Source organism: Staurois parvus, unplaced genomic scaffold (genome assembly GCF_062004578.1).
Source record: "Staurois parvus isolate SC_StPar_1 unplaced genomic scaffold, SC_StPar_1.0 ptg000019l, whole genome shotgun sequence".
In the NCBI taxonomy this organism is placed as follows: domain Eukaryota; kingdom Metazoa; phylum Chordata; class Amphibia; order Anura; family Ranidae; genus Staurois; species Staurois parvus.
The window spans coordinates 31,604,298-31,726,193 of record NW_028317815.1 but is presented as its reverse complement, the minus strand read 5'-3'; the positions used below and the strand labels follow the sequence as shown (position 1 = coordinate 31,726,193).

The window sequence follows — 121,896 nt, the reverse complement described above, 5'->3', positions numbered from 1 at the left end:
TCACGAATATCATGTGACTCAAAGCCCACCCACAAGTGACATAACCATATCTAGGCATCATGCCAAAGTGGCTCCAGAGGCTGGACAAAACTAAACAATGCAATAAAACTTCACTCAATTAATTCAGAAAATATATTGTCAATGTAGAAGTTTTCTATCAGCTTTTGAAACATTTTAAAAGATATAAAAGATAAACAACCCCCCAAAAAACAAATTAATATATTACAGCTTACCGGTTCCTAAAGAGGAGTTCTGGCCCCCAGCCCCCCCCCCAAAAAAAATACAACTACTGTAGCTGCTGACTTTTAATATTAGGGCACTTACCTGTCCAGGGATCCAGCAGTGTCCTTACCCTGAGCCAATTCTCCAACTGGCTGTCTGCTGATGGCTCTGCCATTTTGACTGAGGGAAATCAGAAGTAAAGCCTCATAGTTTCCTACTGCACATGTGTGAAGCGTGCTGCGCTTTGTGAATAGGCTGCAGTCCTATGGGACCTTGGAAGTGTCCCAGAAGGCTGAGAGGGGGCCAAACTTAAACCAGGTACTCGCTCCCCCCCAAAAAGGCACCAAATGTGGCAGAGGAGGGGAGAAGGAGGCAGAAAAGTAGAGCTTCCACTTTTGGGTGGAACTCGGCTTTAAGTGTGTTGGTTGCATTAGGTTTATTTTTTTTAGGTTAAGTACATTTTCTGTAAGTACAGAAAAATAACTGTTTATCATCCCAGAATTCCAGTGTCGTGTAATTCATTGTGCAGTGAACTGATATATTAAACATTCTTATCTGTTTTCCCATCTACTGTCTGTGAACTTCAAACGAACATATCCCTGTTCAATGGAAATAAAAGAGTGGAGAAAGGGATAACAGTATACATCAGGAGGGTAGCCTAATGACAACCATGGCTCCCTCCACAGATACAGTGGAGTAAGTTATCGTAACCACCCGAGAGTAGGAAGTGGTGGGAAAAGTGACAGAAAAGAAGAAAACAAATGCAGTTACCACATTTAGGGATAGTTGAGCTACAATATAATACATTTTTGTCTTGGGGGGTTTTTATACACTTTAAGCACTTTGAATCTGACATTTATCAAATATTCACCACAACTGAATCTCCCAGATGCAATACAAAACAGGAATGCTACTCCCCCTTTATGCCCAAACCTTTTTTCAGTTTGACTGCCAATTACTCGGTCATACAACACTGTGCTCAAATTAATTTTATGTCATTTTTTAAGACAGATAGAGCTTTCTACTGGTGGTGTTTAATAACCACTGTGGTCTTTATTTGCTTCTTGTTTTCTAGTATAATAAATCAACCAAAACTACCAGGAGGTTTGAACACCTCCAAAATGATGCTTTTGTGGAAAGACATCCTAAGTAGATTGTATGTTTTTGCCACAATTCTTCGCAAATGAAGAAATATGTTGATTTTGAGGTGGCTAAAAACGATTTAGGATGTGCATAGCCAGTGAAACTTAACTCCCCCACCCACCCAAATAATCCTACAATTGTTGCTGATCAGGGATCCTTTAAGCTCCCCACCTTTGATTGCTCTTTCCTGCACTGCAGATGAGAGATTTAATGAATAGACTAATTAATTAAATCCCCAGTGCTCCTTTGTCTCTGTTGTGAGGAGAATGGGAGAGCTCACCAATGTAAACAGTACCACACTGTTTACAATTGTGATCCCTGTGATTGGTCACAGCTCTGATATGGTACAGAGCCATTCTCATTGGCTCTGTTCCTATTGCCTGTGATCTGCTATGTCCAAACGCGGTTGATCACAGGACTGTGCCCACACCAACTAGGCAAACAAGCACACACAAACAAGGCCGTTCAGTTGTGTCCACATCCACTGTAAGGATCCTGACTGACTGTTTTATTCCCCTAAGTGTTCATATCATTGAAATGCCACTGGAATGCCATGCAGTGGTTCTGATCAGTTTTAACTGCAATTTCACTTGTTCAATCACTTCAGATTGATAAAGGATTAAAGCACTGGGTGGCAGGTAGCTGTGGTTGAAAGCTGACAGCTTTAAAAATACCAAGAAGATGGTCAGCAAAAGGATGCAGCCCACAACCTCTAAAGCAGGGGTGCTCAAGCTTTTGAAAAGCGAGGGCCACTTACGTGATTTAGTAAGTGATCACGTGTCACAGTGAAATAAAATGGTTCAGAATTTCATTTTCTTAATTTTGGATAGAAAAATGAACATTTTCTTCCTGCAGCCACTGATTTTGCGGCAGGAGGGAGAGGAGGAGAAACCAGCTTTCAACAGTTGCAGGAGGAAACGGAGAGGATCAGTTCCTCTATATGCCACCCTTCCTGTCCAAGCGTAAAACAGAATGTGACAGGGAGGCCACATGGGCCCCCTAAAGCATGGGGTGGGGTTACCATTGTGAACCCTAATGCTACATCAAAAACATGTCTCAACTTATAGGACTTTATCACCCCTGAAATTGCAAATGTAAATTAGCACTAACTGTCCTGTGCCCCCTATAAGGCTGCTTTCACACTAATGCACTGTGGTTTGCCTGCACTGCGGATGCAGCTCTGCACCTGCAGCTCTCCTGCAGGTTAGCTTCTCTTATCCATAGACTTCTATGATATCTTGCGGGTGTGGAGCACTTTCTGAAAGCACACCAAAACTCCAGTATTCAGATTGAGTTCAGGGGCCACATCAGAGGGCTCCGAGGGCCAAATGTGGCCTGTGGGCCACAGGTTGAGCACCCCTGCTCCAGAGGCATATACAGTATAAACTTATTCTAGCGATAACAATGTACCCTATTACACTTAAACAACTGAATGAAATAGATAATGAAAATGTGCATAGATTAGAATGCCTAGGGTGTCTATGTATGTTTTCACATAAAGATTCACACAACTCTCAGCCAAGATTCAGACATTGTTTTAATTGGATTAAATTCCATTAAGGTTTCCTAAGGCATATTTCTGAGAGCGCTTTTAATCTGAGCTACAATGCAGATTTTGCGTATTTTTTGCACAGACTCTATATTAGGGTCTCCAGTATAAAACATTATACTTTGAAGTATGAATGAGAATTTTTTTGTATAAAAGAATTCATGTGTGTTATCTGTCCAGCCACTGAGGAGAGTTTTTCATTCAGTTTTCTGTTAATCATTTCCATGTTTCTGGCATTCTTTTTAGTTTGTCGTAAAGAGTTCTTGACCTTCTTTACTCGATTTCGGAGCTGTTTGTTGCGTTTCTCAAGGGAAGCCACTTTTTGTTCAAGCTTCTTTACTCTGTCTTCTTCCTCAAACAGTGCACTCTGGATCGATGAGCACATCAGCTGCCAAGACAAAAATATTGTGCTATCAGTAAAATGCCAAGGACATCTAACTTATTACACATACCAACATGGCATCATTGACTGTCAGAGAAAAAAAAGAATACTTGTCTAAAGGATGTTTAGTAACTATGGATAAAGTGAACCGGCCGTGTTCTTACTAGAGTGTGATGTATGCATACTGCATCTGGTGCAATGGGTACCGTACTTAAGCCCAATGTCTTTTAATGTCTCCTCTGTCCCTAAACTTGCCAGAAACATAAGAATGAGAGATTAGTTCAATAGATTTACTAATGTACTGTATGTAATGAGTCCACCCATTCAAACGGAATCTAAAGCCAAGGACCTTCACATTACATGATTATTCATTTAACCACAATGGCCGGTTAAAATCTATATTGGTTTTCACATACAAATACTTGTTTATTTGTGTAGGAACAATCTGACTTTTTGAAAGCCTTGTGAATTTGTATGCTGGCAAGCCATTGTTTTGCTCCTTTTCACTGGGCGTTAACATGAGACATTATGTCACTTGTGTTCATTCAACTCAGAATGGAACAAGTGAATTGACTCGAAAGTTCTTTATTTTGCTTCTCCAAAATTTCACACAGAAAGGAGTTAATATGAATTATGTTCTACTCCGTGAGTCAGCTGTTTACTTTTAAATGTTGTTGAAGGTTAGGCGGTTTAGTAAAATGCTAAAAAAAACTTTTTGGCTGACCACATCTAGTTGGATGAATAATAATGTTATGCAATGAACACTACTCCTCGGTCTGTTCATCAGATCAGATGTTCAGATGGTATGTGTATTACACTATTACCGTGGTAGCTACAGCTTTTTTACTCAATATTAAGAAAATCTTAATAAACTGTTAATGATTAAGGAACCTTCATTTATCAGATGTGAATACATTTCCTGTTTCATGTGTAAGATCATTTTAACAAATTGGCAAGAAAACAATCTGCCCCATGCCTACCAAGTACAACATTAGAGGTCTAATGAAGCTTCAACTGAGCAGCTGCAAAGTAGCTCACATCATAGACACCTAGTGGTGTAGAAAGCCAAGAGAAGGAAATATTCCAGCAGTTTGATCAGTGTGTGTGTATACTATTGGGGGGATTGCCTTTCTTGTTCCAGAGACGTAATAGAAAGTTACAAGTCATCTCCCAAAGTGAGGGGAATTTCCTACTTTGACAGTTATCCCCAGAACATCAGATTTCCCCCTTGATGACCTCTTGTTCTGAGGACAGCTCTAAAGCTTTGGATTTCCACTCACTATTTTCCTAGTGACAATGGTCACCAGTACAATAAGAGAGGTAAACCTCGCCAATGGGGATACAGAAAGCACAAAAAACATGACAGAGAGTCTAACCACTCCCAACTCTATCCAAAACTAATCTAGACGTAACTAATGTAACCTAGAAATACATTTTATCAGAAACCTACAATCTTTTCAATTCTTTTTAGAAGGGATCAAATTGAGGTAAATGTGTGTGTGTTAAAGTAGTGTTAAACCCCAAACCAAAAATGTAATATATTGCAGGTGACCATTCATTAGATGTGATGACTGCATTATTTTCTTTATTTGAAGTTGTTTTTTCCTTCTCTTCTCACCTGGCGATTTGGCCAGTAGCATACCCGCTGTATTAGAGTGTCCCTCTGTGGAGGAAGCAGCAACAGAGACACTCCTGGACAGCAGCATTGTCAGTCTGGGGGGAGGGGGTATTAGATGTTCCAGCATATTTAGATACACTAACACTTTGAATCCAAACTCCAGCTCACACTTTATAAGCAGTTACAGCAAACAGTTTTGTTCCTTTTGGGATAAAGATTTAACATAAATGAATAAAAGTTTTTAAGCACCCTGTAAGTGTTAAATAGTTTATCTCAACCCCTAACTGTTAGATCTGCAGGACAGCTTGTTCTGTTGAAAAACAATAGACTTACTGGCTAGATCACCAAGTAAAAATAAAAGAAAGCCAAAAAAAGACAATAAATGCAGCAATCACATCTAAGAACTGGTAAGTTGCAATATTATAAATGTTTGCTTTTAGGTTTAACTTGGCTTTAAAGTGTTGAAATAAATTGTATTCTTGTTTATTTTGAAATATAAACATGTAATTATATAGTATATGAACATGAAGGATAGCAACATTTATTCAATACACAATCCGGCCTGAAGGTTTTCGGTAAAATGTTGTCTGTAGGAATTTGTGCCCATTCAATCAAATCATTTTCAGGTCAGGTACTGTTATTGGATGAAACAATTTGGCTAAAAGGTGGCAATTCATCTCATTCCAAAGGTGTTCACTAGGGTCGAGGTCAGAAATCTGTGCAGGCCACTCGAGTTCTTCAATATCAAACTCATTAAACCATGTCTTTGACTTTTCCAAAACTCTTTCCAGTGCACAATTGCTTAAATAGTTTTTGTATTTTGTAGCATTTGCAGTACCCTTTACAAGAAACACCTAAACTCAATTATACTGAGACAAATCCACATATTTTTGGCCATTTAGGTATGTATGATGGTCAGATGTCTATAAACCTTCGTCCTGATGCTGCAATTATTACTAAAACAATTTGTGTACAAGAAATACACTGCATAGGCAATCTGAGAAGGAGTGAATCAGGAACCTGTCAGAAATAGGTACCTGCTCCAAGAAAAAAAATAGTGGGGGGGGGGGGGTAGAGGAATTTGCCTCTCTAAGTGACGTTCCACTTTATTAAAATATAGAATGTTAGATACCATCTTAAGGTAAATTTATTAATATAAAGACTATTTGTTTTGCTCTGGCCCCACTTACATAATAAAACCAGAAACAACTTTCCAGTGATAAGCATTGTGAAAAGTGGTGTTTAAATCTTTCATGAAAATAAGTCATTGATGCCTGAATACCCAGCTCAAAATTAGCCACCTTGGCATGCATAGGTTACTTGACAAAATATGTATGGCTCAGTGGTATATCTAAATAATTTCTTTATATATTCATTTTACGGGAATATAAAGCTTTTTCGAGGTACACTGTTTTTCTGGTTCAATCATTTTTATTGAATTCTCACAAAGCATTAGGCACAATAACAAAAGATACAGCCATAATCTACAAATACTGCCAATATAAAAATACAAAAGCCTGGTAATATCATATGCCTCACCCTAGTATCTGTAGGGTGAGACTTTAATGAGGCAGAATGTGGTACACTGTTTAATTAAAAGCCATGCTCTGTTTTCTTGTTGGCTGACAAAGTGTGAAAAAATTTTTTTTAATTAACTAAATTATTTTATCAATGCTGTAATTGTATCTGACAATTAAAATATTAAACAAATGATCATTGCCATTTTCAACCTGCAGTGGCATCTGCAAGTTGAAGTCCTATTTTGTCTTACTTTGCCTCTAATTTGCATGTAATCACTGTCATAATGTTCACAGTGTTCATATCATTGGTAATTACTTTGATTGGTTCCTTATCATCAGTGGAAACCAAAGTTTTTAGTAACAGGGAAGACAGAGAGCCACCAGCATGAGCAGGTGGCTCTCAAAGTGGGGGTATTTACTGATACATCAGCAGTGTGGGGCATTGTGCTGAGGTATGTTAATAAACAAATTGCAGGTAGGAAAGGGTCAAATTATTTGGAAATAAAGCACAGTAAAATAGCGGACATAAATATTTGGCTTGTTATGCATTGATATATAACAGGGTCTTCTTGTGCTAGGATTGAGCTGCAATAGAAAATGCAAAATTTGTCATGAAATAAATATGTAGGTTGCTGCTCTAAGCCATTCCTATGAGAATGCTACTTTCCTGGCTGTCATGCAGATGCTCTGGCTTCAATATTTTAAGTTTCAGAAACAAGTATAGAGATATAGAAGGTCTCTTTTTTTTTTTCTTTATTGCATGCTTGTTCTGAGCATGTGACTCTAAGGCCACATATTTCTCGCATGACAGGTATATTTTAAGCAGAATATCAAGTCATGTTTGATACAAAGTGTACAGAACTCATTCCACATCTAATCATGCATATCTCATAATCACCAGTCAATTGAAGTGTAAAACACGACTACAAAGCATATTGGTAAGTTTCAAAGGAGGCCATAAATAGAGAATTTATGTACATATGCTCTAAAAGGCGCCTTATTGGTATTAGACTTTGGTTATGTTACTTTTTGGTCATTAAACACGTCTTCTAAATTGACTTGAAAGAGTGAATGAACCCTACTTTGTTTTGCTTACTGCGGTTCAATGAGGACAGGGTCCTAATCTACACAGAAAGGTTGCTGGAAGTATCTGGCTGTTTCAACTAATTTTGCCAGAAGCTGCATTCAACAAAAGGTCAAGTAGAGATTTCCTATCTAGTACGTCATTCCATCAAAGGTGAAGTATAGTTTTATTTGAAAGACATCGTGTTGAGAGAGGCTCAAATGTACTCTTCAAACGGTAGAAAAAAACACAAGAAACCCGCTACAAGTTTTAAAAATTGTTTGGCTTTACCACCAAAGCAAAAAACAAGTCACTTAATGTTACAGGATTATTGATGATCTGCGTGTGCAATATGACAAAGATGCAGCCTGCAGTATCTGTATCAAAAAAGAGAGCACAAACATGTGTTGCTCACACGCATTCCGAGTTAATGTGTTAAACAAAAATGGATCAATTATACAGATAATAACTTTCTTTATAGTGGTAGCGCAGGTCACATGGAAAAGTGCATCGATTTGTATTAGAGAATTACAGGTATTTAACAGCAGCTGAAAACCTTGTTTTTAGTATAACATTCTTTTGGCAAATGGTATAATTTCCACTTTCATGGGTGTTATTTGATTAAACTGTCTGGGTACATAAACTGGCAAATACTTCTGCTGTAAATTGAGATTTTGGCAAATCTCTATAAAGGTTTGGCCTAAAGGATGGAAATAAGAGCATAAAGCGGTAGCAACCATATCCAAATGTTATACTTTTCTTAGCAAAAAATGTAGAAAATAAAGGATTATACTTGACTGGTTTCTATGAATAAAACTACTATTTACAGTATGGAAGGGTTACATCCCCTGGCTATGTTAATTAGCTGCCTGTGTACCATTGAGGAAATTTCTTTTCCTGTTCGAAAGATGCAACTGGAACAGGTGTCTGCATTGGATGCTTTCCCATTACTTCTTGTTCTGGAGACAAATCTTTTTCAGATTTCACTCTCTTCTTGGCAGTGGTCACTGGTACAAATAAAGGGGTGAATCTTCTCAATGGGGACACATATCAAAAACTAAAAAAAAAAAGTTTTGCTTAGTGATACACTTTGAAGTGGTAGTAAGCCCCGGCCTTTAAAAAAAAAAAAAAAAAAAAACAACCTGCAAGACAATTGCATAATGTGCTAGTATGCATCGCATACTAGCACTTTATTTGAAACTTACCAAAGCCCTCCAGCAGCGTGCTGTCACCACTGACAGGGCTTCCATCCTCACATGGTTCTTCTACCGGGCTCGCAAGTTCCAACGGCTTGAATGGCCAAGCTGCAATGACATCACTCCCACGCATGTCTTGCGAGGGAGTCTTTTTTTATGGCACGCAGCTCTGAAGGAATGGCATGGGACTGTGCTCTACACAGGTATATATATCCTAAACAGTGCATGTTAGGACATATTTACAGTACCTATAGGCAAGCCTTTGTATAGGCTTATCTGTAGATACAAGTATAAAAACTGACTTTACTACTATACAGGTGAAACTCAAAAAAATATAATATTGTGCAAAAGTTCATTTATTTCAGTAATGCAACTTAAAAGGTGAAACTAATATATGAGATACACTCATTACATGCAAAGCAAGATAGTTCAAGCCATGATTTGTCATAATTGTGATGATTATGGCTTACAGCTCATGAAAACCCCAAATCCACAATCTCAGAAAATTAGAATATTGTGAAAAGGTACAATATTCTCGGCTCAAAGTGTCCCACTCTAATCAGCTAATTAAGCCAGAACACGTGCAAAGGGTTCCTGAGCCTTTAAATGGTCTCTCAGTCTGGTCCAGTAGGAATCCCAATCATGGGAAAGACTGCTGACCTGACAGTTGTGCAGAAAACCATCATCGACACCCTCCATAAGGAGGGAAAGCCTGAAAAGGTAATTGCAAAAGAAGTTGGATGTTCCTAAAGTGCTGTATCAAAGCACATCATTAGAAAGTTATGTGGAAGGGAAAAGTGTGGAAGAAAAAGGTGTACAAGCAGCAGGGATGACCGCAGCCTGGAGAGTATTGTCAGGAAAAGGCCATTCAAAAGTGTTGGGGGCTTTCACAAGGAGTGGACTGAGGCTGGAGTCAGTGCATCAAGAGCCACCGCACACAGACGAATCCTGCACATGGGCTTCAAATGTCGTATTCCTCTTGTCAAGCCGCTCCTGAACAACAAACAACATCAGAAGCGTCTTACCTGGGCTAAAGAAAAACAGACCTGGTCTGTTGCTCAGTAGTCCAAAGTCCTCTTTTCTGATGAGAGTAACTTTTGCATCTCATTTGGAAACCAAGGACCCAGAGTATGGAGGAAGAATGGAGAGGCACACACTGCAAGATGCTTGAAGTCCAGTGTGAAGTTTCCACAGTCTGTGTTGATTTGGGGATCCATGTCATCTGCTGGTGTTGGTCCACTGTGCTTCATTAAGCCCAGGGTCAATGCAGCCATCAACCAGGAGATTTTGGAGCACTTCATGCTTCCTTCCGCAGACGAGCTTTATGGAAATGCTGACTTCATTTTCCAGCAGGACTTGGCACCTGCCCACACTGCCAACAGCACCAAACCCTGGTTCAATGACCGTGGAATTACTGTGCTTGATTGGCCAGCAAACTCACCTGACCTGAACCCCATAGAGAAAGATGAGAGACATGAGATGGAACAATGCAGAAGAGCTGAAGGCCGCTATTGAAGCATCCTGGTCTTCCATAACACCTCAGCAGTGCCACAGGCTGATAGCTTCCATGCCACGCCGCACTGAGGCAGAGTAACTGCTGCAAAAGGGGCCCAAACCGAGTACATATGCATGCTTATACTTTTCAGAGGTCCGATATTGTTCTATGTACAATCCTTGTTTTATTGATTGCATGTAATATTCTAATTTTCTGAGATTGTGGATTTGGGGTTTTCATGAGCTGTAAGCCATAATCATCACAATTATAACAAATCACAGCTTGAACTATCTTGCTTTGCATGTAATGAGTCTATCTCATATATTAGTTTCACCTTTTAAGTTGAATTACTGAAATAAATGAACATTTGCACAATATTCTAAATTTTCGAGTTTCACCTGTAGTTGACAAATCCTTAATTAAATAGAAATGCAAATACATTGTAATAAATATGTACTTCAGACCACATGATACTTTAGTTGGCACTTTTCATAACGTTTGTGTTTATGATGGGATTAAAATAGCATATTCTGCATGCGCTGAAATCTGAAGCCATGTTCCAAATGCCACCAGTTCTCACAACGTTTATGAGCATTCATCAGATGTTTGCAGCACCCAGTCATCTGGGTTAATACAGACACATGCTGTACGTAGCTCCTCTCGGAGTAATAAATATTAGAGCAGAAACACAATTGCACTCAAAAATTCTCCTTGGGAATGTATTCTGACCTCCAAATCCATATTTGTTCCTGGATTGCTAAACATGCTCCTCATAAACTCCAACTGTCAGACAAGAGCAAAATGAATATACATAAACAGAGAGAGAATCTATGCATGGGTACAAAATGTATTTTACACATAAAAGAAACCAAACTCAAGTTGGAAAATACAACCAAAAATGTGTTCTGTAGTTGCTATCTCCACATGAACATTTGAGGGTCCCGTATTACTAGGGATGGTACTGCAGAGTTATGCTTTCCTTTGAAATACGGTGAAAAGTACATTAAATGTGCTTCCTTGGTTTAGCAGACATTCCACACTAATTGCGCTCAGATGCCATGAATACTTTCCTATCTTTGCTATGAACATGTTTTGCAAACTTGTGATTTTTCTGTACACAAAAAAACGTAAATATTGAAGAGACCGCAAAAACACATTACAAACAAATTGGAATCCAAGACAAAGTAACAGTATGTAAATATCCAATACTCATAATTAGAACATAATCCTATCTGCCTCTTAAGTGTGACTGTTTTATCACAAAGGCTGTGTGCTAGGCTGCACATCCTCCACATATATAGCTAACCAAGTAGGGGGGAACACATGCACTTTTTAACCCATTCCTGCCTAGACAAAGGATTGTCCATTAGACGTTTTGAGGCACTATGGACACCGGATCCTCCACAGGGTACCCCTTAGAACTTGCTAACAACTGGGTACTAACCTGAGAGTTCTTGGCTTGGCCTAACTAGGGCACTACAAGTCATCCATACCATACCTGCTTCAGGCCTTACAACAATGGACCCCAATAGCAGCCTTGCCATGCATCATCCACTTCCAGAGGATGTCCTCATCTTCAGGTTAGGAGAAGGAAGAGTTCCAACAACAAAAGCCTTTTAACTGCTCAGTGAACTTTGACATATTTACATACTTCAGGCATCTTTGACGTGATGGCACATTCCTTGAAGTTGCAAGCAATAAAAAGCAATGATGAGAGGAGAGCTGAGCCAAGAAGCCCATACCTTAAGTAGGGTTTTGCCAGAGTCCTGCCTACAAACTCCAAGGGATTCCTGAGATTACTCTCATGGATAACTATGGAAACACTGCCTCTGCTCAGAAGATGTTGTATTGAAAAAAAGGTTCATAATCAGAAATGGAACCATAGGGTCTGTTTCAGGGGTGTGGCAATGCAATATGAGCAGTATGTTGTGCCTACTTGTGGCAGGTTTTGTCACCAGTTTTGGCTACTGCACATTTTTAGTAGTGGAGGGTCCATGACTCTGTAATGAAACCACCACTCCAGTTCACTACTCCATGACCTTTAGAGCACATCGGGAAACACTCTTTCACATACACAGCTTATAGTAATTACTGGCCTAGTTCATGGGGGAGTCCCCATCACCCACCACTACCCATGTACCCACATATACATGGGTAATGGTACTTTTATATTTGACAGTATTTTGTGCCACATTTTTTTATGGTTGTGAAATGCAGTGCTTCATTTGAATTTGAATTTAAGTATAAAGAGTGTACACTTTTGTTTTCAGTGCTTATGCCATGCAGTGCATTGCTGTTATTGCTCCATAGAAGTCGAAGTGAATGCATTCCCAACTTAACTGATAATGTAATGTGACCTTCTCATGGGGTATAAAACCTCATAGTAGCAATACCTTGTGAACGAAGAAGCTTTATATGTACCTGTCCAACAGGCGGGTGAATCTTTTATTCTCCAGGCCCTAATACTATTTGCAGGGCTGCTTTTAGAAACCACGAGGCCCCTTACAGCCAGCCTGACAGTCCCCCCCCCCCAAAAAAAGCACAGTTTACTATGCTTCAGCTTTGAATGAACACAGTTAGTGATCGGTACTAACATATTTATCGGACCCTTCCCACACTCTCCATCCGGTAGAATCCTATTGTGTGCTTGCAGCTACCGCTGGGAAGGAGAGGAGGGAAGATGGTAGCACTGTGGCGGCACACAGGGGGGACTGGGCAGCAGGGGTAACCATATGGTACATAGGGAAAGTGATGTGCGTGGCAGGGGGCAATTACTGGAACCGTTCCCCTGTATGGATTTCTTTGCAGACACTGAAACAAACCTGGAAGAAAGACTGGCTGACGATGGAATCCTTGTCAGCAGTGATAGAGCTTCGCTGGAGGGATCTGTTTTTTCGGTAAGTATGTCATAATGTGCTAGTATGCAGTGCATACCAGCACAATATGACATAAATTCAATAAAAAAAAGGGAGTAGTGCCCAGGTAAAACAATCAGTATGTGACCCCACACAGGTACAGACCCTGGCTCACCATGGTGCTGCATGTTCTATGTCTTTTTATGGATGAAAATAATTATTATTCATATTTTTTCATCAAATCTCCAGTGTGCAGCCATACCTTTCTTTTTCCTACAATATGACATGAGCCTGCGGTGGGACCAGTTTTTTGGTTTACTATAGCTTTAAGGACTGATAAGCAAGCATGACTCCCACAGGCAGAGGCATGATCGGACCTGTAGTTCCACAACAGCTGAAGGGCCGTCAGTTTGACACCCCTTTAGATAGACTTTAAATCTGTTTGTTCTCCGCAGGCTTCTGTCTCATGGATTGTACGGCCCAACATAATCTCTGGATATAGTACATGCTTCCTTTTAATTTTCCAGTTGGATCCTTATGAAAATAGTCATGTAATATAATCCGTGTTAAACAGAATGGAACCCGTACAAAGGTATTAAAGTGTCAATGTAGTAAGATCACTAAATACGATGTCACTGCACTGCCAGATAATCCATTCTCTATTGCGACCACAGTATAATCATCAATCTAAATTTCTTTTGTCACAATGATCTATTCTGTAACAAATATTGACGACATATTTCTACTTTTCCCATTGATTTGCTTCTACATTACAAGCTCAGACCATAAACATAACTGATTGGTTGTGACTGCTTTGCAGCCACCTTTCAACTACTTTAGTACAAAACAAGTGTAGCATGCAATCCATACATTCCCATAGAACCAATGAATACATCATATCTATGGATGAATCCAAGTATTTGCACAAAAATTCGTGTGACTACAGGACTACAGAAATTACCGATTCTCTGCATAAGGATGACATCCAGACCTCTGAAATATGCAGACAGACAGCTGGGAGAGAAAGGCTCATTGAATGAGAGGCATTTTTACAGCCCACCTGCATGTTGATTCTAGTCTTTGTCACACATCCATCAATCTCACTCAGAGTAAAAAAGACAATGATTGTGCGAGGACAAGTGATACACACGCAACAATATTTATATACTAAAGACTTTCTCCTGTTTCTAACATATGTAAGTACAGAGACAAGACATCAGTTGGTATTTGTAATTGCCCCTCCCCCACACTCCCCCTCTCTGTTGGGGTCCCTCAAGGCTCTGTCCTTGGGCCCCTTCTCTTCTCCATCTACACCTCCTCCCTTGGCCAACTCATACACTCTCACGGCTTCAACTACCACCTCTATGCCGACGACACACAAATCTATCTCTCAACCCCCCACCTCACCCCCTCGGTCTCTGCCCGAATCACACACCTACTGAGCGACATATCAGATTGGATGTCGCTCCACTTCCTTAAACTGAACCTCTCCAAAACCGAGTTTCTTGTCTTCCCCCCAGCCCGGACACCACCCCCCATTGACTTCTCCATCACATCCAACAACGCCAATATCAAACCCGCCCTGCAGGCCAAAGTACTTTGTGTCATTCTGGACTCCAACCTATCCTTCCAGCCCCAAGTCCAATCTTTAACAAACTCGTGCAGACTCCACCTTCGCAACATTGCCAAAATACGCAAGTTCCTAACCCCAGAAACCACTAAACAGCTCATCCACTCCCTCATCATATCACGACTCGACTACTGCAACTCCCTCCTCACTGGCCTGCCTCGCCGCTGGCTATCCCCGCTTCAGTCGATCCTGAATACGGCTGCCAGACTCATTCACCTTTCCATCCGCTCCATCTCCGCCACCCCCCTCTGCCAATCCCTCCACTGGCTTCTGATTGCGCAACGGATCAAATTCAAAATCCTAACATTGACGTACAAAGCCGTCCACCATACTGCCCCGAACTACATCACTGACCCAATATCCAAGTACCGCCCAGCACGCACACTCCGCTCCTCACAAGACCTCCTTCGCTCTAGTTCCCTGGTCTCCTCCTCCCATGCCCGCCTCCAGGACTTCTCCAGGGTGTCACCCATCCTCTGGAACTCCCTGCCCCAACCCATCAGATTATCACCTACTCTCCTCTCCTTTAGGCACACCCTGAAAACCCATCTCTTCAGGGAAGCCTACCCTACCCCCTGCTAACTTGACCGACCTCCTCCACTCTTCCTACCACTCCATCCCCCACAGCTATCTCCTCCTGTACCACTATCCCCTCCCTCCTAGATTGTAAACTCCAAAGAGCAGGGCCCTCAATCCCCACATGTTTTGCATTGTATTGTTGTTCTGTCACATGTTCTGTCCCCCTTTGTAATGTACAGCGCTGAGCGAACTATTGGCGCTTTATAAATACTGTATAATAATAATTGCTACCAAGTTTATTTCATCAGTGAGCAAAATATCAGCATTCATCACTGATACTAAACCGTATGGGGACATGCCACATATTGACCAATCAAACTGTGCAATAGGCGCATTCACCGCACAAATGGATAGGATCATGCAATGTCATGTCAGACAAGGGGATGGGATGGTCACAAGGCAGCCAACTCTCTAAGGTGACACTAAACGATATTCTTATTCTTCAGAAATAATCCTTGCACATATACTACTAAATGGCTCTAATTTTTTTTTTCAGGAAATTGCTTCTTACTGTATTTTTCTGCCTCTTTGCAATCTCCTGAATCTCTCCTTTTCCCGCTCCCTTTGATTTGTTTGGAACAAGTAGTACACATTAGTTGCAGTCACACATTGCTCTATGCACACTACAAATCCAATAGCTCATAGTTCCTAGTCCATCCTGGGAGCAAGCAAGAGAGTGTAGCTGGGTTCCTACATACAATAGGACTATGGAGAATGAATGTCCCCTCACGGGAAGCTGAATCACAGCAGTAAAATAAAATATGGAGATTTGGAGGAAGCTGAGAGCAATGGTATATACCAGCAGCTGGCTCAGCCTCTCAGCACTCTGTTGAAAGCCTGGACCAGGTGCTCCCATCCCCTCCACAGCCCAGTGCTTCAGTGAGCACTGGAGGGGCAGAGCAGAGAGCTGTGAGTCACAGTCACTGCCCTGTACTCCAAGTGGACATGAGAACTGAGCCATCAGCAGTCTTTAAAATGGTTGTAAACCTCAGACATAAAATACAACCAAAGCATATCCCTCTATAGTGTTTACTTGTCTCTATCCAGAGCAGTAATTGTCATTTCTATCTGCTGCCCCATTACTTTGCAATCAGCATTAATCACTTCTGACACATTTGCCTGACACCAATAAAAAAATGGTGACAGGGGAATGACCTTCAGCACAAAGCTTGTGACTGACAGCCTCAGCTCTGTTCCCGTGTGCTGTGTGAAAGGGGATGTGTCCATTCCCTCCAATCAGCTCTCACTGAGCTCTGCAGTGTGTAATTTCAGTTCTCCAAGCCCTTTTTTCTGACAGCTCATACAAGCTTTATAAATTCTGGACTTTGAATGGATGTAGAAAAGAGATGACTGCAGATAAACAGGCACAACTTATGTAGGAGGATGTGTTTAATCTCTGTGTATCACCTGATGCCAGTCACTTCACTGGGTATATGTAAGGATTTGCAACTACTTTAATCACTCGGTTCTTGCTGTAGAGGTGGTGGGGGACAGGTGAAGCTTGGATTGGTACTGCAGCCATTTAGGTGAGTCTTGATTGTTGTATTCCCTCACTTCTCTTATAAATGAATGTTTGTGACTCACGGTCTTCTAATAATCAACTGAAGCTGGCCATAAATGGATTGAAATCCAGCTGGTTCAGCAGGGACCAGATGAATTTTGATCCATGTATGACCGTTCCTGATTGTAGGAAGTCAATCGTTAGACTCCTGTCAAATGTAATGTTGGAAAACTTTTGTCAATCAGTGACTGCAGCAGTTTAGTGTCACTTTAAAGCTGAATTCTAGAGATGAAAAATTTAAGGCATTCTTTGCACAGCAGCCGCAACGTGTGATTGACTACCTGTGGTTACTATGCAGAGGAGCAGCCACTCAGCATAGCACTTGGAAGACATTGGCCATCACTGTAGTAGCTCAGGCCTACTTCAGTGATTGACAGCTCCCACCTCTAGTGTTGGGTGTCCTACGTGTATAAAAGCTGCTGTATTATGTAAAACTTAGGTTGTTTTATTTTACATTTGAAATTGGGTGCCTCTAGAATTCTGTGCAGAATTTCAAAGGGTGCATTGACTGAAAAAAGGTTGAGAAACACTGGTCTGCATTGTAAGCTAATATATTCTTAGGTGAAAACCCCAATAAATTAAATCCAAAGGATCCTAATTCCTTCACACAGATGAGCTGTTTAATATTTTCATCAATCATCAATAGACACAGCTGAAAAGGAGTACATATGTCTTCTGCTTTGTTTGCAGTTTCTGTTAACTAGTTTGGTCACACCAAGTTATTCTCAACATAAAGTGAACATCTTTACTACCTACACAAGAGATGGGAATGCTTCCCAGAAACTACTGATTTCATTGGTATTGTCATTGATTTACTATGCATCTCTTACTACAGCCATTGCAAACAAAAATAGTTGACATCTGGTTGCAATAAAATGTTGCAACTATTCCTTTTTTGCCCATTAAATGAGTGGATAGGGACTTTAAATGTCTTCTACTGATGCCTGCTTATGAAATATGGCCTGCATAGTTCTAGCTCTGGAATACAGCAGTGTACACAACTTTGGAATGGATTAGTTATCCCACATAATTTTAATATACAAGCTGTAGACCCGTATTTCCACAGGTGTTAAGAATATCGTATCATTAACTTGTTCCAGTAAAGGGGATTTCCTAGAAAAAATAGAAATACGTTTTTTATTAGAATCCATCCTAGTAGCATGGAGAGTGTCGACTGTGCGTAGACCTCTTATAATTAAAGGATATGTGAACCATTAGCTTGTAAAAAAAACCCAGGCTAAAACCTGCAGAGAGAGTTTTGAAGGACTTCAGTGCTTCTGATGTGAAATTTGCGGATAAAGTGCTCCACAAGGCCAGGAGCAACACAGACCAGTATATGTAAAAACTTGAGCCTGGATGCAGGTTCACTTTAAAAAAAATCTGACCTTCCCTTATTTAGGACTAGGCAACACATGTACTTTAATCCTCTATTCAGCCTCCGAATATGCTTATCTTTTATTTTACTGGCTCACCAAAGAATCCATAGGAAGTACTATACCTGGTATGTCAAGGTATGAAGTAGCATGTGATTCCCTATATGTGATAGTGCTGGACCAATCTGTGCTGTCATACAGGTAGTCCATAGCCCTGAGTAAGCTATGACTCCAGTGACTCTTAGCTTACTAAGTGCTTTTTGTTGGCTCCCAGTGGCTGAAAGGTGAAGAGGAAGGGAAGTAAATGGTTTAAAGTGGTTCTAAAGCCTAAACATTTTTCACCTTAATGCATTCCTTGATTAATAAAGGTAAAAAAATAAGTTATCATTATTTTCTCCTATTCTACACCTAGTGATCGCTGAGTGGTGGTGCCCACACTCTGGATGCCTTGTAGTTCCTCCAGACGCCCGAAAGGGGGTAGGAGGCTTCGGTCCCCCACCCCGCTGCAGCCATCGTGGTCAGTCTGAGTCTGCCTGGGGTGGCCCCGCAGGCACGCTTCTCCAATATGGCATCTCAAACAGACTACAAGGAGGCTGCGGTCCTTCCACCACCAGGCATTCCTGAGGTGATGACAGCTATTTCCTCCTGCCAGGCGGCATTGACTTCGAAGATTGAGGTGCTTCAGCTGGATGTCGGGCTGCTCCACCAGGACTTTGACAAGATTCGTTCCCAACTCTCCGCAGCTGAACAGTGGGTTGGACATGTGGAGGACGTGGTGGGGAAAAAGCCTCCCTCCACTCCCTGCAAATGAAGCTCAGAGCCCTAGAATACAGGGCAAAAGACACAGAGAACCACAGCAGATGTAACAACCTGTGGATAGTGGGACTCCCAGAGGGAGCGGAGGGTAAGCACCCAATAGTTTTCGTGGAAGAGTTGCTGAGATCTCTCCTGCCCGCAGCCCAGCGTTCCCCATATTTTACTGTAGAATGGGCACAGTGGGTGCCACCTAGGCCCGGACTGGAGGGCTCTCCGCCGCGCACATTTATCCTGCAGCTGCTAAACTATCGAGATCAGGACGATCTGTCCTATCATAACACTAGGCTGCTGTTATTTCTGGATTATACTGTGGAAACCCAGAAACTGCGTAGGTCTTTTGATTCTGTCAAGGCCGCAATGCGAACCAAGGGCATTAAATACAGTGTGCTTTTTCCAGAAAAACTGTGTGTGATGAAGAGACTGTATGCTTTTTCACCTAAGGATGCGGCAACCTGGCTGGAGTCCTTGCCTTTTCAGAGATTACTTCTTTTTCTACTGGATTGCTTCACTTGGGCCTCCTGACTGTGGCCTTAGTTCTCCCTTGCTCACTACATGGGAAATTGGCACTGTAATCCAGCCTAGATCCTTTTGTTTGACTTTCCACTGTCTATTCTTTATTACTGGGATGTTCTCCTACATGCCACTTGGAGGCGTTGTCTCCTACTTTGATCTCTATGCTTCATTTGGTGCCTTGATGCCTATCTGTTGGGCCGTGAGTTTGTGCCCCCGACCTTGGTCTGGAAACTGATTCAAGTTACCCTGAATGTTTCAGCATCTCCTAGGAGAGGTGAAGTTGCTCCACTCCTTCAGTTGGGGTCCGGACTTGTGACCACATCCTCCATATAGTTTGGCTCCTAAGAGGCAAGTTTTGGGATACAAGCAGCTCCCGGAGTTCCGGGTGCAGCGGGGTGGGTGGGGGGGAGGTTGGCTATTGCCAACCTTGGTTGGACTATTGTGGGGTATACAATGTGTTTTTTTACAATGTTTGTTATGTTTTGGTTCTTTTAATGGCGTGTACATTCAACTGCTTTGTGAGGCTGCCTTTCAGGGCTGTAGTGCACCTATTGTGTGGACCGGGTATGTTTACAGGGTGGGGGCTCCCCCCCCCTGCTCTGTCCTAAGTCTGGTGGCAGAGCCCTCTGTGCCTTAATCCTTATTAGCTATTACCTCTGCCACGATATGGCTAAGTTTTCTCCTATATCGTGGAATGTACATGGATTTAATTCAGCCGTGAAGAGATTTCTGGTATTCTCCTATCTTCGCAGACTCCACCCTCATATTTTTCTCCATCAGGAGACTCACCCTATGGGTTCTCGTATATTGATTTTAAAAAAGGCTTGGGTGGGTGCCTATTACCATGCCACATATTCCAACTATGTAAGGGGAGTTAGTATCTTGGTATGTAGATCTTTGCAGTTTCAGAGGTTAAGAAAGATCTGGAGGGCAGATATGTGCTCTTACATGCTCTTGTAGCGGATGTCGCCTTCATGATAGTGGATCTATACTTGCCTCCACCTGCTGATGTGACTCTTGTGTATACACTCATGCAATTGTTGGCTCAATACAGTGAATGTGTTGATCGCTTTGGACTTTAACTTGGTGCCCTCCCAGGATCTTGATAGGCTCCCGACCTCCGCTGCCTGGACCCAGGGCCTTTCCCAATGGGCCTCCTCTTTTGCCTTGATTGATGTGTGGTGGAATTTTCATCCTTGTGATCACGAATATACGTGTCATTCTGTCACTCATCAATCTCTGTCTCGTATAGGCCCAGTGTTTGCCTCCTCTGTATTGCGGCAGGAGATTTCGGCTGAGATCCTGGCCAAAGGCATTTCCGACCATGCCCCGGTCATGATTTCCCTGTGGCTGGGGGCGGCTGGAGGTTGGGGCCTGTGGAGGCTGTCTAAATTCTGGCTTATGGACCCATCTGTTCAAGAATCTAGGCCTTTGTGACTTTTGGTTGCATAATGAGGACTCTGATAGTATGGAGCACATTTAAGACCTGGCTTAGGGGAGAGTATACTTCTCGCATAGCTAATGTGAGAAGATCTTCTGTGCAGTCTCTGGAGCAGCTGGAGGTTGAGGCACGGCAAAGAAAGGCAGACTATATTGCTCATCCTGACCATGAACACTATGCAGCTTGGCAACAAGCCCTTAGGGAGATATTACTCAGAGTTGACCTGACTAAAAAGTCTGAACTTTCCACAGCACAGAGGATGTTCGAATATGGGGACAAGAATGGTAGACTTTTGGCTTGGCTGGCTAGGAAACAGTTTGCTACAATGCATATTGGTATAATTAGAGGACTGAATGGAGCTTTATTGACAACCCCTGACTGTATAAATGCTAGATTCTTATAATATTATAGCCTGTTCTATTCCTCTAGAGTTGCTTATGGCTCGACTGACCTCTGTGCCTATCTTGATCACATGGAGTTTCCTACCCTTGATTGGGAGGCAAGGGACAGGCTGGACAGTGATATTTCCTTTGAGGAGGTACAGGCGGCATTGGGCCATATGCAATATGGGAAGGCCCCTGGTATTGATAGGATACCCATCTAATTTTACTCCCTTTATCAGGAGTTGTTGGCGCCCAGGCTCACTTACCTCCTTGATTAGTTTACCTCCCTGGGATCTCTCCAAGAATCTATGTCTGAGGCCCTTATAGTGTTGGTGTCCAAACCTGGCAAGGATCCTGAAGATTGTGCTTCTTATCGGCTTTTGATCAACGCTGATGCTAAACTCTTAGCCAAAATTTTGGCCATTCACCTCTCAACAATGATGGATGATCTTATCCACGGTGATCAAACAGATTTTATGCCTGGGAAGGGCATGGATATTAATATTCGGCACTTCTTTCTTAACTTGGTTGCCACTCATGCTAATGGTGGCACTCGAGTTATAGCCTCCTTAGATGCTGAAAAGTCTTTCGACTCGGTTCAGTGGGTGTTCCTTTGGGAGGTACTGTGTAGATTCGGGTTTGGACCTCGATTTTTTAAAAGGTTGGGTATGCTCTATAATGTTCCTTGAGCTAGGATCAGAACCAACAACTGTCTGTCTGACTTTTTTCCCTTGAGCAGAGGGACTTGGCAGGAGTGCTCACTCTCGCTGGCTCTCTTTTCTCTGGCATTGGAGCTGTTGGCTATTCGGGTGCAGGGCTCCCGATCCATTGAGGGCCTGTGGGTTGGTTCGTTGGAGGAGAAAATTTTGCTCTATGCTGATGACACCTTACTATATTTACATGGCATGAATTCTTCTCTGCGAGCTGCACTCGAGGTCATTGAAGAATTTGGACAATTTTCTGGGATTCGTATCAACTGGTCCAAGTCGGTCCTTTTCCTTCTCAATCCCCAAGCTAGGGATTAAGCAATCTCTACCTTGTTGCTGTGGGATGATGAGTTCAAATATTTAGGTATACGAGTCACTCAAGATTTACAGAGCTTTTATAGGTTGAACCTCCACCCCTTGCTGTTGCAGTTGAAGCTGACCACCTGGTCTGCCTTGCCGCTTAGCCTGCTGGGCTGCATAAATATTCTTAAAATTATATATCTCACCAAAATTCAATTATGCTTTTCGTAATTGTCCTGTTTGGATACCTGGTACTTTCTTTGACCATTGTGTGGGCTCCTTCCTTTGGGGAGGGTCCCCCCCCCACTTGGCAAGGTCCCCCTGCCCCCACTTGACGAGGTCAGCTATCTTAGTCACTGTACAATGGTGGTTCACACATTCTAATGCTGCGGTTGGTCTCAAAGCGGTCATACTGGGTTCCCTTACAGAACTGAGTAATCTTGTCTATAGAGGCCCTAGGGCCTACACCTCCCTTCCACTCCCTATGAAGGTCACCCTTCGGGTCTGAGTTGTAGCTGGAAAACATTTTTTACAGACGTATCAGTGATCCCCATACTGCCCCTTGTGGGGCAATCTAACCTTGTCTCATTTGCAACAGTTACCTGACCGCCAAGTGTGGGCACGTTATGGTATCAGACTGATTAAGGACATCATACCTATGGGTACCTTGCTATCATTTAAAGATCTCTCCTGCAAACACAGATTACCTGGGTGGATGTACTTTAGATATTACGAATTGCGCCATGCTGGGTGGGCGGAATTTTTAACCCCCCCTAGACTGGAGACTGACCCAATGGAGGACCTTCTGGCACAGGAGTCCCTTTCTAAACCTTTGTCCTCTCTTTATTCGGCTCTTCTCAGTGTGGACTCCCCTAAAATGGATAGGTTATGAGCAAAAATGGCAGGCGGACATTCCAACTTTGCATAGGGAAACGTGGGAGAAATGTTTTGAAGATAGTTCTAAACTGGTTATTTCCTCTAGAGATAAATTGCTGCAGACAAAATTTTTGCATAGGGTATACTACACGCCTGAGACTGCTCAGAATTTATCTGCAGAGGTCCGCTGACTGTCCCTGCTGTCATACTGGGGAGGGCTTCTACTTTCATATGTTTTGGATCTGTCCTAAAGTAGAGCAGTTTTGGATGGAAGTGTTTACCTGTGTCAACACCCAGCTGTGACTGTCCCTTTCACTCTCCCCTGAGCTTGCAGTGTTGGGAATACAAGATGATGAACAGAGGCCTCACCACACCAAATTGCTTCTTTCCTATCTATTATTTTATTCCAAGAAGGAGATACTTCATCACTGTACCTCCCCCCCTCAGTGGCCTCATGGGAGGCATCCATTAACCACTTCCAGCCCAGACACTTTTACCCCCTTCCTGTCCAGGCCAATTTTTAGCTTTCAGTGCTATCACACTTTGAATGACAATTGAGCGGTCATGCAACACTGTACCCATATGAATTTTTTAGCATTTTTTTGAGACAGATAAAGCTTTATTTTGGTGGTATTTATTAAGCGCTGGGATTTTTATTTGTTTTGCTATGTAAATGAAAATGTCCAAAAATTGTGAAAAAAAAGTGTTTTTCTTATAAAATTTTGCAAATAAATAGTATTTCATCATAAATCTTGGCCAAAATTTATTCCGTTAACTTTTTAGTAAAAAAAAAAATAACCTAAATTAGTTTACGTCAGGGAGCGAGGAGCCAGACACACAAGGAGGTGCAATTAAAGGTAGGTTTATTAATATAAAAATAAGACAAGAGTCTATGCAAGTCCGACAGCGGAAATCGTAGCCAAAGCCGGGATCAAGAGCCAGGAAGAATCGTCGCCAGAGCCGGGATCAGGAGCCAGGAAGAATCGTCACCAGAGCCGGGATCAAGAGCCAGGAAGAATCGTCACCAGAGCCGGGATCAGGAGCCAGGAAGAATGGTTGCCAGAGTCGGGGTCAGAAGCCAGGAGGAGTCTTAGCCAAAGCCGAGTCGGTATCCAGGAAAGCAACGAGTAGCTAAACAGGAGCTTGCTGCTGTGCAAGAGACAGGACATGCATGCAATGGACAGCTGCAAACAGCAGACTTATATGTGATAAGCCGCCACCTCCTGGGGGAGGAGCCACAGAGGGCTGAAAGCATAAAGGATCCCACAGTGCTTTGCAGACACCTAAGATAGATGCCAGCACATGGAGCAGCACAAGCCCTGAGGAAAGGTAGGACCTTGACAGTTTATAACCAAAAATATAATTTTTAAACTATTTTTTACATTTTGTTTACTTTTTTATATTATTATTTATGTTTTGTTTTGTTTTTCTTTTTACATACTGTCACCCTAGCAGTACAGTGTCACCATGGGGACACTGTACTACTTGTGGGGGGTGATGAAGATTTTTTTTTTACACTGATTGCTTTTACACCCATAAAGGCTGTAAAAACAACCATTCCTCCTTCTCTCAAGCTGCATTCTTGCAGCCATTGAGAACTACTGTGTGAGCTGTGATTGGTCACAGCTTGTCACATGGTACAAGGCTGTTGTGAATAGCCTTGTACCATGTGACCTCTGTGATCATTCACAGATTTCACACATAGTAAGCACTGATGTCAGAAGTGACATCTTGCTTACTACTCTGCATGTGATCACTGATTGGCCAATCAGTGATCACATGATCGGGACATCGCACAGAGGTCCCGTCCGACGATTGGTGTTCCACGGTGTCCGGAGTATGACATAAAAAAACAATATTGCTGAAGCGCTTCACATGAAAAACTAAATAAGTAGGTGCAATGAGAGTAGGTGCAGTTAGAGTGTGTACCACTGTGTCCAGTGGACACAGCGGGCACCGGATTGCGGGGAGCTCCCAGGGAGCGCGCACAAGCAGGGGGCGGGGAGGCCATTTATAAACGGCCACCGTCCAGCCGTTCATATACAACGGCCGGACGGGAGGTGGTTAATGCAGTGTTATCTATGTACAAGTTGACATACATTAATAGAGGCTGTCCTGGGAAGTTCAATAAGGTTTTGGCAACCCTGGACAGAACAATGAATATGCTGCTTTGTTGATGTTTTGCATGTTAACTGGTTGCATAGCCACTGACCTTGCTGTGAGCCCTGCTCCTCTACGACTGATAGGTTGCACTGACGTATTTTGTATTTTTTTGCTTTCTCTCTTTGGATATTGTTGTCTCATTGTACTGCTTTGTACTGCTTGTTTGTTGATGTTATTGTACTATGCCATTGTTTAATAAACTATCATCCTGGATGTTAAAAAAAAGGTAAAAAATGTTTAGATAAAAGAATCTTACCCTAACAAACCCCCCTTCCCCAATACTTACTCCAGCACTGTTCCTGTCTGCTGTAGATCTTTCTGCTCACTTCCTAGTCTCACAGGCTTTGCTGAGGCAATTGGAGCCAATCAAATCCTGTAATGAGGGAGCAGGAGGCAGGACCCAGTCGCATTGTCTGTGTTAATCGACAGGCTTGGACACTGCTTGGGATTGAGCCTGCAGGTGTAGAGGCTTCCTATGGTGGAACATCAAGAAGAGGAGGAGCCAGGAGCCCCAGAAGGGGACCTGAGAAAAGGCCGCTCCTTGCAATTCCTTTGCACAGAGCAGGTAAGTATGAACCTGTTTGTTATTTTTTAAAAGAAAGGAGTTTACGATCACTTTAACTTCTGCATTCAGAAAAAGGCACTCAATACCTTTTAAAATATCTAAGAAGTATCACTTTAAATTGTTGAACCAGGAAGTATCCAATTTTCCATAGGGGATTCGGAAGGATTTTTTTCCCTCTGGAAGCAAATTGGGCCATGCTTTATAAAGGATTTTTGCCTTCCTCTGTGTCAGTTGTTCAGTGGATACAGCTTTTTAATTTATACATTTTTATCTTTTGCTTGAACATGATTGACATGAGTCTTTTTCAAACCTGACTAACTATGTAACTACTGGGAAGGTAGACATTGAAGAAGAACTGAACACTGAAAGATGATCTTGAAAAAAAGTAGTCAAAGGAAATATTAATTTTCTGAGTTCAGTTCTACTTTAACATAACCCTGTTGCCTTACCCTGCATAAATAGTTAAAACAGTTTTTCAAATTCCCTCAAATGCATGAATGGTTCATTGTTCTCAGGAAAGCAAAGTTCTGTCCTCCCCTACAGACATAAAGGATAAAATATTATAATAATAACATAGTGTTACACGCACAAATGCGCTACACCCCATAAAAAAACACACTATAGCTGCCATTATTTGGATTTAATCCTTGCTATTGTAAATATGATTGTGCGAGTCAGAGAACATAGTTTGTCTTTATTTAAACTGTTTTATTTTTATAAAGGATGGTTTTCTATTGTAGTGACATTACAAGTTATTATTGTTCAAGCAGTTTTATGGGTTTGGATGTTTTAATAAATTCTGTCTTTGGAATTTATACCTTCAATCAACTATGGAGTCATGTGCACGGAGTTCAACATTGAACTTAGCTAATAAATATAGCCAGCTGTATTCTTTTAGTTTCCAGTCATCTGTGGCTAAATCACCAATTTTTGTTGTAACACTAATTGGTACACATACACCATAGCCTGTTTTCCACAGCAATTAATGCAAAATAATTGCAATGTGTGTAGTCGTTATTAACATTTTTTCTCATCCTTGACCTTTATATTATTTTATATTGGTTGAATCACTTAATAGAACACTATTGTATGGTATATTTCACTTTTTACGTTATTTTAGATTACCACAATATTGTTACGTTACTTTTTCTCTTTTTTTTGCTTTCTAATCCATTGTTTCATGAAGTTGTTTCATATAAAAATACTAGTTCCGAATTAGGACTCTTTGTAAACAACTGCTGAGATGACAGGATTAACCACCAAGGTAGGCTAATAGAATACAAATAAAAAGGACTAAGGCCCCTTTCACATGACTGTTATTATTGGATGGTCCATTCATCCCTATAGACCTGCGCACAAAAGTCCTTTTACACCCACCTACCTCCAATCCGATCTGGTCCACTAAAAAGAAACAGAAGGGGAATATGTTCTCCCCTATGTAGGTGGATCAGATCAGTGGTACTCGGGTGTAAATGGACAGTTCTTTTACAACCAGCCGCCCACAGAGCAGAGTGAAGATGGACCTGTCATCCCTGTGCTCTGCTCAGCGGGGGATCAGCAGAAAGATCCCCTGCTAAGCAAATCGGATCTACCTCATGTGAAAGTGGCCTAAGGCTAGCCATACATGCATTGATTTTTCTTGTTCAATAAGATTTCCACTGTCTGCTATTGCATTCAGCAGTCGCAGCACCAGCAGCTTCCCGAATACCCAAACAGTGCTTCTGCTAGGATGTAGTCACTTTTCGGCCAATAATTCTCCAACCAATTCAGTCCATTTTTCAATCAACTTTTGTTGAACCAGGGGGAACTTTGGCATGCAAATTATTGATAAAATTTAGACCCACATCTATTGCAAATCAGACTGTCTCTTATTTAGTAAAGAGCCATATATGCAGTCCTTCCTTTCTTTGTGATCTTCTGCTAATCCTGGGCAGCCAACTGAGATTGATTCTGCCACAGATTTGCCACTGTTGGTGAAACAAATGAATACTAAAAACTTGTAACTAATTAAATTGTGGTCGGGGCAGGTTTTTTTATTGTACCGTTGCTATTTGAGATCAGCAGAGGGAGGAATTTATGATTCCAGCTGCAGTTGTATAGTAAATCTTTCTCATTGCTCTTGTACAGCATTGCTTTATTGTACAACAGAGTTTATAAATGTCCCCACTGGGGAGATACATCACCATTTGCTACCATCAGCTCAGACTGTTGGACAGTTTTGAATATTTAACAGAGAACTCCAGACAAAACACAGCCAAAGGGAATCTGTCAGCATAGAAATAGGAGAACTGCCACTGACAACTGGATTTAAAAGTGCAGTCTTCAGGCCTGTTATGTTTAACCTTTGTTAAACTTAGTGAGTCACTGTGTTAGAACATGAAAGCAGGTCAGGCATCTTGAAATTACTGTTTGTTTAATTGTTATGGGCTATTATGTAGTAAAGCAAGGACAAAGATAACAGTCCAACACCTTTGGAAGCCAATGACTGCTCTCGGATTTCTGCCAGGTAGTGCAGGACCTTTTGGTATGACTGTTGCGATTCTTTTAGACCCCCATGAGATGTCCCTATTCCTTTGTGGCAAATTCATGTAGTCTAGTTAGTCACTTAGAAAGCCGTTTAAGTTGGGGTCCTGTGTTAGGATTGCACGACAATCGTTCCCTACTTCTTATTATATTGTAGCAAGATGCATAAGAGTAAAGGTGGGTGGAGCCCCAATGTAGTTGATGGGAACAGAGACAGCAGTGGGCCACCAGTAAGGACCATGTGAGGAGGGCAAGAGAACTGGATCATAGCCTAGGACAAAAAACAAGCTTTTACAATGTAATAGATTAGTTCAAGTGTGGGCACAGGTCTCTCTGAGAGGATTAGACATTTGTAACTTTAATTTTTTTTAAAAATGCAGCTCAGTGTACAATTTCAGCATCTAGGAGTGACATGATCCCAGCCCAGCCAATCAAAAAAAATTAAAACTTTACATGATCCTGCTATGTTACATTTCTCTCCTGAAAGGTTATGTTTAATGAGTAGTTATTTGCCAGCGTCTGTACAAAAAAACACTTGCATTTGAGCATTGGTGTTTCTCAGTCTTCCTGAAAAGCGATTTGAAATGGATTGCGTTTTCAGAGAACGCTGAAAATAGGGTTTGCAGGTATTCAGGAGGCAATACTGCCCCACCTTCTTGTTTTTCTTTTGACTTGTTTTGAACTGCTCAATGACAAATATACTGCACATTGCCAACTGCATTGCAACTGTGGGGCAAACATGGATCAACCATTTGTTTTTAATGGCCACTCATGTGAAATTAAAGGAACTTTAGATGTGTGACAGCAAAAAAATTACATCTGTGTACTTCTGCACTTTTAAATAAAATATTTAAATAAAAACACACAGAGGACTTGCTGCTATCTTTGGATAACTTGAGACATCACTAAATATGCACCATGGTATAATAATAACACCCTCTACACAGGTGTCAAACTGGCGGCCCTCCAGCTGTTGCCAAACTACAAGTCCCATGACGAACTGCAAGATTGACTGTTACAAGCATGACTCCCAAAGGTAGAGGCATGATGGGACTTTTTTTTTAACCATGGCCAACTTGCGTAAGGACAGATGATTAATGTAACATTTACATCCTGGAAATCCATCTACCCTAGCTCAGGCATCTAGGCTGGAGGGTGTGCTTTGCTAAGAAAGCCCCTTCCCCCCTCCTCCAGATGAAAGAAAGAAATGTCCATGAAGACTCCTGAGATACAGTTGTGTTCAAAATAATAGCAGTGTGTTGAAAAAAGCTCAAAATCCTTCTAATAGCTTTTATTTCCATACACACAGATGCATTGGGAATTTATGTTGTTCCTCTAAAAAAATTGAAGAAAAGTGAATATTAGACTGTTCAAAAAAATATCAGTGTTTGTATTCTTCTTTACAAACTCAAACATTCACTATATAAACTGAAAAATGTTTGAAGATTTTGCTTTCCTTTGAATCACTTCATTAATATTTAGTTGTATAAGCACTGTTTCTGATAACTGCTGTACATCTGTGTTGCATGGAGTCAACCAACTTCTGGCACCTGTGAACAGGTATTCCAGCCCAGGATGATTGGACTACATTGCACAGTTCTCTATTTCTTGGTTTTGCCTCAGAAACTGCATTTATGATGTCACCCCACATGTTTTCTATTGGATTAAGATTCGGGGATTGGGCTGACCACTCCATAACGTCAATCTTGTTGGTCTGGAACCAAGATGTTGCATGTTTACTGGTGTGTTTGGGTCGTTGTCTTGTTGGAACACCCATTTCAAGGGCATTTCCTCTTCAGCATAAGGCAGCATGACCTCTTCAAGTATTCTGATGTATTCAAACTGATCCATGATCCCTAGTATGCGATAAATAGGCCCAACACCGTAGTATGAGAAACATCCCCATATCATGATGCTTGCACAACCATGCTTCACTGTCTACACAGTGTACTGTGGCTTGAATTCAGTGTTTGGGGGTCACCTGACAAACTGTCTCCGGCCACTAGACCCAAAAAGAACAATCTTACTTTCATCAGTCCACAAAATGTTGCGCCATTTCTCTTTAGGCCAGTCAATGTGCTTTTTGGCAAATTGTAACCTCTTCAGCACATGTCTTTTTTTCAACAGTGGGACTTTGCGGGGGCTTCTTGCAGATAGTTTGGCTTCACATAGGCGTCTTCTAATTGTAAGAGTACTCACAGGTAACTTTACACCTTCTTTGATCTTCCTGGATCTGATTGTTGGCTGAGTCCTTGCCATTTTGGCTGTTCTACTATCCATTCAAATGGTAGTTTTTCGCTTTCTTCCACATCGTTCAAGTTTTAGTTGCCATTTTAAAGCATTTGGGATCATTTTAGCTGAGCAGCCTTTCATTTTCTGCACTTCTTTATATGTTTTTCCTTCTCCAGTCAACTTTTTAATCACGGTACGCTGTTCTTCTGAACAATGTCTGGAACGACCCATTTTCCTCAGGAATTTCAGAGAGAAATGCACTGTAACCAGAATGTACAACATTTGCTGCCTTCCTTCCTTAAATAACGGCAATAATTGCCACCTTTTTTTCAAAGAATGAATGACCTCACTAATAGAACTCCACACTGCTATTATTTTGAACATGCCCCTTTCAATTAGTGATTCAATTACACAGAATCAGCAGCATGCATGTCATGACTGTTGGGTCTGTTGGATTTCTACAGGGTGCGGCAACATAACTTCCTTTTTTGAAATGCGTGCCATTCAGGCTGTAGCGGCCATAGCGGGGCGGGAGTGGTCTCAGGCGACAGGCGTAGTTCTAAAGTTTTTGTTCTCTTCCAGGTCAGTCATCATCATGCGTTGGAACAGTGAGCAGCGTGCGTTTGCCGTAGAGGCCTACTTTTCAAACGGATTTTCTGTAATCGCAACTCAACGCGCCTTCCGACTTCGCTTCAATGTAGCCCCGTTGGGCCATGTCCCGGACCGGAAATCAATTGTTACGTGGGTCACTACGTTCAGACAAACCGCGAGTACGACAAGACGAAGAGCTGGAGTCCCTCGACCCATCAGATCACCTGAGAACATCGAAGCAGTGAGAGCTTCAATCTTACGATCCCCGCAGCGTTCTGCGCGCAAACATGCGTATGCCCTTGGACTTTCGGATCGTTCAGTGAGGCGAATTCTTCATGATGACCTTCATTACCATCCGTACAAGTTGGAGATTGTGCAGGAACTCTCCGAACGCGACTTCAATTCTCGGAGGAACGCATGTGAGGCAGTACTCGAAAACGTCCCTGAGGACGCAATTGTTTTTTACAGTGATGAAGCCCATTTTCACTTGACTGGATGCGTCAACAAACAGAACATGCGCTACTGGGCTGACACCAATCCTCGAGAATTGCATCAAAGGCCTTTGCATTCATCTAAAGTCACAGTGTGGTGTGCAATTGCCTCAGCTGGGATTATTGGTCCCTGGTTCTTTGAAGAAAATGAGGTCACAGTGACAGTGAATTCAGACCGGTATGTGAACATGTTGGAGGAATTGTTTTTCCACAACTTGATGAATTGGACTTAGGGGACATTTGGTTCCAACAGGACGGAGCAACGGCTCACACTTCAAGAGCATCAATGGCTGTTTTAAGGGCACACTTCCCAGAGCGCCTCATCTCAATAAGGGGCGATTTGGAGTGGCCAGCCCGCTCCTCCGATTTGGCCCCTTGCGACTTTTTTTGTGGGGTTTTTTGAAATCCCCCGTTTATGTAAACCATCCAAGGACCCTACAAGACCTGAAGACCAACATCCGCTCAGAAATTGCCAACATACCCGCTGCTATGCTTGTAAGGGTCATGAAAAACGCCAGAAATCGGCTTATTCAGTGTGTGGACAATGGGGGGCGTCAACTACCTGATATGATTTTCAAAACTGTGTAAAACAGAACTTTAGATATGTACCTACATTATTAAAGAAAATAAAAACAATTCTGATTCATAAAATGGGTTTTATTGCGTTTTGAAAAAAGGAGGTTATGTTGCTGCACCCTGTATTACTCTACTACACCTGCTAGTAAATTATTTGCCATGTAGAAATATCATTTCTACCAAACACAGTGATTGATCAGGTTAGTGATGTCTGACTGTTATTATTTTGAACACAACTGTATATGACATCATTTTAGCCTGGGCCAGAAACCAGGAAGCAACTTAAAAAATGTAAAAAAAATATATAAATAAGGTTAAAACAAGTAAATACAATATACCTTCCTATCTATTTACTAATGCTAGCAGCATAAGGATTAAAAATAGTTCATGTTGATTGAGAGAGTTTAGTTCCACTTTAAAATTAAACAACTGTATAGATTAAGTAGAGTTCCTAGACCTAAACATAATCCACAGTTTTTTTCTGGCCGGACATAAGGCTGTTTCACTGGGAAAGGCTTGGTCTTAACTTTGTCTACAGTTTGATGTTTGATCTATGCCTTCCTAGTAATTATCATTTCTTTTAGGACATGACAATTCTGAATGTGTGTAATTATTTAAAAACTGTAGATAAGGACAGATTCCCATCTGCTGCCTGTCTTTTGTCTTTCATCTAAATCACTTGGGAAACATTCCAGCATGTGACAGAAAAATATGAGCATTAAAGCTTTACTAAACGATGCCTTGTCAGCATCCCATTTCCTCCTTTACACATCCAAAGAACAGGACCATTCCTGATTATTATTATTATTATTATACAGTATTTATAAAGCACCAATAGTTCGCTCAGCGCTGTCATTACAAAGGGGGACAGAACATATGACAGAACAATACCAATACAATGCAAAACATGAGGGGATTGAGGGCCCTGCTCTTTCAAGCTTACAATCTAGGAGGGAGGGGATGGTGGCACAGGAGGAGATAGCTGTGGGGGATGGAGTGGTAGGAAGAGTGGAGGAGGTCGGCAAGTTAGCAGGGGGTGGGGTAGGCTTCCCTGAAGAGATGGGTTTTCAGGGTGCGCCTAAAGGAGAGGAGAGTAGGTGATATTCTGATGGGTTGGGGCAGGGAGTTCCAGAGGATGGGTGACACCCTGGAGAAGTCCTGGAGGCAGGCATGGGAGGAGGAGACCAGGGAACTAGAGTGAAGGAGGTCTTGTGAGGAGCGGAGTGTGCGTGCTGGGTGGTACTTGGATATTAGGTCAGTGATGTAGTTCGGGGCAGTGTGGTGGACGGCTTTGTACATCAGTGTTAGGATTTTGAATTTGATCCGTTGTGCAATCGGAAGCCAGCGGAGGGATTGGCAGAGGGGGGTGGTGGAGATGGAGCAGTTGGAAAGGTGAATGAGTCTGGCTGCCGTATTCAGGATCGAATGAAGCGGGGACAGCCAGCGGCGAGGCAGGCCAGTAAGGAGGTAGTTGCAGTAATCGAGTCGTGATATGATGAGGGAGTGGATGAGCTGTTTAGTGGTTTCTGGGGTTAGGAACTTGCGTATTTTGGCGATGTTGCGGAGGTGGAGTCTGCACAAGCTTGTTAAAGATTGGACTTGGGGCTGGAAGGATAGGTTGGAGTCCAGAATGACACCAAGTACTCTGGCCTGCGGGGCGGGTTTGATGATGGCGTTGTTGGACATGATGGAGAAGTCAATGGGGGGTGGTGTCCGGGCTGGGGGGAAGACAAGAAACTCGGTCTTGGAGAGGTTCAGTTTAAGGAAATGGAGCGACATCCAGTCAGATATGTCGCTCAGTAGGTGTGTGATTCGGGCAGAAACTGAGGGGGTTAGGTGGGGGGTTGAGAGATAGATTTGTGTGTCGTCGGCATATAGGTGGTAGTTGAAGCCGTGAGAGTGTATGAGTTGGTCAAGGGAGGAGGAGTAGATGGAGAAGAGAAGGGGCCCGAGGACAGAGCCTTGAGGGACCCCAACAGAGAGGGGGAGTGAGGGGGAGGTGGTAGCATTATAGGTAACGCTGAAAGAGCATTGTGACAGGTAGGATGAGAGCCAGGAGAGAGCAGAATCTCTGAGGCCGAGGGAGTGTATTTTTTTGTGGAGGAGGGGGTGGTCGACTGTGTCAAAGGCCGCAGAGAGGTAAAGGAGTAGGAGCACTGAATAGTGGCCATTAGCTTTGGCAGTTAGCAGGTCGTTTGGAGAGTTTGAGTAAGGCAGTTGCTACTAATCTTCATAATTAATAAATACTGTAACTCCTATATTTCATTTAATATTTGATGTTTTGTTTCCATACATATACTTTCATAAGCAAAACTACAGATTAAGGATGCACCTATACCATTTTTTGATCGGCGAGTAAGAGTACCAATAGTTTCAGTCAAGTTCTTGCCGATACCGGGTACCAATATTTTGTGGTGTGATTTGTGTCAATACAAAATGTATGGATGCAAATTGCACCACAAAGAATAGCATCCGGTTTCCCCACTGATCCTTTGTGAACCCAGGCTTGTTATAGCCTGAGTTCACACAGAAGCTGTGCTAGAAACCTCCCTCCACCAAACACATGCTGAGCAGAGAGTGAGAGAGAAGGGCGTGTGGGGATGTATACCTTGGTGTCAGCCATCGGAGGATGGAGGCAGATGCTCCGAATTCTCAGCTTTCTGACAGTACTGGCTAGACGGCTTCTGATTGGTCAGCACTGTCACGTTCAAATCGCATGCTATTCTTTGCGGTGCAATTTACGTCCATACTTTTTGTATTGACACAGATTGCACAGTTTGAGTATCGAAAGCAATTTCACGAGTACAAGTTCTTGTGAAAATACTCGGTATCAGCACCAGTGCATCCCTACTACTGATGTGAAATTTCTCAGGGTGAGTATGAAATCCAGCATTTTCACAACTGCTCTTTAGCTCTCTTCTAATATGTTACTTTACATTTTTCAACAGTAGGGGCATTTTTCAACAGTAGGGGCAGAGATATAATTTGTGCCATGTCCCACCAAGAACTTATAAGTCTTATCAGCAAGTAAAAAAGTAAAGAAAAGCAAAAACAGGGCACACTCTCTTTGTGCATTACCGTTGCTGAAACACGAGTTTATTTATAGGCATAAAAGTGCATACTCACAAACCAAAGGGGATTAAAACAGAAATAGTCAGTGGTGACGGTCAAAAGTAATGGGAAACCCTAACTGAGGTAGTCTGACGCGTTTCGGGCCTACATTTTAGCTCTGAAGAAGGAAGAATGTCTCCCGAAACGCATCAGCTAACCTCAAAAAGGGTCTCCTGTTACTTTGGACCATCCCCACTGACTCTTTATCTCTGTTTTAATCCCCTTTGGTTTGTGAGTATGCACTTTTATGCTTTTAAATAAACTCGTGTTTCACCACAGTAATGCACGAAGAGAGCGCGCCCTGTTTTTGCTTTTCTTTACCAGTACCAAGATTTCCTGATCTTCTAAGGGCTGCATCTCAATGAATGATAGTTACAGTATCCCTAGTCAGCATGAAGATTTGAGCACTGGTTTTCGTTTTTTCGGATAGCAAGGTAAAAAGTGTTGCAGTCAATACTTAGTTCAATCATAAATGTTTTCACAAATTATTCTCATAATGTTCACTCAAGAGTCATACGTTTCAACTGGATTAAGTTAGATAAATCTGAATCCCGGGTTAAAACCTTTATAAATAGACCCTGTGTTTGCTCCACTTTAGATTCCGGACTGTAGTTTGATCATTTCCCTACAAGGGTCCTTCTGGGTTACATAGAAAATGAAGTCACCATTGTGGTCATGGTCAGTGGTTACTAGGGTAAGATCTTCATGAGTTGCATTGCAAACAAAAATGGTCTATAGCTGGTGTAGGAACCCTGCCCTAAAGTAGAACTAAAGGTAAAACTTTTTTTTTCATTTGGATTGAGTAAGGGAGGGTTATAACCCCTGCCAGATTTCATTTGCCAACTGTGTCCCATTGAGGAAATTTACCTTCACTTCCTGTCCCTTGGCCAAAACAGGAAGTGAGAGGAAATCCCTGCAAATTAGGGGAATCCCTTGGGGACCCCCAGGTCACCAGAACTAGTGTCCCCATTGGAAGATATCCCCTCTATTACTTTTCTGGGGACAACCCAAAATGTGGGATTTTCTTTTGCTTTCAATGGTAATGGTAAACAGGACAAATAGAGAGAGTGAATCTACCTAACGAATCTACCTACTTAATAGGTGTTCTAATCCATATCCACTCAATCCAAAACCTAAAAAATGTCTAAGTTATACTTTAAAGTGGTTTTAAACTTCAGAAATGTAAGATGAACAAAGAATATCCCTCTATAATGTGTACTTGTCTCAATCCAGAGCACTGAATAGTGGCCATTAGCTTTGGCAGTTAGCAGGTCGTTTGGAGAGTTTGAGTAAGGCAGTTGCTACTAATCTTCATAATTAATAAATACTGTAACTCCTATATTTCATTTAATATTTGATGTTTTGTTTCCATACATATACTTTCATAAGCAAAACTACAGATTAAGGATGCACCTATACCATTTTTTGATCGGCGAGTAAGAGTACCAATAGTTTCAGTCAAGTTCTTGCCGATACCGGGTACCAATATTTTGTGGTGTGATTTGTGTCAATACAAAATGTATGGATGCAAATTGCACCACAAAGAATAGCATCCGGTTTCCCCACTGATCCTTTGTGAACCCAGGCTTGTTATAGCCTGAGTTCACACAGAAGCTGTGCTAGAAACCTCCCTCCACCAAACACATGCTGAGCAGAGAGTGAGAGAGAAGGGCGTGTGGGGATGTATACCTTGGTGTCAGCCATCGGAGGATGGAGGCAGATGCTCCGAATTCTCAGCTTTCTGACAGTACTGGCTAGACGGCTTCTGATTGGTCAGCACTGTCACGTTCAAATCGCATGCTATTCTTTGCGGTGCAATTTACGTCCATACTTTTTGTATTGACACAGATTGCACAGTTTGAGTATCGAAAGCAATTTCACGAGTACAAGTTCTTGTGAAAATACTCGGTATCAGCACCAGTGCATCCCTACTACTGATGTGAAATTTCTCAGGGTGAGTATGAAATCCAGCATTTTCACAACTGCTCTTTAGCTCTCTTCTAATATGTTACTTTACATTTTTCAACAGTAGGGGCATTTTTCAACAGTAGGGGCAGAGATATAATTTGTGCCATGTCCCACCAAGAACTTATAAGTCTTATCAGCAAGTAAAAAAGTAAAGAAAAGCAAAAACAGGGCACACTCTCTTTGTGCATTACCGTTGCTGAAACACGAGTTTATTTATAGGCATAAAAGTGCATACTCACAAACCAAAGGGGATTAAAACAGAAATAGTCAGTGGTGACGGTCAAAAGTAATGGGAAACCCTAACTGAGGTAGTCTGACGCGTTTCGGGCCTACATTTTAGCTCTGAAGAAGGAAGAATGTCTCCCGAAACGCATCAGCTAACCTCAAAAAGGGTCTCCTGTTACTTTGGACCATCCCCACTGACTCTTTATCTCTGTTTTAATCCCCTTTGGTTTGTGAGTATGCACTTTTATGCTTTTAAATAAACTCGTGTTTCACCACAGTAATGCACGAAGAGAGCGCGCCCTGTTTTTGCTTTTCTTTACCAGTACCAAGATTTCCTGATCTTCTAAGGGCTGCATCTCAATGAATGATAGTTACAGTATCCCTAGTCAGCATGAAGATTTGAGCACTGGTTTTCGTTTTTTCGGATAGCAAGGTAAAAAGTGTTGCAGTCAATACTTAGTTCAATCATAAATGTTTTCACAAATTATTCTCATAATGTTCACTCAAGAGTCATACGTTTCAACTGGATTAAGTTAGATAAATCTGAATCCCGGGTTAAAACCTTTATAAATAGACCCTGTGTTTGCTCCACTTTAGATTCCGGACTGTAGTTTGATCATTTCCCTACAAGGGTCCTTCTGGGTTACATAGAAAATGAAGTCACCATTGTGGTCATGGTCAGTGGTTACTAGGGTAAGATCTTCATGAGTTGCATTGCAAACAAAAATGGTCTATAGCTGGTGTAGGAACCCTGCCCTAAAGTAGAACTAAAGGTAAAACTTTTTTTTTCATTTGGATTGAGTAAGGGAGGGTTATAACCCCTGCCAGATTTCATTTGCCAACTGTGTCCCATTGAGGAAATTTACCTTCACTTCCTGTCCCTTGGCCAAAATAGGAAGTGAGAGGAAATCCCTGCAAATTAGGGGAATCCCTTGGGGACCCCCAGGTCACCAGAACTAGTGTCCCCATTGGAAGATATCCCCTCTATTACTTTTCTGGGGACAACCCAAAATGTGGGATTTTCTTTTGCTTTCAATGGTAATGGTAAACAGGACAAATAGAGAGAGTGAATCTACCTAACGAATCTACCTACTTAATAGGTGTTCTAATCCAAAACCTAAAAAATGTCTAAGTTATACTTTAAAGTGGTTTTAAACTTCAGAAATGTAAGATGAACAAAGAATATCCCTCTATAATGTGTACTTGTCTCAAGCCAGAGCACTAAGTGTCATTTCTGGCTGCCTCTTTGTTCCTCTGCTATCAGCATGAATGTCTTCTGACAAGTTTTCCTGACACCAAGAGAAAAATGGTAATGTGGGGGGGGGGGGTGAACTCCAGCTGATATTGACAGCCTCAACTCTGTTCCTTTGAGCTGTGTGGAGGGGGTGTATCATTTCCCTCCAATCAGCTCTCAGAGCTCTCCTCACTGAGCTCTGCAGAAGGTAATTTCAGCTCTCTACCCCCTTTTTTCTAAACTCCCAGACAAGCTTTAACAATTCTGCACTTTGAACAGATGTAGAGAAGACTGTAGATAAACAGGTACAACTTATGTAGGAGGTTTTGATTCATCTCTGTGTATCACCTAAGGCCAGTCACTTCACTGGATATATGTAAGGTTTTACAATCACTTTAAGAAGCAGTGTCATTAGCTTAAATGTAGGCCATTATTAACACAGTGGGGGAGATTTACAAAACCTGGTGCACAATGATAGAGTGCAGCTGTGCATAGTAACCAATCAGCTTCTAACTTGTTCAATTCAGCTTTAACAATAAAACCTAAAAGCAGATTGGTTACTATTCACAGCTGCACCAGATTCTGTGTGCAGCAGTTTTAGTAAATCTCCCCCACTGATCTTTTCAACCCACTTGGTATTTTGGAATAATTAAAAATTAAACATGTTTTAACCGGGATTTTCAATTTGTATTGGCCGACGCCTGGGACATGTAGTTTCTGGAGTCGGGCAGGTAGCTTTTTTTAAACCTTTAGCTCTGCTGCTTGCCCACAGCAGGGCTCACCTGTCAGATGGAAGCATTCGGGCAGCAGATAGTTGGGATGAAGGAGAGCGGACATGTCTGCTCCTCTCCTCTTCTTGTCCTGACTCGGAAGTGATGTTATGTCACTCCTGAGTCCTTGTTGAGGGCCAGTTCACACTACATGTGTTTCAGTTGCTTTATTTCTGCATCTAAAATGCACAGAAAGTAGGTTATATGGTTGTCAATGTCATAGTTCACATCAGCGCTTGCAGTTCCAGTGCGTTCCAGTTGCAGAACAAAAAGTAGAATATGCTGCATTTTTTTCTGCACAGAACTGTACTGGAACGCTGCAAAACGCATCTAAAATGCACTGGAACACACCATAATGCACCAAAAACGCACTGGAACGCACATTGAAGAAAATAGAGGGCAAAAATGAACTGGAATGCATAAAAAACACACTGGAACGCGTCAAAAATGCTTCAAAAATGCAACGGAATGAAGTATTAGCACTGATCACTGTATTGGTGTCACTGAGGATGTCAGTGACACCAAGTCAGTTCCCCCCAGTGTCAATTCCCACCACAGTCCCGCTATAAGTCGCTGATCGCCACCATTACTAGTAAAAAGAAAAAAAATCCCTATATCTATACCGCCATTTGTAAACACTATAAATTTCATGTAAACCAATTAATTTACATGTATTTGGATTTTTTTTTTAGCAAAGACATGTAACAGAATACATTTTGGCCGAAATTTATGATGAAATTTGATTGAAAAAATTTTTTTACTGGACATGTTTAATAGCAAAAACTCAAAAATATATATTTTTTTCTCAAAATCGTCGGTCTTTTTTCTTTTATAGCGCAAAAAATTAAAAACGCACAGGCAATCAAATATCACTGAAAGAAAGCTCTATTCATGGGAAAAAAGGACTTAAAATGTTAATTTGGGTGCAGCGTTGCATGACTGCACAATTGTCAGTTACATTAATGCAGCAAAAAATGGCCTGGTCAGGAAGGGGGGTAAATCCTCTGGAGGGCAAGTGGCTAATGTCCGCATCCATTGACATACATTTTTTGAACAGAAGAAAACCCCATTTTTCTTTTGGAGAAAAACCCCGGAATGGACAAAAAAGTAATGTAAAATGGACAAAACGGATGTAAACGGGTGAAAAACGGATGCAAACAGACATACAGTTTATTTTTGCATGGGTAAAGGATGTAAAAAAATGGATGTAAACTGATGAAAAATGGATGAAAAACGGATGTAAACTGATGAAAAAAAGATGTAAACTGATGAAAAACGGATGTAAACTGATGAAAAACTCATGTAAACTGATCCGAACTCATTCGTTCTTTCTTGGAAAAAACATGATTGAACTGATGAACAAAACAGAAAGGCCCCTGTGAAAGGACGCTAAGGGCACAGATGCTGATCTTTTAATTCCTGTGTCATCATACGGAGTTGGACAACTATCTAGTGAAAGTTGAAAATGAGCACTATGTACTTGGACGGTTGCTATTATTTTCTTTTTTTTTTCTGTATTTAATTCAGTAATTTAAATTTTTTTTTTAATGTGAAACAGGTTTTTAAGATCTGATGGGAATTGGGTCCATGCCATGATATTTAGGATAAAGATTCTCTTAGGAAATTGCACTCTTCTGAGCCAAGAGAATTCAGCCATTTTTGAGGAATCAGCTTCAGGTTTTCTAAATGCCCCACACTAAGTAAATGTATTAGTCTATTAGAAAAGCTAATGCAAGGATATGTTGAAGTGGTCCTTTGCATTGCATATATTTTACATGCTAAGTGTATGTTAAGTAATGTGTAAGTTGAGCACTTGCAGGTATTTCTTTAACTCCCCCCATAGATCACAGTACTCCCCTTAATATTGCATTCATCTGCTTTTTCTCTTCAGAAAGACAGAGCAATCTTTTTCTTAGGCTTCACCTAGTGTCAGCATCTACTTCATCTATTAGGATGCTGGCTCACAGATAGCACAACCCTGTAAATCCTGGCGCCTGTGCAGTTCTTGGATGCATGATGTGTGACACAAACCAGTCCCTGCTGCAGCCTCTCACTTTGTGACTTGGTACAAATGTTGCAGTGTGAACACTGAGGGAGAGGAGACTGGGGAAATTCTTCATCCTCCCTGAAGCAAACAAATGACATTATTGCAGCATAGGCAAATTCACTTAGCTGGAGCTCACGGATGGATTTTTAAATGATGAATGGTACAGCTTTTTTTAAAAAAATTATACTGTTTCTATGTATTGTCATATGCCAGAAAAAATATTCTTCAGACTTTATTGAATATAAAAGTTGATTATCTCCATTTATTGCTTACTTATGGTGAAGTTGGCCAATATGTAGTCCCTCATTTTGACCTCATAAATTACTTGCACACATAAACCACAGCATATGTATATAACAAGTGCAATGCTCAGAAACTCAAAATTCAATTAATAAAAATAAATAGTAAAAATAAATCTATCTAAAAATAATCTTATGAGTCACCAATATCTTACCCTGAATATCTCCCATCCAAGGACTAACCAAGCCTGACCCTGCTTAGCTTTCAAGATTGGACATGATCTGGCTCATTCAGGGTGGTGTGGCCATAGACCTTACCTCAAGCCCTGGTTCACACTGATGCGGTACGGAACTCTCAGCATTTTCTGTGCAATTTCCTCACCGCATCGGAGTCGCACCCCGTTCATGCAAACCGCTGCGGGTGTGTATGTTAAGTTAACAACACCCTGAAAGCATCCGCAAAATGTGGTGTGATGTACAGAATCGGATTGCATAGGTGTGAATACCCATGCGATCTGATTCTAGCGCGGACCCAAAAATCGGTCCTGCACCTTTTTGGTGCAGGTGCAGTGTGATTAGAGCCATACAAAATGTATGGCTCCAGTCGCACTGCACACAAATCGCATGTGATTTGCACAGGAATGCAGTGCGGTTCCTCTGCGAATCAAATGCGATATACCGCACCACATATATGTGAACCCAGGCTCAATGTCTATTGTTAACAGTAATATGTATAATTAAAATGCTTTACATATTCCATGATATTGTGATAATATGCAAAAACATAAATCAAAAGTGCCTAAATCCAGGAATTCATATAGAGGCATATACACTGGAAAATACACTAGGACATAATGAAAAGAGTCCCACAAGTTATGATGAGAAAATAGGATGAGCTCCTCAGGCCGTCACCATCAAAAACTTGTAAGGTCTCCCAGATGTCATTGGTCACACACAAGGCTTACCAAATTATACAACCTTCCATATATATGGTCACATGCACATAGTGAAATTCCCCCAGGGAAAGGGCACTCTCTCCAGGGACACCAGGAATTTTGCTGTCAGTTGTCACCATATACATCCACAACTTGCAGGGAGCCACTCGTTACTCTACTGGGAATTAGCTCAGCAGGTGATGCACATATGATAAAAGAGACATTCCACATAGTGTAAAACCACCCATAAAAAGGAATTTATTAAGTTTAGACAATTACAAACATCCAGAGGTAACAGGGGTGGACTGACCATTCGAGTACTCGGGCAGTGCTCGAAGGCCTGGGGTCAGTAGGGGGCCCCATGAAATGCCCGTTACCTTTTTATAGTCTTTTTTGGGTGTGCTTTGAGTGTGCGCAAGGACACAGGGGCCCCATGATCCCCTATTGCCCGGGGGCCCCATGAGTTGTCAGTCCGCCCCTGAGAGGTAACACAGTATATCACATGGTACAGCCACATGGAATTTCAACATTAAAGATGGCTGTCGTTCCTTCGCAAATGCTCAGTAGCATGCATCCAGGTCCACCCTATTGGTTTCGTTACAAATGACGTCAGCAGGGGCACGGTTAAATGCCCATACTGAGCTGTTTAAATGAGCTGGGGATTTTTATACCCCCACAGCTTCTGGAACAGGGTGATCAAATTATTTGTTCTGAGATGTGACAAAAAAAAATTAATATGTGGGTGGCAAGGGGAAAATTGGGGATGCCTTACAGTTTATAACAGTACATTCTGAATAGAATAAGTATTTAAAGAGCCAGTAAAAAGGTCTCCTAAAGGTGTGCATGTTTAACCATAGTTGCGCCACATGGGAATTTTCTCAAAACGATACCTATTATTTTATGTATTTATTACAGGTACTAATATAGCATCATCAATTTATGCAGCCCTTTACATATACATTCACATCAGTCCCTTCCCACAGTGAGCTTACAATCTGAGGTCCCTAACTCACATTCATACACATACTAGGGCCAATTTAGATAGGAGCTAATTAACCTACCAGCATGTCTTTGGAGTGTGGGAGGAAACCCACACAGGCACAGGGAGAACGTGCAAACTCTATGCAGGTCGTTCCATAGAACCAACAACCCTCGTGCTACTAGGTGGAAGTGCTAACCACTTAGCCAACATGCTGCTTACTAATGCTGCTCACATTACAATGTGGAAGATTTTGAGCTGTAGAAAAAATCCTAATACAGCAGCTCTAGCTTGTTGATGAAATGTAGCTGTTATCTTTGAGTTATAACTTCCATAGTATTAGGGAGGCACTGTCAGCCTTGAGTGGAGGGGGTGATTAATTTACTGACAAATTACTTCCAATATAAACAACCCTGCCACATAATTGATATGTATAGGCACCATAAAGAGGACAGGAAATAAAAGCTAGAAACAAAAAAATGAGGATGCGTTGGGGTTTTTTGTCTTCAGTCTGTGCACAGTCAGATTGGGATTCATTAAAGCCTTAGCTTAGTCAAAACATGTTTTAAAAACATTAGTACAAGGGACATTACTTACATTCAATGCCATGTGTCCCTTGTGCTGCTGGCATCCAGAGTGCCAACTATGCCCCCCCCGCATTCATAGAAGCTGTACTATAGTTCCCAACAAAAAAATGGTCTGTGAATGGAGGACAGGTGAATGAATAAAAAAGTCTGCCTCCTCCATTCATAGAGTGCTTTTTATTCATAGAAGCTATAGTACAGCTTCTATGAATAGGGACGGAGGGTGGAAAGAGTGGGCATAGTTGGCACTCTTGATTAGTGCATATGACAGGTCCCTCTTCTCTAATAACCCTCGCAGTACCTGAAGATTACAGCAGTAAAGGTAGGGGGGGATCTGAGGTAGAAGATATCAATTAAATCACCAACACACAGACTGTATGTGAAGTCCTTTGTGCTGATTTTTTAAAAACATTTTTTAAATAAAATAAGACTTGAAGGTGATTTATTTCACCCATTCTAAAAAGATATACAGTAGATGATGAGCAATTACTTTGCATGTTATTAAAAAGAATGTATAGTCCTTTTAATAAATATATCTAAGATATACATAGGTATAATAGATATCAGCTTAATGTAAATAAGCTAATTCATTTTTTTGTGTTTGAGCCTGGGTTCACATACAGTTGTGTTCAAAATAATAGCAGTGTGTTGAAAAAAGTGAATAAAGCTCAAAATCCTTCTAATCCTTCTAATAGCTTTTATTTCCATACACACAAATGCATTGGGAACACTACACATTCTATTCCAAATCAAAACATGAAGAAAAATCTATCAAATTTGTGTTGTTCCTCTAAACAAATTGAAGAAAAGTGAATATTAGACTGTTCAAAAAAATAGCAGTGTTTATATTCTTCTTTACAAACTCAAACATTCACTATATAAACTGAAAAATGTTTGAAGATTTTGCTTTCCTTTGAATCACTTAATTAATATTTAGTTGTATAAGCACTGTTTCTGAGAGCTGCTGTACATCTGTGTTGCATGGAGTCAACCAACTTCTGGCACCTGTGAACAGGTATTCCAGCCCAGGATGATTGGACTACATTCCACAGTTCTTCTCTATTTCTTGGTTTTGCCTCAGAAACTGCATTTTTTATGTCACCTCACAAGTTTTCTATTGGATTAAGATCCGGGGATTGGGCTGGCCTCTCCATAACGTCAATCTTGTTGGTCTGGAACCAAGATGTTGCACGTTTACTGGTGTGTTTGGGGTCGATGTCTTGTTGGAACACCCATTTCAAGGGCATTTCCTCTTCAGTATAAGGCAGCATGACCTCTTCAAGTATTCTGATGTATTCAAACTGATCCATGATCCCTGGTATGCGATAAATAGGCCCAACACCGTAGTATGAGAAACATCCCCATATCATGATGCTTGCACAACCATGCTTCACTGTCTTCACAGTGTACTGTGGCTTGAATTCAGTGTTTGGGGGTCGTCTGACAAACTGTCTCCGGCCACTAGACCCAAAAAGAACAATCTTACTTTCATCAGTCCACAAAATGTTGCGCCATTTCTCTTTAGGCCAGTCAATGTGCTCTTTGGCAAATTGTAACCTCTTCAGCACATGTCTTTTTTTCAACAGTGGGACTTTGCGGGGGGCTTCTTGCAGATAGCTTGGCTTCACATAGGTGTCTTCTAATTGTAACAGTACTCACAGGTAACTTTACACCTTCTTTGATCTTCCTGGAGCTGATTGTTGGCTGAGTCCTTGCCATTTTGGCTATTCTTCTATCCATTCGAATGGTAGTTTTTCGCTTTCTTCCACGTCTTTCAGGTTTTGGTTGCCATTTTAAAGTATTTGCGATCATTTTAGCTGAACAGCCTATCATTTTCTGCACTTCTTTATATGTTTTCCTCTCTCCAATCATCTTTTTAATCAAGGTACGCTGTTCTTCTGAACAATGTCTGGAACAACCCATTTTCCTCAGAATTTCAGAGAGAAATGCACTGTAACCAGCATGTACAACATTTGCTGCCTTCTTTCCTTAAATAAGGGCAATAATTGCCACCTGTTTTTCAAAGAATGAATGACCTCACTAATAGAACTCCACACTGCTATTATTTTGAACATGCCCCTTTCAATTAGTGATTCAATTACACAGAATCAGCAGCATGCATGACTGTTGGGTCTGTTGGATTTCTATTACTCTACTACACCTGCTAGTAAATTATTTGCCATGTAGAAATATAATTTCTACCAAAAACAGTGATTGATCAGGTTAGTGATGTCTGACTGCTATTATTTTGAACACAACTGTATATGCGGTACGGTATATCACATGTGATTTGCACAGGAACCGCACCACATTCATGTGCAAGGCACATGCGATTTGTGTGCGGTGTGATTGGAGCCATACATTTTGTATGGCTCTAATCGCACTGCACCCACACCAAAAATGTGCAGGACCCTTTTTTGGGTAGGCACTAGAATCAGATTGCATGGGTATTCACACCTATGTGATTCGATTCTGCACATCGCACCACGTTTTGCAGACTGCTTTTGGGGTGTTGTTAACTTAACATACACACCCGCAGCGGTTCACCTGAATGGGGTGCAATTCTGATGCGGTGTGGAATTTGCCCAGAAAACGCTGCAAATTCCGCACCGCATCAGTGTTAACCAGGGCTAAAAGATATCTACACTCAAGAACACAAATGTAATATATTGCTGTGTTCCAGTCCAAGCTGAAGCAGCAACTTCCAGCAAGATCTTTAATTTAGCAAAGCAGCAAGCAAACCATTTTGAGCCAAGATTGCAGAATAGTAGTCACATACAACCAAAATTTATTTATTACCTTTGCCACTTTTTTATAAAGGACCCATAATATTTCCATAGCAACTTCTTGAAATGCATTACCAACTACAGGGATTGTTTTCTGTGGTGCTCTGATCTTTTGTCTAATGAGTGCAGTCGTTTGGCAAGTGGCACAAGAATTATAGAAACCAATCCCTGTGTCATGATCTGTTACCAGTGCAAACGCCTGGCTTAGAATGGCTCGTAAACCAACTTCTGAAGCATCTGTCTGGACAATAAAAGGCTTAGAAAGATCTTTGACTTTTTTTAAAGACATTCTCTGTAGGGGCACTATTCTGAAAAGCCCAGATTTTTAAGCCCTATTTAATGTCCAAACAGATGATTCTGAAGTTGTTTAAGAAGCTGTTCTAAGCCAAGAATTTGTACTGGTAACAGATCACTGTTCATTTCTGTTGCCTATCTTCATTAAAACCCAAGTTCAGCTAAAAATAAGAAACATAAAAATCATCACAAAGGACATAACTTACAGGTAGTAAGATGTGTCCCTTGTCTTAAGCTTCCTCTGTCTTGTCCCCCGTCCCTTCCTCCATAGTCTTAGTATGCTGGGGGTTATAGCAGCTAAGTCAAGAGCTCCAATCAACAGAACTTGACTTGGCCCACCCTTTGCTCCCAGATCTGCCATTCACAGAAGCCATTGCAGTACTAGGCTCGTTGGTTCAAATCCCAGCCATGGCACCACCTGCAGGGGTGTATTTACCACAAGACATTTGCCTAGGGTGGCATTTTTTCAGGGGGGGCAGCACTGCCCCTTGGAAGAAAGGACAGAAGAAGGGACACATGTGGCATGGGGACCTGGTGAGTTCTGAGAGATGCTATGGGTTTCATGACGGTGTATGAACAGCCTGACTCTCGTTCCTGGGGATGTCTGGAGATGTGAAGGTGAGTGTCTTTCTCTCTCTCGCCATGGGGGATGGTGTGGGGGGTAGTGGTAGTGGAAAGTAGAGGTGCTCTTGGTCAATGTCAGGCTCTTTCTGCAGGGGTGCGCCAATTTTTGTGTTGCTTAGGACAGCACAAAACCTAAATGCAACTCTGACCACCTGCCTGGAGTTTGCACGTTCTCCCTGTTCCTGCGTGGGTTTCCTCCAGGTACTCCACTTTCCTCCCAAATTCCAAAGACATGCTGGGAGGTTAATTGGCTCCTGTCTAAATTGGCCCTAGTATGTGTATGAATGTGAGTTAGGGACCTTAGATTGTACGCCCCTTGAGGATTAGGGAATGATGTGATTGTACAATATATATATGTAAAGCACTGCGTAAATTGACAGTGCTGTATAAGTATCTGTAATAAATATAAATAAATACTGCATCTTCTATGAATGAAATGTGACCTATGAATGGAGGGGGCAGAGGTATCAATTATCCGCCCATCCCCCATTCAGAGATTCTGTGCCATTCATACAACCTGTAGTATGGCATCTTTGAATGCTGGATCTGGCAGGAAGGGGTGGGCATAGTCAAGCTCTCTTGATGAAAGCTCCTGAAAACCCCTTAAATGTAAAAATTGTTCTGCTAAATGTTATTACTGTCCAATCACCTGAGTCTTGTGTCTAGCAATTAGGCATAAATCTTTCCTAAAAGAAACATGAAGGCTAACATTGTAACATAATTCTGAAAATACCAGTTACTTGGCTGTTGTGCTACTGGACTTAACACTTTCTAAAACTCTGACCAAGAATATGAATGAATGCCTTTCCCGCATGCTTGTTCTAGGTTAGTGAGTCATAGTATTGAAGTCAGAGAAGTCAGAGAGTCAGTACAACTGCCAGATAATTAGCATTTGTAGAATGAGAAGTCAGCAATGGGAGTCTTCATGTTTCTCCCAGGAATTACTTTCTTTACAGCAGATTTAAAGTGTTACTAAACCCACAACAGTAAAATCAATCTGTATTTGCAGTAAAGCATGCTTGATATAATCACTGTGAAATGTAAGGAGTAAATCCTCTGCATTGTGTGGAAAAGACTGTTTGATCCTGACTTCTCTGATCCTCCCCTTCTTCCAGTATCCCCCTTTTATCTCCTGATAAGACATATGGTGTGGAGACACTCTGCACATGCTCAGTTTGGTGTGTATTGCTAGAAAGGTTTTTTCTTTCTTGGAAGAGTGTTTGTGATCAGCACAGGGCCAATCAGCACTGTCCAGACAGAGGTCAGGGGCTCTGCATTCTCCTAGAGCAGAAAGAAAACTACTCTTACAAGTTTTAACCAGTGCTCTGCTGGACACTGATAGAAGTCACAAGTCTGCTCTAACTGCTGATGAGAAAAGGTATTTAGCAGTTTATATTTACTAAAATAATTGCACTTCCACGTTCTGCGTAATGTGGGAGACCAGACAGAGTGAATGCAGGGTCCTGGGTTTAGTAACACTTTAATGCAAGAAAACAGCAAGACAGACAGGGTAATGCAGAAGGTGATATAAAAAACAGGGTTAGAAAGATACCCCTGGAGGAAAGTTTCAATTGGGACCATGCAGCTTAACCAACAATAGTTTTAATGAAAAAAATATATAACACATAATATACAAAAAGTGAGCTAAAACCACTAACCGACACCTCACTAAATTAAAAAGACAACGTTGTCTAGTCACCCAAGCAGCTGCTCACTCAGTCACAATCATACATGGGGGGTATTAGGTAGTATGGCATGAATAGTGGGGGGCTCAGAGGATAAAGTGGCAATTTATGGATAGCATCCAAGGATATAGTGATGTAATCACTTATGTCTTTCCTAAATATAGTTGCTGACAATGGATCATACAGAACACATCATAATCAAATTGGCATACGTTGGTATAGTCACATGTAATGCCTGGATGGATGGCCCGCAAGCATAGTTGCATAGTAAAGATCAGGGGCGGACTGACAACTCATGGGGCCCCCTGGCAATAGGGGATCATGGGGACCTTGTGTCCTTGCCCAAACTCAAAAGAGACTATGAAAAAAGGTACCAGGGGCATCTCATGGGGCCCCCTACTGACCCTGGGCCTCGGGCAGTGCCCGAGTTTCCAAATGGTCAGTCCGCCCCTGGTAGAGATACTGTAAAGTCAACAGCAGTCCAGATACAAGATGTTGATAAAATGTTGAGGGCAGGGGCGTATTTGCCGCGAGGCAAACAAGGCATTTGCCTAGGGCGGCACTTTTCAGGGGGCGCCACGGCGGTGCCGCCCCCCCTTTCCCACGGAAGAGACACTTCCATGGGAAAGGGACAGGGGCTGCTGTGTCTTACCTGACCGTGTCCCACGTCGATCTGGTCCACAAGGCGCTGCTGGGTGTGTAGAGGGTGTCCGTCCGGTGTCTTCATCTTCCTGGATCTTGATCGAGATGTGGGTGGGATGACAAGCCGCCCCTCTAATCTGGCCACACCCCTGAGATCACTGGACAGCCTATGGCAGCCTGTCCCTCCCTCTGCAAGCTCCGCCTCCTCACCGGTGATTGGCCGCCAGATCTGTAGCTCAGAAAAGACACACAGGCGGCCAATCACAGGCGAGGAGGTGGAGCATGGAGAGGAGGAGCTGAGTGGCAGCGCGAAGATTGAAGATCAAGTGAGGGAGCAGCTGGAGCCGGTGAAGAGGAGGAGAGTGGCTGGAGAAGAAAGACAGCTGATGGGTAAGTGTCTGTGTCTGAAGGAGGGAGCCCGGGCTGGAGCAGGGGTCAGCACAGCGATGTAAGTATAATTGGTGTCAGTGGGAGTAATAGTGCCCCATCAGTAGTGTCAGTGTGGGAGGAATAGTGCCCCCTCATTGGTGTCACTGACACCAATGATGGGACACTATTCCTCCCACTGACACCAATGATGGGGCACTATGCCTCCGGGCCTCCCACTGACACCAATGATGGGGCACTATTCCTCCCACTGACACCAATGATGGGACACTATTCCTCCCACTGATACCAATGATGGGGCACTTCCTCCCACTGACACCAAAGATGGGGCACTATTCCTCCCACTGACACCAATGATGGGGCACTATTCCTCCTACTGGCACCAATGATGGGGCACTATTCCTTCCACTGACACCAATGATGGGGCACTATTCCACCCCCTGACACCAATGATTGGGCACGATTCCTCCCACTGACACTAATGATGGGGCACTTCCTCCCACTGATACCAATGATGGGACATGATTCCTCCCACTGACACCAATGATGGGGCACGATTCCTCCCATTGACACCAATGATGGGGCAGGATTCTTCCCACTGACACTAATGATGGAGTACTATTCCTCCCACTGATACCAATGATGGGGCACTATTATTCACACACTGACACTAATGATGGGGCACCATCATTGGTGTCAGTGGGAGGAATAGTGCCCCATCATTAGTGTCAGTGGGAGGAATTGTGCCCCATCATAGGTGTCAGTGGGAGGAATAGCGCCCCATCGTTGTCAGTTGGCGGAGCTCTAATAGGAAGAGGTGGGGCCTAAAGAGGAAGGTGTGGAGTTTGCAGATGAAAGGGTGGGACAAATTTAGATGCGGGGGGGGTGCCCGATTTTAGTCTTGCCTAGGGCAGCACAAAACCAAAATATACCACTGATTGAGAGGCTAGGGCACCACCAACATAAGCATGTCATCTCTAACATCTCACCCTTCCTTTTGTGACATTTTCTTTACCATCTGCATTGGCATTCCTTTTACAATATGGCAGCAGCTCGGCCAGATGGCGTCATGTTCGCTCCTGTACAGTGTACACAGTGCCAGCGGTATGGATAGTCCACAGTAGGTGTGAGGCTAGGAAGGCTTATTGCCCACGAATGAAATGGAGGTCGAGCTAAGATGGCCGCTGTGCGTGGTGACATCACATACAGGACGTGCGTGGGGGCGTGCAATCCGACATGTTTCACGCAAGGCGCATGGGCTTCCTCAGGGATAGGTGGGGCCAGTAAGTCTAAGGTATTTACACCCTGTGGTGTAGATAACCTATTTGGCCACTGAGTGTCAATGCAGAAGGTGAAAATGAGTAAAACAGGACAATGAAAAGGATCTGCACAGCCTCTGAATGGATCCTTCTGAGCCATACCTGTGCATGGGTACTATGGTATATGGAGGCCACATGTATAGGTACAGCTTGGAAAATTTCTAGAAAAACAAAATCTGTGACAGAGGCTGAACAGGACTGTGAAGGTCTTGAACAGTAATAGGTAGATATACTGTATCATATACCAATTACTCTGGGAGGAAGGTGTACAAAAAGTGAACTTACCCTTTAATGAAAATGCCAGAATTCACATACACAAGACATGTTTCCAGCAGAAATATTTATGTGCACATAGAATTCATATGGTGAATTCAAACTACTAGTTTTAAAGTTCTCCATGTGGAACATATCCAATAGTCATGCTAAGTGGCCTTTCAAAATGGAACAGCCCCCAGATCATCAGACCACAAAATATCTATTATGGATACTTTGTTAAGCAGAGGACATACCTTGTGTGCATCACGCATAGAGAAAAATGACAGCGTGTATAAAACATGCATCACATAGAATACACAGTTCATTTAATAAAGGCAAAAAGGCTGTTCACTTTACAAGGGAATTTTCACTTTGCAAGGGAACGGAAGTCTAAAGCTGCTGTTTAGATTGGACCAATGTAAGTATATTTATGTCATACCTGGAAGATCCTAGTGGAATCTGCAACTACAGTGATTGCTGGTGGCTGCTGGGTCACATGCTGTCACCACCCCGCCTCTCCAGTGCACCCAATCAGTGGCAACTACTGTGGTGCCTTATACAGTCATTTCCAGCTTCCACATGGATCTTCTAGGTATGACGAATGCATACTAACAGTGTATTGGTCCAATTTGGATCAATGTAATTAGGCAAAAATATGCATACCTAAACTTCAACTTTAACCTCTTCATGCTGAGCGCATGCAAATGTGCGGCCTTTCAGCGTCCGGGCCTTGACGCCGAGCGGCCGCACATTTGCTTTCAATTAAAAAAAAAATATGTGCTGAGAGCGTGCGCCCTGCGAATTCCCAGCACACATGTCCAGTACTTACGGAAAGGTCCTGATCTCCTCTTGTGATCGGGACCTTTCCCGATCATGTGGCCACCGTGACAGTGAATCACGACAGCCACATGACCCTAAAACCCCGCCCCACCTCCTGGCTTTTGAAACCCTTAAAGGGCCGGGAGGCGCCGGCGCCAAGGGGTTAAAGTCCAAACACAACAACTTTCACTTAATTATAGCCATCAATAACCACCACTGTATACTGTAAATCCACTTTGTATATGACAGATGCCTTTGTAAACCCAGATACTGTCTTATAAAAGTAGCAGTGACATCATCACTATGCTGTAAATAGAGCAGAGTTGTGGGAGGGACCCAGCTAGCCCCACCCACCACATGTCATCAGCAGAAAAATACAGGAGAGGCAGAGACAAGACCAGTCACTCTGCACAAGGAGAGAGAGCAGCAATGACTGGTCTGTATTACAGGAAGCTTCTGTGCAGAGGTAAATTTCAAACTGGACTACTGCATAGATCTGGAAGAAATACTAAAAGTACACCAGGATTCAAGTATGAATACACATGACTCTTGCAGACAATATTTGTTTATCTGGGAGATCAGCTTTAACAAAATATTTTTTCTATAATCTATTTACAATCATTTCTATAATTAAAGTGTTACTAAACCCAGGACCCTACATTCACTCTATCTGTTCTCCCACAGTTCACAGAACATGGAAATACAATTATTTTAGAAACTATAAACTGCTAAATACCTTTTCTCATCAGTATATAGAAGTCTTGAGACTTCTATCAGTGTCCAGCAGAACACTGGTTAAAGCTTGTAGGAGTTTTCATTTTGCTCTAGGAAGATGCAGAAGCCCTAACTTCTGTCTGGACAGAAAGTAAGAAAAGAAAAGGGGCACACAAGCCTTGCACATTACCTTAATAAAAACTTTAATCGTAAAAAATAGTAGATATATACTCACAAACAACAAATGTAAACAGGCATATCATGACCAACAATGGTCCATGGTCAGAAAAGGTGCACGAGTCCCACATGTGAAAAGGACACTTCTTCATCAGAGCCCTGTCTGGACAGAGCTGATTGGCCCTTTGCTGATCACTTTGCACTCTCTCTGACGTCTATCAGTGTCCAGCAGAGCACTGGTTAAAACTTGTAAAAGGAGTTTTCTTTCTGCTCTAGGAGAATGCAGAACCCCTGACCTCTGTCTGGACAGTGCTGATTGGCCCTGCGCTGATCACATGGATTCTTCCAAGAAAAAAAAAACCTCTCTAGCAATACATATCAAATTGAGCATGTGCAGAGTAACTCCACACAATATGTCTTATCAGGAGATAAGAGAGGGACACTAGAAGAAGAGGAGGATCAGAGAAATCAGAATCAAACAGCCTTTTTACACAATGCAGAGGATTAACCCCTTAGGTTCCACAGTGAGTATAACGCGCATGCTTTACTGCATATACACACTGATTTTACGGCTGTGGGTTTAGTAACACTTTAGGGTATGAGAGAATGATGACTTTTTTTTGTTAACACTCTCCGGAAGACAAACACTCAGGACAGTATTCGCCAGCCGTGAAGAGGTGAAAAGCTTTGAATAAAGTAAAACCCGCGCCAAAGAAAAAGAAATATATAATATAATCCAAATCTAAATGCTGCTGCTCATGAAAGGAAAAAACAATCAAATATAAATATAAACACTCCACAGCGCAAAAAAATATATATAAATGTGTAAACAGTCCAAACAAAAGTCCCAAAAGTATATAAGAATGTGCTCCAATCCCAGAAATAGTGCTCAACAAAATCTTCAAAAAAAGTGCTCACACCATCCATGATTGATAATCCAATCCCCACTCACCAGATGGAGTGGACTCTTTGCTGGTATGGCGAAAGAGTCAAACAAACTTTAAAGACGGGGTGTATCCTCCCCAGATACATCTGCACTTGATATCCTCCAAAAATGATTCCCACAATTAGATGGCATCAATTTCAGGCTGAAAAGCTTTGCTGACTTTCATCATCCAGTCATGTGCAAGAAAAAAATATTTTTTGTTATTTTGTTTTTTTTCTTGCATGTGGTTACAAGGCAAATTTTCATCATATTCACTAAGCTAAGGGAAATTCCCTTGCAAAATGAACAGTCTATGTGCTTTTAGTAAATCAATATAATACTATACTCGGGAGCTGTTAAAGGCAGAAAAAGTCCTGGGTGTATTTTCTGAGGTTTAGTCTTTCAAAGCCCCAACAAAATAAAAAGAGTTACATCTCTCCTGCATATGTCACAGACAGGAGAGACATTTAAACCATTTGCATGACGACAATATATTTATATGGGACAGTTAAACTTTATGGTACTATGTCAGAGTCTTATAAATAAAACCAGCTGTTAATAAAGAAGGATGCATATATGTAATATTTATAAATGATACTAAATTCCTAATACAAAGTTGCACATTCAAATTTTAAAATGTGTGTCTCTCTCCTTCCACATGGCCGAAATGATAGCATTTCCAGACACGGAAGAGGTAATGTCACAAAACAACTGCTCCATCATATATGAGAAGATAATCCCTTAATGTAACCCTAGAATGTACGCTTTGCTGCAATGACTGGATCTTACACAATGGTCCCCCTTTCCTTGTCTAATCCAGCATTCTCCTGTTTGTTCGGGGACATCTAAATAGTTTACCTTTTTAAGTAAACCAAACGTCTGGTGTGGGAAATGCCCCAGTTGTCAGAGCCTTGTGTGTTTAGCCTCTCTTGTCTGCCCCCTCCCGAAAATCAGTAGACATATAATTAATGTGGAATTAGTAAATGGCAACTGTGCAGGAACCTGGTGGCAGTAAAAGCACAGCTGTGAACAGCAAGCAATACCTTCAAACAGACCCTGAAACAAGAGAAGTCACCGCCCTGTGTTCATGGTGGGATACAAAGAATACAAGAGGAAATGGACACAATTACCTTAAAAGCAAAGTCATAAAATTGATACTCTTAAAGGCAACACTGGTGTAACAGTAGTAAACGTCAAGTGTTGTTCTACTACCCTATGCACGATAATGGGGATGTGCAACCCAGCCCACCCAACATACGCCACAAAAGACACTCGGCTATTCTAGCTGCCAATTGCATATGTGAAGAATTGTTGTTGAGGACCTCGGGCTTGGATTTTATATGTGCCAAGAAGCAGAAAATTCACAAATCCCTATATGAGATGCAATTTTTGTATACAAAGGGGTGGATTTACTAAAGGAAACTAGACTGTGCATTTTGGAGTTATTATTATTTATTACAGGTACTTATATAGCGTCATCAATTTATGCAACGTGTACATACATATTGTACATTCGCATCAGTCCCTAACCCTCAAGGGAAGTACAATCTAAGGTCTCTAACTTACATTCATACATACACATACTAGAGCTAATTTAGACAGGATCCAATAATTATTATTATTATACAGGATTTATATAGCGCCAACAGTTTGCTCAGCACTTTACAATATAAAGGGAGACAATACAGCAACAATACAGTTCAATACAAGAGGGTTAGGAGGGCCCTGCTTCTTGGAGCTTACAATCTAAGTGATTAACCCACCAGCGTGTCTTAGGAGTGTAGAAGGAAACCAGAGTATCCGGAGGAAACCCACACAGGCACAGGGAGAACATGCAATCTCCACGCAGGCGGTTCCATGGTCAAACCAACAACCCTAGTACTGCCATGCAGAAGCGCTAACCATTTAGCCACTGTGCTGCCCACAGAGCTTAGTAAATGAGGTGAAGCTTCACTTTACAAACAATACCTAATCACATGCAAGAAAAATAAAATAGTATTTTTGCTTGCATATGGTTGGATGATGGACGTCAGCAGAGCCTCCCCTCATTCACTAAGCTCTACAGCGACTGCACTTGCAAAGTGCACAGTCTTTTTGCCTTTAGCAAATCAACCCCAAAGTGTTGAAGTTTGCACTTTGACGAAATGGGGCATACAAATATGTATGCTCCTAAAGATGCTCGTTCGTGCAAAACAGCTGCAGAGAGATTGTATACGCCAGAGGTCCTGCCGCCACTCTCATGCGAGATTGGCGGCTAAACATATAAGTGAATACCTTTTAGTCAGATGTTTTAACCACTCAACCTTCAGCGGATTTACTCCCCTTCTTGACCAGGCCGTTTTTTGTGTTACGGCTCTACGTTACTGTAGACTGGAAAATGATAACACGCCACGGGGGAGTTATAGAGCGCAAGTCAGTTGGTGGTTGGAACTTTATATTTGTAAAACAAGCTTACTAATGGTGTACCCTTGGGTTTGCTCACCTATGTCCATGGAGCTGCCTTAACCACTTGCCCTCCAGAAGATTTACCCCCCTTCCTAAAAAGGCCATTTTTTTGCATTACGGCACTGCGTTACTTTAACTGACAACGCTGCACTAAAATGAAATTTAAGCCCCTTTTTCCCCCACAAATTGAGCTTTCTTTTGGAGGTATTTGATCGCCTGTACATTTTTTATTTTTTGTGCTATAAACAAAAAAAGACAATTTTGAGAAAAAAAACCTATATTTTTTACTTTTTGCTATTAAACATGTCCAATAAAAAATGGGGAAAAAAACAAATTTCATCATAAATTTAGGACAAAATGTATTCTGCTACATATATCTTTGCTAAAAAAAATTTGTGTAAATGAATTGGTTTTTACTTGAAAGTTATAGCGTCTACAAATGGCGGTATATATACTGGAATTTTGAATTATTTTTTTTTACTAGTAATAGCGGCGATCAGCGACTTATAGCGGGACTGCGGCGGGCATTCTGACACTGGGGGGAACTGACTTGGTGTCACTGACATCCCCAGTGACACCAATACAGTGATCAGTCCTAATAAAAAAGCACTGATACTGTACTTTAATCCAAAATAAAATATATAAATGGTGCAGCGCTACTAATACACAGCCAGCACTAAAAACACATACAAAAACAAATAAGTCCAAACTGCATGGGTGAATGACCCCCTAAGTAAATATATATAACATCAAATGACAAATACTGATGTCAAGGTGCCAAAGTGCCACGCACTTAATAGGTGACTAAAGGGTGATGAATCAGTCCACTTTAAGCACACAGGTGAAAAAAATCTTCTTACACGTGGATGTGTCATGCGTGCCAAACAAATCCCAAAATGGTCTGAGTGCCCCCTCACCTCCTTGAAATGACCTCAAGGGCCAATCAGCGTTTTCTACTAGTATTCAGACAATCTCCTGCAGATCCCCTCAATATAACCGGAATGACAGCAGCTTTATCCAGAACTCCTCCTGCACTCCACCGCTCCGGCAACACCTCTAGGGTCCACTCAGAGACACAAGGGAAACAAACTCCATAGTGCAATATTGTCAATTTTATTTGAATAAAGATTAAAATACCCACTCACATGTTAGCAGGTAACAGCAAACATCCTCAGTTGTCCTCATGACATGTGGCTTCATGGAGTCCCAATATGGCGCGGGCGCCGGAAATGATGTCACCGCGTCCCGAAAATGACGATGGACGTTATGTTATGCAGAGCCATACAAAGCATTGTGCAGGAGCTGAAAGGGGAGAGATCTGTATTTTTTATCACCGGGTGATATAAAATACCGATCACCGGGGGCCGGCGAGTAATCACCGGGTAGGACCCGATGATTGAAAGCCAAGGCTGCGAATGGCGGTGTGGGTAGGGGGCTCGCGTGTGAACTGCAAAATCACATATATATACACATGATTTTGTGCACCCATGCCGCTGTGTAGCAGTATTTCTGCTATAAGGCAGACGGGAAGCGGTTCATAAAGCTATTGGTTTTGGATATCCATTTTTAATAAAATGACTACACTATAAGACCTTTTTCATTGTTGATGGTCTTTTGTGGTCTCAATGGGCTAAGAGAGTGGTGGAGAGAGATTGATTGGTTTGGAGCACCTTTCCTTGGAAAAGAGCTTCATTCTCCAACAAAGCGTTGTTTGCTGTTCTATTTATTTATACAGCAACTGTGTCTGGTGAGTGTGCATTGTTATTCAAGCCACTTAATGTGGAAACCATTTGAAGATGTAATAATACAGACGAGAAGATAGTCCTTAAATATTTGAAATTGTTGGACTGTTTTTATATTTTTATATATATATATATATATATATATATATATATATATATAATTATTTATTTTTTTCTGATTAACACACTTGTCACGGGTGTTGTTGTTTACTATTTGTGTATTTCTAAGCTCTGCAAATAATTGCATTTATACAAATATGTGTATCTGTGCAACACTGATAGTTAAAATATTACATATGTGTAGTATTGGCATTGCTGATTATTCCTACACAGTCACGCTGACCTTTTCATCAGATATGTGGCTGTAAAAACATTTCATAATACAAAACACAAAGGAAATAGCACACAGCCGCTGTGATTGTAAAATTAGTAAGTTGTTCATTTGTATTTGATTACAGTTGCCATTGACTTTTTAAAGCACATTTTCCATCTAGAATCTAATGGCACAAACACAGATCCCAGGCTCTTCCATTTATGTGGGTGAGATTTTCTCTGCAATATATTCTCTGGCATTTAGAGGTCATGCAGAAAAATTCCCATGCCTGTAAATGGAGAGGTCAACGTCCCTGGTCACTTCCAACTCCCCCAGTTCAAGCAAAAAAATCAAAACAAAAAAACTTATTTCCATTCATTTGAATGGTTTATTTATGAAAGCTGGAGAGTGCAAAATCAGGCTCACTTCTGCATAGAAACCAATCAGATTCCAGGTTTTACTGTCAAAGCTTAATTGAACAAGCTGAAGTTAGAAGCTGATTGGCTACCATGCACAGCTGCACCAGATTCTGTGTGCACCAGTTTTAGTAAATCTACCCCAATGTGTTTAAACAAAGGAGAAGCAAGTCAGGTTAATGTCTAATTCATCTGAAATAACAATTTATTAGAATTTGAAAGCGAAATCGAATTCGAAATCAAATTTGAAATGTAAACATGTTGCTGACTACTGCTGATCTCCTTCAAAGACTGTGTATTAGTATTAGAATATAGCTGTCTTCTGAAATTCGAATTTTGAAAATAAAATAATAAATAAAAGAATATAATAGATTAGAAAATAAAGGATTAGAATAAAAAAGAAAAAATAGAATAGAATAGAATGGCATAGAAAGCATATATCCATCTTCTGAAATTCAAATTTTGAATAGAATAGAATAGAATAGAATATAGCCGTCTTTCAAAATTAGAATTTTGAATCGAATACAATAGAAATAAAAAGAAAGAATATGGTCATCTTCTGAAATTACAATCTTGAAAAGAATAGAATAAAACAGAATAGAACAGAAAATAACAGACTAGAATAGAAAATACAGGAATAGAATAGAACATAAAAGAATAGAATACAACAGAATAGAATAGATTAGAAAAAAATAGAATAGATAAGAACAGAATAAATAGAATAAAAGAGAAAAAATATAGCCATCTTCCGAAAATTGAATTTTGAATAGAATGGAACCAGCTATTCTTCACAACGAATTCGAATCGATTCAATATTTTCAAAAACTTTGAATCCATCAGAAAAATTCAAATCCGGCTTAAAACGAATAAACAAAACTAGACTAAATGCATTGATTAGAAACAAAACAAATATTTTTATTCTGCGCATGTCTAGCTAGGACCATGGCCCCAAAATGCCACTGGAGGGAGCATGACCTGTCCTTCTGGGCGGCGCATGCGCAGTGCGTACTCTATCCTGTTGCCTAAGATGAGCTCAGTGACTGCAACCAGAGAGTGATACTGCACATGTGCGTCTGAAAGAACAGAATGGCACTCCCTCCCGTAGCACTAGGGGCACTGATCCTGACAGCTGCTCCATCCGTGGCATAAACAGAAAGGGAGCCCTGACTGGTAGGTAGGTTGAGCACACTCTACTACTATACCCATATTGCACAGCTTAGTGTGCGTTTTTTGTAAAGCTGAACTTACAATTTAAATTACAGCGAGCCTATTTTATTTAACCTCTTCCCGTCCGGCCCATGCCAATAAATGGCCGGATGGGAGCGCTGCCAAAGCGGGGGGATATTTCTAAATGTCCCCCCACATCCATTGCCTGTGCACTCTCTCTGAGAGCACGCACTGCCGCGATCTGTGCCCGCTGTGTCCACAGGACACAACAGAACACAGATGGCTGTATGGAACCACTGTGTGAGATCCCAATTCAGGTGATCAGTGATTGGCCAGTCAGTGATCACATGAACAGTAGCAAACAAGATGTACATCCTGACATCATTGTTTACTACTTGTGAATTCTGTGAATGAACCCAGTGGTCTCATGGTACAAGGCCATTCACAACAGCCTTGTACCTTGTGATAAACTGTGGCCAATTACAGCTCTCACAGTATTTCTCAATGGCTGCAGGAATACAGCCAGAGAGAAGGAGAAATTATTGCTTTTACAGCCTTTATGGCTGTAAAAGCAATCAGTGTAAAAAACAAATCTTTATCCCCTCCGCACAAGTATTACAGTGTTACTATTGTGACACTGCACTGATAGGGTGACAGTATGTAAAATAAAAAAAAAAATGCATAAATGATAATATAAAAAATAAAATGAAAATGTAAAAATTATAATAATTTTTTTATAAACTGATTTGGGTTATTTTTTTTTTTACCAAAAAGGTAGCTGAATATATTTTGGCCAAGATTTATGAAGAAAGATTATTTATTTGCAAAATTTTATTAAAAAACACTTTTTTTTTTCCAATTTTTTTGGTCTTTTTTCATTTACATAGCAAAACCAAAAAATCCCAGTGGTGAACAAATACCACCAAAAGAAAGCTTTATCTGTCTCAAAAAAAATACTAAACATTTCATTTGGGTACAGTGTTGCATGACTGTGCAATTGTCATTCAAAGTGTGACAGTGCTGAAAGCTGAAAATTGGCCTGGAATGGAAGAGAAGGAAAGTGTCCGGACTTGAATAGCAGCCCATACCCATTAACTAATACTCTCAGACACAGCAAAAATCTGAATACGCTTGGTAAATAGCAGACGCATGGGACCTGTAAATGGTGTAGGAACATAGGTGTCCTTTTATCATGCAGTGGTAAATGACCGCTGCTCAATTCTCCGGCATTCTCAGAGGAGAGAGTTCTCCTGTGAATGCCTTTTTATGAAGCGGTGTAGATCAGTTCTCCGAATGAGGAGAGAAGTGATCTACAAACGCTGGAAAATAGTTGCTGTTACTATGATCTCAAGAGATTACAATAAGAGATCAGTCAAACTCCGTTTATCAAGGAGCAGTAAATTGCCTCTGCTTCGTTTGCGGTTCCCACAATTCTCCACCTCTGGGCTGGAGAATCTGGAGGGAGAACACAGATCACCAGTGAAGGGCTGACATTGCTCCTTCATACACTGGTGGTCTGTGTGCTGAGATGATCAGCGGAGAACATGTTCTCCACTGATCACCTCTGTTTCCTAAACCACTAATGATCGGAGATCAACAACGGTCCTTAGGATCGCTGCTGATCTTTGTTTCATAAAAGGACACCATAGCCTGCTACACCAGGCTCTTTTGAAATCAAGGCTCAGTCTACCAGTGCTGCCATTCTGATACAAACATCTTGGCTCTCAGTATATTTAAGTGTTCTTGCATGGCAAGACCACTTACTGTTATCTCACATACAGGGGCGGACCGACCATTTGCAAACTCGGGCACTGCCCGAGGGCCTGGGGTCAGCAGGGGGCCCCATGAGATGCCCCTGGTACCTTTTTCATAGGCTTGTTTGAGTTTGGGCAAGGACACAGGGGCCCCATGATCCCCTATTGCCCGGGGGCCCCATGAGTTGTCAGTCTGCCCCTGCTTACATATATATTCTTATTAATATAGCCAAATTTACCACCCTAACTCCTCCCACAGTTTTTACACTACATAGACAGTAATATACCGAAACATGCGGATTGTTCCCGATTGGTGTGCTATTACTTTGTGGAATGTTTTGCCAATTGGTTCACGAGTCTAGAGTGTGAGCTGAAAAATCAGGACATGATTTCTAAACTGCCATCACTCCCTCATTTTCAAGCCCACCTACACAAATCTTATATCAAAACGTTCAGCTATCCCTGCTGCCACTAAAAATGTCCACGGCTAAGCCATAGTCCAGATAGTTTTCACAATATGACCATTTGTTTGCAACTCACGCCGCCCATTGACATTCATTGAAACTCCACTCTAGCCACCTCAAATTTGAAGGGCAATTTCTAAACTGCGACTGTGCCTTAATTTTTAATATTTCAGAGACATACTATGCATCAAAATGTAGGTCTGGGTCTTGTGATTCTCACAATATAAAGCTCTTTGGTGTAGGATTTATAATTTTTTAACTACAACCGTTTGAAAATGGCAACTGCCAGTGAAGTGAGCAAGTTGGAGCAGTTTGTTTTTACCTGCTCTTCTCTGCCCTTGCTGTAGAGTGAGTTGCCATAAAAACACAGGTGTGTGAGCAGGCAGCAGAGTGTCAAAAGCTAGAGTGTGAGCTATCAAGCTTGCCATGTGCACTTTTTAAATTTGATCAATCAATTGGTTAGTGTAATGTTTACTATCTTTACTCACTCCAAACACTCCACACAGTTACTCTGCCCACTCCATAAAGTTACTCTGCCCAGTCCAACCGTTTCACAGTTACTCCAGCCACTCCAACCACACAACAGTTACTCAAGCCACTCCACCCAGTTACTCCGCCCACTCCAGTTGTAGACTACTGGTGGAGGCAAGAACACTTCACACAATTTCCCCAGAAATTGTAGCTTTTCTAGTTTGGTATTGCAGTTTCTTGCTTGCAGTAAAAGAGATATAAGGTAGGAATGGCTTAAAGAAAAGGAGCTACAACACAGAATATCTCAGTATTAAGTCAGGAGGGGAAGGTGGGGTCTGCAGGGGATCAGAGCACAAGCAATGACGTTGGATCTGGGGGGGTCAGCTCATGAAATGAATGAAGGGTTTGGTAATTTGAGCTGGTTGGGAGCTTGGGATGGGACTTGAGAGGATGCTTCTGGCAACTGGCTTTTATTAGAAATATCACATCTCTGACAAATTGCTGATCCATGTCCACACACTGTGAGTTAGCGATTACAGCAAGAAAAATGTATAATTAAAGTTCTAGCCAGTTAAGGTGTTGTACATGTTATATCAAACGTAACACTTTTTCGATTTTAATTAATTGAGATAATTAGGACTTTTTTGAAACTCAAGAAGGAAACATGATGTGAAGAGGTACTTGTAATCACATAGGAAAATTATTCAACATTTTGGAGAAGAGTAAATGCTTAAAATACATTGCTTACACCACCGATACCAGCTGGCAAGTGACACGGGCACGGGCCTGGGCACTCTGACAACTCCATGACAAGTAGATGTCTTTCCTCCCAGCATTGTCAGGGAGATATCTGCCCATTTATGGATATCCTGAAACACCAGTAATACATTTATGTGAATATATTCTCTTTCGTTTCCGCAAAAATCTAAATGTTGCCAAACAAAATGATACTGCCTACAAAAACAAATTTGAAGAGAATTACAGATAAAAAAAGTAACAAGTATTTTCTTGTCTCTACTAACTTGAGGTTTAGCCTCCCTGAGGCTATAACACGGGCTATATTATAATTTAACATGTGTGTGTACAGCATGGACTACTGCAAAATATCTGTCTATGTCAAAGAATGCTTTCAAATCCAAATGTATTATGTTACATGCCGGACCTGCTCTTGATTTATCAGCCAGACAAAACTGTACTAGTATTTATCATTTAGATGCATTATAAACACAGTCACCTGCTAATAATACAACTCTCCCCAGTTTTTAGCAGAATATTCTCAGATCTATTGAAGTCTACAGTTAAAATCACAAACAGATGTGTGCAGATACTGTTGTATGCTAATGTATAGGCAATCCTTGTCATCGTTTACTTGTTACTCTATACCCCAGCGGGCAAAAAAGTTAAGTATTTAAATCATTTGAACCTTTTCAATTACAAAATTCATTTTACTGAATATGTTTAGTATAGTTTAAGATTTCTTCACACCCCTGGGTGGCATTAAATGAAGACCCTTGGCCAATCCTTCCACCTGCATTGAAAAGACTGACTGACAAGATCTGGTGCATCTATCCTATGGGACATTATAGCTTACATGATGTGTAATTCCTCTTTGCTGAGAAATAAGAATGCTCCCCTGGTAAGTCCCATACATTACAAGAACTTTAACAAAGTTAATTGCAGAGTCCTACCAACTGCCATTTGTATTGAAGTTCACATGTGTATTCTTCTCAACGTCTACGTCCACCTCCTAATCCCTGAATGGACTGGTCATCCTGCTGTAGTCAAATAATCAGTCCCAGTGTTATGTTGAGAAAAACACAGCTTGGAACAGCAGCAAGCCAATTACATGAGCAGAAAATGACAGTTCTGGGGAAGTTCTATACACCAACAGTGTACCCAGCACCTCCAAATAAGTCAGCCATGTTTGAATAAAATACTTAAAAAAAAGCTCATTTATTTTAAGACTTTGCAATTATATCAAAGTAAACATATACTGTACAAGCAATTGGGATAGTACAAAAAAAATGCAGATAAATGGGAGGCAACATAAAGGGTCAAAAAATGGGAGATTAGAGACAGGAAAAAGAAAAATACTGATTATAATTAACATAAACAAGAAACCACTGGCACTCCCACATACCATCTTCCATGGAAGTCATTTTTACAGTTTAATATTTCAGGGAGGATGGCAGATCAGACTAGAGGGCAAAGTGGAGGAAGTCAGAATAAATGCTAGAGATGGAGAATAGGAAATAGCTTGACAGGCAGGGTCAGAAGGGGACAGACTCTGGCTTTACCTGAAAGGAATATTTTGCAGAACGTTTTTATTTTCCTAGAACTTGCTGTACACCACTCAATCATTGATAGTAAAACAACAACACTAGACGTGACATAATGGTCCATTCACAATCAAATACAATCTGGTTCTGCAGTTGCAAAGAATACTCAATATTGCTGTTGTATAAATATTAATCACTACAATTTACAGATCACTGCCATTCTTCCAAAAAAAATGCTCTTTTTACTTTGTACCCATTAAAAGGGTAAACAGAGAAATCACAAAGGCTTTGGGTGTTTAAAGTCTAGTACACGCGATCAGAAAATCGAACGATAAAACGATTGTTAGTACAGAGCTTTTATCCAAAATTATTAGAATGGACAAACATGAAAAATGTTTTTGTACAATACCAGATCATACAATTTTTGTTTAATCAATACAGTATTCATCTGGAAAAAAAAATCGGAAAGACCATGCATACTCATAAACGAAACAATACATTACAATACAATACAACACATCACATGACATCACTTCCGAAGTTGTATTCTGTCAGACGAGAATTTTCATAACTTTAATATCCTCTTCATTTTTTATATGACTAACATGCAAAAATAATAGACGGTCATTCGTCTGATATTCTCATTGTGTGTGCCAGGCTTAAGAAAAAAAAAGCTGTTGCATTGTTTGGTAAGGTCAGTCTTTTTATATAAAAAAAAAATAATAATTACTGCTTACCCTACTGTCTTCTTGGCTTTCCAGTTCATCCATGAATTGTTGTCCTTGAGAACAGTTGGAGTACTGGAAAAGACTAGAAAACAACCTCCAGTTGTCTTGAGTATCTGCAAAAATGGCATCCTGGAAGTTCACTCCATGTGGAAGCAGACTGTAATTCTCATCCATTCTACAATATAGAAAAACATTAAAAATGGTTGTGAAATATGCTGTATTATAACATCACCTTTATTGTTAGTGTAATTAGCATAATAACTAGATATTAAATTTGGGTTTGGGTCAGGTCTGTGCTCAAGGTTAACCCAGGCCATTTGCAGACCTGCCAAGCTATTGTGGCCCTTTGCCCAGCCAAGCCCTTGCTGCTGCTGCTGCTGTAATGTTAACACAAAACTAGGGATCCTTGGAGACATCATTGACCAAATGACCATATTGGTTTAAGGAAGTCACCAGGGATCCCCACTGCGGTGTTTATAGTGTGATGGGAGTGCAGCAGGTTAATACCAGTAGGTGTGTGCTGTTATGATTGATGAAAATTTACATTGCTAGACACTGTGAATGACCATGAATTTAAACAATTGGAAAACCTGCTTGATGATGGATTTTCATCAGGGGACATTAGTTTTAATTGTTTAATAATGGTTTTATTTGTAATGTATTTAAAGCACTTCTTCTAAGATGTTTGTGTGTTTATGTAATTTTGTTTTTGTGAAAGTGAGTAATAAGGGTTATTACTGTATCACTGTACTCACTCCCCTGGGAAGGGGTAAATATCTGGTGTCCCAACATTATAAAATGGGCTTAAAAGTTCCTTTATAAGACACCCCATGAATCCCAAATCCTTTCTGGGGGACAGTACGTAGGGAAGAGTCTGTTGTCCAATAACACTGGACAAGGTGCTTTGCAGGGGAGGAGGCTTTGTCACCACCCCACGCTGTTTTTTTTGGGGGGGGGGATGGGGTTGTATACGCTCCTTTCTAAAAACAGAAACAAGATGGCATGGGGTTCCCTTTGAAATTCAAACTAGACCCTTTTCCAGACATGTAGCAAGGGTTGCCAGAAAAGATCCCCAGTGCTGCAGTAATATAAACACAGCAGCTGTGATGCATTTGACCAAATATCAGGAATTACACCACCTATACTATACTCAAAACAGGTTTACTTTAACCACTTGCCCTCCAGAGGATTTACCCTCCTTCATGACCAGGTAATTTTTTGCATTACGGCGCTGCGTTACTTTAACTGACAATTGCGCGGTCATGCAACACTGCACCCAAATGAAATTTACGTCCTTTTTTCCCACAAATTGAGCTTTCTTTCGGTGATATTTGATCACCTCTGCATTTTTTATTTTTTGCACTATAAGCAAAAAAATACCATCAATTTTGAGAAAAAAACAATATTTTGGACTTTTTGCTATCAAATGTGTCCAGTAAAAAAATTTTAAAAATCCAATTTCATCATACATTTAGGCCAAAATGTATTCTGCTCCATGTCTTTGCTAAAAAAAATCCCAATACATGTAAATTAATTGGTTTAAAGTTATAGCGTTTCCAAATAGCAGTATAGATAATAGGATTTTTTTTCTCTACCAGTTATGGTGGCAATCAGCAACTTTCAGCGGGACTGCGGCAGACATTCTGACACTGGTGGGGAACTAACTTGGTGTCACTGACACCTCAGTGACACCAATACAGTAATCAGTGCTAAAAAAAAGCAGACACTGTACTAATGGCACGGGGCAGGAGGGGCATAATGTGAGGGGCAATAAAAGGGTTAACTGTGTGCTGGGAGTGTTTTACTAGGTGTTCTAGCACATTGACTGGGAAGGATGTACTGTGCACAGCTATCCCGAGCAGTGTGCTCGAGCTGACAGGGAGGAAGATTGTTTGTAAAAAAAAAACAATCTTCTTCTCCGTCGGAGATGCTCGGTAATAACTGGGTGCCGGCGGGTAATTACTGTTCGGGACCCAGTGATTGACATACGAATTGCACGCGTGCGCCCCCTACCCGGAAATGCGAAATCACGTATTTATACGTGATTCTGCACACAGGTGCCGCCCTGTGGCAGTAGATCTGCTATAGGGCGGTCCTTAAGCGATTAAGGGCCCTTTCACATGGGCGTTCTGTTTTTTTCATCAGTTCAGTCACATTTTTTCAAAGAAAAAACAAATCAGTTTACATCCGTTTTTCATCAGTTTACATCAGTTTTTTCATCCATTTTTCATCCGTTAACATCTGTTTACATGCGTTTTTCATCCTTGTACATCTGTTTACATCTGTTTTTCATCTGGTTTCGTCCATTTTCATCAGTTTCGTCCATGTTTTTTTACAGAAGAAAAATAGGGTTTTCTTCCGTTCAAAAAAATGGATATTAACGAATGATAATCTGTTTACATCTGCTAGTCCATAGAAATACATGGGTGTCCGTTTTTCATAAACAAACAGACAGATGAAAAATGGACATACACCCGTGTGAAAGAGGCCTAAAGGGAATTATTCATGTGATACACATCAGGACTTTTGATTGCACTTTGACACACCTGCTCTGTGCCAGTGAAATAAAAAAACTTCAGAAGGTCAGCATAAGAGTTAGGTAAAAAGCTTTTCAGAATTAGGTGAGCAATATCAAATATATATATATATATAGATATATTGTCACCAATAAACTGCTAAAAGCTGATATCTAAGTGGATGTTTTATAATATGTCAATTTGCTGTCTCTTTATGTGAGTGAAAGCTTAGGCAAAAATGACACTGTCTCTGGAAACTACTAACACTGTGGGGGTTATGTATGCTTATTGACTGCCAATAGTGTCGGGTAGACCTACAGTGGGATAAGAGGTACAACAAACACAACATTGTACAGCACTACTGGGCCTGAAGCAGAGCTTACACTGTGTATACACTGAGCAGTCTACCCCAGGAACATCTTTATCCTGAAGGAAAATCATTGTCACCAAAGAAGATGTAAAACAGTAAATGGACTAAACCATCGAAAAACAAAACAAAAAAATAGTATGAGTAATCATAGACATGGCAATCATTACTTGATCAAGGCAAATCTGTAAGACCACTTCCCGAGATGAACATCCATAGTGCATAAGATTAAAAAAAAATCATTAGGTGGTTACCATTTAAACTGCTGGATTCATACATTCATAAAACCATTCATATTCTAAAACCAATGATGACTGCTCTGCTCATACTATTAGATCTTTCTGCTGCCTTTGATACAGTTAACTCCCTTCTCCTCCTCTAAAAAATGTACGGTTTTGGCCTCCAAGACTCTACTCTTTCATGTTTCTTCACGGCTTACCCTTAGTATTGCCTACAACTCTTTCTCCTCTACTCTTCTTCCTCTTTCTACATGGGTCCCCCAATTTTCTGTCATTGGACCCTTTCTAGTCACACCTCCTCATTTGGCCAGTTGATTTCCTCCAATGGCTTCCAATACATCTTTAAGCTAACAACACCCAAATCTATCTTTCTTCTCCTCAGTTCTCCACTTCAGTCTCCTCACGCATTACTTACAAACTGACATATCAGTATGGATGCAATACCATTCTCTAAAACTCAATCTTTTCAAAACTGAATCTGAAATTGTTCCTCACTCCCATGTCCCCTACCTTGACTTTTCCAACAAGATCAATACAACAAATATCAGTATCTCCTCTCATACTGTCAGGGAGCGAGGAGCCAGACACACAAGGAGGTGCAATTAAAAGGTAGGTTTAGTAATATAAAAATAAGACAAGAATCTATGCAAGTCCAACAGCGGAAATCGCAGCCAAAGCCGGGGTCAAGAGCCAGGAAGAATGGTCACCAGAGCCGGGGTCAGAAGCCAGAAGGAGTCTTAGCCAAAGCCAAGTCGGTATCTAGGAAAGCAATGAGTAGCTAAACAGAAGCTTGCTGTTGTGCAACAGACAGGACACGAATGCAATGGACAGCCACAAACAGTAGATTTATATGTGATAAGCCGCCACCTCCTGGGGGAAGAGCCGCAGAAGGCTGAAAGCATAAAGGATCCCACAATGCTCTGCAGACACCTAAGATGGATGCCAGCACATGGAGCAGCACAAGGTCTGAGGAAAGGTAGGACCTTGACACATACCAGGGTGCTAGGTGTAATCATGGACTCTGTCCTTTCCTTCAGTCCCCACATCCAATCACTATCTAAATCTTGCCGTCTTCACCTCCGTAACATATCCAAAATACTCTCCCTCTTAACCATTGACACCACCAAGAACTTTATTCACTCTCTTGTTATCTCTCACTTTCACTATTTCAAATCCCCCCTCACTGACCTACCTTTACAATGGCTAACTCTCTCTTCAGTCTATCACGAATGCTGCTGTCTGATTAATCCACCCTACTAACCACCCAGTATCTGCTTCCCTTCTTTGCCAATTGCTCCACTGGCTTCTCCTTGCCCAACAAAGAAAAAGAAAAATACTACAAACAATATTTAAAGCCATCCACAACTCTTCCCTGAGCTACATCACCAAACTTGTCTCAAAATATCTTTCAAACTGTCAACCTTGTTCCTCCTGAGACCTCCTGCTCTTTAGGTTCCTTGTCACCACCTCCCTCTGGGGTATGCGCCTCATGTTCCCTGACAACCATACAAAATGGCATTTCACTTCGAGCCATGAATATGTCACATGTGTCTATGGAATAGCCCAACAACCTTACTGAACTGCCATCTGTAACTGCTCCTGGGTGTACCTGTAAGAAACCTCCTATGCTCATACACACCCTTAAAGCAATTCTAAAGGATCATTTTTATTTTTTTTGGAAAATATCAATCATGTCTATACTTACCTACTGTGTGCAGTGGTTTTGCATAGAGCAGCCTGGATCCTCTCCTTCTCGGGTCCCCCACAGGCTCTCCTGATCCCTCCCTCCTGTTGGGTGCCCCCGCACAAGTAGTTTGCTATGGGGACATCCGCTGCTCCGTGTGTCCATTCACACACAGAGCCGTGGCTTGGCCCCGCCCCTCTCTCTCTCCCCATTGGCTGACTGGCTGTGATTGACAGCAGCAGGAGCTAATGGCTCCTGCTTGCCGTCTCAGCCAATGAGAAGGCAGAGACCCGGGACAGCCGAGGCTGTGGCTCATATCGCTGGATTGCGGTGAGGCTCAGGTAAGTATTAGGGGGAGCCTGGGAGCACTGCTGAAAAAATCTTGATCCTTTACAACCACTTGGTGTGACTAAAATGAAAGACCAAGGTTGGGAGCATAATGCTACATCACCCTCTCTGTTAATCACAAATCAGTATGTTACTCACAATTGACATGACATTCCTGCATTTATAGCCTGACATTTTTTAAAATAAGAAGAGGCTGCATATGTGCACAGGACAAGAACTTTGGATTAAAATTATTGTTACTGGACATCATTTTTTAATCTTCTATCATAGCGTTTTATTAGTAAGGGTTCTAGAACTCGGAGATTTTTTTTAACAATTAGCCTGGAGTTGGGTTTTAAAGGATGTGAATAGCTCAATACTCAGAAAGCTCTACACACTCGCAGGAACCATGCCTGAAGTAACTTACAGGTTTTTCCAAAGTAGCACTTATCTCTATCAATGGATCCCTCAAGCAGAGAGACTGCTCAATCAGGACGCTCTCATTTCACAAGTGTGCATGCCTTTGTGCTCTTCCACCGACTCCTGTGTAACAGCTATTAGTAGGGCCAGATTTCTATCATTGGAGCCTGTAGGTAGACAATTTGAAGCTCACAGAAATATTACTGTGCTAGAATCATGACTCTTACATGTACATTTTTTTTTATTTCTTACTGGTATTAACCTGGTTTAGAATTTTGTGACAATTTGTGTTATGCATAAATATAAAATTACACTTAGATTAAATGAGTGCCCTAAATTAATCTTGACATTGCAACCAGCAAAAAACAACTTCCAATATTGCCAACTGAGGTGTCTTAGAATATTGTCCACAGGTATAGCCATCATTGCCTGTCAAGATCAGCCAATGATCACCTTATGTATAGATGTGTTTAGTTGTTGCTCTAGAAAGGACATGTGAGAAACATCTATAAATCTAACCATAGATGGATAGAATTTTAAATGCTAAAGTCTTAGGAAACTTCATATGGAAATTCTCAGAACATTCTCAGAACATTCAAACATTGCTGGACAGACTTTGTTTGCTTTAGCATTTCATTTTGGAATGAATGAAATTTACTGAATGAAAACCATATACACTTTTAGAAATTCATTAATTGAAGAAAAGTTTTCCATCCTGCTGCATTGAATTTTCTTATCACTGCGGTCAAAAATTAACATTGATTTGACCCACTAATGATGAAAAATGAACAAACCTTCTTAGAACATTCTTTTCGTTCAAAATTCTACCCATCTATGGCCGGCTTATTGGATGTTGAAGGATTTTTTGTTTACACTGAAGCTCAATCAATCTCGCAAGATATTCCTGTTTAGTGTGATAAGCTGGGCTGATACAACCAGTTGTAGGACCAACACCATGTGGTTGTTAAATGCAAAAAATAATGAAAAATAATACAGTGGGGACTGTGTACACAACCTGTGGGAACAGAAATGCAGAACTGTTATGTGTAGCCCCCAAGCATGGTGCTGCTGTCAATTATTGTAAGGCTTGGCCATAGAGGATGAATTCCCCCTTCCACACACAGTCAAAGTGGATAGAGGAATCCTCCCCGCTGTGCCATTGTGTTAGGACAGCAGAGCTCCTCCACTGTCAAAATACACTAATCAGCAGCACTAATTTAGAAAGATTTTCCAACAAGCCCTGTTCTTCAGATCATTGGATCGACTTCTGACGAGTGGGAGAAGCCACACATGGATTGAAATTCAGTCAGTCCCTGCTGAACTGGTCAAATTTCGATCCATCTATGGCCAGCTTAACATAGGCTGGAAAGTAATACGAGGGTGAGTCAAAAATTATCTGCACTCTGGCTGTAGAATCTGTTTTAAGTAACTTTTAGAAAAGATAAATACATAATTTGTCAGCACAATCGCCTTGTTTTTCAATACAGTTTGTTCATCTGCCAACAAGCTTTCATATTACCTACAAGTTGTAGGCTGAGCTGCGAGCCACTAATGCAACGCTTTCTTCACTTCTTCATCAGACATGAATTTTTGTCCTCGTAGGGCTGCTTTCAGATAGGTGAAAGTTCAATGGAGCAGGATCAGGACTATTGGGAGGAAGCTTTAACACCTCAAAACAAAGTTTTAGCAGAGTGTCATCAGTGTGGGCAGAAGTGTGCCGACATGCAAGATCACAGCACCCTTGGATAGCAGTCCTCTGCGTTTAATCCGAAGTTCCAGCTCCAGTTCTTCAATAGGCATCTCACTGTAACGAGCATTGTTGACTGTTGAACCTTTTTCCTGATATTGTTCACTCCACGCTGTTCTTCTTTAGTGCAAATCACAAGTGGGGCATCTATTTTTGCTCGTACTGCAGTTACAAATGAACTGACGGAACACGTTCATACCTGCACAGCAGAAACTTGGGAGACAATAGCCTTGAACTGCGGCCGACAGAAGTTTTAAAATAACCAGAGTTCGGATCATTTTTGACTCCCTCCGTATATAAGCTGGCATGCACAGTTGGAGTGACACATGGCTTTTGGACTGGGATTCTGCAACTGTGAACATATCTAGTCAGGAGACTGTATAATACAACTTAGGCTTCATGTACACGAGCAGCTGCTAAACTCGAGTTTAGGAGCTTTTGGCATTTTTTGTGCCAAAGCTCCTAAGCTCAACTCCATAAAAGCCTATGGGGGAGATTTACTAAAAGTGGTGCACTCAGAATCTGGTGCAGCTTTGCATGGTAGCCAATCAGCTTCTAACCTCAGCTTGTTCACTTAAGCTTTGGCATTAAAACCTGGAAGATGATTGGTTTCTATGCAGAAGTGAGCTTGATTTTGCAGTCTCGAGCTTTAGTAATTAAAAACCCCTCTGTGTCCATGTACACCTAGGCTTTTAGCAGAGTTTAACACCTTCCCGCCTGGCCTATTGCAGATTGATGGCCGGGCGGGGCACTCGCCATTGTGATTGGACGTCATATGACGTCCTGTCAAAACAAGCCTCTTATTTGGCCACAGGGCCACGCCTCAGCGCAATCTGTCACTGGCTGTGTCCACGGGACACAGCCAATGACATATCACTACACCAGCCTATTGCCAGTGTCATGTGACCATTGTGACCAATCATGTCATGCCATCCATTGAAAACAATTATGTTGTTCGCTGTGACTGGTCAAGGCAGTCACATGATACAGACAGGGCCAATCACAGCCCATCTGTTTCATGTGATCAGCTTTACCCAATCACAGCTAATCACAACAAAAGACTGAATGAATCAGTTTCATTCAGTAACAATGATTGCAAATATTAATGAAATACATTGGTATTATCCATCATAACGTGTTAAATAAAAAAAATATATATATATCCTGATCACTTGCCCACAGTAGTTCAATGTTATTATGGTAACATTGTATTGCTTTGGTCACAGTGTGCTGAAAAATAAAATAGTAAAAAAAAGAAAAAATTTAATAAAAAATAAAGTATCTTCCATTTTGCTTGAGGTGATAGTACTGCTTAGACCTTGAAGAAGGGGACATACCCCGAAAGCTTGTCCTCAAAATTGTATGTTAGTGCAAATAAAAAAAGTATCACGGACAGTACTCAATTGTTTCTGTATAAAAAATAAAAAAATTATAGAAACATTTGAAAAAAAAATACAAAATTCAATTATTATTATTATTATTTTCACCAAAGAAATGTATCAGATTACATTTTGACATAAATGTATTAAGAAATGTTATTTATTTGCAAAATGTTATAACAGAAATGAAGAAAAGTGCATTTTGGTTTCAAAAGTTTCAGGTGTTTTTTGTTTTATTTACCAAAAAATAAAAAACTCAGTTGTGATTAAATACCACCAAAAGAAAGCTCTATTAGTGTGAAAAAAATTATTAAAATTTCATATGGGTACAGTGTTGTATGACCGTGCAATTGTTATTCAAAGTGCAACAGCGCTGAAAGCTGAAAACTGGCCTGGGCAGGAAGGGGGTATAAGTGCCCAGTATTGAAGTAGTTAAGAGCTGCCGTGTTTAGGTGAGGGTAAACCTCCCTCTCCTGAATGCGAAAGAATCGCGTTCAGGATAGGAATGTTTTGACCACTGACCAAGGGAAAAGGCGGTAAAAATTTGGCGAAACGCGGCAACCACGGTACCACGTTTTCGACATGGTTTGCGTTTCCCGGTGGCCGGAGGTCAGAGTAGGCTCGTGTACATTAAGCTTTAGGCTTCGTGCACATTAGCAAACTGCTAAACTTGAGTTTAGGAGCTTTTAGCATTTTTTTGCCAACGCTCCTAAACTCAACTCCATAAAAGCCTATGTATTCATGTACACATAGGCTTCCTGCAGAGTTTAAGGCTGGCCATACACTATACAATTTTCTTACAATTTTCTGTCCAATTTCCTTTACATTTACCTTCAACTATGTAGTGTAAGGGACTGCCTAATTGGATACAATTTAAAGTGTTGTTTAGGTTTGACCCAATATTATATGGTTTTTGGTAAATCTAAAGCAAAATTGTATAATGTATGGCTAGCCTAAGAGCTGCCACGTTTAGGTGAGGTTAAACCTCCCTCTCCTGAACGCAAAAGAATCACGTTTAAGATAGGAACATTTTGACCGCCCACTGCGGTAAAACGCAAAATGTGGTAAAAACACGGCAAACAGAGTACTGCGTTTTTGCAACGATTTGCGTTTCCCAGTGCCCGGCGTTCAGAGCAGGCTCGTGTACATGAAGCCTTATAGTTCCTAAACTGAAGTCCTAATATAGTGATTCAAGGGCCCCATATGGCTTCCGAACCCTATCAGCAGGTGCTGTATCTTACACATATAATAGTGACAAGCAGAAGTTACTGAACATAATTTACCAGTTAAGGTTATTAAAGCAAAACTCCAGCGCAAACGTTTTTTTTTTTTTCTTGTTCTAGAAAGAGTGATAAAGAGCATTTCTATCAGGTTTTATTCTGTGTGTTCCCTCATTAGGGAGATGTCCTCCTAAGTTGATGAGAAGAAAGGCAAATAGGTTTTGGCCGGACAAGAAGACACAGACAGCAATAAAACCTGACAGAGGTTCTAACCTTTCTCAACTGCACCCAAAGGGGATGTATATCAATACAAATATGGTTCTATCCTTTCCCTATTCTATTAACAACCAAAATCTATAATATTAGCAGGAGTTGTGTTTTAAAGCTGAACTCCAGGCACAAAACCACTTATTCAAATATATATAAATCCACTTTGTGTGCACCAAATTCCTTTGTAAACCCAGATTTTACCTTGTAAATATAGCAGGGACATCATCATTATACTGCCTTCGCAGAGAAAAACTGTGGGAGGGGCTCAGCAGGCCCACCCACTACAGAAAATTACAAGATGGGGCTGGTACAGGACCAATTACTCTACACAAGGAGAGAGAGCAGCAGTGAACAGTCTTTATTACAGTAAGCTCCTGCACAGAAGCAAAGTTTTACACCAGATTACTGCACAGATCTGGAAGAAATACACAAAGCACATAAAGATTCAAATAATAATGCACATACCTCTTATATTTAGCCATCATTTGCTTATCTCAGTTCAGCTTTAGCATAATATTTATCTATAATAATTTCTATAGTTGAGGTGTATTTGAACGGCATCATTATTTTATGTATCAGCAGCTGCTGTTAACTCTCACAGTGCTGGAAGACAGCCACTCAGGGTAGTATACGGTGGCCGTGAAGAGGCACAGCAGAAAATATCTTTTACAGCAGCCTGCTGCACATAATTAATATAAACTTCAGCTTTAAACAATTGTTTTAAAATGCATGCACTCCATCAGCTGTCAGTAAGCTTTGTCCCCACTACGCAATGACCACTATACCAGCTGAACAGAACTGGCATTTCTGAGTCGATCTTAAAGTGTTTATTACACCAGCAAAAAAAAAAAAAAAAGAAAAAAGTTGGGGTATGATCCTACTCACCGGAGGAAGAAGAAGTAAGAGTGACCCTGCACTACTGTGTATGAGTGACAGTCAAAGTATCCCAGTCCAGTGATGTTAAGCCTGGATCCTGCAGGTACCTCCAGCATACTGCCCCATCCCTGATCACAGAGCATTTCAATCTCTGCAGAATAGAAGAAGGTGCTGTCCCCTGATTCATACTGCCATGGCAGGTAGTTGTATATACTGCTGAAGATACTACTGTGTGTTTCCTGGTGTACCGCCAACACCTTGGCATAAACTATTATCTGTGCCAGCTCTGCTCGGCATCCCTCACTAAGGTGTCTCCAATCTGATGACAGCTGACAGCCCAGGGCACAGCTCCATACAAACCAGGCTGTGATCACAAAGTGCAGCATGGCAGACTTTTCACTGTCCTTGTCACTTCTTGACACCTGAATGTAAAGGAAAGGAATTGATCCTCCAGTGGTTTACACACAAAGTATACATTCCATTGCCATGAGTGGCGAACACAGGCTTTTCATTTTAGAGATTCATCATCTGGTCTAGTAATGGAAAGCTTGCACTGTCCCTGTGGAGTGTCCTGTCCTGGAGCAGCGGACTGCTAACTGCCTGAACTGTACAGATAGTTTAAAAGGACTTGAGCAGTCTATGCCCGCCCTCTGCTTCTACATCACACACAATACATTAGGGGGAGTGAGCTCTACCACTACATCCCGAATTACAGAACAAGAATGACATCAGATGTGGTGTATAAACTTCTGTATGTAGTATGATCAAAGTAATGCTTTGGATTGCAAACATTACATGAAAATACAAATTCTACTAATGTAGTCGATGCTTGGAATAAACTTCCAGCAGAGGTAGTGAGTCAGTCAACAGTAAATTGCATAAAACATGCTTGGGACAAACATAGATCTATACTTAGACAAAAAAAGTAAACAAAAACAAACAAAAAAACACCCCCTCCCTCCCAAAAAAAAATAAATAAAATAGGCAGACTCAATTGACCACTCGGTCTTTCTCTTTTGTCACCCTTCAATTCTCTCTCTCTCTCTCTCTGTATATTTATATATATATATATAAAAACACACATATATACACACACACACACACATATATATATACACACACTCCATGTCAAAGTTTCAAAATTGTGCTCAGGCATTTTGTTTACCCTCAGGCGTGAAGGGGGTAAGTTCCACTTTAACTACTTCCTATATTTAAAACAGCTGCAATATATACAGTCATGGCCAAAAATATTGGCACCCCTGCATTTCTGTCAGATAATGCACCACTGAGCAAATACAAATGTTTACGCATTCTTGTGTTTATTTCTTTTGTTTGTATTGGTATGACACAAAAAATTGGAGAAACAAAAAGCCAAATCTGACACATTCCACCCAAAACTTTGAAAATGCCAGGACTGGACAATATTATTGGCACTTTCTCAAAATTGTAAGAAATAATTGCATTTTGTGATGCTCCTGTAATTTGTAATAAAACTCAGGTGTATCAATTAACAGGTGCTGACAATATAGAAATCACACCGGCAACCAGTTAAAATGGTGAAAGATTGACTCAACCTTTCTTTTGTGTGTCTCTGTGTGCCCCATGGAGCATGGAGAAGAGAAAGAGCAGCATAGAATTCCCTGAGGATTTGAGAACAAAAATTGTGGAAAAGCATGGACAATCTCAAGGTTACAAGTCCATCTCAAGAGATCTTGATGTTCCTGTGTCCACTGTGCACAACATTTTCAAAATGTTTACAGCACCATGGCACAGTAGCTAATCTTTCTGGACATGGACGAAAGAGAAAAATTGGTCAAAGATTGCAATGAAGGATTGTCTGAATGAAGGATAAAGAACCTCAATCAACTTTCAGACAAATTCAAGCTGACCTTCAGGCACAGGGTACAACTGTATCAGCTCGCACTATACGTCGTCATCTGAATGAAGAGGGCTGCTATGGTGGGAGACCCAGGAGAACCCCACTGCTGTCACAGAAACAAAAAAAAAAGCCAAATTAGAGTTTGCCAAAACTTACCAGAGGAAACCAAAATCTTTTTGGGAGAATGTGCTGTGGACAGACGATCCCATAGCTCAATGCCATAGAGCAACTGAGGAGAGATCTCAAAATGGCAGTTGGGAAAAGGAACACTTCCAATCTGAGAGACCTAGAGCAGTTGGTGAAAGAAGAGTGCTCCAAAATTCCAGTAGAGAGGTGGAAGAAATGCATTGATGGTTACAGGAAGCAATTGATTTCAGTTATTTGTTCCAAGGAGTGTGCTACCAAATATTATTACTATTATACAGGATTTATATAGCGCCAACAGTTTGCTCAGAGCTTTACAATACAAAGGGAGACAATACAGCAACGATACAGTTCAATACAAGAGGATTAGGAGGGCCCTGCTCCTTGGAGCTTACAATCTAAGAGGGAGGGGCTGGTGGTACAAAAGGTAATAACTGTGGGAGTTGAACTGATAGGAGGAATAGAAGATTCTGTTATTAGCTGAAGGCAGGATAGGCTTCCCTGAAGAGATAGGTTTTCAGAGATCGCCTAAAAGTGGGCAGAGTAGGCGATAGTCAGATAGATTGGGGTAGAGAGTTGCAGAGGATGGGGGAGGCTCTAGAGAAGTCCTGGAGATGAGCATGGGAGGAGACAAGGGAGCTAGAAAGCAGGAGATCGTGCGATGAGTGGAGAGGATGGTTTGGGTGATATTCGGAGACAAGATTGGTGATGTAATTTGGGGCCGAGTTATAAATGGCTGTATTTGTTATTGTTAATGTTTTGAATTTTATCATTGTGCAATGGGAAGCCAGTGGAGGGATTAGCAGAGAGGGATGGCCGATATGGAACTGTTAGTAAGGTGGATGATTCTGGCAGCAGCATTCATGAAAGACTGAAGAGGGGATAGCCTGCGATTAGGTAGGCCAAAGAGAAGAGAGTTACACAGTCAAGGCAAGACATAACAAGGGAGTAAATAAGTTGTTTAGTGGTTTCAGAACGGGTGTATCTTGGAGATGTTGCGGAGGTGAAGTCTACAAGATTTGGACAGTGATTGGATATGGGACTGAAAGGCAGATGAGAGTCTAGGATTACACCTAGTACCCTGGGAGGGACTGATGGCTGTATTATTGATTTTGATGGAGAAGTCAGGGAAGGGGACACGGGCTGGAGGGAATAGTATGAGCTCCATTTTAGAAAGATTTAGTTTGAGGAAGTGGAGTGACGTCCATGCCGATGTGTCACTTAGTAGGTTAGTAATGTGAGAGCAGGCTGAAGGGGTGAGGAGTAGAAAGATAGATTTGTGTGTCATCAGCATAGAGATGGTACTTAAAACCATGGGAGTTTATCAAGTGACCAAGGGAGGAGGTGTAGATGGAGAAAAGAAGGGATCCAAGACAGTGGTGTATTTTGGATTTGTGCTGCCCTAGGTAAGACTAAAATCGGGCATCTAAATGCATCCCCACCCCCTTCCTGTTTAAGATCCACTCCTGCATCTGTAAACTCCACCCTTCCTCTTTAGGCTCCACCTCTTCCTATTTGAGCTCCACTTCTTATTTTATTCCATTATCAGTGTCATTTGGAGGAATAGTGCCCCATATCATTGGTGTCAGTGGAAGAATAGTGCCCCATCACTGATGTCAGCGGGAGGAATAGTGTCCCATCATTGGTGTCAGTGGGAGGAATAGTGCCCCATCATTGGTGTCAGTGGGAGCAATAGTTCCCCTTCATTGATGTCAGTAGGAGGAATAGTGCCCCATCATTGGTGTCAGTGGGAGGAATAGTGCCTCATCATTGGTGTCAGTGGGAGGAATAGTGCCCCATTATTGGTGTCAGTGGGAGGAATAGTGCCCCATTATTGGTGTCAGGGGGAGGAATAGTGTCCCATCATTGGTGTCAGTGGGAGGAATAGTGTCCCATCATTGGTGTCAGTGGGAGGAATAGTGCCCCATCATTGGTGTCAGTGGGAGGAATAGTGCCCCATCATTGGCGTCAGTGACACCGATGATGGGGCACTATTCCTCCCACACTGACACTAATGATGGGCCACGATTCCTCCCACTGACACCAATTATGCTTACATTGCTGACCCCTGCTCCAGCCCAGGCTCCCTCCCTCTCCCATCCACAGTCCGCATACCTGGCTGCAGCAGCACCATCTGCTCTGCCCAGATCCCGGCCGCACAGACACTTACCTTACCGATCAGCTGTCTTCTTTCTCCAGCAGCTCTCCTCCCCTTCACCAGCTCCGGCTGGTCCCTCACTCCAATCAGATTCTTCGATCATCGTGCTGCTGCTTGGCTCCTCCTCTCCAAGCTCTGCCTCCTCAATGGTTATTGGCCGCCTGTGTGGTTTCCCTGATCTACAAATCCGGTGGCCAATCACCGGTGAGGAGGTGCTGCCCCCTGAAAAGTGCAGCCCTAGGCAAACGCCTTGTTTGCCTCGCAGCAAATACGACCCTGGTCCAAAGACAGAAGGAGGAGGGGATGGTCAACAGTATCAAAAGCCGCAGAGAGGTCAAGTAGTAAGAATATAGAGTAGTGGCCATTGGTTTTATCAGTTAGTAAATCATTAGTGAGTTTTAGTACGGCAGTTTCAGTGGAGTGTAGTGAGCAAAAGTCAGACTGTAAAGGGTCAAGAAGGTCATTGCCAGTAAGGTAGGAGCTCAGGTGATTGTAGACTAAGCGTTTAGAGGTAAACGGGAGCAGGGAGATGGGTCTTAAGTTGTTCAGGTTGGTGGGGTCCAGGGAGGGCTTTTTATGTATAGCAGTGATGTGTGCATGCTTTAGAGGGGTGGGGAAGGCACCATTAGAGAGGGAGAGATTGAAGATGTGAGTGAGGGAGCATAGGACCAACGAAGAGGATGACCATAGTAGTTGTGTTGGGACAGGATCCAGAGGTCAGGTGGTGAGACTGGCTTCTGAGAAAACTTTAGTGACCTCTTCAGTAGTAGCAAGGTCAAAAGAGGAAAGTGTTGAGGGAGGTTTAGTATAAGGTATGCTAAGTGGGATAGATGTCTGTGCAGTAGAGCTGCCCCTACGAATTGCATCAATCTTCTTTTTGAAATGATTTGCAATCTTTTAAGCAGTGAGTGAGTTACTGGGTGGAGGTGGAGAAAGTAGAAAGTTAAAAGAAGAGAAGAGACGACGAAGACTGGATGACAAGGTATTAATAAGAGTGACAAAGTAGGCTTGGTTGGCAGCATGAAGGGAGGAATTGTATTTTAAGAAAGCAACTTTATATAGGGTGAACGCTAGCTGAGATTTGGTTTTACGCCACAATCACTCCAGTGCATGGCTATGTCGCTTAAGATTTCTGGTGTCATCAGTCTGCCACGGTTGTTATGGTCGGGGCCTGATGCTTCGTGTTGTTAGAGGAGCAAGTTACTCTAGAGTGGATGAAAGCGAACCGTTGTAAATAGCAGTGGCCAGGTCAGGGCAGGACAGGAGAGAGATTCTGTTATAGAGGCGGTCAGTTGCAGAGTGGAAAAGAGAAGGGTTTAAGTTGTGAAGGTTTCTGTGGGTAATTGTTTGCTGCTTGGAGGGATAAGTGTTTGAAGATGAGAACACTGTGAAGGTGATGAGATTGTGATCAGAGCGAGGAAAAGGGGTGTTTGTGAAGTTGTAGGGAGTACAAATATGTGACACATCTGTTTGATTAAGGGGTCCTATGAGACTCCGAAACGTTGCCTTGTTTTAACTATGTGATCATTCATTAAAACTTTTGGAGCTATATTGGTGATTCTCGGTGTTCTGGTGACATTCCACCCCCCCCTGTAGGGTGAGCCATGCACGTGCAGCTCCTTGGAGAAATTCAGCAATGCTGAAGGCATGCAGGAATAATGTGCATCCCTGCCCAGCCATAAAAGCGGAGTGCGTTTGATACCTGGAACCCGGCCACTCAAAGATGTCAGTGGCTAGCTCCAGGACTTCGCATCACTGGAGCTGATGTGAGTGTAGTTAAAGCGGAGTTTCAGTCGCACTGTGAAAAAATAAAAGTCAACAGCTATAAAAACTGTAGCTGCTGACTTTTAAAAAACAGCCATTTATCTGTCCCTTGATCACGTGGTGTTCTTCCCGCAGCCCGGTTTACCAGTCGTCTGGTGTTCCAGGGACCGGCATTTTCAGTGTGGGCACCTGGCTGTGAGAGCTGGCGGCTTCACAGCCGGGTGCCCACTGCGCATTTGCAATTAGCGCTGCGCTTCCTGAATGGTCCTGTAGACTTCTGGGTTCTGTCACGTGTCCCAGAAGACTATGGGGAAGGAGGGTAGGAGGACAACTTCTGACCACCTAGGCAATTGCAGTAGAAGTGGGAGCAGGTACCAGTCAATTTTGGGTACCCACTCCCCAAAGGTGCTAATCTTTAATGGCCAGTCTTTAAAGTGGAACGTCCCCTTTTGGGCGGAGCTCCACTTTAAGCTTTAAGTACGCAAACAATGTCAACATGCATGTCTCTTCTGCATTAAACTTTCTTACCTACCAGTCCACACAATTTCAGCAAATGCCGAGATGAATGAACTACTGAGCATGCATGGGAGTGAAGTCATCTCAGCCTGGCCAATAAAAACTGCTAAAGATCTGCACCCAGAAGAACTACCAAAGATATCAGCAGCCAGTGAGGGAGCTCCAGGACACGGCGGCACCAGACAGAAGGTGAATATAGTTCTGCTTTAAAGTGTATGTGCGGATAAAACTTTTTTTTTTTAATGCTGGGATAGAGTAAGGCTAATGTCAGTCGATGATTCTACCACTCAATCCTGAAGAAGCTGCTCGTATTTCCCTACAGAATTGCTCTCTCTAGCCAGAAGCAGCAAAATATCACTCTGTCCCTGGCCAATGCGTTGCTGAATCTTGATCGATAACAATGGAAATGGCATCTCACTGCCAAACTCACATACATGTACACATGCCAATTTTGACATTTAACCTTTGGAATTCATGTCTTTGGAGTGTGGAAGGAAACCAGAGTATCTAGAGGAAACACACATCCTGGTTGGAATATTGTGCCCTCTTTGCTCAGGGGGCTCTTTAAAGAACCAGCTACATTTGTATTTAAATTATTCCAACTTCTGAGGATGAACATGTCTGAGACGTTACACTCATCTGCTCAGGATGAAGAGGATACAAAATAAAATTGGACTGCAATAGACTATGCATAAACATATTATGGTTTTCTGACTTATTTGATGTTCATCTGTTATGACGTGCACAAGTTTTGGATTCAATTTCACATAGGATGGAGAAGCTCCCAATTTTTCCGCTGTACTAATGGTACGGGGGGGGAATGCATGCATCCAGAGTCCCTGGCTTAGCGGTTGCTCTTCTACTTAGTGACCAGGATGTTGCTCAATTGTCATGGGTGCCATTCAAAGAAGACTTTGCATTTCTCAATACATTATGACATCATCGTCCCACCTCCCCAACTCGTTTATTCATAGAATGTTTTGCATTCATTAAGAAAATGCCTTGTTGATCGAGCGAATGTCACCAGTGCTGAGCAAGTGATCTCCTATGTTCTATACGCAGCATAGCAGGAGCTCAATACAGGACCAAGAAAGCAGCAATCACTCTAATAACGGTGCCTACGACAGTGATTTCCTGATTCCCACAGGTATGGAACATGCATACTTACATTGGTCCAAGCAGTCACTATCAGGGGCGGACTGACAACTCATGGGCCCCCTGGGCAATAGGGGGCCCCTGTGTCCTCGCCCACACTCAAACCACACCCAAAAAAGCCTATGAAAGGTAACAGAGGCATCTCATGGGGCCTGAATGGTCAGTCCGCCCCTGGTCACTATGCAATCATATCCATACCTAGAATTCAGCGTAAAGGTTTTAATTCATTAAATTCACATAACTAGTTAGTTAGGGTAATACGTTTACTTCCTTTTCTTCCAGTTTTCATACAATTAGCAGAAACTATGTTTAATTTGCTGATAATTATGTGGAATATGCTGATGGATGAATGGCACTGCATTTTTGAAAAGAAAAACACCTGTCTTACTGGCATGCTACTTGAAAATATAATAAAATGTACTTGCTCATTGCCTTTGTGTAGTCTGCCTTAGATCTGTCCTAGTTAGAGCTTTTAAACAATGGCCTATTATTCAGTCTGACATCAGATGAATTCACTGATACAGCTTAGTAGAGAATGCCAAGTTGGTATGGCAATTTGGCTTCTGTCACGATGCTTCTCACAAACTTGGTGGTCTTCTTTAAACAAAACCATTCTACCCAGCAAATGCCTCAACCTGCAACTTTATTTCATTTATTTCTTAGTAACATTTAATTGTTTTGACATGGATACAATCTTGTTCTTGGAATTTACATAATAACTGAGTGAAATATATCTTAATATAGATTGATTCTTCAGAACAGCTCCTTTTGTATGAATACGGTTATTTGATTTTAGATGACATTATTTTATGTTTGCTTCTCATGCAAATTAACATCTCCTACAAGAGTGTATAATTCAGTTTTATTCTCTTTACTCACCTCCTCATTAGCAGGAACACTGGGTTTAGACCTTAAAGTGGAAGTAAACTCCTTTTTTCATATTTTACCTACAGGTTAGCCTTTAATATGACTTGCCTGTAGGTACTGTAAGTATCTCCTAACCGTGCACCGTTTATGACATATTTACTCTAGAAGTGCCAGTGATGTCACAGGCGCATACACATTGTGCTCTCAATGGACGGTGTGCCATCCACTGAGAGAGCCATGCTGCGGCCAAAACTCTCTTCACACATGTGCAGGAGTGATGACATCGTGGCCTGGCCAATAAGATGGCCGCAACTCATGAACCCAGAAGGAAGATCGGGTGAAGATGGAAGCCTTGGGGAGCTGTGACAATGCTCCACTGGAGGGCTTAGTTTTTAGGTAAGTCATTCATAATGTGCTAGTATGTGATGCATACCAACACAATATGCTCTTAGCTTGCAGGGAAAAGATTTTTTAGAATTTAGAATAATTTTTTTTTTAGTTTTACTACCGCTTTAAGGTTTTGTCCTATGTTCCCAGCCCACCTAAGAGTTTCTACAGGAAACCTTCCCTGTGAAAGACATGGAGGATTCCACTGTTACTTCTCATTTTAAAGATGCTAAATTCCTGGCTGTCATGTTCATCCATAGCTTCAATGCCTTACCTGGACTAAGCTTGCAAGAAAGGATATCCAATGTTAAAAAGATGCATACATGTTCCAGGTCCGGAACTGAAGCTTTACTCAACCCTGCTGGTCAATGACCTAGCCAGACAAACTGCCATCAAAAAGCATTGGCAATGACAGCCCCCTATGTGTTGCTCAAGAAGCCCCCTTTCAAATTATGTTTTGTGCTAACACACCTGCGTTAACAAAACTTTTTTATGTCAAAAGCACAATTCGTTAAGGCAGCCTGTTCATTTGAATGGGCTGGCAGCACACCATAATGCATGAAAAGTCACATATACTGTATGGCGTGGTGTGCCGCAATATAGGTGCATTTCCTGTTACTGTAACAGTGCGTTGGATCAATATGCCATTCAAAACAAAAAATTTGATATAACTTTAGATTTACTTTCACCGCTTACAGACCTGCCACAGTACATTTACTGCAGTGGGGCAGCCCTTACAGGCAAAATGACGTACCTGTACGTCGGAATCACATTCCAGATTGGGCAGGGACAAGAAACAAATCTATCTGTAGTGAAAGGGCCAGTTCACACCATAGAAACGCAGTCCAGATGCATTTCTGCATGCATGTTTTTGATGAGTTTAGGTGATTTCTGGTGCGTTTTACCACATTGCAGTACAGTTCAGTTCTGAGAAAATGCTGCGTGTTCTACTTTATTTTCTGGAACTGGAATGCACTGGATCTAACCATACTTACAGTAGTGTGAACTTTATGCAGAAAAAAAAAGCACTGGACTGCATGTGGTGTAAACCATGCCTAAAGCAGCACATACTACACACATTACCACTTGTTAGGCACACAGTTAACCTCTTGATTTCCCCAAGATGTTAACTCCTTCCCAGCCAGTGTCATTAATACAGCAACAGTGTATATTATTAGCACGAATCGCTGTATTAGAGTCACTGGTGATGTCTGTGGCAGTTAGTCAGTTCCCACAAAGTGACAGTTAGTGTCAGATTGCCCCCTGCAATAAGTTGCTGATCTCTGCCATTACTAGTATAAACAAATAAATATTGCATATATATAAACCATAGTTTGTAGATGCTACAACTTTCATGCAAACCAATTAATATACACTTATTGGGATTTTTTTTTTACCAAAGACATAGCAGAATACATTTTGGCCTAAAGTTATGAAGAAATTATATTTTAAATTTTTTTTATTAGGTATATATTATATATAAAAAGTATACTGGCGATCTCCTGTATAATTAATGAAGCAGCTAGCACGTAAGGTATAGGTAACAATCCCAATAAGTATAAGTATAAAAGAAGTGCAGCGCTAAAAACACACAATCAATAAATTAGGTGGAACAGTCAAGTGCAACATAAATATGTATTCACCTTGCGTAAGTATAAATACAGCAATAAATAAAGTCCGTGAATGATTGTGATAATCCGTGCACTAAAGTGCAAAAAATCAATAGCGATGTTCATGGTTGTATATATTAAATTACAATTACATCCAACAAATTTGTTTGAATAGTGTCCTATTGTTGGCAAAGTGCAAAAGTTTCAACGTGCAGGATATGAGAGTGCAATCACAAAAAGGAATCCACCACCTTGGATGGATGTACACTCACCAGAAGATATATGGCTTCAGGCATATATATGATATGTCACATCTGGAGGTGAAGCGGCAGCCAGGGAGTTAATCAAACTGCTCCATCCGGGCTTAGGAAGAAAGGACCTTTGTCCTATGGAAAATAGCTCAATGCCAAGAGCCAGAACTATGTATATAGTTTAGTATTTTATTCATATTAATAATAATCTTCCAATAAAGTATAGAAATCCACGTGGAGTAAAAGATAAGCAAATAACAAATACCAAAATGGCCGCCGCTCCGTCCTTTGGCAGCAGAGGCGTGACGTCAACAATGTAGGCTCAATCAATTAAAACGATTCGTGGGGAAATTGACGAAGCCCTTTAGAATTAGAAAAGATTGGAATTTATTTGAGAAATTTTTTGAAGTTCGAGGTGATGGGAAACACAACACTGCTAAAACATATAGAATTCTCACTGATTTAGATAGTAAGGTAAAATTAAGATATATAGAAAAATGGGAAAGGGATTTGGGGGTAGAGTGGGAGGAACAAACACAAAGAAAAATATATAGAATGGTACATGGAAATGTTAGTATGGGGGAGGTGGAATTGAACTATAAATGTTTAAGTAGGTGGTATATCACTCCGAGGGTAGAGCACAAAATGAGTAGTGAGAAACAACCTGGGTGTTGGCGAGAATGTGGAGAGGGGGGCACAACGTATCACGTGTGGTGGGGATGCCCAAAAATACAAGTTTACTGGAGGAAGGTTGTAAATCAAATTAGGAATATCACTGAAATTGAGATTGGTTTGGACCCTGAGACATGCCTTTTTCATATCACAGAAATATCAATGAAAACATTTAGGAATATGGGTATAGAGTGCTACTTAAATGCAGCTAAAGGATTGATACCTAGGTTCTGGCGTAAAGTGGAGGCACCGGAGGTAGATGATTGGATAGCCAGAGTGGATCAGATTGTTAGAATGGAGAAACTGTATTATATACAGGAGGATAAGATGGAGGTCTATTATACAAAATGGAAGAAATGGGAGGAATTTAGAGCAAAGAGGAAAGAAGCTACTCCGTGAATAAGAACAAAGATGGGAATTGGTCAGATGTCAGGGGTTTATTGAAGAGGGATGGGAGGGAGGGGGGGCTGAGGGATGGGGGTTAAGGGGAGAAAATGATATGCAATAAGTGTTTTTAGAAGAAAATTGTTATGTTGTATTTTATTACATCTCGTGTTGGAGATATTTATATTGCTATATTTGAAAACAAATAAATATTTAAATTAAAAAAAAAAAAAAAAAAAAAAAAAAAAAACAATGTAGGCTCAACCCCAAACGTAGAGTGATTGGTAAAAGGTTGGAAAACTCCACCTCACCCAGCCATTCTCTTCAAGGGGGGAGCAATTAGAATGGTACCCATAGGAAGGCCCACATTTTAAGGATTAGATATTATAACTATCCATGATGAGGAAACTCAAAGGAGCCCCAACCTCAGATGATCAGGGCAGTCAATGATGGACCCAAAAACACTGGTGAAGATGAACTCACCCAGCTTGCGCCTCATATACCTTAGCCTAGTACACCTGCACCACAGGTTATCCTGGAAAGAAGGCCCAATGGGGAGAACATATCCTCCCTTGCTAAAAAAAAACATCAGTTTTTTGGATTCAAAGTTCATAATTGGCTGTCCTAATCATTGTGGGGCAGTGTCTACATCACCAGACTGTGACAGTGTGTAACCTCTTGTAATAAGTGCAAATCAGCAAATGATTACCAAGAGGAAATTGAAAAAAAAAAGAACAAAGCAGACATCCAACCTTTAATGGTGGTAAGGGCCAAATGCTGTTCTACCCACAACTGGAGAAAAGAAAGAACATGGCCGATTGATAAAGCATGCAGAGGACCTCAGAGAGACTTACGTCAGTTAAAATAAGTCTTCCATGTTCAATATTAAACCCTGCAAAAGTATATTTATGAGCTTTATGCATGGTCGGCATAACAGAATCTGGAATGTCCATGTCTTTCAGAACCTGGGTTTCAACAGCCAGGTCATCAAAGCTAGCAAACAAAAAAGCAAGGTTGGTCTTTGAGATAACAGATCTGTCTGATCTTTCCGATAGCAGCCACAGAGCATTGCCTATCAGACCAAGCACATAGCACATCCAAGGCATAGCACACCTTGACTGCCTCCTGTGAAGTAGACAAGATAAAAGCTTCAGTGAAGGAAAGGCATATATGAGGGAATACTGATTCCCTGACCCACCAGGGCAACTGCTGCATCTGAAATTGGGTCCTGGGTCTTGGAAACAAACCTGTTCACTTTCTTATTGAACTGACATTATCATATCCACATTCACCATCCTCCAATGCAGACATACAGTTGTGTTAAAAATAATAGCAGTCAGACATCACTAACCTGATCAATCACTGTTTTTGGTAGAAATGATATTTCTACATGGCAAATAATTTACTAGCAGGTGTAGTAGAGTAATAGAAATCCAACAGACCCAACAGTCATGACATGCATGCTGCTGATTCTGTGTAATTGAATCACTAATTGAAAGGGGCATGTTCAAAATAATAGCAGTGTGGAGTTCTATTAGTGAGGTCATTCATTCTTTGAAAAACAGGTGGCAATTATTGCCCTTATTTAAGGAAGGAAGGCAGCAAATGTTGTACATGCTGGTTACAGTGCATATCTCTCTGAAATTCTGAGGAAAATGGGTCATTCCAGACATTGTTCAGGAGAACAGCGTACCTTGATTAAAAAGTTGATTGGAGAGGAGAAAACATATAAAGAAGTGCAGAAAATGATAGGCTGCTCAGCTAAAATGATCGCAAATGCTTTAAAATGGCAACCAAAACCTGAAAAACATGGAAGAGAGTGAAAAACTACCATTCGAATGGATAGAAGAATAGCCAAAATGGCAAGGACTCAGCCAACAATCAGCTCCAGGAAGATCAAAGAAGGTCTAAAGTTACCTGTGAGTACTGTTACAATTAGAAGACACCTATGTGAAGCCAAGCTATCTGCAAAAAGCCCCCGCAAAGTCCCACTGTTGAAAAAAAGACATGTGCTGAAGAGGTTACAATTTGCCAAAGAGCACATTGACTGGCCTAAAGAGAAATGGCGCAACATTTTGTGGACTGATGAAAGTAAGATTGTTCTTTTTGGGTCTAGTGGCCAGAGACAGTTTGTCAGACGACCCCCAAACACTGAATTCAAGCCACAGTACACTGTGAAGACAGTGAAGCATGGTTGTGCAAGCATCATGATATGGGGATGTTTCTCATACTATGGTGTTGGGCCTATTTATCGCATACCAGGGATCATGGATCAGTTTGAATACATCAGAATACTTGAAGAGGTCATGCTGCCTTATGCTGAAGAGGAAATGCCCTTGAAATGGGTGTTCCAACAAGACAATGACCCCAAACACACCAGTAAACGTGCAACATCTTGGTTCCAGACCAACAAGATTGACATTATGGAGTGGCCAGCCCAATCCCCGGATCTTAATCCAATTGAAAACTTGTGGGGTGACATCAAAAATGCAGTTTCTGAGGCAAAACCAAGAAATATAGAAGAACTGTGGAATGTAGTCCAATCATCCTGGGCTGGAATACCTGTTCACAGGTGCCAGAAGTTGGTTGACTCCATGCAACACAGATGTACAGCAGTTCTCAGAAACAGTGCTTATACAACTAAATATTCATTAAGTGATTGAAAGGAAAGCAAAATCTTCAAACATTTTTCAGTTTATATAGTGAATGTTTGAGTTTGTAAAGAAGAATACAAACACTGCTATTTTTTTGAACAGTCTAATATTCACTTTTCTTCAATTTTTTTAGAGGAACAACACAAATTTGATATATTTTTCTTCATGTTTTGATTTGGAATAGAATGTGTAGTGTTCCCAATGCATTTGTGTGTATGGAAATAAAAGCTATTAGAAGGATTTTGAGCTTTATTCACTTTTTTCAAAACGCTGCTATTATTTTGAACACAACTGTATGTCTTGAAACACATCTAGGTGGACAGACCATTCCCTTGGGTCCAGACATTGATTGCTGATGAAAACAAGCACATTTTCTACCCCAGGTATGTGCACTGTGGAGATCAATGAAACATGAGGCTCTTGCCAGGACATGATAAATTCTACCTTTGTTGCCCCTGCAAGACTCCTGGTGCCCTCCACCCCCAATATTTGATGTAGGCCACAGCAGTGGAAATGTCTAATTTAACTTTGAACTTCGGATTCAATTAAGTGACAACAGATGAATTTTACATTATTTCAGGGTGTTGACTGAAAGCTTTGATTCTTCCCTAAAGAGACAGAGGGCCCAAAACACAGCCCAAATCCATAACGCTGTCATCTGTCATGACAATTTTCTATTGTTAAGGGAGAAAATATCTACCCTCCAACAATGCCAGGAAAAGATGCTGACAGACGTTCTGGTACTAGGCTCTAGCTAGATCATCTTGTCCAAAAAATTTTGGATTTAACTCACAATGTCAGAATGTCCTTTTGGAAAGTTCTGGGGTTGGAGGCAAATGGAGACACTTTGAAGGTGGATAACATCAATCATCCCTGCACTTGCATGCAGCTTCATAGGAAAGACTAACATCAGGATTGAAGTTGCTGAACCTAGCCTTGTAGTTTTCTCAATGTCTACTGATGCAGGAAGACCTTGGTCTGAAAGGTATCCCAGAGAAGGTCAAATACCCCAAGTACAAGGGACAGAATCAGGGATGTCTTCTCGATGATCAAGAGCTATCTGATGTCCTCCAAAGTCCACATCCTGACTGACACATTGACACAAGGCGAAGGAAGTCTGCTCCCGCAGCAGTACATCAACCAGATATCTGATGCCTCTGAACCAAAAACAATGAAACAGAACTGGTGCAGGGACCTGTCACACTTACCCCTAACACAGGTGGTCAGACACTATAGCTGGCTTTGGTGTTCTTCACCTATAGCAGCCCCCTTTCCCATAAAGCAAGCAGGCCTACCGATACTTGATTGCCCCAGGACTTCTACTTAATGCTATATTGCCTGGCTACCATGCCAGGGCAGGCACAAACTGAACACAGAAAACAAGTACTTGTAATTGACAGACAGGTAAAGTGATTTAAAGACAGTCCAAGCACAAGGCAGGTAAGGTTCAGAATAGCCAGGGTCAAATCCATAGTCAAAAGACAGGCAGAGTTCAGAGAGTAGTCAATATCTGATTCAAGATCATCAACGAGGGAATCCAAATTAGCAGGTAGAGGAACAGGGCAGACAAACAGTGAGCTTGGAACATGTCTTAGAAACACAATATCACAAGCATTGGACTGCAGGCTTGGCTGGTTTAAATCAGGGTTGGTCTCCACCCAGAGACTGGACACATTAATTACCTTGCAGATTGACAGACAGGGGGAATATATCACAACCAAAACCAGTATGCTGCAATAAAACCAGCAACTGTGATGGAGCAGGAACACACGCTCCTGACAGGACCTTTGTGTGCTGGAGAGGGGCAAGGCCATCTCCAAGGATTTTGTGGTGTCGGGAAAAGCTGTCAGAAGTGGCTCCTGCAGATAGACAGGAATCACACCAAGTGGTTTAGATTGAGGCAAGTACACATTATACATATGCATTTTGATTATGTTCCAGACTTTAAGGACACCCTGTAGAAGGATTTGCTTTGTTCATTTTTCATTTCAGGGCTTTACAACCACTTTAAAGCAGATAAATGCAAAGCCCACATAATCATTTTCTCCTCCCTTCCCCATGCCAAAAGTGACAATAAATTAAAGAAACTACCCTTTAAGGAAAGAAAAATTTAAATATACTGACTGTTATGCAGGCTTTCTGCCACAGCACCTAGCAGAGGGTAACATCATGCCCTTTCCATCGAGATCCCAAAGAATAGTGATTAGTAAATCAGATTCAAATCAATCAGATTTAAATCTTTAAAGAATATATTTCTGCAGAGTGCAGAGGCGTCTACTCATGAGATTTGGGCTACTCGGCATTACCCAGGATCTTACTGGAAGGAACTTGACTTCATTGTCTGAAGTGCAGAAGGCAGGGGAAAGGTGTTAACATTTACTTCTGTACAGTTTCTTGATTGCAGGTTTTTGGCAAGAGAGGGAGAAGGCAAAGTAAGTAGATCTTGGTCACAGTGCATTTAAAGTCAATGCATTTAAGGTAGTTATCCTAATCATCATCCTAACCCTCAAGACCCTCTCATGATCCCAATAATTTAGGCCATTCTGGCTTATGAATACTTTTCCAACTTGTCTGGCCCCACCCCACCCTGCCTCTTCAGCTTCACTTATGGCTATTGAGGCTGCCCATCACAGAAATGGGCCAATAGTAAGGATTAGAAGATGGGAGGGGAGGGTTAACACCTACTTGACCTAGATATTAAGGTCTGTGACACGTGAACAGCTATTATGACATGCATGCACCTGTAGGCACCTACTATGCAGTACCTGCTGCATTTATTCCATTTGGCAGTGCATCAAAATGCACAGTAATGCATTATTGTGCATTGCAGTATGCTGCAAGCCAGGTGCAATGTTAAGTTGCATTGGCTGGTTATCATAGCACAGTGGTGTGAATGGACCCTAACTATTTTTCTTTACTTAGCCTAAACTGCACAAAGTTTTTTTTTTTTTTTTTTTAAAGTTATGGATAAAGTGTGGAGAGACAAGAAATATTGTTAGTCTCCTTTAAAATGTAATTTAACTGTGAAGTTGCATTGGCTGGTTATCACAGCACAGTTATGTGAATGGGCTCTAACTATTTTTCTTCACTTAGCCTAAACTGTCCAAAGTTTTTTTTTCACATTTTGGAGAGTGTGGACGGACAAGAAATATTGTTAGTCTCCTCTAAAATGTAATTATAGTTATTTCTAGAATGGTGATAGAAGGGACCTCTCCCAATGTGTTCCCATAAGTCCTTTCCATGGACAAAAACCAAGTCTGCTCTCTTTAACAAACAACAAAGCAAGCTTGCTCCCATTTCTTTGCACCATTCTCCTTCCTTATTCCCCCTCCCTGATTGTTTTTTTCTTTTTCTCCCATCTTGTACAATGTTTCTTTCATCTTTGTCTACACCTTTTCTACAATTTGTCTTTTACCGCTGATATGGAAGAAAAGTTAGCTAAAATTCTTTATTAGTATTTTGTAACCCTGATACCCAAAGGGGCATATTGAGATCCCTCCACTGATTTTCAGTTTTGATTTGACACTATCACTTATTCCAATCTTAGCAACATGCCAATTATTGATGGTTTGCGGTTTACAAATATACTATACACTCACACACATATTATATATATATAAAATCATATATGCCTATGATATAGTTGGTTATTTTGTACATTATTTCCGGCTATAGCATATCTCTGGCAGGGAAATTGTAACATCATCTCTTACTTATAGACATTTGGATGCCAGCAGATTTAATTTAGGTAGAGATCCAGTGTTGTGCTGAATAACTAACACAACTCTTTCCCCTTGTTTTGTTATAAAGTGTTCCCTCTAATGGTCAGAAATTGTACTGCACCACTTAAATGAACTTACATACAATAGTGCAAATTCTTTCATAAGCAGCTCACAATCAAACGTTTAGGCTGTGGATACAGAACATCATTAGCAGAAGGATAAAACGTTGATTTCTTCAAAATATGAAAAAAAAGAAAACATCAAAAAATCTACTCCAAAAGCAGCTGATCCAATTCACCCCTACAATGTGGTTTGTATTACACATTTTAGCAGTGAATTAATAAGTATTATGAGCTTTGATGTGGTTATTATGTAAAGGGACATAGAAGAAAAAGCAGTCTACTGATTTCCCACCCGGTTTGACTTGAACTCACATCTAAAAATATTTCCAGAAGCATATAAATATTATAGAGGAAGGAGCATTGGGGAATAAAATGTTGCCAGTTTCCTTTATTAGGGTTGTGTACTGTGGACAATGGACATGTGAAAAGCTGGAGTTCAAATATTTGTATTTTTTATTTTTGAAGTAGCCTTGGTAAGTAGCAGCAACAAGTGGGTCAGTAAAACTGGCCATTAAGAAAAAAAGCAAAATTATCAATAATATTTTTCCAGGCTGCAGCAGCAACCACACACCACCAGCAAACACAATACAAAACTCTCAACCCCACCATCACCTTGGAATAAAGTGCTGATAAGAGCTAAGACAAATCAAATCATCTATTGTTATACAGTTTTATCATATATAATAAAGGCAGAAATGGGCAGGGCAAGGTGGCCAGTCTGTTTATACAGTAAAGTACCTGTGCAATCGGAAATGAGCCAGATGATTGCAATATGACAGAAGAGGGGATGCAAAAGCAAAACCCAAAACATATTTGAGGACCTTGGAGGCCACGCAAGATGTTCGTTATTTGTACTGACAACATGTGCTGGAGAATGAAAATGTAATGAACATGGACACTGAAGGTCACAGAATGATTAAAATTGTCAATGAACAAACTTGTGTGCATAGGCACATTTTGGATATGTTTTGTGTAGCTTAAATGTCTGTGCGTCTTATGGAGCGAATATGGAGCGGCCGGTCTGGTATTCCCATCGCTGTGTCAGAATACTGGGCCAGCCACTCAGCTCTTCTCTGCAGCAGACCCTTACCTATTCCTCAGTCCAGCGTTGTACGGTCTTCTCTCCCAGTACCGGCTTCTTTAGTGTAAGCACCCGGCTATGACAGCTGGGTGCCCACTGCGCATGCGCGAGAAGCGCTGCGCTTTGTGAATGGTCCAGCAGTCTTCTGGGACCTGTCACGTGTCCGAGAAGACGAGGAGGAAGGACAACTCCACAGAAATTGGAGCGGGTACTTGTTAAATTCAGGAACCCACTCCCCTCCCTCCCCAAAGGTCCGCAGTCTCTGGTCATCCCCTGTACTGTGTCTGTAGTCTCTGGTCATCTGTACTGTGTCCACAGTCTCTGGTCATCTGTACTTTTTCACGTTTTCTTTGTTTCTGTTATAAAATTTTGTAAATAAATAACCTTTCTTCATAAAATTAGGTAAAAATGTATTCTGCTACATTTCTTTGGTGAAAATAACCCAAATCAGTGTATATTTTTTAACTACATGCTGCCCAGCCACTGTAGAAATACGGTGGCAGGGCAGCACGGCTGGGCAAAACCACGTTTTAAAACGTGTGTTTTCAAAACAGGTGGGGGCACTCCCCTCACACAGTTAACACTTTCACTAAATAATAAAGTTAACCCCTTCCTCCCCAGTGCCATTAGTACAGTGTCAGTGTTTTTTTTTTTTTGCACTCATCACTCCTAGATTGTAAGCTCGAAAGAGCAGGGCCCTCGATCGCCTCATGTTTTGCATTGTATTGGTATTGTTCTGTCACATGTTCTGTTCCCCTCTGTAATGTACAGCGCTGAGCGAACTATTGGCGCTTTATAAATACTGTATAATAATAATAATAATAATAATAATCACTGTATTGGTGTCACTGGGGATGTCAGTGACCCCAAGTCAGTTCCCCCCCAGTGTCAGAATGTCCGCCGCAGTCCCGCCATAAGTCGCTGATCACCGCCATAAGTCACTGATCGCCGCCATAAGTCGCTGATCGCCGCCATTATTAGTATAAAAAAAAATTAAAAATCCCAGTATCTTTCCCACCATTTGTAAACGCTATAACTTTCACGTAAACCAATTAATTTACATGTATTGGTTTTTTTTTTTAGCAAAGACATGTCGCAGAATACATTTTGGCAGAAATTTATGACTAAATTTGATTTTTAAATTTTTTCTTACTGGACATGTTTTATAGCAAAAAGTCCAAAATATTGTTTTTTTTCCTCAAAATTGTCAGCCTTTTTTTCATATAGCGCAAAAAATAAAAAACGCACAGGCGATCAAATACCATCGAAAGAAAGCTCAATTTGTGGGAAAAAGGATGTAAATTTCATTTATGTACCGTATTGCATGACTGCGCAATTGTCCGTTAAAATAGCGCAGCGCTGTATAGCAAAAAAATTGCGTAAATTGCAGTATCTATACCATAGTTTGTAGACGCTATAACATTCACACAAAGCAATCAATATACACTTATTGGGATTTTTTTACCAAAAACATGTAGCAGAATACATTTTGGCCTAAATTTATTACCAACTTTGAGTTTACTATATATTTTTTATATCTGAAAGTAAAAAATATTGTTTTTCTTCACAATTTTTGGTCTTTTTTTGTTTATAGTGTGAAAAATAAAAAGCGCACAGGTGATCAAATACCACCAAAAGAAAGCTCTATTTGTGTGAAAAAAAGGACGTAAATTTCGTTTGGGTGCAGCATTGCATGACCGCGCAATTATCAGTTGAATTAGTGCAGCGCCGAGTAGCAAAAAGAGGCCTGGTCATTAAGGGGGGTAAATCCTCAGGAGGGCAAGTGGTTAATCTGTAGGAACGTTATAGAGTCTACAAACTATGGTGTATATCTGAAAATTGATCAGTCTTGATGTACTGACGGCCTATCTCATTTTTTGAGGCCCGAAAATGCCAGGATAGTACAAATATCCCCCAAATGACCCCTTTTTGGAAAATAGACAGTCCAAGGAATTTAGTAAAAGGCATGGCGAGGTCTTTGAAGTTGTCATTTTTTGTCCAAATTTTTGGGAAAATGAAGAAATAAAAAAAAAAGTCACAATTTTTTTTTACATAATGTCACCAGTCCAATACAGTGTTATTATATAACTGGTGCGGCGTTGATCAGGGACACTTGACTGGTGACAGTATGTGAAAAATATAATTACATTTCTTTTAATTTCTTTTTTTTAATTACTTTTTTTAATGATTTTTTTTTTAACACACTTGGACCACAGCAATACAATGTTCCCATAGTAATTCGAGGGAAGTGATCAGGATTTTTTTTTTTTTATGATTGCTTATACCAACAAATTTCATTGATATACAGTAAGAAACCATTTTTACTGAATAAAACTGAACCATTTTTACTGAATGAAACAGATTCATTCAGTGCATTTTGTTGTAATTAGCTGTGATTGGCCATACTAATCACATGGTACATATGGTTTCTGATAGGCCCTGTCTGTACCATGTGATCACTGTGACCAATCACAGCTAACAACATAATTGTATACAATGGATGGCATGAAAGGAAGCCATCCATTGTTTACAATTGTCCTGTGATCTGTTGTGTTTAGTCACTCCAATCACATGACACTAGCAGCGGGCTGGAATAGTGATCAGTCATCAGTTGTGTCCGGTGGCCACAGTCGGTGAGAGATCGTGCTGCTACACGGCCCCATGGTCGTATGAGTGGTGCCTATTGAGAGGACAACATGTGACATCCACTCAGAAGGAGAAACGTCCCACCCAGCCATCCAGCTACTATAGGCCAGGCTGCGAGATGTTTATAAATATACACCAGAGTCCGATACCTGTTTCAGGAAGTGCCTGAGAGCTGTCAAGTTCAACTGAGCAGGTAAATCATTGTCAGTAAAGAACAGAAGACTGCTGATTGTCTAGCTAAGATTAGGCTTTCTAAACTAGGCAATCACTAAGGGCTCGTTCACACTTGGCTGTTTTACCAACGCTTGCCAAATGCCCCTATAGCGTTTGGCAAGCGTTGGTCCGGCGTTTGCGGAGCGTTTTTTAACGCTCGGCAAACACTCCACAAACGCCACATGTGCGGTTTAGCAGCGGTTGCTAGGCATTTGCCGAGCGTTAATAACATCCCTCAAACGCCTATAATGCAGTTTGAGTGGTGTTACCGCTCCGCAAATGCCCCGCAACCGAGTCGCAACCGCACCGCAAATGCCGGCTGGGCGTTTGCGGAGCGGCACCATAGACGAGAATAGGAGGCTTCAACGCCTCCTGACTCGACCAGAGGCGTCCGTTTTGCCGCTATACAATGCAAATGCTCCCGTTAGAGCAGCACCATGTGCTGTAATGTGCAGAATTGGCAGAGGCGTTTGGGAAGCGGTAAAAACACTTCCCAAACGCCTCTCTGCCGCCTGCACACAACGCTAGTGTGAACGTAGCCTAAGTCTGAAAATGACTAATATCAAAATTAAAGAGTAATCACAAGCAAATTTTAAATTTTGACTGCAATTCCACTTTAATTATTTTGACCTAAAATCCAAATATTGATAGAATTGGATAAAAAATGTTCTAAAAAATAAAAATAACCTGCAAACACAAACACGAAAAAACACAACACAGTCACTTCTTGAGAAAGTCTTGGGGTGCTAGACTCTACAATACAAAGGCCTGTTCTAACACAGCCAGGACTATCAGAAGGCCAGCCATTACCTCCTATCTCAATTCCTGCAAGGTCTGACTTGGCTCCCAAACTATGACCCCCAGCCACAACAGACCCTTAAACTGACCCTGCCTAACTTCAGCTTGGCTGTGTTTGTGAACCAGTGAGACAAAAACCCCATGTATTCCTTTTTTTGTAATGACAGCACCCAAAGGGAAAAATTAAATGTGCTTATAACTAGTCCTATACACTGTCAGTAGCATACGTACAGTCTGGGACAATGATAATTGATGATGAGTTACTTCCATTTGCTTATCATCATCGCTCTTTGCTCAGTACACCAACGTACACAAAATTGGTGAATTCAGCACATCTTTTATTAGAAATCAGATATCGGAAGAAAGTTCCTAAGCAATATTTCAGGTCAAATACATTTGAAAACCAAAATAGTGAAAACTGTACGATGGATGAATATTTCCCATTGATTAGCAGAATATATTTTAAATTTGGGGTTTTTTCCAGCTAGAAAACCTACTTTATTTAGCTAGTAGCTCATGCCAGATACACTTTATTTGACCTGTGCACTTAGCCTTACTTCTTTTGTCTCTCTGCAATACCCTGCTGAGACACTGCGCATGTGATTGCTACTCGCTATTCCGTTTCCCACAGGGCAGAGAAACGCTACCCTCAGTTGGACTCCTGCTTCCTTAATGTTCATTACTCCACAAATACTGAAGTCTAATCGCAGACTGTTTTTGCATCTGGATAAACAAAGCTAGGCAAATCACATTTTCTCTGTGGGAAAAAATAAATATAGGAGCCATAGAGTCTGAGAGAACAACATTTTTGGTACACATACCTCCCTCGAGGCAATAGTTATAACTTTTGTCTTTTTATTAATTTTTTTAAATAAAATAATGACTTATCCATTGAAAAATGAATATGAAGATTCAGAGCAAACAATATGTTTAGGAAACTCATTTACCCCTTTCACCAAAAAGCTGGCATCACAGGCAGCCTGCAGAGCTAAAAAGATATAAAGCTGTTTTAATTGCCAAATTAATTGTATTCTTGTCCATTCAGTTCTGAGATGTCTACAGATCTGCCACACAGCACAGCCCTAGTTAGCATTGGAGGAGACCTGATATTTCTCTGCTGCACTTACAGGTTTCATTACCCACCCTCACCCTGAGACTGGATGGTGAAAGGAGAAGCAATACACTGATGAGCTTGTCTCCCTATGACTCTGCTCTCTCCATCTATCAGCATGCTTGATGCACTGCAGCACACCTGACTGGCTCCTTGTGCTTTTCCAGTCTTCCAGTCAGAACTCTGCCGTTTAGTAGACACCAAAAGGTGGATCCCATGTCACATGTCATGTCACATTCAGGTACTTATGCTGCTTAGGAAATACATTTTAAATTAAACTCTAGTCAAACAGCTAAGCAAAGGATTTGTATTTCTCTCCATCCAGACCTGAGAATTACACAGTGCCCTGCAATACAGGAGAGGAGAGGAGCTCATCTATCACTCTTTTCTCTCACCAAAGAATTGGATTTGCTCCTTGTGCTGCTTCTCCCTCCCTCTCTTTGAGCTGTGCTGTGTAGGTTCTACAGGGATTGCAAGAGGCTGATACCAGGTCAGATTCAGGTATGTACTCTGCTTGCAAAATAATGTAATAATGTTAACAGAGCTGCATTAAGTTGTGTCTATTATATCTGTCTGAAGTTCAGCTTTAAAGCGGTAGTAAATCACCAGGGAAAAACAAAACAAAATGCCCCCGTGGGTTTAGGTCATAATGAACTAATATGCATGGCATACTAGTACATTAAAGTGGAGTTCCACCCACAAATGGAAGCTCCTCTTTTCTGCCTTCTCCCTCCGCTGCCACATTTGGCACCTTTTGGGGGGGATGGGGGGTACCTGGTTTTGACAGGTACCCACTTCCACCTCCAGTTTGTTTGCCACGGCAAACTGAGTCGGAAGTTCAGCCTAGCTCCACAGCCCTCTGGGACACTTCCAAGGTCCCAGAGGACTGCAGCCCATTCCCAAAATGCAGCCTCAAGGCTTCACTGCCGTTTTCCCTTAATCCCTGGACAGGTAAGTGCCCTAATAATAAAAGTCAGCAGCTACAGAATTTGTAGCTGCTGATTTTTATTTAATTATTTTGGAAGGTGGTGGGGGCCGGTACTCTGCTTTAAGACAGACTTACCTGTACACTGAGCCCTCCCAGGTGCTGCCATCTTCACCTGGTCTTTCTTCCAGGTTCGTGGGTTCCAGCCGTATTAATGGATGGAGCTGCGATGAACCCATCCCTGCTGTCAATCACAGCCCAGCCAGTGAGCCAATGAGGAGAAAGCGAGGGGAGGGGGCAGGGCTGTCTTATGGATGCATAGAGCAGCGTCTCAGAGACAAGAATGCAGAGGTGCACCCAGGGTGAGTGGCTTTCCCTGGGGACACTGCATTAGTGGGAGGAGCCAGAAGCACCAGCGGGGACCCGAAAAGAAGAGGATCGGCACTGCTCTGTGCAAAACCACTGCACAGAGCAGGTAAGTATAGACATGTTTGCTATTTAAAAGACACAAAAATGAAGCTTTAGTGCCCATTCATATACAGTAAATGCTGATTGGTTTGAACCGCATCCAATCCGCATGACGTGAAATATCAATGCTTCCTACGGTGCCTGTTCACATATGTCCGGTGCACAGCCAGTGCAGATTCAGAGCGGTTTTAAAAAGAGTCCTGTACAATCTCTGAGCAGTGCGGTCAAGTTCACGTGCAGATTACAGGCTATTGACTTCTATGGGAACCGTTCCTAAACTGCTTATGTGTGAACAGGATAAGATCCTGAACTAATCCTGTCCTGAACCACTGAACAACTACTGTAGCAATTAGCTGTGAAACCTAAGCCTTAATCCACACTGCATATTTGTGAATCAGCTCTTAGAGCTGATTCACACACGTGCGGTGCGGATTGAAGCTCAGGTTTCACAGCTAATTGATACGGTAGTTGTTCAGTGGTTCAGGACAGGATTAGCTCCCAGGAGTATCTTGTTCACACATATGCATTTTAGAAACAGTTCCCATAGAAGTCAATAGCCTGTAATCCGCACCTGAACTTGACCGCACTGCTCAGAAATCGGACATGACTCGGTGCAGATTCAGTACGGTTTTAAAAAGAGTCATGTCCGATTTCTGAGCAGTGCAGTTTTCCGCATTAGAGCGTTTTTACAGCTAAAAAAACTCCTCTAGAAACCCACTAGTTGAGGGGTTTTTTTCCAGCCAAAAAACATCCCAGCCAAAAAACGTTGATTACAGTCTATGTGTGCATGGACACATAGGATAACATGCTGGGGTGTTTACCTGCTGTGGAAAAAAAACGTCAAAAGCCAAAAACAGCAGCTGTAATGTTTCTGAGCAGTGCGTTCAAGTTCAGGTGCGGATTACAGGCTATTGACGTCTATGGGACATATGTGAACCGGCACCATAAGAAGCAATGTATTTTCACGTCATAAGGATTGGATGCAGTTCAAACCGCATATATATGTGAACGGCACTTAGTGTCACTTTAGGAGATATTCACTGTACCTACAGGTACTTCCAATTTAAGTATGCCACGGCTGATGTTACAGTGAAACTAAGTACACTTCAGCTTCTTCAAACATTTTTTTCTTTCAGAAATTATACATGCATTTTCATGTTTTCCGGGTTTCAGGTGTTTTTGTTTTAACCATTGGAAAGTTAGTTACTAGCAGAAGGAGAGGCAAGAAATCACATGAAAAATGTGCCTTGTGCATGTTTTGAAGTGCTCCTACTAAAGTCTATATGGTCCAAAAATGCGCAACTCTGCTTCAAAAGAAATGTATGTACTTTTTCGAGTGACAAGCTTCAACCAACATGACGCTCATTTAGGAGCAGGTACCTTAGGATACAGTGGGAATCCTCATGTTGAGTGGTGAACAAATTCTAGAAAAGCACTTCAAATCGCTCAGGTGTGAACCAGAGCTCTGGCAGATTTGTTGGTGTAGGAATATTCAATACTTGGCTCTCCAACCCTCAAAACACATTGCAACTGCTTCAGCTACAAAGGCAGCAGTCCGTTAAAGCACAGTAAAATGTTTGTTGCAGTTGCCTCTGGACCTGTAAATGTAGGGCCTGGGCTGCCACCCCTAACCTCAGCATTACTTTTACTAATCTGAAAATTTGGACAATTATTTTATGAGCCTAAAGATGTTTGACCTGCAGTAGTCTAAGCTATAATTTGCACATATGGTGGTTAGAAAAGAGGCTTGAAGGCATTATAAACCTTCCTACAATCCTGAAACCTTTTCACTGCATAAGATGCAGGGCGTATTTACTGTGAGGCAAACAAGGCCTTTGCCTTGGGCAGCATTTTTCAGGGAGCAGCACCAGAAGGCCCTGCATGCTTTTGTGCTCTGTCTTCAGCTGCTGGTTCCTGTGTGATGACATCACGCCAGTGACCAGGACCAGATGGCGCTGTGTATGAAGAGGCTCCAAGTGGCAGCGGGGCTGGGTGGAAGAACAGAGTGAAGGGAGCCGGGGGAGCGGCCGTGACAGCACTGAGGGCTCTTGGTGGGAATGAAGACAGCTTAAATTGGTTTAATTCCTGAGAGTTGTGATGGGGAGTCTCTCTCTCCCGGGAGGGGGCGATTTTTTGTGTTACCTAGGGCAGCACAAAACCTAAATACACCACTGATAAGATGTGCGATGATCATGTAGTTTCATGGTGTCATATGTTGTCCTGTACTCACAGCCTATAGTAGAGTAAATATTCACATTCCTGTGTCAGACATTTGTTTGTGTTTGCACTGCACAAAATAATGCATGGCCTCTGTCTGTAATTCTTCATGTGAAGAAACCACACTGCTCCAAAAAATTAAAGGAACACTTTGAAAACACATCAGATCTCAATGGGGAAAAATATCATGCTGGATATCTATACTGATATGACTGAGTCAGGGATTTTTGTTCAGCCGCAACTGTGTTCCGCCACCTCCAGGACTGTCCTGTGCTTGCGGCTCACTGCTGTCACTTGTACACACAGAAGCGCAGCTCTTCTCCCAGCTCTGGCTGCGCCTCCACAGAACCCTTGCTGCCCTTCCTTCTCCTCCATTTCCCTTCAGCGCTCTCGCTCAGTACCTTCAGTGCCAGCTACAGAAGGATCTTGGCGGTGGAGGAAGAGCTTCTGTTAAAACTTGAGTGAGCAGGAAGATCACACACTGCTTAGCCTTGTCTTGAAACCACATTGTGTGTGGTTTCAAGACAGTTACAGAGTGGCCCCATTCACCTGAATTAATTACACTTGGCAAGCAGTACCACTGAGCGTGACCTGCCAAGGCTGCGATGTGATGCATTGCGGCTTCGGTATGTGTACCCCTCAGCCCCTTCCCAAAAGGGGAAGTGGTTGCAGGGAAGTAAAAACTAATATCTAACAAAGTTGAACAGAATAATCATTATATATGTTTACTTTTCAAAATATTTTAAGCCTAGCTCCAGGAAATAAAAGAAAAAAAAATGATCCCTTACAGTGGAGCTGTGCCTGCACTGTAATGGTTAAGTGTTCGTTTATGCTTCGAGCAACATTAAAAGGAGATATACTTACCCAATCATCCACATCTCCCCACAGCTAGACTGGTCCTTACAACTTCTGCACCCCTACAATCCACCGATCTAGGGTCCTGATGTCATCAAGACCAGTGCAGGGTCCGTAGCCCTGCTCTGGATGTTAGGATGCTGAAGGACAATCCAACGCTGGATCACGGGGGAGCGTAATCTGCCAGAGTAGTGGAGGATTAGGTATGTATAACAGTTTCTCCTCTCCTCTAAACAAAACGAGCAATTACCCTTACAATATGGGTGCAGCCCAACTGTAAGGGATAATTTTTTATTTACTCGGAGTTGGGCTTTCATTTACAAAATTACATGAAACAATTCTTGGAACATTTAAACATGTCATGCACTCAATTCTAAAACTTCCAAATTACCGAGGTGTCATTTTGAAGTGAATACCACCACCTACAGGACAGATGATAATTTGAACTTCAAATTTTCAAATAACTTCTGTACTTGATATGCATATAAAGTGGACATTGTTATAGGAAAATTATGATGCTGCCATTGCTGGCCAGCTTTTTGAAAATGCTAATTGTCTTGTTGTGTCTGGCTTGAATTCTTTTGAATCACAGACCCCCGACAAGCATGCTATAAACGGATTTTAGAAAAGCCAAAAAAAAGTATTGTTTGAGGAGATAGGACTTTGTCTGCCAGTGAACAAACTCTATGACAATTACACAAAGATTTTTTTTTTTCATCAAGACAAGACTTTTATTATTACAAAAAACATTTTCTGTTAAACAACATGAAGTCAAACATATATACATGGATTCCCATATAACTGTAAAGCTATACCCAAGCATTTAGTACTCAATATTGATATGCCACAAACAGTTTTCTTCATATATCAGCACATGCCATTAGATTGATACAGGAAAGACGCATGGCAAGCAATTTCACGGTTCATGTGTTTCCATGTTTCACAGCAAATAGCTGCTTCTTCAGGAATGATGGGAAACATAACATCAACAAAAACAAATAAGACAATACAATACATCAAGCAAGCCTACCACTGGGCCACTTGCCCAATTCGCATGGGTATAGCTTTATAGATATGTGGGAATCAATGAAAATAGGTTTAATTTCATGTTGTTACTAAACAGAAAATGGTTTTTGTAATAATATAAGTCTTGTGTTCATAAAAGGAAATTTGTGTAATTGTCATAGTTTGTTCACTGGCACAGAGCAAGTCCTATTTTCTCAAACAATACATTTTTTGCCAATATATTAGAGGATGAGGTGTCCTTTTTATATTTAGTGTTACCCTGGCACATGGTAATTAATTTCTTGAATATTAGAGAAGTGTCAGAATTCAATGTGTTTTCCAGCTCAGAGAATCCAAACCATCAACATGATAGCCAGGGAACTAACATTGTCAAAGGAGAGGTCAGCAATGGAAGCCAGGGTCGCCATGGGGGGGGGGACAGCCCATGACACATGCAGGGGGCCTGAGCATCCTGAGGGACACGGCCACCCGGCCCCCAACTATGGCCAGTGCCCCCCAGGCAGGCTTTGGCTGCTGTGCGGGCAAAGTGCTCCTACTATTTTCCTCCTACTTTCCTCCTGTAACAATTGCTATATGGGGATGTCTCTTTGCTGAATTGGGCTGTCTCTTTGCTATATTTATCTGTCTATGGTCAGTTTTTGACAACTGGCTTATGCAGTTTATACAGCTACCTTAAAAAAAAAAAAAAAAGCTGTAAGGACATCACAAACATAGCCCCTCCCACTCTGAGCAAGCCTCAGTTTAGTAACAAGCAATAATGAGTGAATCATAAGAAAGAAGGAAGGGACCTATGTCCTGTAATGCCCTTCAAGAAAAGGATTTTATGGGAAAGTCAGAAGTACAATTTCTTAATTGTACATTACAGCACACAGCATATCAGTCTTAGATAATTAGGATGTCCAAAAGTGGTCCAACTAAGGGGTGGGTAACACAGCAACAAAAACAGGACCATGAAATAAATACACAGCAGTGGGATAAAAACTAAGAGAGCAGCCTAGAGTACCTTATGCCATAAATTGGTATCAAAAGAGGCTTGAATGTCCACTTGGTAAAACTTAACAAACAGGTAAACAAAAGACAAGCTAGCAGTCTTGTACATCTGGGAAACAGATGCCTGATGCTGAAAAACCAATGAAGCATTGGTAGACCTGGTAGAGGGACCATTTGGGGGTTTTTGTACTATTTTAGCATTTTAAGGCCTCCAAAACTGTGAAAAAAAGTCAGGAAATTAAATTTTCTTTGACAGCCTGAAGGTGCTTATTGGATTTCGTGCACCTGTACACAGCTAGGCTCCCAAAAAGTCTCCCACATGTGATATCCCCATACTGAGGGGAAGTAGCAGAACATGTGTAATTCCCCGTATACCCATGACGTGTGTGAGAAATATATCAGTAAAATGACAACTTTGTGGAAAACAAAAAAATTATCCCAAAAACTTGTGGCAAAAAATAAGTTCTTCCAAAGGCTCAACATGCCTCTCAACAAATACTTTGGAGTGTTTACTTTCCAAAAAGGGTAATCTGGAGGGTGTTTATACTGTCATGGCATTTTAGGGCCTCTAAAAATGTGTCAGGAAATCCAATGCGTAATGTCCCTTGAATGCCAGAAGGTGCTCTTTAGATTTTGGGGCCCTGCCTATGGCTAGGCTGCCAAAAAGTCTCACACATGTGGTATCCCCGTACGCAGTAGAAGTAGCTAAAACCAATGGCCATTACTCCATACCTTTCCGCTGTCTTTGACACAGTCGACCACCCACTCCTCCTCAGTAAACTCCACTCCTTTGGCCTCCGTGACTCTGCTCTCCCCTGGTTCTCCTCTTACCTTTTTCAGCGCACTTTCAGCGTCACACACAGCAACAACTCCTCCCCTCCTCTTCCTCTTTCCATTGGGGTACCCCAAGGCTCTGTCCTTGGGCCCCTGCTTTTCACTGTCTATACCTCCTCCCTGGCCAATTGATAACCTCCCATGGCTTCCAAAACCACCTCTATGCTGATGACACCCAGATCTATCTTTCTACTCCCCAACTCACCCCACAATCTCCTCACGTATCACAAATCTACTAAGCAACATATTAGTATGGATTTCACACCACTCCCTTAGGGCTAATGTACACTGCAGCTGATATACTCAAGTTTAGGAGCTGTTCAGCGTTTTTTTCAGCAGCCCCTGAACTCACCCTAATGTTTTCCTATGACCAATCACAGCAGGTCACATGACAGTTGTATACAATGGATGGCTTCCTTTGTACGGTCACCAGTCAGTGCCCCTGATCACCGACATGCCAGTTATATGATGATGCTGTACTGTGCTGGTGACAGTATGTAAAAAAAAAAAATAGTGACAATCATTTTGCTAATTTCTTCATTTTCCAGAACATTATGACAAAAAAATTACAACTTCAAAAAACTCACCATGCCTGTTATGAAATACGTTGGACTGTCTACTTTGCAAAAATGGGTCATTTGGGGGATATCTGTACTGTTCTGACATTCTTGGACCTCAACAAATTAGATTGGCTGTCAGTACTTCAGGATTGATCAATTTTCAGATATATCCCATAGTTTGTGAACTCTATAACTTTCCTACAAACTAAATAATAAATACTAATTTGGGTTATTTTCAAAGAAATGTAGCAGAATACATATTGGCTTAAATTTATGAAGAACAATTATTTATTTGCAAACTTTTATAACAGAAACAAAGAAAAACGTGTTTTCTTTTTTCCAAACTTTTCGGTCTGTTTTTGTTAATTTATCAACAAATAAAAATCCCACCAAAAGAAAGCCCTAGTTGTGTGAAGAAAATGATAAAATTTTAGTTTGGGTACAGTGTTGTATGACCGCGCAATTGTCATTCAAAGAGTGAAAGCGCTGAATCTGAAAATTGGCCTGGGCAGGAAGGGGGTAAAAGTGCCCTGTATGGAAGTGGTTAAACTCAATCTTTCCAAAACTGAGCTTGTAATATTTCCTCTTCCCCAATCCCCAACTCATGACATTACCATTATGATCAACAGCACAACCATTGGTCCCTCTGCACATGCCAGGTGTAATCCTATACTCTGACCTCTCTTTGGGCCCCACCACCAATCACTGGCTAAATTCTGCTGCCTCAAACTCTGAAACATTTCCAAAATCCACCCTTTTCTGACCAATAAAACAACGTATCCATGCCTTGGTTATATCCCACCTTGATTACGGCAACTCCCTCCTCACTGGTCTACTGTTACACAGGCTATCCCCTCTTCAGTCTATTATGAATGCTGCTGCTAGACTCATACGCCTTACCAAACGAACAGTGACTGCTGCCCCTCTCTGCCAATCCCTTCACTGGCTTCCGCTAACCCAACGTATAAAATGCAAAATACTAACCACAACATACAAAGCCGTCCACAACACTAGCCCTAGCTACATCACTAACCTCATCTGCAGATATCGTCCAAATCACCCACTCTACTCCTCCCACGACATCTTGCTCTCTAGCTCCCTCGACACCTCCCATGCTCGCCTTCAGGACTGTTCCAGAGCCTCTCCCACCCTTTGGAACTCCCTACCCCAGTATGTCCAGTCAGCCCCCACCCTGTCTGCCTTAAGGCGATCTTTGAAAACTCACTTATTCAGGGAAGCCTACCCCACCTCCACCTAAGAACTGTATTTGAGCCAGCTCCATCAGATTATCCCCTGCAGCTATCACCTTTTGTATCATCTCCCCCTTCCTTTAGATTGTAAGCTCCACGAGCAGGGCCCTCCTATTCCTTCTGTACTGAAATGTATTGTAATTGTACCGTCTCCCTTTATATTGTAAAGTGCTGTGCAAACTGTTGGCCCTGTATAAATCCTGTATAATAATAATTGTATTTTGGGGTGTAATTCTACGTATACCCATGGCATGTGTGAGAAATTTTGCATTAAAGTGACAACTTTGTGCGAAAAAAAGTGGGTTTTTTTGGCATTTTCCAAAGCCTTGTGGCAAAAAATAAAATCTTCCATGGATTCAACATGCCTTTCAACAAATACCTCTGTCTACTTTCCAAAACTGGATCATTTGTGGGGTCTTTGAACTGTCCTGACATTTTAGGTCTCTAAAAACATTACCTGTATGGCCAGCAGTAGGAGTTGTTGCTACACTCCTAATGTTGAGCATACATGTAAATTTCTTTTTTCATTCAGCCTGTGAGGGCGCACACCCTTAAACCAGGAAGTTCCCCCACAATGTACCCATACAACAAAGCTGCTGGCCAGCAATATATGTTAAACTGCTGGTCAGCAAGTGGTTAAATATACCTCCCAACTTTTTGAGATGGGAACAAAGGACACCTATCAGCAAAAGTATGTAGGCATAGGACAGCCCCACCCATACACCCGCTTAAAAGGAGAATTCCACAAAGATTATTAGTTAAATCCACAAGAACTTTTTTTTTACCACTACTATTCCTTTATACTGGCTTTTGAAATTTACAAATGCAGCAATTTAGAAATTGGATGAAAGGTTTAGCCCTGGCAAACACTTTTTGAAAGATAAAAAGTGCATTTTATATACAACTATATAGATCAGACCAAAATGAGGAACAAATAATGAGAAAATAGGGACAGAGGGACTTTGTCCCAAATCAAGGACTGTCCCTCGAAATCAAGAACAGTTGGGAGCTATGGTTAAAGAAGCCATAGCTGAGGAGTATAAACCATATAAATGCTGCGCTACATTCAAAAATAAAAGTGAATGTGGAATCCAATGACATAAATCAATATAGTGACAATAAAAAACCATATAAATGCTGCGCTATATTCAAACTAATTAAAGTGAATGTGGAATTAAATAACTTAAATAAAACAATAGCAATAATAATAAATATAATAAAAAAAATTGTGCTTAGTGATAACACAAAAATAATGGCAAAACACAAACTAAAATCAATACGCATGTGCATAAAAATGCACATACATATATTACACGTGCAAAATGTGAAGTGAGGTCAATCTAAATAATACACACAAAACTCAAAATCCAATAATGGAATATTAAGGTGAAAAAAGTCCAATAATGGAATATTAAAGGTGAAGAAATTTTGGTTTTGGTAAACTGTGTTTCCAATATGCTGTAAGGTGACCACAGGTGAAACAAAACGTGCAGGTATCTGGGTGTAGATAACTTGTGAATCCAACCACCTTCTGGATTAGCCTCTCACCTCATCACTTCGACCCTTGCGGGTCACAGAGCAGTATGGATCTCTCTCACAGATCCTCCAGGCACCACAGCACTCCAAAACCACTTCTCAGGATACAATATTCCCACTCAGCTCTTCTCCAAGTGTAGATGAAATATCACATGCTAGTTATAAGCGATCATCAAACACGCCATCATCCTCAACCTGCAGATCCTCTTCTTTTACCTCTGGTGGCAATGATGATCTTTTAAAGGATCTTGGCAGAGTGAATGAAAAATGACGTGGTTGCTGTGAAATTTCTGGCTGGTCACTGACACTTTTAGATCTTTTCTTGCATTCCACAGAGAGTCGGTCTTTGCAGTGCTTGTGGCAGGTAACACCACATGATTGCCTCACTGAGCCAAATCCTCCATTTGTTTTTCACATGTTCCCCCCTTCCATCCAGATTTTGCAGCTCATAGTGGGAGGATTTCAGTAACAGAGGCCTTGTGGTCAATCTAGAAAGAAACACGAGTCATGGTGCCTAGAGGATGATGGCGTGTTTGATGATCGCTTATAACTAGCATGTGATATTTCATCTACACTTGGAGAAGAGCTGAGTGGGAATATTGTATCCTGAGAAGTGGTTTTGGAGTGCTGTGGTGCCTGGAGGATCTGTGAGAGAGATCCATACTGCTCTGTGACCCGCAAGGGTCGAAGTGATGAGGTGAGAGGCTAATCCAGAAGGTGGTTGGATTCACAAGTTATCTACACCCAGATACCTGCACGTTTTGTTTCACCTGTGGTCACCTTACAGCATATTGGAAACACAGTTTACCAAAACCAAAATTTCTTCACCTTTAATATTCCATTATTGGACTTTTTTCACCTTAATATTCCATTATTGGATTTTGAGTTTTGTGTGTATTATTTAGATTGACCTCACTTCACATTTTGCACGTGTAATATATGTATGTGCATTTTTATGCACATGCGTATTGATTTTAGTTTGTGTTTTGCCATTATTTTTGTGTTATCACTAAGCACAATTTTTTTATTATATTTATTATTATTGCTATTGTTTTATTTAAGTTATTTAATTCCACATTCACTTTAATTAGTTTGAATATAGCGCAGCATTTATATGGTTTTTTATTGTCACTATATTGATTTATGTCATTGGATTCCACATTCACTTTTATTTTTGAATGTAGCGCAGCATTTATATGGTTTATATTCACTTGATCACTGGTATATGATTTAATGCTAGCAGCTGTTTGGGGTTCATTTATTTTATTTGTTAATTGTTTAAACACATTATTTGGAGCGCAGGAGGGTCACACCACTATTGCCATAGCTGAGGAGTAAACTTGCACAAGCACGTACCACATCCAGACAGTGGAGAGAAATCTCCTTGGAATGCTTTAGAGACATAAGGAGGAAAGCATGATGTCATAGCAGAAAGAGGAATCTACCTTGGAAAAAAAAGAGACCTCAGGCCACAAGACAACCTTATCCCTGTGTAACCATATGAATTGTTCTTTATAGAACACAGCTGCTAAATATGAGATGTCTCACAAAGGTGAAAGCCATAAGAAAGTCAACCTTGTGAGTGAGAGAAGACAGTGGCATATCCCCAGTAAGTTCAAAGGGAGGTTTCTGAAGAACCAACAAAACCTAGTTAAGTTACTGAGGAGCATGCTGAAAGAACGGCTCTGCACAAAGGCTTTTAGCAATGAGTGGGATGTGCGCGGTCTCTGGAAAAGAATGGCTAGGGATGAAATTTAACCTTGATCAAAGGAAAGATTGTTGGAAGGACAAGGTTCATCCCACAGAGTACTTCCAAGGGTTGGATTTTCTAGCCTTGCACCAGGCAAATTAGGCCTTCCAGGCGTGATAGAGGACTTTGTGAGTTGAATTCTTAGCTTTCAGGAGCATAGGGATGATTAAGCTGGAGAAACTCCTGTGCTCAGTACTCGATCTTAAAGCCCCAAGAGACAGTGTTTGAAATGTCCTACGGCCTCATGGCCAAGATCCTTCATAAACCTGTATAGGGTTATCTCCTGAGACTAAAGGCGTCTCTATACATCCAAGTCTATAAGCGCTCGCTTACACTTGCTTCAAAATATGGCATTGGACAAGCTTTTTTAAAGCACTCTGAATGCCAATCAAAGCAACTGCCACTTAATACAATGTTAATCTTTCAGTCCTGTTTACACATTGTGCTTGCTTTGCTTTAAAAAGTATACCCCATGTCACTTTCTTGATGCTTCAAAATGTCTCCAAAGATGTCTATGTCAAAGCTAGATAGATGTCTATGTCAAGGCTCAGTAAAAGCACCTGCAGATTTTGAGGGACTTTTATTCAGAGTTGGCTTCACTTTGTTTTGGAAGTTTTGAAGATATGAGATATCCCAGGATACATTGGGAAACAAACAAGTGAACCGGAAATACATCACCAGCAGTCACTTCTGGTTCATGTGTACAGTGCCTTGAAAAAAGTATTCACCCACATGGATTCTCGCAAACTGCAAATGGGACTTCTTATGGCTTTCTTCTTGCCACTCTTCCATAAAGGCCAGATTTGTGGAGTACAAGACTAATAGTTATCCTGTGGATAGATTCTCCCACATGACCTGTGGATCTCTGCAGTTCCTCCAAAGTTACCATGGGCCTGATGGCTGCTTCTCTGATTAATGCTCTCCTTGCCCAGCTTGTCAGTTTAGGTGGACAGCCATGTCTTGGTAGGTTTGCAGTTGTGCCATACTCTTTCCATTTTTGAACGGTGGATTGAACAGTGCTCCGTGAGATGTTCAAAGCTTGGGATTTATTTTTTTTTTATAACCAAACCCTGCTTTAAACTTCTCCACAACTTTATCCCTGACCTGCCTGGTGTGTTCCTTGGCCTTTATGATGCTGTGTGTTTACTAATGTTCTCTAACAAACCTCTGAGGGCTTCACAGAACAGCTGTATTTATACTGAGATTAAATTACACACAGGTGGACTCTGTTTACGAATTAGGTGACTTCTGAAGGCAACTGGTTCCACTAGATTTTAGTTAGGGGTATCAGAGTAGAGGGGGCTGAATACAAATGCACACCACACTTTTCAGATATTTATTTGTAAAAAATTGTGAAAACCATTTGTCATATTCCTTCCACTTGAAAATGATGTGCCACTTTTTGTAAGTCTATCAGGTTCTTGGTTGCAACATGACAAATTGTGGAAGCTTTCAAGGGATATGAATACTTTTTCAAGCCACTGTATATTGTGACGACCTAGGAGCGCAATGAAAGAGCACACGGAGGCAGATTACACAAAACCCAACATGCGGGCATTAATTGGGGAAACTCAGGGTCCAGACAATAGAAAACCTAGTCCACAAGTCACAGCAATGAAGAATAATCCTCAGGGTGGCAATAAGGGGGAGCAGAGGGCAGGTAGTCCACAGAGAAAACAGGGCAGAGTAGGGTTAAGTCCGATCAGCAAAGCTGGGGGTTACAACTGAGTGGTGCATCAGCAGAGCTGGGGGTTACAACTGAGTGATGCATCAGCAGAGCTAGGGGTTACTACTGAGCTGACGATCAGCAGAGCTGGGGGCTACTACTGAGCGAACGATCAGCAGAGATGGGGGTTACTGCTGGGCGGACGATCAGCAGAGCTGGGGGTTACTACTGGGCGGACGATCAGCAGAGCTGGGGGTTACCGCTGAGCGGACGATCAGCAGAGCTGGGGGTTACCACTGAGCGGACGATCAGCAGAGCTGGGGGTTACTACTGAGCGGACGATCAGCAGAGCTGGGGGTTACCACTGAGCGGACGATCAGCAGAGCTGGGGGTTACTACTGAGCGGACGATCAGCAGAGCTGGGGGTTACCACTGAGCGGACAATCAGCAGAGCTGGGGGTTACTACTGAGCGGACGATCAGCAGAGCTGGGGGTTACCACTGAGCGGACGATCAGCAGAGCTGGGGGTTACTACTGAGCGGACGATCAGCAGAGCTGGGGGTTACTACTGAGCGGACGATCAGCAGAGATAAGGGTTACTACTGAGCGGACGATCAGCAGAGCTGGGGGTTACTACTGAGCAGACGATCAGCAGAGCTGGGGGTTACTACTGAGCGGACGATCAGCAGAGATGGGGGTTACTACTGAGCGGACGATCAGCAGAGCTGGGGGTTACTACTGAGTGGTGCATCAGCAGAGCTGGGGGTTACAACAAAGTGGTGCATCAGCAGAGCTGGGAGTTACAACTGAGTGCTGCATCAGCAGAGCTGGGGGTTACTACTGGGCGGACGATCAGCAGAGCTGGGGGTTACTACTGAGCGGACAATCAGCAGAGATGGGGGTTACTACTGAGCGGACAATCAGCAGAGGTGGGGGTTACTACTGCTGGACAGGGGTACTAATGAGCTGGGGATCTGCTGAGTGGAAGGTACTACTGAGCTGGGGTTCCACAAAAAAACGCAAAAAAATCAACGCTCAAGCTTCATTAAAGTTTCAAAAAAGCATCACAGAGGCATCAAAAAGCATGTTGACGTGGTAGGCAGTTAAACGTGTGTTAAAGTCAAAGAAAGTGTAAATGAGCCCTAATTGTTACAAAATGACACTTCAGTCAAGTCAATGAGTTCCAATTCAGCAAGTTGCACTGCATAGACACCACAACCCACTTCACTGCATTGAGCCTGCACTGTTCTATGCAGGTTAAAGACGAGCTCCAGTCTCCCTCAGAAATATTAAAAGTCAGCAGCTGACTTTCAATATAAGGACACTTAACTATCCCGGGATCCAGCGTTCTCCTCACCTGAGCCGATTCTTCAATCAGCATCAGGTCCTCGACGCTGCATGCATCTTAAGTAAAGGAAACAGCCGCTTCCTCCTGTGTTTTGTGAATGGTCAGGCAGTCTTCTGGGACCTGTGATAAAGTACCTGCTCCCAACCCCCCCCCCCCCTCAAAAAAAATTACCAGTAATTAAAGATGGGTTCCTCTTTATACCTCGATCACATCGGGTGCGACTTGACATGCAATTTGCATGCCTTGCGACTTTCAAATCGCACGCAAAATCGCACCCTATTGTGCACAATTGAGCGGTCATGTCGGTGCGGTTCTGACTTGGTCGGAGCCGCACTGATTTCTATAGTAGTACATGTACTACTTTTGGTTCGATTTCCATAGACATCTATATCAGATGTCTTGCAAATCGCACCTGAAATCGGCATGTCCCACTACTTTAAAACTGCAAGTTGCACGATTTCAAAGTCGGCTTGATGTGACCCGGGTGTTAAGCATGGCTGGATCTAGGGGGGTGCTGGGGCGGGCTGCGCCCCCCCAGATTTCAGTGGTGCCCCCCCCCCAGGCTGCTTGGGATGCTGGGCTGGTCTAAAAGTTTCTATTCATCTCTATCTTGCTGATCACCTAACTTTATAGCTCCGCAGAGACTTCGGGGCAGGGGCATTGATAGCACCGGCATCCAGGATACATACCTTACATTTCCGGACCGGTTCCCTTTCCTGGTACGAATGCTGCCCGCTGGCAATACTTCCTGGCATGCTAATGCTGCCTGAGAGCAGAAGGTGTGCTGCCCCTGTGCTGGACGCTTCTTAAAAGAAAGTTGTCGGCGGCTAGGGAAGTGAGAAGTGTGAGTGTGCAGCACGGAAAGGTGAGAGCTCTGGAGGGAAGGTGGTGGGGGAAATGCTGGGCACAGAGGGAGAGGTGTGGATGGGAGGGGGATGGGTGCTGGGCACAGAAGAGAAGGTATGGATGGGAGGGGGAGAAATCTGGGCACAGAAGGAGAGGTGTGGATGGACGGGGCTGGGCACAGAGGGAGGTGTGGATGGGGGGGTGCTGGGCACAGAGGAAGAGGTGTGAATGGGAGGGGAGAGTGCTGGACACAGAAGGAGAAGTGTGGATGGGACACAGGGGAGAGGTGTGGATGGGAGGGGGGGTGAATAGGGAGAGGTAGATGGGCACAGGAGGGAGAGGTGTGGATGGGGGAGACTGCTGGGCACAAAGGGAAGAGGAAGAATGCTGGGCACAGAGGGAGAGGTGTGGATGGGAGGGGGGTGGGGGGAACAATGCTGGGCACAGAGGGAGAGGTGTAGATGGGAGGGGGGGAGAATGCTGGGCACCTGGGGAAGAGGGAGAATGCTGGGCACAGAGGGAGAAGTATATGGGCACAAGAGGGAGAGGTATGGATGGGGGGGGGGTGCATGGCACAGGAGGGAGAGGTGTGGATAGCGGGGTACTGGGCACAGGAGGGAGAGGTGTGGATGGGGGGGAGTGCTGGGCACAGGAGGGAGAGATTTGGATAAGGGGTGCTGGGCACAGGAGGGAGAGATTTGGATAAGGGGTACTGGGCACAGGAGGGAGAGATTTGGATAAGGGGTACTGGGCACAGGAGGCAGAGATGTAGATAAGGGGTACTGAGGACAGGAGGGAGAGATGTGGATAAGGAGTGCTGGGTACAGGAGGGAGAGATGTGGAACGGGAGGGAGAGATGTGGATAAGGAGTGCTGGGCCCAGGAGGGAGAGATGTGGATAAGGAGTGCTGGGCACAGGAGGGAGAGATGTGGATAAGGGGTGCTGGGCACAAAAGGGAGAGATGTGGATAAGGGGTGCTGGGCACAAAAGGGAGAGATGTGGATAAGGGGTACTGGGCACAGGAGGGAGAGATGTGGATAAGGGGTGCTGGGCACAGGAGGGAGAGATGTGGATAAGGGGTGCTGGGCACAGGTGGGAAAGGTGTGGAACGGGAGGGAGAGATGTGGATAAGGAGTGCTGGGCCCAGGAGGGAGAGATGTGGATAAGGGGTGCTGGGCACAGGAGGGAGAGGTGTGGATAAGGGGTGCTGGGCACAAAAGGGAGAGATGTGGATAAGGGGTGCTGGGCACAAAAGGGAGAGATGTGGATAAGGGGTACTGGGCACAGGAGGGAGAGATGTGGATAAGGGGTGCTGGGCACAGGAGGGAGAGATGTGGATAAGGGGTGCTGGGCACAGGAGGGAGAGATGTGGATAAGGGGTGCTGGGCCCAGGAGGGAGAGATGTGGATAAGGAGTGCTGGGCACAGGAGGGAGAGATGTGGATAAGGGGTACTGGGCACAGGAGGGAGAGATGTGGATAAGGGGTGCTGGGCACAGGAGGGAGAGATGTGGATAAGGGGTGCTGGGCACAGGAAAGAGAGGTGTGGATAAGGGGTGCTGGGCACAGGAGGGAGAGATGTGGATAAGGGGTACTGGGCACAGGAGGAAGAGATGTGGAACAGGAGGGAGAGATGTGGATAAGGAGTGATGGGCACAGGAGGGAAAGATGTGGATAAAGGGGTGCTGGGCACAGAAGGGAGAGATGTGGATAAGGTGTGCTGGGCACAGGAGGGAGAGATGTGGATAAGGGGTGCTGGGCACAGGAGGGAGAGATGTGGATAAGGGGTGTTGGGCACAGGAGGGAGAGATGTGGATAAGGGGTGTTGGGCACAGGAGGGAGAGATGTGGATAAGAGGTGCTGGGCACAGGAGGGAGAGATGTAGATAAGGGGTGCTGGGCACAAGAGGGAGAGATGTGGATAAGGGGTGCTGGGCACAAATGGGGAGAGATGTGGATAAGGGGTGCTGGGCGCAGCAGGGAGAGATGTGTATAAGGGGTACTGGGCACAAATGGGGAGAGATGTGGATAAGGGATGCTGGGCACAAGAGGGAGAGATGTGGATAAGAGGTGCTGGGCACAAATGGGGAGAGATGTGGATAAGGGGTGCTGGGCGCAGCAGGGAGAGATGTGTATAAGGGGTACTGGGCACAAATGGGGAGAGATGTGGATAAGGGGTGCTTGGGACAGGAGGGAGAGCTGTGGATACGGGATACTGGGCACAGAGGGAGAGAGCTGTGGATAAGGGGTGCTTGGGCATGGGGATGAGATGTGGATAAGGTGAGGTGTGGATAAGGGGGTGCTGGGCATGGGGATGAGATGTGGATAAGGGGGTGCTGGGCATGGGGATGAGATGTGGATAAGATGAGGTGTGGATAAGGGGTGCTGGGCATGGGGATGAGATGTGGATAAGATGAGGTGTGGATAAGGGGGTGCTGGGCATGGGGATGAGATGTGGATAAGATGAGGTGTGGATAAGGGGGTGCTGTGCATGGGGATGAGATGTGGATAAGATGAGGTGTGGATAAGGGGGTGCTGGGCATGGGGATGAGATGTGGATAAGGGGGTGCTGGGCATGGGGATGAGATGTGGATAAGATGGTGTGGATAAGGTGGTGCTGGGCATGATGATGAGATGTGGATAAGATGAGGTGTGGATAAGGGGGTGCTGGGCATGGGGATGAGATGTGGATAAGGGGGTGCTGGGCATGGGGATGAGATGTGGAAAGGATGAGGTGTGGATAAGGGGTGCTGGGCATGGGGATAAGATGTGGATAAGATGAGGTGTGAATAAGGGGGTGCTGGGCATGGGGATGAGATGTGGATAAGATGGTGTGGATAAGGTGGTGCTGGGCATGGGGATGAGATGTGGATAAGATGAGGTGTGGCTGAGGGGGTGCTGGGCATGGGGATGAGATGTGGATAAGATGAGGTGTGGATAAGGGGGTGCTGGGCATGGGGATGAGATGTGGATAAGGGGGTGCTGGGCATGGGGATGAGATGTGGATAAGATGAGGTGTGGATAAGGGGGTGCTGGGCATGGGGATGAGATGTGGATAAGATGAGGTGTGGATAAGGGGGTGCTGGGCATGGGGATGAGATGTGGATAAGGGGGTGCTGGGCATGGGGATGAGATGTGGATAAGATGAGGTGTGGATAAGGGGGTGCTGGGCATGGGGATTAGATGTGGATGAGGTGTGGATAAGGGGGTGCTGGGCATGGGGATGAGATGTGGATAAGATGAGATGTGTATAAGGGGGTGCTGGGCATGGGGATGAGATGTGGATAAGATGAGGTGTGGATAAGGGGTGCTGGGCATGGGGATGAGATGTGGATAAGATGAGGTGTGGATAAGGGGGTGCTGGGCATGGGGATGAGATGTGGATAAGATGAGGTGTGGATAAGGGGTGCTGGGCATGGGGATGAGATGTGGATAAGGGGGTGCTGGGCATGAGATGTGGATAAGATGAGGTGTGGATAAGGGGTGCTGGGCACAGGAGGGAGAGATGTGGATAAGGGGTGCTGGGCACAGGAGGGAGAGATGTGGATAAGGGGTACTGGACACAGGAGGCAGAGATGTAGATAAGGG

At 42.0% G+C, this 121,896-nt stretch overlaps 1 protein-coding gene across 1 annotated transcript; it reads right to left on the bottom strand.

The window, feature by feature from the left end:
- Nucleotides 1-2,884: 2,884 nt before the first annotated feature.
- Nucleotides 2,885-78,503, bottom strand: CCDC3 (coiled-coil domain containing 3). The gene is made up of 3 exons (XM_089686255.1): nt 77,916-78,503; nt 66,871-67,036; nt 2,885-3,302 (listed from the first exon to the last, which is right to left on the bottom strand). Exons 1-3 carry the CDS (start codon nt 78,290-78,292, stop codon nt 3,030-3,032), a joined length of 816 nt encoding a protein of 271 aa, XP_089542381.1. The 5' UTR covers nt 78,293-78,503; the 3' UTR covers nt 2,885-3,029.
- Between the last annotated feature and the right edge of the window lie 43,393 nt (nt 78,504-121,896).

What these genes read in the sequence shown, in the direction of transcription:
- CCDC3 (XM_089686255.1), bottom strand. Translation starts at nt 78,292, where the DNA reads ATGCTGCACTTTGTGATCACAGCCTGGTTTGTATGGAGCTGTGCCCTG. An exon ending in TCTTACTTCTTCTTCCTCCG is followed by an intron (nt 67,037 to 77,915) that starts GTGAGTAGGATC and finishes TCTATATTGTAG; the next exon opens with AATGGATGAGAATTACAGTC. An exon ending in AAAGCCAAGAAGACAGTAGG is followed by an intron (nt 3,303 to 66,870) that starts GTAAGCAGTAAT and finishes TTGTCTTGGCAG; the next exon opens with CTGATGTGCTCATCGATCCA.